The sequence below is a fragment of the Prionailurus bengalensis genome, chromosome D1 (genome assembly GCF_016509475.1).
Source record: "Prionailurus bengalensis isolate Pbe53 chromosome D1, Fcat_Pben_1.1_paternal_pri, whole genome shotgun sequence".
Lineage (NCBI taxonomy): Eukaryota > Metazoa > Chordata > Mammalia > Carnivora > Felidae > Prionailurus > Prionailurus bengalensis.
Window position 1 is genome coordinate 61,581,153 of NC_057346.1, and position 144,179 is coordinate 61,725,331.

General features: G+C 38.7%; 11 protein-coding genes and 2 pseudogenes across 11 annotated transcripts; 2 read left to right on the forward strand and 11 right to left on the reverse strand.

Moving 5' to 3' along the window:
• Positions 1-1,980: 1,980 nt before the first annotated feature.
• LOC122482559 (olfactory receptor 51V1-like) lies at positions 1,981-2,922 on the forward strand. The gene has a single exon (XM_043578868.1). It carries the CDS (start codon positions 1,981-1,983, stop codon positions 2,920-2,922), a length of 942 nt encoding a protein of 313 aa, XP_043434803.1.
• A 7,700-nt stretch (positions 2,923-10,622) lies between these two features.
• On the reverse strand, positions 10,623-11,573 carry LOC122482560 (olfactory receptor 52A5-like). The gene has a single exon (XM_043578869.1). It carries the CDS (start codon positions 11,571-11,573, stop codon positions 10,623-10,625), a length of 951 nt encoding a protein of 316 aa, XP_043434804.1.
• A 6,398-nt stretch (positions 11,574-17,971) lies between these two features.
• On the reverse strand, positions 17,972-18,928 carry LOC122484263 (olfactory receptor 52A5-like). Its single transcript, XM_043582251.1, has one exon. The coding sequence runs from the start codon at positions 18,926-18,928 to the stop codon at positions 17,972-17,974; it is 957 nt and encodes a 318-aa protein (XP_043438186.1).
• Positions 18,929-29,375: 10,447 nt separating this feature from the next.
• LOC122482561 (olfactory receptor 52A1-like) lies at positions 29,376-30,314 on the reverse strand. Its single transcript, XM_043578871.1, has one exon. It carries the CDS (start codon positions 30,312-30,314, stop codon positions 29,376-29,378), a length of 939 nt encoding a protein of 312 aa, XP_043434806.1.
• Positions 30,315-36,823: 6,509 nt separating this feature from the next.
• On the reverse strand, positions 36,824-37,771 carry LOC122484264 (olfactory receptor 52A5). The gene has a single exon (XM_043582252.1). It carries the CDS (start codon positions 37,769-37,771, stop codon positions 36,824-36,826), a length of 948 nt encoding a protein of 315 aa, XP_043438187.1.
• Positions 37,772-69,404: 31,633 nt separating this feature from the next.
• Positions 69,405-70,346, forward strand: LOC122482562 (olfactory receptor 51V1-like). The gene has a single exon (XM_043578872.1). The coding sequence runs from the start codon at positions 69,405-69,407 to the stop codon at positions 70,344-70,346; it is 942 nt and encodes a 313-aa protein (XP_043434807.1).
• An 8,005-nt stretch (positions 70,347-78,351) lies between these two features.
• Positions 78,352-79,302, reverse strand: LOC122484266 (olfactory receptor 52A1-like). The gene has a single exon (XM_043582253.1). It carries the CDS (start codon positions 79,300-79,302, stop codon positions 78,352-78,354), a length of 951 nt encoding a protein of 316 aa, XP_043438188.1.
• Positions 79,303-94,139: 14,837 nt separating this feature from the next.
• LOC122482563 (olfactory receptor 52Z1-like) lies at positions 94,140-95,105 on the reverse strand. Its single transcript, XM_043578873.1, has one exon. The coding sequence runs from the start codon at positions 95,097-95,099 to the stop codon at positions 94,140-94,142; it is 960 nt and encodes a 319-aa protein (XP_043434808.1). The 5' UTR covers positions 95,100-95,105.
• Positions 95,106-104,139: 9,034 nt separating this feature from the next.
• LOC122482564 (olfactory receptor 52A1) lies at positions 104,140-105,078 on the reverse strand. The gene has a single exon (XM_043578874.1). The coding sequence runs from the start codon at positions 105,076-105,078 to the stop codon at positions 104,140-104,142; it is 939 nt and encodes a 312-aa protein (XP_043434809.1).
• Positions 105,079-111,131: 6,053 nt separating this feature from the next.
• Positions 111,132-112,060, reverse strand: LOC122482565 (annotated as a pseudogene).
• A 6,916-nt stretch (positions 112,061-118,976) lies between these two features.
• On the reverse strand, positions 118,977-119,932 carry LOC122482566 (annotated as a pseudogene).
• A 7,741-nt stretch (positions 119,933-127,673) lies between these two features.
• Positions 127,674-128,624, reverse strand: LOC122484267 (olfactory receptor 52A1-like). Its single transcript, XM_043582254.1, has one exon. The coding sequence runs from the start codon at positions 128,622-128,624 to the stop codon at positions 127,674-127,676; it is 951 nt and encodes a 316-aa protein (XP_043438189.1).
• A 6,670-nt stretch (positions 128,625-135,294) lies between these two features.
• LOC122482567 (olfactory receptor 52A1-like) lies at positions 135,295-136,233 on the reverse strand. Its single transcript, XM_043578875.1, has one exon. It carries the CDS (start codon positions 136,231-136,233, stop codon positions 135,295-135,297), a length of 939 nt encoding a protein of 312 aa, XP_043434810.1.
• Between the last annotated feature and the right edge of the window lie 7,946 nt (positions 136,234-144,179).

The window sequence follows — 144,179 nt, forward strand, 5'->3', positions numbered from 1 at the left end:
GTTTCTTAATGTTGGCATTTATGGCTATAGACTTCCTCTTAAAACTGCTATTGAATCATTGCATATGGGTTTTTTATATTTATTTATTTATTTTGACAGAGAAAGAGAGAGAGAGAGAGAGCAAGAGAGCATCAGCACAAGTGGAGGAGCAGAGAGAGAGGGAGAAAGAGAATCCGAAGCAGGTCCAGCACTGTCAGCGCAGAGCCAGATGCAGGGCTCCATTCCATGAACCTCGAGATCATGACCTGAGCTGAAATCAAAAGTTGGTGGCTCAACCAAATGAGCCACACAGATGCCCTTTATTGTCCCATTTAATTTTACTTTTAATTTTTAAATGTTTATTTTTGAAAGGGAGAGAGAAAAAGCACAAGTGGATAGGGACAGAGAGAGAGAAGGAGACACAGAATAAATAGGCTCCAGGCTCTGAGCTGTCAGCACAGAGCCCAACACAGGGCTTGATCCCAAGAGCCATGAGATCATGACCTGAGCCAAAGTCAGATGCTTAACCGACTGAGCCACCCAGGCATCCCAATTGTCCCCATTTTAGATGCGAAAATTGATATAAGGTTAAGTATGTTGCCCAAGGACACAGTACTCACAGGAGTTGGAGAAGGGTTTTCAACCCAGAAAGTCTGGCTTTGTAAGCACATTATTTATCTCTGTGGTCTACTGCCTATGAAAAGATATAATCCTTAAGTAATTCTAGAAATTAAATTAATAACAGAAGTACTCTAATTCTGAGAGTTAAATAATGCTAAGATTCCTAGTACACAGTAAATGCAAAAAAAAAAATGCTCAGTAACATTACTGTTATGAAAATAGAGACTCTAATTCAAGCAGTTTAAAAGGATTATCAACCGTATACAAATCTGTTATGACTTACAAAACAACGTTTTATTTGCCAGCACACAAACTCTTTGAATACTGATGGCATGAGTTCAAATAAAACGAGAAAAGTTATACTGAAATGAAGGGAAATAAAATGAAATTTTATGTCAAAAAGAATAACCTGTTTTATATAGGATGCATCTGCCGTCCTTCAAAAAAACATGTAAAGACCAGTGAGGGAGGAAGCAAACTACTACATGTTTCTGGAACTGTCTGTCCATTACTCATTTCAAAATCTCCCTGAATGAAGGAATTATTTTTATAAACTTGCACTTGTAAGAATATTCAAAATTTAGTGGAGTGGAACATTTGCTCTACAGATACTTCCCATGGGTTTTTTCTCACTCTCCCAAAGAAGCACAGCCTCTATATGTTGCATCATTCACTCTCAGAACCTCCCAGGGTTTGGGATTTACTCTAGTGACTCCTAGACCTACATAAATCTTGCTTCTTCTGGAATATCCATGCCACCGTGACAAAGAGAAAAGAACCAGATCCATTTTCAAGATTGGCAAGACCATCTCCGCTGTGAGCGATAGTTATTCTTTATTAAGTCCATGAAATGTCCAAGTACAAGTGGACAACATGACTGAGAGATGACTTCTATAAATGACTGAGTGTCTTATGTAATAAGCAGAGGTGAATCTTACACGCTACGGCAGTGAGTTGCAATTCATTTCACGAAGTTTTAAAGGCAAACACTCGAATGTGTTTTCCTTTTCTATTTGGTGTACTTAAACTTCATTATAATACCTTCACAAGTCGGGTATTTTCTCTGTTATTTGTAGTGCGTGAAGCACTGAGGTAGAAAGTGACAGTGAGATTATGGATATGGACACAATTCCTCTGATGTGGTCAGTGAACGAATAAGAAGGTTTCATATGGAGACATAGTCTCTGTTTCAGAGCAAATGAAGCTTCTTATAGAATACAAGCATTGGTATTACGTGTAGTGAGTTCTTGTGCTAAGTGCAATCATTCCTTTTACAGATGTTACTTCAAACTCTATATTAAGGCGATGGAAAACACATATGATTCTTAATAAGCTGTTTGGTATATTTTTTTTCTGAGAGGTACCCATCTTTAGAGATCCATGTCTGTTCAACCTGATTCCAAAATCAGTAACTCCACCTTTTTCCTTACGGGTTTCCCTGGCCTGGAACGGGAATATCCTTGGCTCTCCATTCCTTTCTCCTGTATCTATGCTATGGTACTCTTAGGGAATTGCCTGGTGCTGCATGTGATCCGGACGGAGCCCAGCCTACATGAGCCCATGTTCTACTTCCTGGCCATGTTGGCCCTCACTGACCTGTGCATGGGGCTGTCCACAGTGCACACAGTGCTTGGGATCTTGTGGGGCTTGAGCAGGGAAGTCAGCCTGGATGCCTGCATTGCCCAAACTTACTTCATCCATGGTCTGTCCCTCACAGAGTCTGGAGTCCTTCTTGCCATGGCCTTTGATCGCTTTACTGCCATCTGCAATCCTCTGAGATATACATCCATCCTCACCAATATGAGAATCATCACCATTGGTGTGGCCATTTTAGGGAGGAGTTTCCTGTTCATTACCGCTCCCATTGTCCGCCTAAAGTTCTTCGATTACTGCCATCCTCATATCCTCTCCCATTCCTTCTGCCTGCACCAAGACTTACTTCGGCTTGCCTGCTCCGACATCCACTTCAACAGCTTCTATGCCTTAGCCCTGGTGATCTGCACACTCTTGTTGGATTCGGTGCTCATTCTCATCTCCTACATCTCGATCCTGCATTCAGTCTTGACTATTGCATCCCGGGACGAGCGGCTCAAGTCCTTGAAGACCTGTGTCTCCCACATCTGTGCTGTTCTGGTTTTCTATATCCCAATTATTGGTTTGACTATGGTGCACCGCTTTGGAAAGCACCTCTCTCCTGTGGTCCACGTCCTCATGGGCAATATCTATATCCTTTTCCCACCCTTGATGAACCCTATCATCTACAGTGTCAAAACCCAACAAATACGTAGCAGGATCCAGAGATGGTTCACTAAACAAAACTGAGTACTAGAAGTTAGTGTGTTCTAAGGAAGGGAAGGTCGTATTTGCAAGAGGAATGACTGATAATGATGTGTAGCAGAAATAATAAATGTATATGTAATATTTAACAGATTAAAGGCATATTTATAGTCATTTCTTAATTTAGTTTTCCAGAGCCGGATAAATAAGCAGAGAAAGTGTTACTGATCTCATTTCCTAATTTTAAAATTAAGTATAACGTTAACTACACCGACTTGTGTTCCCCAGTGTATCAGTGAGCACTTGCCTGGGTAGTTACTAAGTTTACCGTACCATCCATGCTTTTTGAATTCTAGTTCAGCATGTGATTTTATTTTTCATAGAACTGGTATATCAGTACGTTTACTTGTATAGGACAAGTAGCCTTTACATATTATTCCCATGTGTCACAAGTTGACTCTGTTGAGTTTGTTGAGAAGGAAAATTTTACTCTACCCTTCAAGGTTCTTCTAAATTAGTCTAATAATTACATTGGCATGAGACAGATTAACAGGAGAAAAAAACAAAATTTAATTAATGGACACAGAGGTCCATAGTAAAATTAAGACCAAAGGAAATGACCAAGACATGAAGTTTTTATACATTTTCGACAAACATCCATCTGTGAGGAATTGACGGGACAAAGAAAACTTATGCTCAGGAGCTTCCATTGGTAAAGAATTCTAAATGGGGACTAGAATTTGGGCTGGGGTAATAAATCTGTAAAAATTACAAGATTTATTTACATAGGCTACTTTGGCCCTGATTCCCTATCTCTGATGATAAGGATGTCTCTTTACCTCTTGATGCAGAGAAGGTACCTTTCACATGGGAGATGTGCTTCCTGCTTTCTGGAGACAAAGAGTCAGTAGTCTTGCACTGGCTTTTTCTTAAATAAGTTTAATTCAGCATAATCTTTATGGTATTGTGGCATACTTCAGGGCAGCCTTCCCTAGGTCCCTGTAAGATCATTCACACCTCTTCTATATATGTTTAAGCAAAAGTGCCTAGAAAGCCTGTTCTGTCTCACCTAATAGAATGCAGGATTGGTAGATTAGATTACACAGTTTAATGTAAAGGATTTGGTGAATAGTGACTGAATCAGCTATCATATCTCTACATAGTCTACGATGTACCCCCAATTCTATATAGTTTACAATACTCATGAGAGTTGTCAATTGACTTTAATCTTGGTGTCAGTGTACATGAAATTTTAAAGACAGATCAACCTCTTTATCTTTAAGGTAGGATGCGAAGGCACATATATATTAAGTAAAACATCTGCACCTAAACTGGGGATAGAGTTATGGTTGTGAGAATATTTTGAATGTATACCCCATTTTTTAAATAATGTTTGTGTTTATTTTTGACACAGAGTGAGAGATAGCATTGAGTGGGGGAAGGGCAGAGAGAGAGGGAGACACAGAATCCGAAACAGGCTCTAGGCTCAAAGCTGTCAGCACAGAGCCTGACGCGGGGCTCGAACTCTCAACCATTAGATCATGATCTGAGCCGAAGTCAGACGCTCATCCAACTGAGCCACCCAGGTACTCCTGTATATCCCATTTCTATGTCTCACCCTCTTCATGGATAAAATTAGGAAATTCAAGTCAATAACAAAATGCAGATATTGTTATTTTTTGTTGTTTCTTGCTTTTTAAAAAACCTTGACCTCCTCCCAAATTAAAAATCAAAAAGTAAAAAAAAAAAAAAAAGAATCCCATAGTATCAGTCTCAAGATTGTTTTTCAAATTTCTTTAAATATTGTCTCCTCATCACAGCTATATCAAGCCATGACTGGGACAGCAGAGTTATTAGCAGAGACTAATTACAGTTAGGCTACAGAGATGGGAGGAAGCATATCGTTGCACATACATCTTCAGGTGTATGAAGTTCCATCATCGATATTCTCACAAACAGAGAAAAAAATCAATTTTGAAAACTAACGTTTGGTTTGTTACCTTTAATTTATCTTTTAGTGTTTTATTAGAAAAGTTATATGCTTTTTAGATTAAAAGATATCACATTGATGTTTGTTACTCTTGCCTTTGAGAACTGTCACTGTGTAAAGCCCACACATCTCTATATCTCAGTCTATCTAAACATCTCTGTCCATGTCAGACTACTTTTCCCTGATGGCTCCTTTCTGTTAGGCTCTCTGTGATGGTACTTTATTTCAGAATGCCTGCCTCTCCTATCAGTCCTATTTCTCTATGTGTAGCTCATTTCTGAAAGAAACTTCTGGCCAAACATTGGTAATTGACCTGTTCTAGTTATAGTGGGAAATAACAGAACTTATTTCTCCTCTTTGTTAGGGGGAATTTGAGAAAAAGGATGGAGAGGAACCTTCACATTATTATATTAAATATAATCAATATTATAATATTGATTGATGATGAAAATATAAGTGATCCCTAGTATATATGCATTAAGGTTTACATTAAACAAAATTTTGGGGGGCGCATAGGTGACCTAGTTGTTTAAGCATCCGACTTTGACTCAGGTTATGAGCCCCTGGTTCAAGAGTTCGAGCCCCATATCAGGGTCTCTGCTGTCAGCTCAGAGACCACTTTGGATTCTCTGTCTTCTCTCTGCCCCTCCCCCCCACAAAAAAACCAAAAATATATTTTTTTAATTTGTATGCATATTAGAAGTCAGATTTTGGAGTAAGAATAATTTGAGTTGTCCAAGGGAAATAATATTATCCCCTTAACATGACAATAAAATGGGTTTGGTGAACTTTACATTTTGCATAAGTTGAGCTTTTATTTTTCCCCATGAATATGTCTAAGAAAAGAAGTTTTCCTATAGTCTTCTATAAAATTTCAGTGTCTTAACTCTAAAAACTTAGCAGAAATATGATAGACTATAATTACCCCAAGTGAATAATAGTGAATAGGAAAAAGTTTCAATAAGCATTTCATAAGGTCAGAGTTAAAATTCCGTGCTTACATATTTATACTGTATTTTATTAAGTTGTACCTAAAATGATAACAGAATTAGAAGTTAGCTATTAATGCATTATATTTGTGTATGTGGATATATATCAACATATGTATGTTTGCCTTTATATATATATATATATATATGTGTGTGTGTGTGTGTATATTCAGGTGATACTTATTATTTACAGATTCTATATTTGGGAATTCATCTACTTGTTCAAATATATTTGAAACCCCAGAATCAATGCCCCCAGTGTTGTCACCATTAGTGGACATATGCCAGGCAGCAAAAAATTTGAGTTGCCTAACACACATGTCCTCAGCTGAGGTTGAACAGGCTTAAGCTCTGCCTTCTTGTTTCATCTCTAGTACGAATAAATGAGTATACATTTTTGTGGTCTATTTAATGCTCTATTTTACTCCTTTTTGTTGGTGGTGGTGATGGTGAAAATGGCCCCCAAGCATCCTACTGAAGTGCATCCAGTGTTCCTAAACCCAAGGCTGTGATCCATCTTACGGAGGTGACAGTGTGTCAGGTAAGCTCCCTGTAGGCAGAAGTTATAGTTGCCTGTGAGCTCAATGTTAATGAATCAAAAATACTGAACATCCAGAAAAAGGAAGAGGAGTTTTACCAATCTGTGCATGAGGTTGCTCTTCCAATTGCTAGGGCAACGTCTAGAGTGTGTGATGAAAACTATGGAGAGAATGGAAAGTTGACTAAGTTTGTGAATTCATGGTATTATGATCAATTAAATAAAATGTAGTGGATGGCACTGTTGCAAGTATGAAATCCAAAGGAATCTACAGATCCATTATCCAAGGCCAGAAAGGGTGAAATCCTTCTTGGTTAATGTTTATTACAGGGAAATGCCACATGAAATGTATTATTTATAAGAAATGTGTATTGAATGTGTTTGATATATATTAAAATGTGTCTTTAAATTGAAACACACACACACAGATTACGTATTAAATGGTTATTGAAAATGTGCTCAAAGCAACTTGATGCTTGTGGTTCTCCTAAAGAGAAATGGTTCAGAACTCAGTGACTTTACAGAACATAACTGCAGCAAATAATAAAAATAGACCATATATATATTTATACTGTAATTCTATGTTTATTAATATATACACCAAAATTGCTTACACAGCTATGAAAATACATACATGCATGCAAAGGTTCATTACATCATTAATATGCTTCAAAAATATTCATTTAGAGAGAAATATTAATTGAATTGTAGTACTTCTATAACATTCAACGTCATTGGCATTTTAAAAATAGAAAAAGTCCAAAAATTGTGATTTTAAAAGTTATCTGTGTTATTCATAAGTAGCTGAAAAACTATGCAGAAAAATATTCTTGATATAATCTAATTTTTATTTAAAATAATTCTACATATATTCTAGTATAAAAAAACCTGAATATCATACTTACTAACTAACTCTAATGAGAGAGTAGGGATAAAGGACGAAAAAAACATTTTAAATTGTTTGAGTTTTATACAATTAATGGTATTGTTTCAATTTAAAACATATATGTTTATCCAAGGAGAGAACTATAGGGATTTTTCATGGGGTATGGTATAAGTTTAACTTGTCCACTAAATTTTCATACACGTAGGCATCACAAACAATTTTGTTTATATTAAAAGCCATACATAAATTTTGTGATTGGCAAAGTTTTCTAAGCATACCAAAAAAGGTATTAAAAAAGGAAAAATAAGGTAAGTAAAACATATTTTGTGTAAAATAAAATCTAAATTATTATTCAGCTCAAGAGGAGCAAGAAGAAGAATTTAAAGGCAACATTTCACTCGATGAACAAGTAAATAAAGTACGTAAAAAGAAATTAAAATGCATCAGAGACATCTTGAAGAAATAGAATTTCAGAGAGGAGTCTTTCTGAGGACAGAGAGAGCTCTTTCTGAAGCCACATCTGCCAAGAGCCATCTGCTATGTCTGGTCAAAAAGGACGATTCTCCTGGCATACAGCCAGTTTTGAGGGTCAGAAAACAGATTTTTGGAATTCTGGCAGAGCCTAAAAGAAAAAAGTAGAAAACCAAAGGATCTCTCTCCAGGTGACAATGGAGGAACAGAGACCTGAGACTGGCAATGTGTTAGGTTTCAGACAAGATATTTGCTAAACTCTGAAACTGCATGGGACTGGAAAGCCAAAAGAGTGGGCAGGGAACATTTGAACAAGACAGAGCTGTTTTCGGTACTCTTGTCTTCCTTGGCGCACAAAGATTACAGTGCAAGGTGTGGATTGCACCCTAGCTCACAGTTGAAAGCCTGAACAGGCCAAGCCTTAGGTGCAAAAGTGAAACCAGCTAATACAGTGGTACAACCAGCTTCCACTCAGTCCAAATTTTGATTAGCTCAAGGTAAAGATCCTATATGGGGCTTACCACAGAGCAAGACTGTGCATTATCCCTGGAAGAAAATATCACTTTACCTGGCTTTCATGATTTTTATATATAATGTCAAACACCCAGTGAGAAACTGGTAGACATGGCAAGAGAGAAGAACATGAGTTCTTGAACAAGGAGAAAAACAGTAGAAACGGACCCCTCCACAGCTGTATTTATTGTAAATAGCAGTCAAGGATTTTTAAGGTAACAATGCTTAATATGTGCAAGGAAATAGAAGAACCAATGATAAATAATTTATTAATCCTTAAAAATGAAGAGTTGAAAATTTTTACCAGAAAATTAGAATATACCAGAAATTTAAAATAAAGAGAGAGAGAGAATGAATCAGATGCATATTAGAAAATGCTAAAGCACAGGAGTTAAACCTGATAATTCAGGAAAGCTGAATCAAAGAGCAGAAGACAGGATTACTGAGCTAAATGAGAGGTTAGTAGAAAATAACAAACATGAGACTTTAGTGCCGTATTAGGGAAAGGAAGTGTTTCACGGTGATAAAAAGGTCAATCAACAAGGAAGATCTCTTTAAAATCTTCATGCATCAATAAATGGAAGTGCCTACTTACCCATAGCTTAAAAGTACACAAATCAAAGACATCAGCAGCTGTAACAAGGGAAACAGACTAATCCACATTCATAATGGAACATTTTAACGCTCTTCTATCAAAAACTGAAAACACAAGCAAATAAATCTAAGGATAGAATCACATAAAATTAATAAACTTGATCACACACACATATATAAATACAGATATATGGATATAGATCCATAAATATGGGAATAGATATAGGTACAAGTAACGCTTCGATCAACAGGTACAGGTGAACAAAAAGTGACAGATTGGGTCATACATAAAGTTTTAATTTGTATGTTTACATTAATTTTAGTGTTATATTAACAACTGTTTCAAAACAGTGGCTCAGTATTTCAGCTCAAGCGCAAGAAGAATGATGCAGATTCTCACAAGGAAAATGAAGATAAGCATGATAACCAGAATAATCTCTACTGAGTACCTACCAGTTCCCAAACCCCATGTGAAGGGACTTACATAAACGTATCCATTAAATTACAGTGACAATCATGTCTCTAGTTCCCAATAAATGTATGTTATTCTTCCTTATTTATACTTTAGGCAGCTGAAAGTGTGATAGTAAATTGTACTCCAACGCCTGTAGTTAGGAACTGGCAAAATAAGAGTTTCGAACAAGGTCATTTTGACTCCAGAACTCAGTCACGTAACCAACTTCTTCAGCAGTTGTTTCTCTACCAAATTGAAATCTGCTTTTTGTATAAGATATTCTTGACAAATATTTGACTACCTGCCCTCATTTATGATGGACTTGCAAAATGCAGTTTCTCTATGAAATACTATTAGTGTATGGGCATCTTAATGCAGAATAAAATGTACTTTGCTTTATAAAAAGAAAAACATACTTTGGAAAACAAATATCGTGAGAATCCTAGCCTCCAGAATTTCTGTCCAGGTTTTTTAGGCCAAAGGGTTACTGTTGATTGAATCGGGAAAATAATTGAAAAGAGGTTTAGAATAACGTTGTCTGTAATCTAAATCTAAAACTTGTCTTCACGTTACTGAAAAAATAAATCACCAAATGCCAGAGCATTTCTCACGTTGCTTTTATTCAAGTGAGAAATTAAATGAACACTTAAAAACAATAAATATAAGCCATGGTGTAAGCATGGCCTTAGTCCTAGATTTGTTGGAGCAAACATATTTGATGTCATGAGAAGCACCAAGTTGATTATAGCATGAATTACTTGATGAGGATAGGCTTTGTGAAGAAGGAGATATTTATAGATACTTATTTCAAACAAAGTTCAGGTTATATATAAGGAAGAAATATTCAAGGGATAAATTTTTACTGGACAAAGTAAACGCTAAAGAAGATTTTAGAATAGTTGGAGAAAGAATGTAGTGGGACTTGTATATTATATAAAAGAATCTGATCTTGGAGCTCTAAGTACAAAAGAATCAGTATGTTCCACTACAACCTGCAGAAGGATCTTTGATTTGTATATTCCACACAGACCAGCTTCAGGTGGTAAGGAAAATCATGCATTCTGACTTTTCCTATAGCCAAGCATTTAGTTTTCCAGTATCTCATCTGATCTTCTATTTTCCTCAATTTCTTCTAATTTCCTTGTAACTCCAAGTCAATATCCTATGGGATTTTTAACATAATCATTTATATGTTTATTAATTTATTCATAAAACATGATGATACTCCAAACTATTGACTGGACTTTCAGATCATATGGGCCCATTAGGTGAGCCATTAAATCCATAGGAGGAAATATTTCCATCAAACGTCATGCCTGGTCTTTGGAACACAACATCTTTACCGCCTTATCTCGAATGTGTTTGGTCTTCACCCCATATACAAAGGGATTGAGGAAAGGTGGAACCAGTAGGTAAAGGTTAGACAAGGTGATATGGACATATGATGGAATAGAAGATCCAGATCTGTGAGTGAAAAAGGAAAAAAAGGCAAGGAGATAGAATTGGAAGAAGATACATATGTGGGGAATACATGTATTAAAGGCCTTAAGACGTGCCCCTTTCTGGGACAGGTGAAAGACAGTGATAAATATTTGTACATAGGAGAGGGTGATTAAAAGGAAGTCCAGGCCACCAACAACAAAAGCTCCAAGGAGACCGTAGAATTTACTGATGGAAACGTCTTCAGTGGCAAGCTTCACAAGGGCCATGTGTTCACAGTAAGTGTGGGATATTAACTTGGTTCGGTAAAGTTTCAGACGACACTTTATGAGCAAGAGGCATGGGATTACCAAAAGGGCAGGCCGCAAGGTCACTCCAATTCCAATATGTGTGACCAGTTGTCGAGTGAATATGATAGCATGCCTCAGTGGATAACAGATTGCTACATAGCGGTCCAGAGCCATAGCCAAAAGGACTCCCGATTCAATACCTTGAAATGTGTGGATAAGCCACATCTGAAAGAGGCAAGCATCAAAATAGATCTCTGGCAAGTGGAACCAAAAAATTCCAAGCATCTTGGGGACAATGCTGGTGCTAAGTACAATGTCTGTGGCTCCCAACATGGCCAGAAAGAAATACATAGGTTCATGGAGACTGGGTTCAGATTTGATGATGATCAAAAGCAGAGAATTTCCCACCAAAGCAATGATGTACATAACACAGAATGGAATCCCAATCCAACACTGAATAGTTTCCAGACCAGGGATCCCAATGAAAGTCAGCACAGAGGGTATGAACATGGTGCCATTTGCAATAGGCATGGTTATTCAGAGGTCTCCTTAGCAAAGGGGAAAAGTTTGCCAAACTATGATGCTGTGTTCTCTGATATGTCTTATTCTCATCCAGTTACAGAATTACTGAATGAGAAAAATAGGAGAAACAACTACATCAGCTTATTTATCATTTTTAAATGAATGAGAAAATTTCGAAGGAAAGGTTCACTCAGCAACATCATCCACCCATGCGCAGTGATATCCACAATGTGAAAACTGAGTATTTGCACACCATGCCTATGATGGGGTCAACGTGATCAGGCTGCTTAGTGGTGTTCTCCTTCCTCCCCCACTCCATCTTTGATTCCTTCTAACTTTGTCATGGAAATTAGAAAAAAAAAATTGAAACGATAACTTGAGACAGAGAAACATCAAAATCCGTGTGCCTTGAGCCTGACTTTTCTCTTGTTTTCTCTCTCCTCTCATTCCTCCATTCACTTTAGACTAGCAAAGCTGGGTATTTCTGCAGAACATACCAGCACTTCTTTGATTGCAGGTCTGTTTCCAAGGCTGTGACTCCGTTAATAAAATGACCTCTCCTCACCTTAAGCTTCCTTGTCACTGAAGAATTTGTCAATATGACATTGCTGTGGAACTCAGACTCCATCCAGACAGACATTGGCAGCTGCATAACTGTCAGTGGCAATTCTGATTCAGGACACAAGTGTTAAATATGAACCCTGTAGTTAGATAAGCACCCACAGCTCTTCACACTCTTTCTTCCACATATTAGAGAGGAAGGACAGTTTCACTATATAAATAAAATTAAAAGGGTTAAAGATTACCTGCTGTAAAAGAGAAACCTTGGCTGTCTCACCATGACAGCAATGTGCAAGATGCTGAGGTGATGTGAGGTAAGGTTGAGCGAACAAGTTTGGGAGCCCAGGTGTCCATACGGAGGCAATGTTGGCAGACACAATCCTTGTATATGAATTGGGGCTGCTTACCATTTAAGGGAAGAGAAAGTTCTAATATTTTACCTTCCACAGAAGCTGACACAAGACAAATATGAGGGGGTGGGGCTCTTTGAGAATTATCCCAGAGATTCCAAGGGAAATGATTGACAAACACATAGGTACATTCAGGTGGCAGTGCCTTGAGAGGCAGCAGAGACAGAAAGAGAAGCCTCCAAAACAGAATTCTCATTGCGGTAGAAAGACTGTTGCTGGGAACACTTCACACTTCCCAGTGACTGTATACCAGCAACGACCCATAGTTCATTTGTGGGGCTGACAGGATTATGCATGGATGAATTTTATTGTTTAAAGTGTGAGTAGAAAGGTGGCTTCAGTGATTAGTTTCCTCAATCTAAATCAGGCAACTAATTGCCTGACTTAGACAATGACTTGCACAAGTTGTCGCCTCCACACATAATCTGAGTTCTTCCCTGGTCCCCAACAACTAATTTCTCCTCAGAAATTTTAAACTTGGAATGATTTAGAGATTATTCTACAACATCACCCCCCAAAACCAGGGGGGTCCAGGCAGCTGACAATATGTGTGCTGAGGCCTTTTCATGCCCGTCTATCTACTGTGCAACGCTCACTTTCAAAAAGACCTCCTCATATAGGAGAAACTCATTCCCTATGACCACTGTCCCCCTGTTATATCTTCAGATGTAACAGCACAACATTCAAATAACTCATGATCCGCTCTCCTTCTAGTAAAACATCTGTTGGTCTAGCCATCTTGTCTGGTAGCATGCTGCTAACTTCCTCCACCTCCCAATTTCCTCAAGCAGATTCTCATTTTTATCATGACTGTTCTTGTATTGTGGTTCCTAAAACTTCAAAGTCATTCTCTATCAAAAACATATTTGCACTCTCTACTTTCATGGTTTGTAGTGTTGCAAGTGGAGTCTAGATTCATTGACTGTACTTGTACTCATACTTCAAGACGTGTAATTTCATCCCCAGTTAAGCTCGTACTCATTCCTAACTACCCACTTACTTAGTATCCAGAAGCAGCAGTGGGAAGTGACTGGAGCAAGAGAAGTTGCTCTTTGCTGGTCCCAGCAGTGGAATATTTCTGTTCTCTACCATAATTTTCCCTGATGACCAAACTTCATAAGCTTCTTGCAAATACTAAGATATTTTTTACTCCCTATGGTAAAGGAGGAGGAGAACAGTTGCCATTTCTCAAGACTAACTTCTTAGTCAAGTCCCAGGAGATGGATCTATTTAGTGCAGCCAGGAGAGGGCAATGTTGAAGTATCTTCTTTTGGTCAAACAAACAGTGCACTTGTGTTTCAAACTACCAGAGACTGGGATTCCTTGTGCTCACCTGGATGGCAGAGAAATGGAACACAAAATGAGGACTGCTTAGCACAGGACTCCACTTCTTGCCTGAGCGGAGTGGCCAGCTTTACCCATGGTTTTTGAGGAAAGGAAATTGGAAACAAAAGAAAGTATAGCCTCCTCTTATTTATTTCACTTATTTACTCTTGGCCATCCCATGGAGATTCAAAGGATTTCCAGACTCAGTTCAGTGGTCCCAGGGAGGATAGTGTTTGGAATTTGTAGGGAGGAAGTTTGGAAGCTGTAAGGAGCTTATTGTATAGTAAACTCTCTTGTTCACCTGTCTGATTCCTGGGCTGTGCCATTTTTGTGTTCATCTCTAACTGAAAGCAATCCCTTCTTGCTCTCATTTCAAGCCTTTTGGAGTAAGTCCCTCATTCCTTGCATCATAGATCAGGCATATGTCAGTGTGACATATATCTCAACCCATGCGCTGGTACATGCAGTCGCCTGTTACCCTGGCATCTGCATCTAATTATCTGGAACCCTCAGTTAAAGGGAATCTCAAACTTTGGAGTGAAGCAGCTCCTCAGTGACTGCATGCAGCACCACTTTGGGGTCGCATCTTCTTTATACTAACTTCAGAAGGTGATATATTCCCAAACGTGCAGCATGGGACAAGTGTGGTCTGGGAACAGGACTAAAAGGCACCCAAAATACCAAACAGATCCATGTGAGGACTGGGAGCATACCTGAAATCAGTTGGACCAAGCTATCGTGCTTCACATGGAAGTTCTCTCAATAAATGGACTGGGGTTCGTTCAACAAAGACAGCAGGAGGGATGGCATTGTGCTCTGAAAAACCATCTCTAGGGATAGCAAAAGGAGATTTAGATACCACTAAAATATAGGGCTCTCATGTCCTGAGAGGATCAAATACCTATCATTATTACCTTTGCTTGGAGTCTGAACCATGTGCTAACTGGTGCAGACATTCCTGCACCAATTCCAATTAGAAATGAAATGAAATTCATTTCCAATTAGAAATGAAATGCCAGAGGCAAAATGTACATGACATAATCCTGGCAGGTCATTTGAGCAGCATGTGGTGAGAAAGAGCCAACTTTGGGAAGGAAACAGCTTTGCCCCTTCTTAGCCAGGACCCAAATTCGGCCTATTTGTGCTTCTGGACACTTATTTTAACTCTTCTGAGCCTCATTTCCATCATCTGCAAAATAAGAATAAAATCACAGCTCTTAAGTGACTTCGGGTGTGAACTATGGGACTTGGCACCACCCTTGCCCTGCCAGGCACACACCACCTGATGCTCCAGGGAGCTGAGCTGGTCTCCCCTCAGCCTTTCTCTCCTTCCCTCCCCAGCTGAATTTTGAGCTGGTCGGCAGTCAGCTGTTTTCCTCTAAATCAAAATATGCACATGTTATGTTTGTTGTTATAATTGTATGTGTCAATTAAATATTAGATAAACAACAAAAAGGAAAATCAGTCAATATAACTCCCCATGTAAACAAAATAAATAAGTCATGATATCATTTCAATAGCTGCAGAGAAAGCACATTAAAATAGTGAATATACATGCAAAATAAAACCCTCCTCAAAATAGGAATAATAGAGAACTCATTAACCTAATTAAATGTACCATGAAATACTTATAGTTCATACTGTATTGAAGACCGTTAAACTAAAATTTCTCCATTAGATTGAGACACATGACAGGGTGCCCACTGTCAATAGCTTTATTCAGCATTGTACACAAAGTCTTAATCATAATGATATTATCATCGTATTCTATTAGTTTTTATTTCTTTTTCAGAAATATCACATAGTTATCCTCTTTCTTTATCCTTTTTGTATATAATCTCTCAAAAATTCATATATTTGTCATTTTATCCTCTTTGAGGGATAACGTCCTCATCAATTATTCCACAATAATTCCACAATAATGCCATAATAGGATGCAATTTCCTGAAATAACTAATGCTCTAATACAGGATTAAAATGAGTTACTTAAGTGCTTATTATGGCATTAAGCATCTCTTTTTGCCTGTCTGATGTGAACAAGTGTGTTTTATTCCTTCTGTCATGGTATTTGCCATTTCTTATTTTATATATTTCATGTTAACATAAATTTTATTAAACATTAAGAATATTATGACTCACACTTACTTATTTGATTCAACATGAATTTCCAAGAATATCCTCTACCTTTGCCTGTTGAACGCTAATGTCCCATCCAGTTTTGTAATTGTATGTTTTTTGAGTTATTTCTTCATTTGACTTTGTATAAGTCTGTAATTGGTGATTGAGAAGTTCTCTCTGTCTACTCATTTATTTTGTTTTCTTTTCTTTTCTTGCCTGCTTTTTTTTTTTTTTTGAGAGAGAGAGAGAGTGTACAAGCAGGGGGAAGCACAGAGGGAGAGGGAGAGATAGAATCTTAAGCAGGCTCCATGCTGGCATGGAGTCTGACGTGGGCTCAATGTCACAATTCTGAGATCATGACCTGAGCTGAAATTGAGAGTTGAATGCTTAACCAAATGAGCCACCCAACCACCCCCCCAACTCATTTCTTTTTAATAATCATCTTATTGGTTCCATCTTGAAGGTAGAATGAAGAAAATTAAACCAGATAACGTGTTGATGAAGCATTCTGAAAGAGGTTGAAAGTGTGTAGACACGGGAGCACCAAAGAGTAAAGATATGAAGTCACTATTTTGGGAGTCAGTTTCTCATATGCCAGTTTTGTGTTTGGCTCATACTTTATTTCAGCATTACATAAAGATCCATTCAAGTTTATCTTATTAGTTTATCTCATGAATATCAGAATAAACTCACTTCTGTGCAGATATTCCGTACAATGATTTTGCATATTACATTAAGCCTCTAGATTGGGTCCTTTTGAACCATTGATCCACACCCGGGAAATGTTTAAATTGTTCATTATTCAATCTACCGAGGTTCTAAGAAGTCTCAGGCATTGATTGCCCTATGTATTGTTGCTACAGATATAAAGAAGATACAGGTCTTCTACTGAAGATACTTGCAGTAGGCAATTACTACATGCAGTCGTTGAATGATTTTTCAATTTGGGTGAAACTCTGGGTAAAATTGTTAATATGTGTGCCTCTAGAAGAATTGATTCTATGTAGGTATTGATCACAGTTTCATTTCTGAAAATAGGGTATTAGTGAGTTAAAGAAGACAGACCAAAAAGGGTTATGCACTGTATGAGTCAACTTTTTAAACTTCTTGGGAATACAAACTACTCCATAGTGAAAAAAATACAGCAATGGTTCCTAGGGGTCTGCCAGGGGTGTGAGGAGTGTCAGGAGGGATTGGTCACAGGGGAGCATAAGGAAAATTTTGGGAATGATGGTTAAGTTCATTTTCTTAATTGTAGTGATGGATTCATACATGTGTATATGCCAAAATTTACCAAGTTTTATACTTTATGTATGTGAAAGTTTATTATATGTGGATTATACTTCAATAAACTGTTTTTAAAAACAAACAAAAACACAGTGGTGAATGTGCTTAACTTTTCTATAAATCTTTTTAGTGTATTTTTTTCCTATACAAATTTATCACTGTTTGTATTCTATGTCCATATAGTTTTGGAGTTGCTCATATTATTATCACTCTTTTACATTATTTCTTTATTTATCAGTATTGCAGACAGTGTAGACAAACATAGCGGGTAATTCCAAATTTGTCAAGATATGGATGCAAAAAAATATTACAAAATGATATATATCTAGAACTATAGTTATGGGTTAGGTTACCAGTTTTAGAATATTGATATGAGACACAGTCTTGGAAGTTACCTGTAATTGTGCTATTTTCTGCAATTTGTTTTTATGTAGGTCTAAGTGTTGCCAGAAGGGAAGCTCTAGGAGTAAACAACAGGAAAAAACCCCACAGGAATAAGAGAAAAAATTTGAAATCTCATCATAAGATAAGTTGGTTCTAACATGAATTGCAAATCATTTTTATTAAGTATAATATGGTTGCCGAACACCTCATATTTTGGAGCATTTAAATACTTTTTGAACATAGATATTTCTAGAAGATAAAATGTTTACTATACTGATGTTGCTACTTTGAATCAAACTAAAATATCTGTAGAAAGATCCACTAATGATCCAGATGTTTTTTGGAGAAAAACATTTTCAGGACATGGTCACAAATTTGTTTGGTCTTCACACCATAGACAATGGGGTTCAGAAAAGGTGGGACTAACAGGTAAAGGTTTGATAGGAGGATATGAACATATGGTGGTATGTGAGAACCAAACCGATGTGTGAAGAAAGAGAAGAAAGCAAGGAGGTAGAACTGGAGGAAGACACAGATGTGGGCAATGCAGGTATTAAAGGCCTTGAATCGTGCCTCCTTCTGGGGCAATTGAAACACAGTGAGAAAGATTTGAACATAAGACAAGGTGATGAAGATTATGTCAAAACCTAAGATACTGAAGGCAACAAATAGACCATATATCTTGTTGATTCGGACGTCTTCAATAGCTAGCTTCACAACGGCCATGTGCTCACAGTAAGAGTGAGAGATGACCGTAGTTCGGTAGAGTTTCAGACGACATTTGATGAGCATAATGGATGGTGCTGTAAGAATGGCAGCCCGGAGTGTCACCCCAACTCCAATGTGAGTCAAAAGTTGCTGGGAGAAGATGGTGGTGTGTCTCAAGGGGTCACAGATGGCCACATAGCGATCTAGAGCCATTGCCAGTAGGATGCCTGATTCGATTGCCTGGAACGAATGGATAAGCCACATTTGTAGCAGGCAGGCTGCAAAGGAAATCTCTGGCAAATGAAACCAGAAGATGCCTAACATTTTGGGAAGAATACAGGTGCTAAGTGCAATGTCTGTGGCCCCCAGCATGGCCAAAAATATGTACATGGGCTTATGGAGGCTGCGTTCATATCTGATGATACCCAAGATTAGGGAATTCCCAATCACAGCGATGACATACATGACACAGAATGGGATCCCAATCCAACACTGCACTGACTGTAGACCAGGAATCCCAATGAGTGTTAGTACAGAGGGCATAAAGACTGAGCCATTGAGGAGGAGCATGATGATTTGGTCAGCAGAATCAAGTAGTAGTTTTGCTGTTTCATCTTCTATACCCTGTCAAGACGACATGAATTAAAAATGAGAAGAAATTACGTTTGTTTTAGCAAAGTATATTTAGTTAGATAAAGTTAATACCAGAGTATCCATTCTCCTTTACTATTCAAATATAGTTGATATTTAATGTTTTCTAAGCTTAAGGTACACAACATGTTGACTTCATACACTCACATATTGTAATATCATTGTAGTGGTAGCTAGCGCTCTCTTATGTCATATGATTATATTTTCTTTTTGGGAATATTAAGGACCAATCTCTTAACAAGTTTGATGTTTTGAATACAATATTTTTGTTTATGATCACTACCTTGTGCATGAGATCTTCAGAAGGTATTTATCTACTAAGAAATATCTCCTCCATTTTGCTAATTCACAGCCCCTTGTACTCACAATTGTATCCGTTTTTATGAGTTGAGTTTTTTCAAGATTCCACTTATAAGTGATATCATACAGTATGGGTCTCTCTCTAGAAGATCTCACATGGCACAATGTACTCAAAGTCCATCACTCTAGTCACAAATGGCAAGATTTGCTTCTCTCACTGTTAAGTAAACTAATCATTAGAGAAACCCAACTAGAAACCACTGAGATATCACCTCACTCCTGTTAGAATGGCTGTCATGAATAAGACAGGAGGTAACAAATGTTGCAGAGGATGTGGAGAAAAGGGAGACATTGTAAATAGTTGGTAGGAATGTAAAGCAATATGGAAGTACATCAAAAATTTTAAAAAGGTCTACATATAATCCAGCAATTCCACCTGTGGATATATATTCAAAGGAGAGGAAAACAAAATATCAAAGAGAAATACCTGATCCCATGTTTATCGCAGCATTATTCACAATAGCCAATATATGGAAACAACTTTAGTCCCCATCAACATATGAATGGATACCGAAGATGTGGCATAGATGTGCAATAACATTTTATCCATCTTTTTGTTTCACTTTAACTACTGCTTTCAAATTTTCTCTTTTCACAAAACTAGATACCTGGGCAATTCTCCATATTGTAGGATGCTTAGCAGCAACTGCGACCCCAACCCAGTAGGTGCTAGTTGTTCTCTCTTCTCATGAAAATCAACACTGTCCTCTGCATTTCCAAATAACCTGCATGTGGGAAGATGGACACATCACATGTGGTTGCTAGCCATTGTTCTAGAGTTTTACTTTGGAGAAAAATAGTCTTTAATTAAATAACAATGTTTTGTAGGCTTAATCAAAATGGGCAGAATAAATCTGAATATCAAGAAGAATCATTCCTCCACTGATATTAGCCAGATAAAAGAGATGGAAAGGCATTCAGGGTCCCTGGGTGGCTCTGTCGGTTAAGCATCCGACTTCCACTCAGGTCATGATCTCACAGTTTGTGAGTTCGAGCCCAGTGTTTGGCTCTGTGCTGACAGCTCAGAGCCTGGCGCCTGCTTCGAATTTGTGACTCTCTATCTCTCTGTTCCTCCCCTGCTCATGCACTCTCTCTGTCTCTCAAAACTAAATAAACATTAAAAAATAATTTTTGAAAGAGATGGGAGGGCATTTCAAGAGGAAATACTTTGGACAAAATGAAAGTAGCATGAAACGTACAGTGAGATTGCCATTCAGTGATTTTCACATATGAATTTTTTAATAAGCAGAGATGATGGTTGTTAAGGCTAAGGAAAAGGGAATAATAACCAATGTAAAGTTACAGGTTTAAACGAAATAGTTTAAGCCTTAGGTAGAATAACAGATCTTTTGCCTTTAAAACTCCGCTCTGCCGACAGATGGATGAATGTCTTAAAAGGATGAGAGCTGGCATAGGGAGACGAAGTTAGAAAGACACGTGTGATAGTCCGGATGGGACATGATGAAGTGGCCTGGCCACATGGGAGGAGTCACAAGGGAACAATATCTGTGCTGCTTGCTGACTTGATGGAGGTGAATGGTGGGAGGACAGGCTAAGATGTTCTTGGGTTGAGAGTAACAGCACGGGGTGACAAGGACAAGCTGGAAACAGCTGTGTGTGCACACATATGTGCAAGTTTAGAAGATGGGGGAGACATATCATAAGTCCTTGAAATTCATGGGCCAGGAAAACAATCACGGGTCTCATTTACAGCATGAATCGTCAACCATTAATGTTACTGACAACTCCAATTCTCACTCGGGCTGACTCGTGGAACCTAAAAGAATCAAAGGATTTAGGTCTAAACCACACACCCTACAGTCTCAGGAAAGCTTTCCCCCTGCAAAGTCAGTGACATCCACCCTTTGTTCTCTGCCTCAAGCCCCCAGGGATAGACTCTCTTTGTTTCGGAGATAGCTTGTCCATCGCAAGACAGCTGCAAATGTCAGATTTGGCTTCTTTCTGGTGATTCCCAGACTGCTTCCCTCTTCAGTTCTCATAAAAGTCCTCAACCCACCTTCTGAAGATACACATCAGCCGTGGAACACGGTGGTTATGGCATGGATCTAAAATCAGTCAGACAGTTTAAATCCTTAAGAAACTGTTTAGCTTTGCATGTTCTTCAGGCAGTTGTAGAACTTATAATTGTCTCAATTCTTTCTTACTGAGAGAAAGTGAATGGATGAAACACTCTGCAGAGTGACTGTGAGGATTAAGTGATGTGATTCATTTAAAATTTTCAGGAGGAAACATACAATATATTATTCTGTCTAAATGCAGTGATTTCTTTCATATAAGTGACTCTCTTTCCCATGAATAACTTCAGATGTTTGATGAACATTTAACCAGATGAGGTTTCCCCTGAATTCCTTAAGGGCATAATTTCTACTGAATCTTTTCCAGACCAAATATGTATAATTTTCTTACCTTTTAACCAATTAGATTTTTATACAGATCCTTCTCTACTGTCCTCCTATCTGTCAGGCTCACTTTAAAATTTGTCATCCACTGTGTGATAATATAACTGACACAAAAATATTCTAAATAGAAGCATGAGAAAAAATCTTCTTCATGTTTAAACAGTCAACTACTGTAAGGGTCTATTGTTTTTTAATCACCGTAGCATCTTATTGGATCATAGCATTACGTGTTCTCTTCGAAAGCAATGCTCCATTTTCCCATCCTTAAGCCCACACATAAGCCCCAAGACTTACCAGGAATCATTTGTGATAATATATGTAGAAGCCACAGAGTGAAAATCTTTTGGTGTTTCAGATCATGAGGATGGCTCTTTTGTACTGTAAGAGCCACCTGGGGAATTCTCTTTCACCAATGGCTGGTGAGCTTTAAATTAACCTGGGACAAATGTGAAAAGGAGGGGCAATATGGTTCAAAACCTGGAAGAACTTGTCTAAAAGCAGATCTGCATATAATAAAAGCTCACAAATTGTGGTGTCCTTGGGGACTGGGAGCCAAAATGACTTCCTTTTAAAACTTAGAACAGAAAACAGTGCCCCAAGACAACACCAACAATCAATGACACTTATTTACCAAATAGTGAGCCAGAGAAGGGGAATAAAAACATCTGAAGGTATTCAGGCTGATCAGTGTAGACATGCTGACAGGGGAAGAAATGCAATATATCTATGTAATATAGAAATTGTCCCAGTCATGTTCATATGTCCCAGTCATATGATACATGTGCATTTTTACATGATAACGTGCATTTTCAAAAATTTTAGTGCCAGTCACAATATCTGTATCAGCTTCCCAGCTGTGAACGATCATTCACGCCTGATATTTACTTAGCTGAAAAAAGGGTTTGAACCTCAAAAGAGATTTTAATCTTTGGTATCATGAAGAAGAAAGGAAAAGACTCCCGTTCTCTGTGTGATACAAGAAATAGTCTAAAAAGACGGCATTACACGCATCTGCCTGAGAGACCTGGTGGCCTTACTTGGAGTCACACTGTGATATTGGGTCTGGGCCTATTTGGTAGAACGGTTCTTGTTGCATTGGAAAGACTCTGACTCCCCTCTTGTCATTAAACTGCCATAAAATTACATTCATCGTAGAAAAAAAAAATCAGTGGTGTAGGATTGGCTGTGTTGTGTGCCGGGTGAGCTCACGGTGGCTTAGGAGAGCATGTAGTGTTCATCTCTTCCAGTTCTGCCCCCAGTGATATCACGTTGCCCAGTTGTAATCAGCCATCCCCAGAACAGTCACACCAGAAAAAAAAGGAGCAAAGTACATCGGAGTATCAATCACCCAGCAGGATAACAACACATGAGCTCAATTAAAATAAAATACTTTTGGAGAGAATATGAAATAGGCTGAGGTGAGATCGGTAGGTTCTGAAATTTGTACACTACTCTTTGTATAGAGAATAATATTATGAACATATGGAATGACTCACAAGATACTTTTGGGAAATGCAAAATATATTTGAACTTCACAGACCGTAATGCTATTGAATGATAGAGACAAAATTACTCTTGGATACTGTTTAATTAAAACCCTTTAGAGCTAAAGGGTGACAAGATGTTTGAGAAACCATGTGGCTCCTTATTTGGTGACAGATGTAGTCCCTTAGAATCCCTAAGAATTTTATTTAACAGAGAAAATTACCTCTGAGAAATATAATAGGGAATATAGAATGCAAGTTTTGAGAAATGGCTCTTTATTCTGCATGTGTTCCAGAGAAACCCAGAAACAAAAGTGTAATTTTTAAATACAACAGTGTTACAAACGGAGTTGAATACCATCACTGCAATGCGTGATAAAATTCATCAGGTGCGAAAGTAAAAGTTTAAACGAATTATGAGAAATACAAAACAGAAGGGCCTGGCCACGCCTGTACTATTTGTGAAACTGTCTGAATTAAAATGGGGGTGCTTACGACACAGAGAGAAGGATCATGGAAAAGTTTATGTGGCCAGAGTATTGACTGCCAGTTTCAAAAGTAGACTTCAGTATATCCACACGGTGACATTTCATTCAGACATAAAAAGAATGAAGTTCTAGGTAATTATATTGTAATAGTGGTATATGGAACAGATGGTTTTTATATTTGTGATGAACATAGCATGATGTCAAATCACTATGCTGTACACCTAAAACTGTGATATTGTGTCAACAATAAGATAAAATAAAATAAAATAAAATAAAATAAAATAAAATAAAATCGTAAATAAAATAAAACTTCTGTTCATGTTCTGACATAGATGAAATAGTAAAATAAAAATTCTGTTCATGTTATGACATAGCTGAAATAGTAAAATAAAATAAAAGTTCTGTTCACGTTATGTCATAGATGAACCTCAAAAAACTTTATGCTAGGTGTGCCTTTGTGGCTTAGTTGGTTAAGTGTCCAACTCCTGATTCACTCAGGTCATGATCTCACAGTTCATGAGTTCGAGCCGTACATCAGGCTCCACTCTAACAGTGAGAGCCTGCTTGGTATTCTCTGTCTTCCTCTCTCTCTGCCCCTCCCCTGCTCATGCTCGCTCTCTCTCTCTCTCTCTCTCTGTCTCAAAAAAAAATAATTAAAATTTAAAAAAACCTCATGCTAAGTGCAAGAAGCCAGACATAAAAAGCCATGGATTGTATGATCTATTTCCTTGAAATGTCCAGACTAGTCAAATTCATAGAGAAAGAAAGTAGATGTACGGTTTCCATAAGCCGGGGGAAAGGAGTGGCAAATGCCTGTTAATAGAATGTGGTAACCTTATTGGGGTTATGAAAATGTTCTGGAATTAGAGAGTAGAGACAGTCCCACAACTTTTTAAATATACTAAAAAAACAGTGCCTTGTACACTTTATAAAAGGGTGAATTTCATGGCAACCCATGGGCACTTTTATACTAAGAAGAGGAAGGGGGGAAAGGAGCCAAATGTTGCAAGTTATTCTTTCCAAGTTGGACATTTAGATAAGGATGTGCAAATACCCAGAAGGTGCAGGCATCTCAGCCCCTCTGTCAAGTCTAGTAGTCTTTAAACATTAGCAAATGCTCTTAGCCTGTGTAATTGATTAATCTTTCTTTGTACTTGTATATATCATGCAATCTTCCTTGAAAGAACAGAGCACTCCTGCATGTCACAAAGCAGAGACCAGACACCCCTGCACAACCTCCAGGCACTAGGGAACCAGATCCCCCTTGCACAACCTCTGAGCACTGAGTTAACTTCTGTAGCTGGCACCATCGAGTCTGCACATAATCAAGAAATGTTACAGACCATGGCACTCCCTTTATTGATTCAGTGCCCTAACCCCCCCCTGCCAAAAGTGTCTGGGTCAGGCAGAAACCTTGTATTTGGCTTTTGGACAAGAGTCTACCTTCTCCCCAGGGATCCAGCTTCCTGAATAAAGCTCATAAACCTTTCCAATCAACACTCCTCTCTTGAGTATTGCCTTTTCCAGACAGGTAGCCAAACTTGGGTTTTTGCCACAAGGGTCAATGCATTATTGCTCCCTCACCTGAAAGCCAACATCAGGAGTGAGGAAAGTCAACTCCTGCACCCCATGGGTCGAAACTCACCATCATTAAGACCTCTTCCTTCATCTGCAATCACTCCTCCTAGGAAAAATCCATGGCCTTTTGGAAGCTCTCTCATGAAGTCTTGAGGAATACAACCCTTGAAAATATTTATCATATTTTAATCACACAAAGAAAATACTGGACCCAAATCAGAAAATGATTAAAGGAAACAAGAAAGTACTTCAAAGTAAGGATATACAAGTGGAAGAAAGAAGCAGAGGACTGATGCAGTCTTATAAATGTTAATTATGAAGACAAGCATCTTCCATCAATCAGCCTGTCAAAGCTTAAAAATCTCAGTCATAACCAGTGTTTTTGAAAATTCAGACATGAAAGTGCTATTAATCGTTGTAAATGATGCAATCTCTCTGTAGTATCATTTTGAAGTTTCCAGAAATCATTAAAATTACTCTTTAAAATGTATATATATTTTTCTTTTTCAGTCAGCTTTATGTTCAGGAATGTATTCTGGCCACCTGCGTGGCTCAGTTGGTTAAGCATTTGATTCTTGATTTTGGCTCAGATCACAATCTCACAGTTCGTGAGACTGAGCCCCATGTTGAGCTCTGATCTGTCAGCATGGAACCTGCTTGGGATTCTCTCTCTCCCTTTCTCTTGGCCCCTCCCCTGCTCGCTCTCTCTCACTCTCTTTCTCAAAAATAAACACATATTTAAACAAAGAATGTATCCTATAATTGTCCTGGCCAAGTGTGTGGGAGGATAGAGAGTCCTGGTTACCTTATGTCCTTGCAATAACCCATTTGTTTTTCTCTTCCATTTTTAGGTGTCAGGTTGGAGCTGGTCTTGAAAATTTGGAGGCCATAATAATGGCTAATCTGGACTCTAGGCCTGATTTTGTATTGAATACTGACACTTGAGGATGGTGCAACTAGGTTCCAGTTTCACATTCTATCTTCCTGTCGTTTTCATATTCCCGTATTTTTAGGATAACTGTCAGGACTAGTCATTGTTAGATATATTTCGAACTTCTCCAGATAAGTTTGGAATTCTAGTGGACCACCACAAGCTGCCTGCTGCGTGTTTTTGTATAGTCCAGTAGCTAAGAACAGTTTTTACGGAATTCTTTCAGTCAGTGTGGTGATAGGGAAATGTAAGGTTCAGCAGAATATTATCCCCCAGAAAAAATGAATTCCACTCTTCTACTTAGTAGACCTTAGCAAAAGAAAAACTATATAATTATGACTATTGCTAATATTAGATTTTGAATGTCATCAAAATTTTTGTGGAAATATGTTTTCTATCTTGCTACCTAAATACCTACTTAATAATCTTCAACTGTCTCTTTGTCCACAAAGCCTGAGCTATGTATTTGTCCCTTTCCATAAAGGTTGTTGAACCCTGGCTAAAGCACGAGGAAATTACTTCCGATGTTATTTCAGCTTTTTTCCTAAATAAATTATGTTACCTAAGAACAACAATTCCTACTGGCAACCTGTTCTAATCATAGGCAATAGATATTGATATTGAAAATATTTTCAAAACGTTCCCCAAGATGGCCTTTAGATTTATAAGTAACCATCCTCGGCAGTCATTGATATGTGATGAGGCTGATTCCATGAAACAAGCCAGAGTTTTCCTCATTTATGTGACATGCAATCTAGTATATTTTATAGATGCATTGATTTTAATGTCATAAATCAAATTATGGGCATTTGCACACATGTGCATATTTTCCGTGACCATTCATTAAATGATCTATTAGCTGAAATTTTCAGGAATGGTCTGCTATCCTTAAGTGCTCAAGTCTTTAATCTCAGATAAAAACTCCATCTCTTCACTAATTTAGTAGCCTTTACTGATTAAAAAGTGTGTTGTCTTATATTCACTGAGAAGTATGCTGTCACAAGCACACAAAAAAACATGTGCCCTTTTTACAGAGAAAAATTTATAATAACACATAGCTTTCATAATAAAGTTCAACATCTTTGCAGAGTGTCTATGGCTATTCCTTTTTTGTTCTTTTCAAGTATAACTGACACAAAATGTGACATTAGTTATTGGTGTACAACATGGTGATTTAGCACGTCTATACCTAATGCTATGCTCACAAGTGTATCTACCATCTGTCACCATACGAGCCTATTACTGTACCCCCGACTATACTCCTGATGCTGGACCTTTTATCTGCCTAACTTGTTCATTCCATAACTGGAAGCTGTATCTCCTGCTCGCCTTTCACCTATTTTGTCCTGTGGGGCCATTCTTGATATTCACATTGCCTTTGTCTCTGCAAATTGTATCTTACATTAAAACAAACAAACTAACCCTGTGCATTTACATGCCCATCGTTTGTACTATAAGTTTGATTTTCATCTACCTGACGTGGTGTGTCCCTACTTGGTCAATCATTCATGATTCCTTAAGAATCAGATTTCCTAACTAAATACCAAAAAGCACAATTTTCACTCTCCTGCTTACTACTTTCTGTTGGACTTCGGTATTTCATTCTCTCTGCTAATGGGCAATGTCCCTGAAAACCACCACAACTTCTCTCTCACTTGCCCTTCTCTTTCTTTCTCTCTGTTTCTCTTCCAGAAATATAAGGATATGTTAAGCAATGTGTCAAATCCCCAGTCTGTCAATATTCCCTAGTGTAATAATTACAATTTTGTGATTTTATTTTACTCTAAGATTTGTTTTTTAGTTGTCTATGTATTTATTTTGAGAGTGAGAGAAAGGGAGAGAGAATCTAAGCAGGCTCTGCGCTGTCAGCACAGAACCTGATGCAGGGTTCAAAGTCATGAACTGTGAGATCATGACCTGAGCTGAAATGAAGGGTCAGAAGATTAACCGATTGAGCCACAAAAGAGCCCCTGTAGTTTGATTTTAAATTGCTGAATCAATAAATAAGCAACAGAGCTGTACTGATGTGGGGGTTCCTCAGTGGCTCAGTTCGTTGAGTCTGACCCTTGTCAGCTCAGGTTGTGATCACATGGGTTCTTGGAATCGAACCCTACCTCAGTACTGTCAGTGTGGCACCAACTTAAGATACTCTCTCTCCCTCTCTCTCCACCTCGCTTTCTCTCCAAAAATGAATAAATAACATTTAATTAAATAAGAAAGAAAGAAATGTCTTGATGTGTAAAATGGAACACTTCACTTCTCATGATTTTTTTTTACCTGTAAATTCCTGAATGACTCTGGAGATGTACTGAAATTTTTGTATTATTATCTCATTGCATCCATAAGTGTTTGGTTTTTATTATTTACATGTTTGTTTGTTTGTTTGTTTGTTTTGACACAGCATGGTTTCAACACAGTTTCTCAAAAAACATTTTTTAGTTGACTAAGAAGTTTCAAGACAGATCAACAACTTGTTTTCACTGAGTACCTGGACACTATAGACAAATGGTTTTGGATGCATTTAAATTCAGCGATTGATGCATATATGTGAGTCTCTAGAAAATAATTCTTAGAGGAGGAGGCTCAACCAGGGACTAAAAAATAAAACAGAAAGGTGCCTGAGGGGCTCAGTCAGTTGAGCGCCCTACTCTTGGTTTCTGCTCAGGCAACAATCCAATGGTTTGTGGGTTTGAGCCCCACATTGGGCTCTTCACTGACAGCAAAGAGCCTACTTGGGACTCTCTCTCTCCCTCTGTCTCTGTGACCCTCTTCCACTCTCTCTCTTTCTCTCAAAAGGAATAAGTAACCTTTATGAATGAATGAATGAATGAATGAATGAATGAAATGATGAAAACAATGTATGTTCACTAATTTGGTCTTATGTTCCTTGTTCTCATGACCCAGTAGCATCCAAAAACACACTGACTGATATTTGTCATGGGGTATGATGAGGTGAAAACCATAAAATGCCGACAACTTTAAGAAAACAAATACGCAAAACTGAAGCATTGCAAATAATGTGGCCTTTTAACTATTATATTTAATTTTGAGAGATTGTTACTATTGCATAATGGAGAAGGCTGAAGATGTTAATCACAGTGCATTTTATGAAGAGAACATCTTTACCACATGAATGCGGATCTGCTTGGTCTTGGCACCGTAGACAAGTGGATTGAGAAATGGGGGGACCAGCAAATAGAGGCTAGAAAAGAGGATGTGGATATAAGGGGGAACATGAGCACCAAACCTATGTGTGAAGAAGGAGAAGAAGGCAAGGAGGTAGAACTGGAGGAAGACACACATGTGAGCGATGCACGTATTGAATGCTTTCAAACGAGCCTCCTTCTGGGGCAAACGAAAAACTGTGAAAAAGATCTGTGCATAAGACAAAGTGATGAATATGAGGTCGAACCCTGCAACTATAAATGCCACAAACAAACCATAGATTTTGTTGGCCCGCACATTTTCTGCAGCCAGTTTCACAATGGCCATATGCTCACAGTAGCAGTGGGAGATGATGGTTGTATGGTAAAACTGAAACCGACATTTTATCAGTACTAAAGATGGGGCTACGAGAAGGGCAGCCCTGAGTGTTACCAAAGCCCCTATTTGGGTGACTAGGCGGTGGGTGAAGATGGCAGAATGTCTTAGTGGATAACAGATGGCCACATAACGGTCCACAGCCATGGCCAGAAGGATGCCTGACTCTATGCCTTGAAATGTGTGGATGAGCCCCATTTGAAGCAAGCAAGAATCAAAATAAATCTCTGGAACATGAAACCAGAAGATTCCAAGCATCTTGGGCACAATGCTCGTGCCAAGGACAATATCTGTGACTCCCAGCATGCCTAGAAAAATGTACATGGGCTCATGGAGGCTGCGCTCTGACCTGATGATGATCAGAAGCAAGGAGTTTCCAATGATGGCAGTGAGATACATGACACAGAATGGAATCCCAATCCAGCACTGCACAGTCTCTAGGCCTGGGATCCCTATCAGTGTCAACACAGAAGGCCTGAAGACTGTGACGTTGGAAACGGACATAATGTCCTCCGGCCTCCAGATGAAAATGAAAGAAGGTTCTCAGTCAGTGGCACTCTTCTTTTCTACTCCTGTTTTTATCCTGTCATCATAGCAAGTATCTCTGATTTTGGCAGAAAACCTTAAGATCATATCATCCATCTCATTTACATTATTGAAGGGGAAAGATAGATCCATAGATACACATTGCTGTGTTCAGGAAGGACATCCACGAGTAGTGTAGCACAATAAGAAGTTATGTAGAAGGCAAGCCAACTGCATTAGATCCCTCAGATCATCTGCATAAGGGAATCGCCTGCTGATCTGTTTGTTATTTCCTTCTGGGCCTATGGACAAAAGAATTATACCTGTTTAATTTGCGTATAAAGGGCATTTCAATCAGAGTTTGATGAATCTCTCCTTATCCCATGTCCCTGCTACTCAACAGTACTATTATTTTCTGTTGTCTCTAGGTCTGTAACTGTCAGTGTGAACCAGAAAATCTCTGACCGGTACATTCATATTAAAGCTCCTTATTAAAGAACAGAGAGGAACAGCTGAAATCCTAGTGTGAAATATATATAGATATCTACATCTCTCTATAGTTTTTGTGTCTATGTAAGAGCATGTCCTTTCAAAAGAATGTGAAGGAAAAGCTTTGGAAAAGATGATCTAATTCAATGTACTTTGGTGAGTTCTGAGTCAAAGTTCCATGCAAGTTTTACATTTCTAATAAGACTGCATTATGTTTTGTCTATATTATTAACAACTGAAATCCTGGAAATTAGTTGTGTGCTTAAAATAACTGCCATTCTCTAATACACATCACTGAATACCTAGAAGTGAGGAATCCGTAGGAGGCAAGAGGGCTCATTCTTGCTGACTACAGAAGATAGGAAAATGGGTAAATGGGTAACTTGGAAGAATAGATACCAGTTTCCTGGGTCTAATAGTTCATAACTTCCATTAGCATGAGATTTGACCCATAGCTTCATTCATTCTTAATGTATGTCATGTAATGTATGTAATGTAATATAGACCATATGAATGACTGTATCACTTTGGGAGCTCAGACATAGGAAATGTATAGACAATAAAGTGGTGAAAGATAGGTTCCTTAAAAGTGGTCAAATAAAGAAGTAGAAATGCAAGACAAGGAGCAAACCTTGGAATACCACAAATGAGTCAAGACAAGGCTGTAGATTAATTGAGGAACACTTAGTCACCTCTCAATTCACTAATGACTGTCTGAAACCATGGGGTCTTTGTCCTTACATAAAGTAATTCTTGGATCAAGACCATTGTTTTTTTTTAAAAATTCAATATCTTGAATCAAGACCTTCTCAAGATAAAACAAACAAATTGTCATATCGTAAAGAAAAAATAGGACTCAGTTATTTCATTCTTTCCTAGACACCTCCACCTTTGGTGCCTTATGTCAGCAAGCTCAAGGTCTCTAATCACATACTTATTGTCACCAACTATGCCAGTAATGCAGGAAGAGTTGTGGTTTACATGGCTAACCCTAAAATGATGTAACCCAGTCAACAGGGGCCATTCTATGAAGAAAGTCTGTGTCGGCTGATATATATTTAGAATAGACTAATCAACTAAGTCCTTGATTTCCAAAGCTTTGCTCCCCAATGCTTAATTCTACAGATTCCTAGATCATGGATACTTTCATTAACTTTTTCATCCTAGACTTACTCAGAATCAGAATAGAAATCATTTAGTAACAATCACATTGTCTGACATATTCAAGAGTAGGGAGCTGACATGGGAGCATTACCTGACAGGTACAGATGGTGGGAAGGCAGGTGGGAGAGGACTTAAGTTAGTACAGGGCAGGAGGGATGAAGTGGCTAAGCTGGAAGTGAAACATTGTGGGGTGAACTTGGGGATAATGAGACTTCCTCACCCTTTGTTGTTGGGAGCCAGTTCTGCTCTTACCAGACACCTGAAGACCATGGCCAGTCTTCGTAGCACCATTACTCATTGTTTTCCTCCTCTCTCTTCCTCCTCGTAAGATTCTGGTCTCATTTACTTGCATCTTGTGATGGGCAATGCCTCTTTCTTCCATCTTCACCCTCTGTAACAGCTCTCTTCAACATCATGAACTGTAATCTATTTGCTGCTGGGGCCATCTGCCAATCTGTAGAGATCTGTGGGATAGTCCTTCCTCCTTTCTTCCGTCCCTGCAAAACAGGCATGCTCCCTATTCTGTAAATTTGTTTGAGATCATGTCGGTGTGTTCATCTCCAACAAAATTTGCAGCAAGGTCTGTGCTATTCTGAGACACAGCATAAATTTATTGAGGACAAATTGTAGGAGAAAGCAGTTGGCCGCCAATTGTAATGTTCCCCAGTGAATGTTAGGGAGCAGGAGGTCTGAACACAGACTAATAGATTTCCTAGCCACAAGCCCAAGCCACCAGGGACCCAGCAGCTCATAATAAAGCCCTCCTGGGTCTATCCACACCTAATGTCTCTGAAATCATTTCTACATTGGCAGAACCTCCTGTTCTCTTCTGTTTTCTCCTCAAAGTAAATGCAGAAAAATTAATATATATACATTATATTTTATGAGTTCATTTTCTTTCCCTCTGTCCTCATTATGAGAATATGTAAAGAACACTTAAAGGTAGGCATGATTCTATGCCATGAGTTAAATCAATATCCTTGTGACTCTTCTTTCACTGAGTCTCAAAAGAGAAAATGGTTTATAAAATTGCCTGAGGCTCTTTAAATTTCATGTTAAGTGGATTTTATTTTTCAGTTATGAGACCACTTGTGATATGATTGACTAAAAATGAGTTTCCAGGAGTGCCTGGGTGGCTCAGTCAGTTAAGTGTCTCAGTCAGGTCATTATCTCACAGTTTGTGGGTTCAAGCCCCATACTTGGTTGGTGCTGACAGTCTGGAGCCTGCTTCAGATTTTGTCTCCCTGTTTCTTTGCCCCTCCCCCACTCATGTGCGCACGCACACACTCTCCCAAAAATAAACATTAAAAAATAAATAAATAAAATCTTTTTAAAAACGAGTTTTGAGTAGGACTGTCTAGTTTTGAAACCAGATTCTACCATGATTTAACTCTGTACTGAAGGCATTTTAGTAGACTTCTCTATGTTTCTGTTTCCATATCTCTACCTTCATACATTTGTTCTATGGATTAAGACATCTTAGTCTATATAAATTACTTAATATGGTACACTATATACAGCTGTTGTGGAATAAATGCATGGCTTTAATTATGGATGCTTTTGAAGTTAGAATTAGGATACAAGGCTATTACTACCAGGCATTATAAATTTTGGGGGGGTTAATAAAATATTTCTTTAAGTTATTTGAGTTTAAGTTATTCCTATATTTGTTCTTCCAGTTGGAGAATATATAAATAATGCTATGGTAAAAAATTAATGCTTATATATTATGTAAGTTTTGGTTAAAAATTTAATGTGTATTTATTCTCTCATACCTTCATTCAATATACATTTATCATTAAATGTGTTATCCAGGTCATTAGCACAGATAAATCAGATGTGATCTATATGGAAGAAGCAGTTGCATAAAGAAAAAATGGAAGGGGAAGCTAATGTGATATATGCTGTGAAAAGTTTACAAGGGTTATAGGAAAAAAAAGAGAAATGGCCAATGTTCCTTAGTTAAAGAAACTCCTAACTAAATTCTAAAATCTGAATAGCAGTCAGGCTAGCAAAACTGTATATGTTTGCATATAGAATAGAAGAAACAGATGCATTGAGCAGTTTATTTTCTGGAAAAAATGCAAGCAATTCAGAGCATCTTGAAAAAAATATTACATAATATAGGGAGATATATCTGTTTTCAAATTTAGAAAGCTAATTGTCATAATTTTCATAAGTGGGATGTATAAATAAATACCAATAAGTGAATGATGAAAAATATCATTCATTTCTCATGAGATTTCATGAAAGATTAAATTGGGAATAAGTACTGATATAAAAGAGAGATCGTATTTCAGAATTATTTACTAGATAATCACTAGGATTGGTGATGGAGTAGGCATACAGTGGAGCCCAACGTCAGAAGCAATGATTATATTTCTGGAATGGACAAGTAAGTGAGTGTTGCATCCTTTACTGAATTAAGAATACTTTCAAGAAAAGAGCTTTTAAAAAAGCTTTATATTGATATCATTCAAAGTGTACAGAATTGTGCAAGAATAGTCCAGATTCAGAAATTGTCTCTATTTTCCACATTTTGCTTTATTATTTGGTAACTAGATAGGTGATAGATGATAGATAGATAGATAGATAGAGAGATAGATAATAGATAGATGGATAGATAGATAGATAGATAGATAGATAGATAGATACATAGATAGATAATCTTTTTCTGCACTATTTATGAGTACTTTGAAGACATGGTTGCTCCTAAGTAATTCTGTTTCTTGACCAAGAACATAGATATTCTAGTGCATTAACTATACTATAACCAAGATCAGAGCACCTAATATTGCAATAAAACTATCACCAAATGTACTTGCCATATTCACATGTAGACAATACTCCAAAGAATGACTTCTCCTAGGTATATTTTTTATTCCCCAGAATCCAATCCAGAATCTCACACTGCATTTCATATTGATGTCTCTTCAGAATCCTTTGATGTACAACAGGTCATTAGCAGATCTTTTCCTTCTTTCTGATTGTTTTTTTCATATCTGAGCACTTACTTAGCTAACATTTTAAAAATCGTTTCTTGAATTCTAACATACATACAAAAATCATATGTTGTCCAGCTTAAATAACTGTCACAAGGTAGACGTAAATCAGTAAGTCCCCCATTGAGGAGTACCACATTACTTGCATCCTAGAATGAACCACCTTTCCCCTGTGCTCCTTAACACTCTCCATCGCAGTCGTCACTTCTTCAAGGGAAATGACTATCCTAACTTCTTTTCTTACTGTGGCTTAAAAACAAAAATAAAATGTCAACCCGTGTTTGTAGCTTATCTAATTTGTTGGCCTGTCATTTTTGATTAGGGTCTCTTATGATTTTTTTGTATTTATGTGATCTCAGTTGTAATGTCTCCTCTTTTACTTATGATTTACTTCTATCAGTCTTCTATCGCTCTTCAGGATTAAAGGTTTGTCAACTTTTCTAATCTCTTCAAAATAAACAACTTCTTATTTTTGTAATTTTTTTCCTATTGTTTTTCTATTCTCCACTATGTTTACTTTTGCTGTAATCTTATTTCACTTCTGCTAATTTTGGTTCACTTTGTTCTTCTCCTGCTAGCTGGGTGCAAAGTTAGATCATTTATTTGAGGTCTTTTATCTTTTCAATGCAGACATTTAATGCAGACTAAGACCTATAAACTTCGGTCTTAGTGCTACTTTTATTGTGTCCCCTAGGCTTTAGTTTGTTGTGTTTTAATTTCATTTGTCTCAAGAGATTTTCTACTTACCATTCTGGTTTCTTCTTTAAGCCATTACCCATCAGTTAGTTGTTCAAGACTGTGTTATTTAATTTATACATATTTATGAATATTCTGGTTGGCCTTCTGCTATTGATCTCTACTTTCATTATATGGTAATCAGAAAAGATACACTCATTATCATTGAATCTTCTTTAATATTTAAGACTTTCTCTGTGATCATACATGTAATCTATCCTGGAAAATGTTTCTTGTGTGCTAAGGGAAAATGTGTATTGATGCCATTGGGGGAAATAGTCTGTATGTGCATGTTAGGTCTATTTGGTCAATAGTGTTCAAGTCCTCAGTCGCTAATTGATCTTCTGTCTGGATGCTCTCATACTACTTTCATGTTGCTGTCTTTTTTCCCCTTAAGCTGTATTAACATTTGCTTCACCTACTTGGGTGCTCTGGTATTGAAAAAGAGAAATAGCCAGGAGCACATAGCTACGTGCTGGTTTGGCTATTGAAGAATATTGACGTGTGACATGGTCCTTGGATGTTACCAGGAATCAAGATTTGTCTTTCTCACATTTTATTTCTATGTAAGTCTAAGTGTTGCCAGACAGGAATTTCTAGGCTTAAACAGAACAAACACAAAAGAAAAATGAAAACAATTTGAAATCTCAGCCCAAGAGAACTTTGTTCTATATGTGAGTGACAAACCAAAGTTCCCAGGTATTTCATGAGTTTTTAAATGCCTCCTGCAGTTGTGAGCATCTGAGATTTAGACATTTTTTAAAAGTTTTATTTATTTATTTATTTATTTATTTATTTATTTATTTATTTATGTATTTATTATTTTGAGAGAGAGAGAGCACATGCACAAGCTGGGTAGGGGTAGAGAGACAATCCCCAATGTGCTCTGCACTGAAAGCACAGAACCAATGCCCACTTGAACTCACAAACCTTAAGATCATGGCCTGAGCCTAAATCAAGAGTTGAACACTCAACCGACTGAGCCATGCAGACGCTCCAAAGTTTGAACACAGACCTCTGTAGAAGATTTGACTTTTACCACATTCATGTTGTTACTTTGAATCAACCTAAAATGTCTGTAACGGGAGCCACTAATGATTAAGGTTTTTTAGGAAGAAACATTTTGAGGACATGGTCACGAATTTGTTTGGTCTTCACACCATAGACAATGGGGTTGAGAAAAGGTGGGACTAACAGGTAAAGGTTTGATAGGAGGATATGAACATATGGTGGTATGTGAGAACCAAACCGATGTGTGAAGAAAGAGAAGAAAGCAAGGAGGTAGAACTGGAGGAAGACACAGATGTGGGCAATGCAGGTATTAAAGGCCTTGAATCGTGCCTCCTTCTGGGGCAATTGAAACACAGTGAGAAAGATTTGAACATAAGACAAGGTGATGAAGATTATGTCAAAACCTAAGATACTGAAGGCAACAAATAGACCATATATCTTGTTGATCCGGACGTCTTCAATAGCTAGCTTCACAACGGCCATGTGCTCACAGTAAGAGTGAGAGATGACCGTAGTTCGGTAGAGTTTCAGACGACATTTGATGAGCATAATGGATGGTCCTATAAGAATGGCAGCCCGGAGTGTCACCCCAACTCCAATGTGAGTCAAAAGTTGCTGGGAGAAGATGGTGGTGTGTCTCAAGGGGTCACAGATGGCCACATAGCGATCTAGAGCCATTGCCAGTAGGATGCCTGATTCGATTGCCTGGAACGAATGGATAAGCCACATTTGTAGCAGGCAGGCTGCAAAGGAAATCTCTGGCAAATGAAACCAGAAGATGCCTAACATTTTGGGAAGAATACAGGTGCTAAGTGCAATGTCTGTGGCCCCCAGCATGGCCAAAAATATGTACATGGGCTTATGGAGGCTGCGTTCATATCTGATGATACCCAAGATTAGGGAATTCCCAATCACAGCGATGACATACATGACACAGAATGGGATCCCAATCCAACACTGCACTGACTGTAGACCAGGAATCCCAATGAGTGTTAGTACAGAGGGCATAAAGACTGAGCCATTGAGGAGGAGCATGATGATTTGGTCAGCAGAATCAAGTAGTGGTTTTGCTGTTTCATCTTCTATACCCTGTCAAGACGATATGAATTAAAAATGAGAAGAAATTACGTTTTTTTTAGCAAAGTATATTTAGTTAGATAAAACATACATGATCTTCTCTTTCCTTTAGTATTGAAATACTGTTACATCAAACATTTTCTAAGCTTACTTGCATACCATGTTGATTTGATACATTCACATATTGCAATATGAGTGCCATTGTAGTGCTAGCTAATACTCTAAAATGTCACATAATTATGTTTTCTTTTCTGTGATGGGAATAATTGAAGATCTGGTCTTTTAACAAGTTTGATGTTCTTATATAATATTTTTGTTTATACTTACTATACTGTATATTAGATTGCTAGGAAGATTTATTTATCTACTAAAAAACTATGTCCTCTATTTCCTCAGCCTCAGTCCCTAGTACCCACAATTATATCTGTTTTTATCAAGTTTATCTGTTTTTATGAGTTTGGCTTTTTGTCCTTGTTGCAGGGGAGTTGATACACAATATTACTTTAGTTTCAGAAATGCAGCATAGTAATTCAACAAGTCTGTACACTATGCTGTGCTCCCTACTAGTATAGCTATGGCATGTCACTGCACATGTTATTACAAACCATTGACTATATTCCCCATACTGTACCTTTTATCCACATAGCTTATTCATCCCATCATTGCAAGCCTCTGTCTCCCACTCCTCTTCACCAATTCGGCCAACCTGCAATCCCTGCCCCTCTGGCAACCATCAGTTTATTCTGTATTTTTGGATCTGTTTCTATTTTTATTTGTACATTTGTTTTGTTTTGTTTTGTTTTAGATTCCATATATGTTAAACCATATGGAGTTGGCTTTTTTTTAAGATTCCACTTACATATAAGTGATAACATGCAGTATTTTTCTTTTTCTCTTTAACTAATCTGACCACAATGTACTCAAAGGCCATTATTACTGTTGCAAATGAAAGAATTTCCTTCTTTCTCATGGCTAAATAAACAATCAGGAACATGTAAATCAAAGCCACAATGAGATATCACTTCACTCCTGTTAGAAGACTTGAAATCAATAAGTCAAAGATAATAAGGATTGGGGGATTTGGTGGAAAGGGTAACACTGCCCATTGATGGGGGGAATGTACACACTATGGAAAGAAATATGAAGGTTCAACAAAAAGTTTGAAAAAATGATCTACATATAATCCAGCAATTCGACTTCTGGGCATATATTCAAAGGAGAGGAAAACAGAATATTGAAGAGATATCTGTAATCCCATGTTTACTGCAGCTTTATTCATAACAGCCAAAATAGGGAAACAACCTTAGTCCTCATTTACGTATGAATGGATAAAGATTTGGCATATAAGTGCAATGGACTATTACCCTTATCTTATTGTTTCTTTTCAACGACTCCTTTCAAATTTTCTCTTTTCACAAAGCCATTGTAAGAACAACCATCAAGTTCTATGTTTCTACATGCTTTAATCATTTATAGTGAGAAAAATTAAATGAATCAGATGGCTGCTCTCTGGTTCCTCCGTATTTTATTTTATTTTATTTTTTAAATTTATTTATTTATTTTGAGAGAAACCGAGACAGTGAGAGTGGGGGAGGGGCAGAAAAAGAGGGAGACAGAGAATTCCAAGCAGGCTTCCTGTTGCCGACACAGAGCCCTACATGGGGCTTGAACTCATGAAACTGTGAGATCATAACCTGAGCTGAAACCAAGAGTCAGACGTTGGACTAACTGAGTCACCCAGGCATCCCTATTCCTAAGTACTGAGAATAATGTAGACCATCTATAGACTTAGACAATTTCTAATCATGTAGGATTGCCTAGAATACACCTCAGGTCAATTACAGGAGTATTTATTGCCTCATTTTCTCCAAATTTATTCAACTCCAAGGGAGGCTTTCCTTTTAGATATCCTTTGTTCACAAATTCTTCCTTTCAACAAACATACAGCATGCCAAACTAGATCTTTCTCATCTTCACAAATAACATTATGACCCACAAATCAGAAGTTTGTATTCTAATAATTTTCTTCAGTAAATACTCAATGCTTGAGTATTTACTATGTTCCAAGGATTTCTTGAAACAATTGGAGAATAAGTAAAATATATCTATTCAATTTTTTGAAGCATCTAAATTATGCTAAGTCTTGAAATTCAAAGTTACTATTCACCATTTGTTAAATAAGTACTACAGCATTCATCCTCATAAAATCTTTAGACATTTTAGGATATTTTATCTTCCTTAAATTTTATACCCACATTATTAACCTATATTATATTAATGAAAAACTAAGACTTATTGTTACAGGTAAATCTGCTTGGATCCAATTCCATGACATACAGACCTAGGAAGAACAAAAAATAATTTGTGTCTTCTGAGATTTTATAATTAAACCTCAGTAAGGATTTGGGATATACAACAGTGTGAAACTACGTGAGGCTGGGTGGTACAAATGTATAAAATAAATTTTAATCAGTAGTGCCTGTTTAGAATCTTATGGAAAAAACTCTAATATTCCTTTTTCATTTTTACCAAAAAAGTATTATACACACATTACATACACGTTACCATCTGGTGCACGTCTGATACAAAACCACATATCCATGCCATGTCAACCGTATACTGGATAACGCTCTCTGTGACTTGACTCAAAAGTGTGTGCTACTGCCTTTATCTGGAATTTTCACTGGGGAGATTTAAATGGCCACGTGGGTCAGAGTTGCCCTAGAGAATCTGTAAAAGATGCTGTGCAAACTGAAGCTCATCAGAAATATATATTGTGAATAACCAGAGGAAAGAGTAAAAAAGAGAGGAAAGAGAAATGTAAACAAAGTCGTGGGTAAATAAAATAGGAGATCATGCCTAAGGTCTCAAACACCACACATCTTATAAAGAAAGTAGTTACCTTCCTGATAGTTTTACATTTCCAACTTCACGAGGCCAACTGGATATTCTTCTAGACCAGGATTTTTCCTTCTCAGCACAACTGGCACTGTGGTGAGATAAATTTTGGGTTCTGCAGTAATTCTCTATATTGCAGGAGGGAGGTTCAGCAGCATCCCTGACTCCTGGCCATTAGATTCCAATTGTTCTCTCTTGTCATGACAATCAAAACCATCTCCTGCATTGCCAAATACCATCTGCATGTGCGGGGTGGGACACATCACACATGGTTGCTAACCATTGTTCTAGAATTTTACCCTGGAAAAAACAGAGTCTTCAACTAAATAAGAATTAATGTTTTATAGCTTTAATAAAAACCGGGCAGAATAAGTCTGGCTATCAAGGGAAATCATTCTTCTGTAGGTATTAGCCAGATAGAGGAGATGGAAGAGGATTCCAAGAGGAAATACTTCAGACAAAATGAAAGTAGCATGAAACGTACAGTGGGATTGCCATTCAGTAAGTGATTTTCACATATGGATTTTTTAATAAGCAGAGATGATGGTTGTTGAGGCTAAGGAAAGGGGAAGAATAACCAATGTAAAGTTACAGGTTTAAACGAAATAACTTAAGCCTTAGGTAGAATAACAGGTCTTTTGCCTTTAAAACTCCGCTCTGCCGGCAGATGGATGAATGTCTTAAAAGGATGAGAGCTGGCATAGGGAGACGAAGTTAGGACACGTGTGATAGTCCGGATGGGACATGATGAAGTGGCCTGGCCACATCGGAGGAGTCACAAGGGAACAATATCTGTGCTGCTCGCTGACTTGATGGAGGCGAATGGTGGGAGGACAGGCTAAGATGTTCTTGGGTTGAGAGTAACAGCACGGGGTGACAAGGACAAGCTGGAAACAGCTGTGTGTGCACACATATGTGCAAGTTTAGAAGATGGGGGAGACATATCATAAGTCCTTGAAATTCATGGGCCAGGAAAACAATCACGGGTCTCATTTACGGCATGAATCGTCAACCATTAATGTTACTGACAACTCCAATTCTCACTCGGGCTGACTCGCGGAACCTAAAAGAATCAAAGGATTTAGGTCTAAACCACACACCCTACAGTCTCAGGAAAGCTTTCCCCCTGCAAAGTCAGTGACATCCACCCTTTGTTCTCTGCCTCAAGCCCCCAGGGATAGACTCTCTTTGTTTCGGAGATAGCTTGTCCATCGCAAGACAGCTGCAAATGTCAGATTTGGCTTCTTTCTAGTGATTCCCAGACTGCTTCCCTCTTCAGTTCTCATAAAAGTCCTCAACCCACCTTCTAAAGATACACATCAGCCGTGGAACACAGTGGTTACCGCATGGATCTAAAGTCAGTCAAACAGTTTAAATCCTTAGGACACTCTAGCTTTGCATGTTCTTCAGGCAGTTGTAAAACTTATAATTGTCTCAATTCTTTCTTGCTGAAAGTTAACAGATAGAAACACACTGCAGGGTGACTGTGAGGATATAACGAGGTAATGTATTAACATATTTAGAAAGAAATATAAAATGTATTATTTTGTCTAAATGCAGTGACTCATTCATAGAGGTGTTTCTCCTTCCCATGAATAACTTTCGATGTTTAAAGATCATTTCACCAGATGAGGTTTTCCCTGAATGACTTGAGGGCACCGTTTCTACCGAAGGTTTTCCAGTCTAAACCTATATAATTCTCTGACCTTTTAACCAATAAGGTTTTTACACACTGAGCAGCCCAGATCCCTCTCTAGGGTCTTGTCAGGCTCACTTTAAAAATGATCACCCATTGTGTGATAAACTGATTGGGAAATATTCTGAACAGCATGAGACAAAATCTTCATGTTTAAACTGCCAACTAGTGTAAGAGTCTATTGTTTGTTAATCACCATAGCATCTTATTGGATCTTAGCGTTACGTGTTCTCTTTGAAACCAATGCTCCATTTTCCCACACTTAAGCTAAGACATAAGCCCAGAGACTTACCAGGAATCATCTGTGATATCATATGTAGTGAAAGGAACAATCCAAATGACAGCTCTGCCTTAGTTTAAAGCTAGGTTCTCTTTTCTGCTTATTATGGATCTTTGATAAGAAATACAATTGTTGAGAAGTCTGTTTTGCTTGCTGTTTGCTACGAGCATTGTGAGACCTTTCCTGAATGTAACCCGCTGTGTAGTAGAATGGGTTGTAAAACTTCCTAAATGTAGTCTGATATGTAATGGAATGAGTGATTGTACATAAACTAACCGGCATTTCTCGCTTCTGTAAACCTGCTTGCTTAGCACATTCCTCACCTACCCCCTTCCCCCTTCCCCCTTTTTCCTCCCGCCACAAGTAAGGGACAAAGCCTTAGGACCAAAGGACAAACAAAGCCAAAGGACAGACAAAGGATGCCCAATCAGAGAACAACAAATGTCCTTACTTTAAAATCAACTAATCAGGCCCCTCATAATTTGAAACCTCCCCTGTGCTATTTGTCTCTGTCTATAAAAACGCTGTACCAACCCTGATCGAGGCCTCTTAGCGTCACCGGCAATGAGTGCGCAGAGGTCCAGGTTCGAACCTGCAATAAATGGCCCTTGCCGCTTGGCTTTGACTTACGACTCTGGTGGTCTTTTGTGGGAGGTTTTGGAACTTCAGGCATTACAGTAGAAGCCACAGAGTGAAAATCTTTTGGTGTTTCAGATCATGAGGATGGCTCTTTTGTACTATAGAAGCCACCTGGGGGATTCTTTTTCACCAATGGCTGGTGAGCTTTAAATTAACCTGGGACAAATGTGAAAAGGAGGGGCAATATGGTTCAAAACCTGGAAGAACTTGTCTAATAGCAGATCTGCATCTAATAAAAACTCACAAATTTTGGTGTCCTTGGGGACTGGAAGCCAAAATGACTGTCTCTTTAGAAACTTCTAAGAGAACACAGTGCCCCAAGGTAACACAATCAATGACACTTATTTACCAAACAATGAGCCAGAGAAGGGGAATAAGAACCTCTCAAGATATTCAGACTAATTAGTATAGAATTGCTAACAGAGAAATAAAGGACTATTTCTATATGATATAGAAATTGTCCCATATGTTTAGAATTCTCATGAAATAATAATATGCTTTTTCAAGTTTTAGGGCCAGTCACCTTATATATATCAACTTTCCCTATTAAATATTATTTATGGCCAGTGTTGACTTAGTTACTTTAAAAAATGGGTGTTATGATTTAAAATGGATTTTAAGCTTTGGTATCAAAGAGGGAAAAGGAAAAGATCCAAATCTTTGTATGTACAAGAAAAAGTTTAACAAGGCTCCATTCCATATATCTGCCTGATGGCCTTATAGAGTTACATGATTTTTCTCCTGAGTCATTGAGTCTGGCCCTATTTAGGAAACCGTTTACATTGAAAAACTCTCTGAGTCTCCACTTGTCATTAAACTGCCATGGAATTCTATTCATCCTAGAAAAAAAAAAACAACGGTATAGGATTGGCTGCATTGTGTGTTCGATGAGCTCACACTGGCTTTGGAGTGCTGGCTGTGTGCATCTCTTTCCAGCTCTGACTGATAATGTTACATGGTAGCTTGAAATCAACAGAGCAGAAATCGGTAGACCAGAAGACAAACAATATATATCAGAATTCCAGTCATCCAACAGAGTAGAATCTGATGAACTCAAAGTAAAATATTTTCAGGTAAAACAAAAAGAATACTTTTCAGATAGAGTATGAAGTAGGCTGAGGTGAGGTCAGCGGGGTCTGAAATTTGTACACGACTCTTTGTATAGAGAATAATAATATTATAAACATACGTAATGACTCACAAGAGTGATACTTTTGGGAAATGTAAAAAGTATTTGAACCTCACAGAATCATAGTACTATTTAATGTTAGAGACAAAATTACTCTTGGATACTGTTTAGTTAAAACCCATTAGAGCTCAAGGGGAATAAGATGTTTTAACATGAGACTTCTGGAGCACCTGGGTAGCTCAGCTGGTTAAGCAGCTGACCTCGGGTCAGGTCATGATCTTGCAGTTCATGAATTTGAGTCCCATGTCAGGCTCTGTGCTGACAGCTCAGAGCCTGGAGCCTGCTTCAGATTCTGTGTCTCCCTCTCTTTCTGCCCCTCCCCTGCTGGCAATTTGTGTCTCTCAAAAATAAATAAACGTTAAAAAAATTTAAAAACCATGTGACTCCTTAAAATTCCTAATATTAAATAGAAATAATTACCTCTGAGTAATGTAATGGGAACTACAGAGTTCAAATTTTCATAAGCGGTTCTTCATTCCGCATGTATTTTTGAGAAAACCAGAAACAAAGGTTTAATTTTCCCATACAACAGTGTTAGAGGTGGAGTTGAATATTTGTCTCTTACTGCAATGGTTGATAAAATTCATCAAGTGAGAAGATATAAATTTAAATGAATTATGGGAAATACAAATTAGGAGGACTTGGACGTGCCTATACTTTTTGTGGTAATCTCTGAATTAAAATGGGGGTCCTTACCACACACAGAGGAGAAGGATCATGGATAAACTTATGTGGCTGGAGTGCCGCCTGCCACGTGCAAGAATAGACTCACATACATCCATGCAATGCCATTTCATCCACCAGAAAAGAGGAAGTTCTAATGTGCTACAACAGGTGTAAACTTGAAAACTTGACACTATGTGAAAGAAGCCGGATGTAAAAGGCCATGTGTTATATGACCTAGTTTCTTGAAATATCCACACTAGTCAAATCCATGGGGACAGAAAGTAGTAGTGTGGTTTCCATAAACTGGGGATAGGGTGAGAGGCAATGGCTGTTAATAGGAATGGGGTATCTTTTGGGGGTCATGAAAATGTTCTAGAATTAGAGAAGAGACTGTCACACACCTTTTTTAATATGCCAAAAACCAGTGGCTTGTACGCTTTAGAGGGTGAATTTTATAGCAGCCCATGGAGTTTTCTACCAAGATGACAAGAGTGGAGAGGGGCCAAATGTTGCATGTTATTCTGTACAAACTGAACGTTTAAATAAGGGTTTGAAAAATCCAAAGGGTCAATGCATTATTGCTCCCTCAACTGAACACCAGCACCAAGAGTGACAAGTGTCAACTCCCGCACCTGATATGTCAAAACTCACCATTATGAAGACCTCTTTCTTTTTCTGAAATCACTCCTGAGGAATAAAGCCCTTGAGAATATTAATTGATTATATAGCTGTTAGATTTCAAGCATACAAAGAAAAAAATGAACACAAATCAGAAAATAATCAAAGGACAAAATAAAGTACTTCAAAGAAAGGATATACAAGTGGAAAACAGCAGCAGAGTTATTGTACTCTTTGTTAATGCTACTTGTAAAGACAATCATATTTCACCAATCAGACTGCCAAAGATTAAAAATCTCAATCATAACCAGTGCTTTTGAGAACGCAGACATATAGAGTGCTATTAGTCACTTTTGTAATTGATGCACTCTTTTCGAAGGATCATTTTGAGTTTCTAGAAATCAGTAACATTACCCTTTACAAAATATGCCTTTTTCTTTTCCAGGCAATTTTATATTCAAGAATGTGTTCTATAATTTTCCTGGCCAAGTGTGTGGGAGGATAGAGAGTCCTGCTTGTCTTCTTGTGTTTGCAATGAGCCATTTGTTTTTTTCTTTTACATTTTTAGGTCTCAGGTTGGAGCTGGTCTTGATGATTGAAGGCTAAAATAGTGGAAACATCCACATCCTAGACCAGATATTGTATGACACATTGACAACTGAAGATGGTGCAAACAGTTTCCAGTTTCATGTCCTGTCTCATGTCTGTTTTAGACTCCCACTATTTTTAGTATAACTGTCAGGATTGGTCATTGTTACATGTATTTCAAAATTCTCCAGATAAGCTTGAAATTATAGTGAACCATCCTAAAATGGCTTGCTGCCTGCTTTTGGAAAACTCACTAGCCAAGAATTGTTTGTACAGATGAACTCTTTCAATCAATGTGGTGATAAGGAAAATCTAAATTGAGGCAATCTTAAACCAAATGTCACCACCCCCCAAAACAATTAAATCCCTCTACTTTACTTTTTTTGCAATTTTAATTTTATTTTTTATTTTTTTAAATTTACATCCAAATTAGTTAGCATATAGTACAACAATGATTTCAGGAGTAGACTCCTTAGGACCCCTTACCCATTAATCCCATTCCCCCCTCCCACAACGCCTCCTGTAACCCTCAGTTTGTTCTCCATATTTATGAGTCTCTTCTGTTTTGTCCCCCTCCTTGTTTTTATATTATTATTCTTTCCCTCCCCTTATGTTCATCTGTTTTGTCTCTTAAAGCCCTCATAAGAGTGAAGGCATATGATTTTTGTCTTTCTCTGACTAATTTCACTTAGCATAATACCCTCCAGTTCCATGCACGTAGTTGCAAATGGCAAGATTTCATTCTTTTTGATTGCCAAGTAATACTCCATTGTATATATATATACCACATCTTCTTTATCCATTCATCCAAGGATGGACATTGGGGCTCTATCCATATTTTGGCTATTGTTGATAGTGTTGCTATAAACATGGGGGTGCATGTGTCCCTTAAAAACAGCACACTGTATCCCTTGGATAAATGCCTAGTAGTGCAATTGCTGGGTCTTAGGGCAGTTCTATTTTTAGTTTTTTGAGGAACCCCCATACTGTTTTTCAGAGTGGCTGCACCAGCTTGCATTCCCACCAACAATGCAAAAGAGATAATTGTTCTCTGCATCCTCGCCAACATCTGTTGTTGCCTGAGATGTTAATGTTAGCCATTCTGACAGGTGTAAGGTGGTATCTCATTGTGGTTTATATTTGTATTTCCCTGATGACGAGTGATGTGGAGCATTTTTTCATGATGTGTCAGTTGGCCATCTGGATGTCTTCCTTGGAGAAATGTCTATTCATGTCTTTCGCCCATTTCTTCACTGGATTATTTGGTTTTGGGGAGTTGAGTTTCATAAGTGCTTTATAGATTTTGGATGCTAACCCTTTATCTGATATGTCATTTGCAAATATCTTCTCCCATTCTGTGAGTTGCCTTTTAGTTTTGCTGATTGTTTCCTTCACTGTGCAGAAGCTTTTTATTTTGATGAGGTCCCAGTAGTTCATTTTTGCTTTTGTTTCCCTTGCCTCGGGAGACATGTTGAGTAAGAAGTTGCTGCAGCCAAGGTCAAAGAGGTTTTGCCTGCTTTCTCCTTGAGAATTTTGATGGCTTCCTGTATTATGTTTAGGTCTTTCATCCATTTTGAGTTTATTTTTGTGAATGGGGTAAGAAAGTGGCCCAGGTTCATTCTTCTGCATGTCGCTGTCCAGTTTTCCCAGCACCACTTGCTGGAGAGACTGTCTTTATTCCACTGGATATTCTCTCCTGCTTTGTCAAAGATTAGTTGGCCATACGTTTGTGGGTCCATTTCTGGGTTCTCTATTCTGTTCCAGTGATCTGAGTTCTTGTGCCAGTACCATACTGTCTTGATGATTACAGCTTTGTAATATAGCTTGAAGTCTGGGATTGTGATGCCTCCTGCTTTGGTTTCCTTTTTCAAGATCGCTTTGGCTATTCGGGGTCTTTTCTGGTTCCGTACAAATTTTAGGATTATTTTTCTAGCTCTGTGAAAAATGCTGGTGTTATTTTGATAGGGATTGCCTTGAATATGTAGATTGCTTAGGGTAGTATTGACATTTTAACAATATTTGTTCTTCCTATCCAGAACCATGAAATCTTTTTCCATTTTTTTTGTGTCTTCTTCAATTTCTTTTATAAGCTTTCTATAGTTTTCAGTGTATAGATTTTTCACCTCTTTGGTTAGATTTATTCCTAGGTATTTTATGTTTTTGTGTGCAACTGTAAATGGGATCCATTCCTGGATTTCTCTTTCTGTCGCTTCACTGTGGGTGCATAGGAATGCAATCGATTTCTCTGCATTGATTTTATGTCCTGCAACTTTGCTGAATTCATGAATCAGTTCTAGCAGTTTCTTGGTGGAATCTTTTGGGTGTTCCATATAGAGTACCGTGTCACCTGAGAAGAGTGAAAGTTTGACCTCCTCCTGGCCGATTTGGATGCCTTTTATTTCTTTGTGCTGTCTGATTGCAGAGGCTAAGACTTTGAATACTATGTTGAATAACAGTGGTGAGAGTGGACATCCCTGTCTCGTTCCTGACCTTAGGGAGAAAGCTCTCAGTTTTTCCCATTGAGGATGATATTAGCGTTGGGTCATTCATATCTGGCTTTTATGATCTCGAGGTATGTTCCTTCTATCCCTACCCTCTTGAGGGTTTTTATCAAGAAAGGATGCTGTATTTTGTCAAACGCTTTCTCTGCATCTATTGAGCGGATCATATGGTTCTTGTCCTTTCTTTTATTGATGTGATCAATCACATTAATTGTTTTGTGGATATTGAACCAGTCCTGCATCCCAGGTATAAATCCCACTACGTCGTGGCGAATAATTTTTTTAATGGAGCCGTATGGCTAATATCTTGTTGATGATTTTTGCATCCATGTTCATCAGGGAAATTGGTCTATAGTTCTCCTTTTTAGTGGGTCTTTGTCTGGTTTTGGAATCGAGATAATGCTGGCCTCATAGAAAGAGTTTGGAAGTTTTCCTTCCATTTCTATTTTTTGGAACAGCTTCAAGAGAATAGGTATTAACTCTTCCTTAAATGTTTGGTAGAATTCCCCTGGAAAGCCATGTGGCCTGGACTCTTGTTTTTTGGCAGAGTTTGGATTACCAATTCGATTTCCTTACTGGTTATGGGTCTGTTCAAATTTTCTATTTCTTCCTCTTTCAGTTTTGATAGTGTATATGTTTCTAGGAATTTGTCCATTTCTTCCAGATTGCTCATTTTATTGGCATATAACTGCTTATAATATTCTCTTATTATCGTTTTTATTTCTGTTGTGTTGGTTGTGATCTCTCCTCTTTCATTCTAGATTTTACTTATTTGGGTCCTTTCCTTTTTCTTCTTAATTATATTGTCTAGTGGTTTATCAATTTTGTTAATTCTTTCAAAGAACCAGCTTCTGGTTTCATTGATCTGTTCTACTCATTTATTGGTTTTGGTAGCATTAATTTTTGCTCTAATCTTTGTTATTTCCTGTCTTCTGCTGGTTTTGGGTTTTATTTACTGTTCTTTTCCCAGCTCCTTAAGGCGTAAGGTTACGTTGTGTATGTGAGACCTTTCTTCCTTCTTTAGGAAGGCCTGGATTGCTATATACTTTCCTCTTATGACTGCCTTTGCTGCGTCCCAGAAGTTTTGGGTTGTGGTGTTACCATTTTCAGTGACTTCCATATACTTTTTAATTTACTCTTTAACTGTTTGCTTAGCCCATTCACTCCTTAGTAGGATGTTCTTCAGTCTCCAAGTATTTGTTACCTTTCCAAATGCTTTCTTGTGGTTGATTTTGAGTTTCATAGCATTGTGGACTGAAAATATGCACGGTATGATCTCAATCTTTTTGTACATACATAGGACTGATTTCTGTCCCGGTATATGTTCTATTCTGGAGAACGTTCCATGTACACTGGAGAAGAATGTATTTTCTGCTGCTTTAGGATGAAATGTTCTGAATATATCTGTTAAGTCCATCTGGTCTAGTGTGTCATTCAAAGCCATTGTTTCCTTGTTGATTTTTTGATTAGATGATCTGTCCATTGCAATGAGTGGGATGTTGAAGTCTCCTACTATTATGGTATTACTACTGATGAGTTTCTTTATGTTTGTGATTAATTGATTTATATATTTGCATCCCTCCACATTGGTACATAAATGTTTACAATTGTTAGGTCTTCTTGGTGGATAGACCCCTTGACTATGATATAATGCCCTTCTGCATCTCTTGATACAGTCTTTATTTTAAAGTCTAGATTGTCTGATATAAGTATGGCTACTCTGGCTTTCTTTTGTTGACCATTAGCATGATAGATGGTTCTCCATCCCCTTATTTTCAATCTGAAGGTGTCTTGAGGTCTAAAGTGGGTCTCTTGCAAACAGCATATAGATGGATTTTGTTTTCTTATGCATTCTGTTACCCTATGTCTTTGATTGGAGCATTGAGACCATTGACGTTTAGAGTGAGTACTGAAAGGTATGAATTTATTGCCATTATGATCTTCTAGAGTTGGAGTTTCTGGTGGTGTTCTCTGGTCCCTAATTTTTCTTGCTTTTGGTATATATATACGTGTATATATACATATATATATATATATATATATATATATATATATATACACACACATATATATATACATATATACATACGTATATACATACATATATACATATATCTTTTCTCCCTCTCCCCTCAGAGATGTCCTCTTAAAATTTCTTGCAAGGCTGGTTTAGTGGTCACAAACTCCTTTAATTTTTGTTTGTCTGCAAAACTTTTCATCTCTCCTTCTATTTTGAATGACAGCCTTGCTGGGTAAAGAATTCTTGGCTGAATATTTTTCGATTCAGGACACTGAATATATCCTGCCACTCCTTTCTGGCCTGCCAAGTTTCTGTGCATGGGTCTGCTGTGAACCTGATCTGTCTTCCCTTGTAGGTTAGGGACTTTTTTTTTTTCCCTTGCTGCTCTCATGATTCTCTTCTTGCCTGAGTATTTTGTGAATTTGACTATGATATGACTTGTTGATGGTCGGTTTTTGTTGAGTCTCATGGGGGTCCTCTGTCCTTCCTGGATTTTGATGTCTGTGTCTTTCCCCAGGTAAGAATGTTTTCAGCTATGATTTTCTCACATAACTCTTCTAGCCCTATTTCTCTCTCTTCCTCTTCTGGGACCCCTATGATTCTGATGTTGTTCCTTTTTAATGAGTCACTGATTTCTCTAATTCTTAAATCGTGCTCTTTGCCTCCATCTCCCTTTCTTTCTGCTTTGTTATTCTCTAAAGTTTCTCCTCTATTTCGCTGATTCTCTGTTCTGCCTTGTCCATCTTTGCCGCCGCTGCATCAATCCATGATTGCAGTTCAGTGATAGCATTTTTAATTTCATTCTATTTTTTACTTCTTTTATCCCTGCAGAAAGGGATTCTAATCTTTTTTTTGACTCTAGCTAGTATTATTTTCGTGATTCTAAATTCTGGTTCAGACATCTTGCTTGTATCTGTGTTGCTTACATTCCTGGCTCTCATTTCTTCGTGCTCTTTCTTTTGGGGTGAATTCCTTCGTTCTGTCATTTTAAGGGAGAAAAGGAATTAATGAGGTAGAAAAATTGAAGTTAAAAAAATTAAAATAAAAAATATTAAAATTAAACAATTAAACACAAACACATACACACACACACACACACACACACACATCGAATAGATGATGCTAGATCCTAGGTGTATTTTGGTCTGGGTGTTGAAAGTGGTTTGACAGATTAGAGAAAATAAAGGGAGGGAAGAAAATAATAAAAAATAAAAAAGTATAAATGAAATCACTTGAGAATTTGAAAAAACGAATACACTGAAGTAGACTAAAATGAGATAATATGAGTAAAATAGAATTTGAAAAAATATACAGAAAAGTAAAGAATAAAGTAGAAAAAAATCAATGAAAATTAATAAAAATTAAAAATTAATATGAATCTTTTGTCTTCCTGGATTCAAGAAAAAGAAAAGAAACAAAAAAGAGAAAAAAGATTTAAAAAATAATAAAAAAAGGAAATTGTTTGAGAATTTGAAAAGATGAATACACTGTAGTAGACTAAAATAAAATGATGGAAGTGAATAGAATTTGAAATAATTTACATAAAAGCAAAAAATATAGTGAAAAAATTAAAGGAAAACATTTTGAATAGAAATTTAAAGTAAAAATTAAGTTTTTGTCTATCTGCACTCAAGAAAAAGAAAAGAAATGAAAAAGAGAAAAAACTAAAGAAAAAATTAAAAAGGACATCGTTCGAAAATTTGAAAAGGTGAATACACTGAATTAGACTAAACTAAAATGAAAGTAAATAGAATTTACTAAACTAAACTAAAGTTACTAAACTAAAATGAAGTAAATAGAATTTGAAAAAATGTACATAACATCAAAAATATAGTAATAAAAATTAAAGAAAAATATTTTTAATTAAAATGGAAAATAAAAATGAGTCTTTTTCTGTATTCAAGAAACAGAAAAGAAGTATAAAAGAGGAAAAAAAAACGAAATAAAATTGAATAGATGAACCTGCTAACATATTGAAGTAGGACTGAAAGTGATTCGTTTTCCCCTAGAAGTCAGTCTATGCAGCTCTTTATAGTCGATAAATTAAGCTGGCGGTGAGTCTTGTGTTCTTGAAGAGCAATGTTGGCCTGGTTGGGCGAGGCTCAGTGTAACGGCTCCGCTCTTCACTAGGTGGCGCTGCTAGCCTACTGGGGTGGATTGTTGCCGGGCTCCTAGGTGCCTGCGTATGCGCATCCGCGGGAGTGGCAAAAATGGCATCACCCAGCTCTGTTCTCCCCGATCAGCAATCACACACTGGTCCTCTGTCTTCAGCTTTTGTCTACTCCCCGTGTTTTCACTCTCCGTGACCAGGCACCAGGCAGAACTTGTCTCCCGAGTTGTGTCTCAGATGTGGCTGTTTTCCCTGGCCCCTTGCTTCCGAAGGACTACGGCTTTGACCCGTTCCGCCCCTCTTCAGGAGGGTCTCAGCGAGCAATGGCCGAATGAGCAATGGCTGAATGTTGGCTGTACCCAGGAATACTTTCTGGACCCTGCTGCTGCTGGTGCCCCGAGACTGTGGCCAGGTACCAGCTCACCTGAGAAAAAGTTCAAAAGATAGTGTGGCAGCAACATTTCAGGGATTATGGAAAATCACAACACGCATCTGGCACCAGGTTTCACCCTTAACGACCTTGTTACAGCACCAGCGAATGTAGCCGTTTTCTAGGGTCTGCTGGGACCAGGTGGCTTCAACAGTCTCTACCAAATGTCCTTCCAGCAGTGGAACTGCTTTTTCCCGTGTGGCCTAAGAATCTCCTGGACCCCACTCTGTTCCTGGGGATTCGTCTTTCCGACCAGAGCACCGCCAGGTATCGAGCTGCAGAGTTGCAGACTCTGCTCCCCTTGTTTACAGTCTCAATAGAGTTTAAACCCTCTCCTTTCTCCTTTCTCCCTTTTTAGGTTAGTCCCTGCAGCTGTTTCCAATTTTCTGCTTTCTCTCCAGCTGCTTTTGGGGAGGGGTGATTTTCCCGTATTCTCCCCCCCTCCCCAATCTCCATCCTCTCTCTGCCCGCAAAAGAGATTCCCTACCTTTCGGGGCTTCTTGCTCCCCAAGTTCAGTTCTCCACTCCATGTACCTGCTGAATTCTGTGGTTCAGGTTGTACAGATTGTTGTGCTAATCCTCCAATCAGTTTTCTGGGTGTGTAGGATGGTTCAGTGTTGGTCTGGCTGTATTTTATGGACGCGAGACACAAAAAGCTTCCATGCTGTTCTGCCATCTTGGCTCCTCCTTCATATTTCTTATTGTATAAATATTGTTGCTTTATATGTATTTTATTAATTATAGAAACTACTGCCAAGCATTACTTGAAGTGTATTTTTAATTTTTATTTTTTGAGGGAGAGAGAGTGTGTACATGTGAGTAGAGTAGGGACATACAGAGAAAGAGAAAGAATCCCAAACAGGAAACACGTTCAGCGCAGAGCCCTATGCAAGGCTCAATCCCAAGGAACCTTAAGATCATGACCTGAGCCGAAATCAAGAAGGGGATACTCATCTGACTGAGCCACCCAGGGGCCCCTTAATTCTTTTATCTCTCTGACTTTTAATCTTCCCTAAGAAGCTTTAAAATATTTGTTAAGTTAAAAATATTGCCATTTGTTTAGTCACAGTGCAACTATGGAAATGTTTTAGGAGAATAGATAGAGTTACATAAAGAATATATTTCTATTTCAGGTGTATGCCGTTACAAGCCCCATTGGAGCGTTAATGATTTCTACATGTGTTTATGTACATTTATATCTACAGGTGCTGCATTTGTGAATGGGATTTGTCATTCTACTTTGCTTTCTATTGTATTTTTGAATATAAATAAATGGAAGGCTTATTTTTAGGGTGTGTTATTTGCTAAATGCTTATAATTTCAACAAATTGTTAGAAAAAATTATTGAATATCACATTTAGAATAAGTTTGAAGTAAATAAGAACATTGCCTTCTTCCATTTCATATGAACATTTAAATTAATGTCTGAACTCATTTCTTTGACTAATAAAGGAATACAATTAAATTATCATCCTATAGTGAAAATTCTTTATTTTTTCCATACTTTAAAGAAAATTGTGACATAATCTATGAAAAATCTGTTTTATACACATTGTTGTTTTAAACTCTCTCTCTTCGATTAGTAGTTGAAAGGAAAAAATGTATTCCCTATTCTATTTGGATTGGTGATTCTGTTCATGTTTATAAAGTCAAGAGGCATGAATCATCAAGTGTATGTTTTGAACCAGATTCCTTTAGAGTATAGCCTCATTTACATTATAAAAATAACTTCCATGTTTTCAGTCATTTTACTATTTTTTCGTATTTTCTTTTTTTTTTATGAAATTTATTGACAAATTGGTTTCCACACAACACCCAGTGCTCATCCCAAAAGGTGCCCTCCTCAATACCCATCACCCACCCTTCCCTCCCTCCCACCCCCCATCAACCCTCAGTTTGTTCTCAGTTTTCAACAGTCTCTTATGCTTTGGCTCTCTCCCATTCTAACCTCTTTTTTTTTTTTTCCTTCCCCTCCCCCATGGGTTCCTGTTAAGTTTCTCAGGATCCACATAAGAGTGAAACCATATGGTATCTGTCTTTCTCTGTATGGCTTATTTCACTTAGCATCACACTCTCCAGTTCCATCCACGTTGCTACAAAAGGCCATATTTCATTTTTTCTCATTGCCACGTAATATTCCATTGTGTATATAAACCACAATTTCTTTATCCATTCATCAGTTGATGGACATTTAGGCTCTTTCCATAATTTGGCTATTGTTGAGAGTGCTGCTATGAACGTTGGGGATACAAGTGCCCCTATGCATCAGTACTCCTGTATCCCTTGGATAAATTCCTAGCAGTGCTATTGCTGGGTCATAGGGTAGGTCTATTTTTAATTTTCTGAGGAACCTCCACACTGCTTTCCAGAGCGGCTGCACCAATTTGCATTCCCACCAACAGTGCAAGAGGGTTCCCGTTTCTCCACATCCTCTCCAGCATCTATAGTCTCCTGATTTGTTCATTTTGGCCACTCTGACTGGCGTGAGGTGATACCTGAGTGTGGTTTTGATTTGTATTTCCCTGATAAGGAGCGACGCTGAACATCTTTTCATGTGCCTGTTGGCCATCCGGATGTCTTCTTTAGAGAAGTGTCTATTCATGTTTTCTGCCCATTTCTTCACTGGGTTATTTGTTTTTCGGGTGTGGAGTTTGGTGAGCTCTTTATAGATTTTGGATACTAGCCCTTTGTCCGATATGTCATTTGCGAATATCTTTTCCCATTCCGTTGGTTGCCTTTTAGTTTTGTTGGTTGTTTCCTTTGCTGTGCAGAAGCTTTTTATCTTCATAAGGTCCCAGTAATTCACTTTTGCTTTTAATTCCCTTGCCTTTGGGGATGTGTCGAGTAAGAGATTGCTACGGCTGAGGTCAGAGAGGTCTTTTCCTGCTTTCTCCTCTAAGGTTTTGATGGTTTCCTGTCTCACATTTAGGTCCTTTATCCATTTTGAGTTTATTTTTGTGAATGGTGTGAGAAAGTGGTCTAGTTTCAACCTTCTGCATGTTGCTGTCCAGTTCTCCCAGCACCATTTGTTAAAGAGGCTGTCTTTTTTCCATTGGATGTTCTTTCCTGCTTTGTCAAAGATGAGTTGGCCATACGTTTGTGGGTCTAGTTCTGGGGTTTCTATTCTATTCCATTGGTCTATGTGTCTGTTTTGGTGCCAATACCATGCTGTCTTGATGATGACAGCTTTGTAGTAGAGGCTAAAGTCTGGGATTGTGATGCCTCCTGCTTTGGTCTTCTTCAAAATTCCTTTGGCTATTCGGGGCCTTTTGTGGTTCCATATGAATTTTAGGATTGCTTGTTCTAGTTTCGAGAAGAATGCTGGTGCAATTTTGATTGGGATTGCATTGAATGTGTAGATAGCTTTGGGTAGTATTGACATTTTGACAATATTTATTTTTCCAATCCATGAGCAGGGAATGTCTTTCCATTTCTTTAAATCTTCTTCAATTTCCTTCATAAGCTTTCTATAGTTTTCAGCATACAGATCCTTTACATCTTTGGTTAGATTTATTCCTAGGTATTTTATGCTTCTTGGTGCAATTGTGAATGGGATCAGTTTCTTTATTTGTCTTTCTGTTGCTTCATTGTTAGTGTATAAGAATGCAACTGATTTCTGTACATTGATTTTGTATCCTGCAACTTTGCTGAATTCCTGTATCAGTTCTAGCAGACTTTTGGTGGAGTCTATCGGATTTTCCATGTATAATATCATGTCATCTGCAAAAAGCGAAAGCTTGACTTCATCTTTGCCAATTTTGATGCCTTTGATTTCCTTTTGTTGTCTGATTGCTGATGCTAGAACTTCCAGCACTATGTTAAACAGCAGCGGTGAGAGTGGGCATCCCTGTCGTGTTCCTGATCTCAGGGAAAAAGCTCTCAGTTTTTCCCCGTTGAGGATGATGTTAGCTGTGGGCTTTTCATAAATGGCTTTTATGATCTTTAAGTATGTTCCTTCTATCCCGACTTTCTCAAGGGTTTTTATTAAGAAAGGGTGCTGGATTTTGTCAAAGGCCTTTTCTGCATCGATTGACAGGATCATATGGTTCTTCTCTTTTTTTTTGTTAATGTGATGTATCACGTTGATTGATTTGCGAATGTTGAACCAGCCCTGCATCCCAGGAATGAATCCCACTTGATCATGGTGAATAATTCTTTTTATATGCCGTTGAATTCGATTTGCTAGTATCTTATTGAGAATTTTTGCATCCATATTCATCAGGGATATTGGCCTGTAGTTCTCTTTTTTTACTGGGTCTCTGTCTGGTTTAGGAATCAAAGTAATACTGGCTTCATAGAATGAGTCTGGAAGTTTTCCTTCCCTTTCTATTTCTTGGAATAGCTTGAGAAGGATAGGTATTATCTCTGCTTTAAACGTCTGGTAGAACTCCCCTGGGAAGCCATCTGGTCCTGGACTCTTATTTGTTGGGAGATTTTTGATAACCGATTCAATTTCTTCGCTGGTTATGGGTCTGTTCAAGCTTTCTATTTCCTCCTGATTGAGTTTTGGAAGAGTGTGGGTGTTCAGGAATTTGTCCATTTCTTCCAGGTTGTCCAATTTGTTGGCATATAATTTTTCATAGTATTCCCTGATAATTGTTTGTATCTCTGAGGGATTGGTTGTAATAATTCCATTTTCATTCATGAAAAGGGTCATCTCCCTTTTCTTTTTGAGAAGCCTGGCTAGAGGTTTGTCAATTTTGTTTATTTTTTCAAAAAACCAACTCTTGGTTTCGTTGATCTGCTCTACAGTTTTTTTAGATTCTATATTGTTTATTTCTGCTCTGATCTTTATTATTTCTCTTCTTCTGCTGGGTTTAGGCTGCCTTTGCTGTTCTGCTTCTAGTTCCTTTAGGTGTGCTGTTAGATTTTGTATTTGGGATTTTTCTTGTTTCTTGAGATAGGCCTGGATTGCAATGTATTTTCCTCTCAGGACTGCCTTTGCTGCGTCCCAAAGCGTTTGGATTGTTGTATTTTCATTTTCGTTTGTTTCCATATATTTTTTAATTTCTTCTCTAATTGCCTGGTTGACCCACTCATTCGTTAGTAGGGTGTTCTTTAACCTCCATGCTTTTGGAGGTTTTCCAGACTTTTTTCCTGTGGTTGATTTCAAGCTTCATAGCATTGTGGTCTGAAAGTATGCATGGTATAATTTCAATTCTTGTAAACTTATGAAGGGCTGTTTTGTGACCCAGTATATGATCTATCTTGGAGAATGTTCCATGTGCACTCGAGAAGAAAGTATATTCTGTTGCTTTGGGATGCAGAGTTCTAAATATATCTGTCAAGTCCATCTGATCCAATGTCTCATTCAGGGCCCTTGTTTCTTTATTGACCGTGTGTCTAGATGATCTATCCATTTCTGTAAGTGGGGTGTTAAAGTCCCCTGCAATTACCACATTCTTATCAATAAGGTTGCTTATGTTTATGAGTAATTGTTTTATATATTTGGGGGCTCCGGTATTCGGCACATAGACATTTATAATTGTTAGCTCTTCCTGATGGATAGACCCTGTAACTATTATATAATGTCCTTCTTCATCTCTTGTTACAGCCTTTAATTTAAAGTCTAGTTTGTCTGATATAAGTATGGCTACTCCAGCTTTCTTTTGGCTTCCAGTCGCATGATAAATAGTTCTCCATCCCCTCACTCTCAATCTAAAGGTGTCCTCAGGTCTAAAATGAGTCTCTTGTAGACAGCAAATAGATGGGTCTTGTTTTTTTATCCATTCTGATACCCTATGTCTTTTGGTTGGCGCATTTAATCCATTTACATTCAGTGTTATTATAGAAAGATACGGGTTTAGAGTCATTGTGATGTCTGTATGTTTTATGCTTGTAGTGATGTCTCTGGGACTTTGTCTCACAGGGTCCCCCTTAGGATCTCTTGTAGGGCTGGTTTAGTGGTGACAAATTCCTTCAGTTTTTGTTTGTTTGGGAAGACCTTTATCTCTCCTTCTATTCTAAATGACAGACTTGCTGGATAAAGGATTCTTGGCTGCATATTTTTTCTGTCTAGCACCCTGAAAATCTCGTGCCAATTCTTTCTGGCCTGCCAAGTTTCAAAAGAGAGATCAGTCACGAGTCTTATAGGTCTCCCTTTATATGTGAGGGCACGTTTACCCCTTGCTGCTTTCAGAATTTTCTCTTTATCCTTGTATTTTGCCAGTTTCACTATGATATGTCGTGCAGAAGATCGATTCAAGTTACGTCTGAAGGGAGTTCTCTGTGCCTCTTGGATTTCAATGCCTTTTTCCTTCCCCAGTTCAGGGAAGTTCTCAGCTATTATTTCTTCAAGTACCCCTTCAGCACCTTTCCCTCTCTCTTCCTCCTCTGGGATACCAATTATGCGTATATTATTTCTTTTTAGTGTATCACTTAGTTCTCTAATTTTCCCCTCATACTCCTGGATTTTTTTATCTCTCTTTTTCTCAGCTTCCTCTTTTTCCATAACTTTATCTTCTAGTTCACCTATTCTCTCCTCTGCCTCTTCAAGCCGAGCTGTGGTGGTTTCCATTTTGTTATGCATTTCGTTTAAAGCGTTTTTCAGCTCCTCGTGACTGTTCCTTAGTCCCTTGATCTCTGTAGCAAGAGATTCTCTGCTGTCCTGTATACTGTTTTCAAGCCCAGCGATTAATTTTATGACTATTATTCTAAATTCACTTTCTGTTATATTATTTAAATCCTTTTTGATCAGCTCATTAGCTGTTGTTATTTCCTGGAGATTCTTCTGAGGGGAATTCTTCCGCTTGGTCATTTTGGATAGTCCCTGGCGTGGTGAGGACCTGCAGGGCACTTCCCCTGTGCTGTGGTGTATAACTGGAGTTGGTGGGCGGGGCCGCAGTCCGACCTGATGTCTGCCCCCAGCCCACCGCTGGGGCCACAGTCAGACTGGTGTGTGCCTTCTCTTCCCTTCTCCTAGGGGTGGGATTCACTGTGGGGTGGTGTGGCTCGTCTGGGCTACTTGCACCCTGCCAGGCTTGTGATGCTGGGGATCTGGCGTATTAGCTGGGGTGGGTAGGCAAGGTGCACGGGGGCAGGAGGGGCAGGCTTAGATCGCTTCTCCTTAGGTGATCCACTTCAGGAGGGGCCCTGTGGCAGCGGGAGGGAGTCAGATCCGCTGCCAGAGGTTTGGCTCCGCAGAAGCGCAGAGTTGGGTGTTTGCGCGGAGAGAGCAAGTTCCCTGGCAGGAATGGGTTCTCTTTGGGATTTCGGCTGGGGGATGGGCGGGGGAGATGGCGCTGGCGAGCGCCTTTTTTCCCCACCAAACTGAGCTCTGTTGTCAGGGGGCTCAGCAGCTCTCCCTCCCTTTGTCCTCCAGCCTTCCCGCTTTCCGAGCAGAGCTGTTAACTTATGACCTCCCAGATGCTAAGTCACGCTTGCTGTTGGAACACAGTCCATCAGGCCCCTCCGCTTTTGCAAACCAGACTCGGGGGCTCTGCTTGGCCGGCAAGCCGCCCCTCCGCCCCGGCTCCCTCCCGCCAGTCCGTGGAGCGCGCACCGCCTCGCCGCCCTTCCTACCCTCTTCCGTGGGCCTCTTGCCTGCGTTTGGCTCCGGCGACTCAGTTCTGCTAATCCTCTGGCGGTTTTCTGGGTTATTTAGGCAGGTGTAGATGGAATCTAAGTGATCAGCAGGACGTGAGGTGAGCCCAGCATCCTCCTAAGCCGCCATCTTGCCTCCCTTCAAATCTTTTTTTTTTTTAAGTTTATTTATTTATTTTGAGAAAGAGAGAGAGCGCGCGATGCAGGGCTCAAACTCACCGTGAGATCATGACCTGCGCTGATGTTGGATGCTTAACCGCTATTTTTTCTTATTTTCAAGTTGTTGTGAACTTTTACCTTTTGATATACATGTAAATGCATGTTAGTTGGAAGTAGGAACAAAGGCCAATATGATATGCAAACCTGATGTCCTATTACCCTGGAAGATTGACAGTTATTTTTATTATCAGTCCATTATGTCATTAATGATTTGTTCAAATCTTGAGTTTCCAAAATAGAAGTAAGGACTTCAAAGGAATTACTAACAAACATACATTTTCCCTAGGTAGAGTTTTTCGCCAATTCTTCTATCTCTATACATTTTCTGAAAGACTGAAATTTAACAGCTATCAATTTATACATTTATGTATTTGCTATCAATCAGATGATCTCCTATACATCCACATGTCTTAATACATTTTTATGTATGTCAAAACAGGACTGCCTCTTCAGGGATCCATGCTATGGCGATTGAATCATGGGATTAATGATTCAGAATCTCCAATAATAGAAGAGGGGAGAGGACTGTGAATTAGCAAAGTTAGAGAAGTCCTTTAAGGAGATGAAATGTTTACCAGGTTTGCTCTCAGAAACTTACGCACAGGGTTCCACAAAGCAATAAAGCTCGGCTCTATCTACCAGCATATGCGTGAGTATTTTTCCTAATATGGTGAAGAGGATGAAAATGGTGAAGGTGAGTTGTTGCTAGAAAAAAAAAAGGTAACAGTGTCTTTTCTCTCTTCAGGATCCTCATGAATGACAATTGCACATGGCTTGCAGTACAGACTGGGCTTTTTTACTTTCCCAAATGGCTAGTTATCTGACCTCCCCTTAATTATTAAGTAACACATATTTGCCCCATCAATAGGAAATGTCACTATGGAAAAAATAAAAATAAAAAACTCATCTTGCTGATACTTATAAAGTCCATAGAGAAAAAAGAAGATCCAGTAAAGCAGATCAGTGAAGCATATATTCTACACAATAAAGGGCATCAATTTCTGTAAGACTCTAAGATAGTCACTTTAGTAGTCATTTAGAGATCTATAAAAAAAATGATAAAAGTTCTTCTGAGAAGCAGGAAACAGAGTTGTCTGTTGATGAATTAATAAGAAGAGAAGGGTGGGGTGCCTGAGTGGCTCAGTCGGTTAAGCATCCAACTTCGGCTCAGGTCATGATCTCGCAGTTCGTGAGTTTGAGCCCCGCGTCAGGTCCTGTGCTGAAAGCTCAGAGCCTGGAGTCTGCTTTGGGTTCTGTGTCTCCCTGTCTCTCCCTGCCCCTCCCCTGATCACACTCTGTCTCTCAAAAATGAATAAACATTTAAAAAGTTGAATAAGAAAGAAGGGTGATGATGCTTTGGAGTGACTTATGATCAAACTACTAACCGGCCTGAAAATATCACTTAAGGTTAGAGACCACCTGTAATGTCTATGTGGATCAAGGCAACCACACCAAGTGGTGATAAAATTGTGCCTCCACTGATGAATGTTCACTGTGTCTTTGGAGTACTTTTTTGTAGATATTCCTTGCAAGTTAAACTTTTCTGAACAAATGTGAGTGTTATTTTTTCCTGGTAAGAAATGATAATATTTGATGAATGACTCTACTATCAGAACTTACAACATTATAGTTAAATTGGGAAACCTTGGCTTAATTACTATTCTCGACACTCAGAAATCTTTCAAGACTTGGCATATCCTGTAAGTCTAAGGTTTCAGTTGCCTCAGTTTTAACTTCCTTAAATAAATAGATTCCTCCCCTCTCCCTGCCTGAAGTTTTCTACATGTAAATGATCTGTGTCTGTCTGTTTAACCTAAAATGGTATATTCCCTCTTCACGGAGAACCACGTCTGAATCCTGCCCTGGATCTGTTGGGTCTTCACAGAGAGAAAGGTTGAGGAATTGGTGTCATAAGCAGGGAAAGCAGGCATAGATAATTTGAGGTATTTTCTCTAGGAGTCAGCACTTATGTTCATTAGGTAGATAACTTTCACATAGCCTGTTATCTCATACAGGACCAATCTAAGCAAAAGTGGTATATGTATATAATACAGAATTCTTTCTTTTTTTTAATATGAAATTTATTGTCAAATTGGTTTCCATACAACACCTAGTGCTCATCTCAACAGGTGCCCTCCTCAATACCCATCACCTACCCGTCCCTCCCTCCCACCCCCCATCAACCCTCAGTTTATTCTCAATTTAAAAAAAAATTTTTTTTTCAACGTTTATTTATTTTTTGGGACAGAGAAAGACAGAGCATGAACGGGGGAGGAGCAGAGAGAGAGGGAGACACAGAATCGGAAACAGGCTCCAGGCTCTGAGCCATCAGCCCAGAGCCTGACATGGGGCTCGAACTCACAGACCGCGAGATCGTGACCTGGCTGAAGTCGGACACTTAACCGACTGTGCCACCCAGGCGCCCCGACCGTCAATTTTTAAGAGTCTCTTATGGTTTGGCTCCCTCCCTCTCTAACTTTTTTTCCTTCCCCTCCCCATGGTCTTCTGTTAATTTTCTCAGGATCCACATAAGAGTGAAAACATATGGTGTCTATCTTTCTCTGTATGACTTATTTCACTTAGCATAACACTCTCCAGTTCCATCCACGTTGCTACAAAGGGCCATATTTCATTCTTTCTCATTGCCAAGTAGTATTCCATTGTGTGCATAAACCACAATTTCTTTATCCATTCATCAGTTGATGGACATTTAGTCTCCTTCCATTATTTGGCTCTTTTTGAATTCTTTCAATTAAAAAGTCACATTCACTATTGTTCACATCTGTTATCCAAGTACATCTCCACACTTAAGAATCTACTATTTCTACTATTTCTACTACTATTTCTATTTACTAAAACATTGAGGGTAGACAAAGGAAAAAGTGATCTTACATCAGTTTTGTCTTTTCTCAAGAAACTAGAGATTATGATAAATTTTGACTTCCCACATGTATATTAATCTTCCAGAGTATTTGTGAAAAGTAGTTACCCTTCACCTTCAGAGTGTGATTCAGTATATCTCTTCATATATCCTGTGATTCCATCTGTCTCTTCTATCTGGCAATCCTGTTCAAGTCTTAACTCAGTTGACAAAATTCAGGTATATTTGTTTCTCTGCTTCCACGAAAGCAGATCATATCTTTGTAAATGTTTGCATGAAGAGAGAGCTAGAGGGCTGTGATGTACATCAGAAATGAGATTGGTATAAATGGACATCATGTCCCTAGGGATATTCTGTTCACATTTCAAAGAGAATGATCAAAACATCTATCATCTGACTGCAATCTGGAATTATCCATGGGGAGAGCATTTGTTCTATTTAACAAACACATATTTATTTGATGCTCTGAACTGTTCAAACACTGTTTCATGAATTTTAAAAAATATTAGGGAAACTAATATAACACTGTACATTAGTTATACTTAAAAAATAGGTAATATCACACAAACCCTAAGTAGCAGGTGCTCTTATGAGCCATGCTTTATAGATGAATAAGTTGAGTTCAAGAGAGGTTAAGCAGCGTGGTAAAGACACACAGTAAGTGAATATTTGAACCTTTGCAAGCTGGCTCCAAGGCCAATGCTCTTAACTGCTCTGCTCTGTTTTCAGTTTCACTGCAATCAACTTTCTCTGCCTGTTGCTTCTATGGCATGAGGGTTAAAGACTTCACACGTTGTCTCTATTCTTTAAAAGGTTATTAAAACTATCTCATGTATCAGTTCTATTTGCTTTCAACAAGATCATCTGCGAGCCTAAGATACTCTATCATATTCCCTTTCTTCACAAACCAGCCTTTCAACTCTCATCAGCTACCACAGAGTGGACACTCTTGTTTCATCTGTTGCCCCAGAGACTTTTCAACGTTGGTGAGCAACTGCTTTCCGTCAATAGAAAACTTTCTCAGTCTCTTCCCCAACCACAGCTTTAATGAGATATAACTGACTTATAACATTGTATAAAGTTTGAGGTGTATAACATGTTGACTTGATACATTTACATGCTGCAAAATTATTACCACCATAACATCAGCTAACATCTCTGTCCTGTCACATAATTATCATTTTTGTTTCTTGTGGTGAGACCATTTACGGTCTATTCTCTTAGCAACCTTCACCTATATGATACAGTATCATTAGCTATAATGGCCACGCTATACATTAGATACCCAGAAATTGTTAATTTTATAACTGGAAGTTTGTGCCCTTTGACTAATATGTCTCTATTTCTCTTACCCACCTGCCCCTGGGAACAACCACTCTACTCTGTTTTTGACTTTAACTTCAATAGATTCCACATATAAGATGTATTGTACAATATTTGCCTTTTTCTGTCTGACTTATTTCACTTAGTATTATGTTCTCAAGTTCTATCTAAGTTGTCACAATGGCAGGATTTTCTTCTTTCTTATGGATGAATAATATTTTATTATTAATATTTATTTATTTATTTATTTATTTATTATAATATTATTTATACATATATCATGTTTTTTATTCAATCATTTGTAGACACACAGGTTATTTCCATGTTGTGGATCATGCTGTGATGGACATGGGGGGTGTATATATTGTAAATTCTCAGTTAAATTTATTCCTAAGTATTTTATTGTTTTATGCTATTGTAAATGGATTGATTTCCTCACTTCTTTTTCAAATGTTTTGTTGTTAGTGTATAGATATACAACTGTTTTCTGTATGTTGATTTATATCCTGAAACTTTACTGAATTTTCTGATTAACTATAGCAGGGATTTTTTTGTTTTTTGTTTGTTTGTTTTTGTTTGTTTTTTGTTTGTTTCTTTGTTTGTTTTGGTGGAATCTTCAGGATTTTCTCTGTATAGGATCATATCTGCAAACAGAGATGGTTCTATTTCTTCTTTCTTATTTGGATGCCCTTTTTTTCTTGCCTGACTGCTCTGTCTAGGATTCTCAGTTTTGTCAAATAAAAGTGGGGAGCATTGACACACTTGTCTTATTCCTGATCTTTGATGAAAAACTCAACCTTTCACCTTTGAATATGAAGTTGACCATGGGTTTGTCTTATATGGCCCTTATTATGTTGAGGTATGTTTCTTCAATACTCAATTTCTTGAGAGTTTATACCATGCAAGGAAATGTACCTTGTTAAATTCTTTTTCCTGTATCTATTGAGATGATCACATCACTTTTTATTTTATTCCATTAATGTGGCATATCACATTTATTGATTGGCATAGGTTGACTCATCCTTACATCCCAGAGATAAATCACACTTAATCATGATTTATGATCATTTTAACATACTATTGTGTTGTGTGCTTTGTGTGTGCAGAGTGCTAATATATCACCTAGAATTTTTGCATCTGTATTCATCAAGATTATTGGTCTCTAATTTGTTTTCTTGTAGTGTCCTTATCTGGCTTTGGTATTAGGGTTATGTTGGCCTTGTAAAATGAGTTTGGATGTATTCCTTCCTCTTCAGTTTTTTTTGAAAGAGTTTGAGAAGTATTGGCATTAATTTACTTTAAATATTTATTGGGATTCCCCAGTGCAACCATCTTATCCTGGACTTTTCTGCTTGGAATGGTTTGGGTTACTGATTACATTTCCTTACTCATTGTTAGTCTGTTCAAATTTTCTGTTTCTTAATGATTCAGTCTTTGTAAGTTTTATGTTTTTAGGCATTTATCCATTTCTTCTACATTCTCCCATTTGTTGTTTCTGTGATATCAGTTGTAATGTCTCCTTACTCTTTTCTAATTTTATTTACTTGAGTCTTGTCTCTTTTTTTCATAGTAGCTAAAGTTTCGTAAACTCTTTTTATCTTTTCTAAAAAAACAACTCTTAGTTTTATTGATTATTTCCACATTTTTAAATCTCCATTTTATTTATTTCTAGTATGCCCATTGTTCTTTCTTTCTCTTTGCCATCTTTGGGCTTAGTTTGTTCTGTTTCTAATCCCTTGAGATGAAAAGTGAGGCTTTTTTTTTTAATGTTTTGTTATTTATTTTTGAATAAGAGAGAGAGACAGAGTGTGAGCTGGGGGGGCAAAGAGAGAGAGGGAGACACAGATCTGAAGCGGGCTACAGGCTCTGAGCTGTCAGAACAGAGCCAGACACAGGGCTTGAACTCACAAGCTCTGAGATCATGGCCTGAGCCAAAGTTAGATGCTTAACTTACTGAGCCCCCCAGAAAAGTAAGGGTTTTTATTTGAAATATTTCTTGTTTCTTAATGTTGGCATTTATGGCTATAGACTTCCCTCTTAAAACTGCTTTTGAATCATTGCATATGGGTTTTTTATGTTTATTTATTTATTTTGACAGAGAAAGAGAGAGAGAGAGAGAGCAAGAGAGCATCAGCACAAGTGGAGGAGCAGAGAGAGAGGGAGAAAGAGAATCCCAAGCAGGTCCAGCACTGTCAGTGCAGAGCCAGATGAAGGGCTCCATTCCATGAACCACGAGATCATGACCTGGGCTGAAATCAAAAGTTGGTGGCTCAACCAAATGAGCCACACAGGCTCATTTAATTTATTGTCCCATTTAATTTTATTTTCAATTTTTAAATGTTTATTTACTTTTGAAAGAGAGAGAGAAAGAGCACAAGTAGATAGGGACAGAGAGAGAGAAGGAGACACAGAATCTGAAATAGGCTTCAGGCTCTGAGCTGTCAGCACAGAGCCCAACACAGGGCTTGATCCCAAGAGCCATGAGATCATGACCTGAGCCAAAGTCAGATGCTTAACCGACTGAGCCACCCAAGCATCCCAATTGTCCCCATTTTAGATGCGAAAATTGATATAAGGTTAAGTATGTTGCCCAAGGACACAGTACTCACAGGAGTTGGAGAAGGGTTTTCAACCCAGAAAGTCTGGCTTTGTAAGCACATTATTTATCTCTGTGGTCTACTGCCTATGAAAAGATATAATCCTTAAGTAATTCTAGAAATTAAATTAATAACAGAAGTACTCTAATTCTGAGAGTTAAATAATGCTAAGATTCCTAGTACACAGTAAATGCAAAAAAAAAAAATGCTCAGTAACATTACTGTTATGAAAATAGAGACTCTAATTCAAGCAGTTTAAAAGGATTATCAACCGTATACAAATCTGTTATGACTTACAAAACAACGTTTTATTTGCCAGCACACAAACTCTTTGAATACTGATGGCATGAGTTCAAATAAAAAGAGAAAAGTTATACTGAAATGAAGGGAAATAAAATGAAATTTTATGTCAATAAGAATAACCTGTCTTATATAGGATGCATCTGCCGTCCTTCAAAAAAACATGTAAAGACCAGTGAGGGAGGAAGCAAACTACTACATGTTTCTGGAACTGTCTGTCCAGTACTCATTTCAAAATCTCCCTGAATGAAGGAATTATTTTTATAAACTTGCACTTGTAAGAATATTCAAAATTTAGTGGAGTGGAACATCTGCTCTACAGATACTTCCCATGGGTTTTTTCTCACTCTCCCAAAGAAGCACAGCCTCTATATGTTGCATCATTCACTCTCAGAACCTCCCAGGGTTTGGGATTTACTCCAGTGACTCCTAGACCTACATAAATCTTGCTTCTTCTGGAATATCCATGCCACCGTGACAAAGAGAAAAGAACCAGATCCATTTTCAAGATTGGCAAGACCATCTCCGCTGTGAGCGATAGTTATTCTTTATTAAGTCCATGAAATGTCCAAGTACAAGTGGACAACATGACTGAGAGATGACTTCTATAAATGACTGAGTGTCTTATATAATAAGCAGAGGTGAATCTTACACGCTACGGCAGTGAGTTGCAATTCATTTCACGAAGTTGTAAAGGCAAACACTCGAATGTGTTTTCCTTTTCTATTTGGTGTACTTAAACTTCATTATAATACCTTCACAAGTCGGGTATTTTCTCTGTTATTTGTAGTGCGTGAAGCACTGAGGTAGAAAGTGACAGTGAGATTATGGATATGGACACAATTCCTCTGATGTGGTCAGTGAACGAATAAGAAGGTTTCATATGGAGGCATAGTCTCTGTTTCAGAGCAAATGAAGCTTCTTATAGAATACAAGCATTGGTATTACGTGTAGTGAGTTCTTGTGCTAAGTGCAATCATTCCTTTTACAGCTGTTACCTCAAACTTTATATTACGGCAGTGGAGAACACATATGATTCTTAATAAGCTGTTTAGGTATATTTTTTTCTGAGAGGTATCCATCTTTAGAGATCCATGTCTGTTCAACCTGATTCCAAAATCAGTAACTCCACCTTTTTCCTTACGGGTTTCCCTGGCCTGGAACGGGAATATCCTTGGCTCTCCATTCCTTTCTCCTGTATCTATGCTATGGTACTCTTAGGGAATTGCCTGGTGCTGCATGTGATCCGGACGGAGCCCAGCCTACATGAGCCCATGTTCTACTTCCTGGCCATGTTGGCCCTCACTGACCTGTGCATGGGGCTGTCCACAGTGCACACAGTGCTCGGGATCCTGTGGGGGATCAGCCAAGAAATTGGTCTCGATGCCTGCATTGCTCAAACCTTCTTTGTTCATGGTCTATCATGCATGGAGTCTGGAGTCCTTCTTGCCATGGCCTTTGATCGCTTTACTGCCATCTGCAACCCTCTGAGATATACATCCATCCTCACCAATATGAGAATTATCACCATTGGTGTGGCCATTTTAGGGAGGAGTTTCCTGTTCATTACCGCTCCCATTGTCCGCCTAAAGTTCTTCGATTACTGCCATCCTCATATCCTCTCCCATTCCTTCTGCCTGCACCAAGACTTACTTCGGCTTGCCTGCTCCGACATCCGCTTCAACAGCTTCTATGCCTTAGCCCTGGTGATCTGCACACTCTTTTTGGATTCGGTGCTCATTCTCATCTCCTACATCTCGATCCTGTATTCAGTCTTGACTATTGCATCCCGGGACGAGCGGCTCAAGTCCTTGAAGACCTGTGTCTCCCATATCTGTGCTGTTCTGGTTTTCTATATCCCAATTATTGGTTTGACTATGGTGCACCGCTTTGGAAAGCACCTCTCTCCTGTGGTCCACGTCCTCATGGGCAATATCTATATCCTTTTCCCACCCTTGATGAACCCTATCATCTACAGTGTCAAAACCCAACAAATACGTAGCAGGATCCAGAGATGGTTCACTAAACAAAACTGAGTACTAGAAGTTAGTGTGTTCTAAGGAAGGGAAGGTCGTATTTGCAAGAGGAATGACTGATAATGATGTGTAGCAGAAATAATAAATGTATGTGTAATATTTAACAGATTAAAGGCATATTTATAGTCATTTCTTAATTTAGTTTTCCAGAGCCGGAGAAATAAGCAGAGAAAGTGTTACTGATCTCATTTCCTAATTTTAAAATTAAGTATAACGTTAACTACACCGACTTGTGTTCCCCAGTGTATCAGTGAGCACTTGCCTGGGTAGTTACTAAGTTTACCGTACCATCCATGCTTTTTGAATTCTAGTTCAGCATGTGATTTTATTTTTCATAGAACTAGTATATCAGTACGTTTACTTGTATAGGACAAGTAGCCTTTACATATTATTCCCATGTGTCACAAGTTGACTCTGTTGAGTTTGTTGAGAAGGAAAATTTTACTCTACCCTTCAAGGTTCTTCTAAATTAGTCTAATAATTACATTGGCATGAGACAGATTAACAGGAGAAAAAAACAAAATTTAATTAATGGACACAGAGGTCCATAGTAAAATTAAGACCAAAGGAAATGACCAAGACATGAAGTTTTTATACATTTTCGACAAACATCCATCTGTGAGGAATTGACGGGATAAAGAAAACTTATGCTCAGGAGCTTCCATTAGTAAAGAATTCTAAATGTGGACTAGAATTTGGGCTGGGGTAATAAATCTGTAAAAATTACAAGATTTATTTACATAGGCTACTTTGGCCCTGATTCCCTATCTCTGATGATAAGGATGTCTCTTTACCTCTTGATGCAGAGAAGGTACCTTTCACATGGGAGATGTGCTTCCTGCTTTCTTGAGACAAAGAATAAGCAGTCTTGCACTGGCTTTTTCTTAAATAAGTTTAATTCAGCATAATCTTTATGGTATTGTGGCATACTTTGGGGCAGCTTTCCCTAGGTACCTACAAGGTCATTCACACCTCTTCTACATATGTTTAAGCAAAAGTGCCTAGAAAGCCCATTCTGTCTCACCTAATAGAATGCGGGATTGGTAGATTAGATTACACGGTTTAATGTAAAAGATTTGGTGAACAGTGGCTGAATCAGCTATCATATCTCTACATAGTCTACGATGTACCCCCAATTCTATATAGTTTACAATACTCATGAGAGTTGTCAATTGACTTTAATCTTGGTGTCAGTGTACATGAAATTTTAAAGACAGATCAACCTCTTTATCTTTAAGGTAGGATGCGAAGGCACATATATATTAAGTGAAACATCAGTACCTAAACTGGGGATAGAATTATGGTTTTGAGAATCTTTTGAATGTATATCCCATTTTTTTAATAATGTTTGTATTTATTTTTGAGACAGAGCGAGACAGAGTATTGAGTGTGAAAAGGGTAGAGGAGAGGGAGACACAGAATCCGAAGCAGGCTCCAGGCTCCAAGCTGTCAGCTTGGACATAATGTCTTTGGGCTTCCAAGCAAATGAAAGAAACTTCCAGTCAGTGGTAGTCTTCTCCTCTACTCTTGTTTTTATAAAGTTATCATATTGGGTCTCTGATTTTGTCAGAACTCTAAGATCATATCATCCTTCTTATTTATATTATGGAAGGAAAAAGATCCACAGTTGCACATTATTGTTTTCAGAAAGGACATCCAGGAGTAGTGTAGCACAATAAGTTATGTAGAAGGCAAGTCATTTGCATTACAACCAGCCAGATCACATGGGTGACAGAGTAACTGCTGATCTCTCTGTTATGTCCCTCTGCACCTGGGGATACAATAATTATACATGTTAATCGCTTGGAAATGGCATTTCAAGCAGAGTTTGATGAATCTCCATATTCCACATTCCAACTACCTGATAATATTCTGTTATTTTCCATTGTGTCTAGGTCTGGAACTGACACTTTGGATCAACAAATCTGACTCTGACAAGTACATTAGAAGATAAATCTCCATAAGTTTTGTATTTTTAAGGTGTTTTTCTTTAATAGAGAGAGACAGAGATCACAGGAGGGACAAAGAGAAGGGAGAGAGAGAATCCGCACCATCAGCACACAACCTGACATGAGGCTTGAACTCACCAACCCCAAGATCTTTACCTGACCTGAAATCAAGAATGGCATGCTCAACTGAGTCACCCAGGAGCCTCTTTTTCTGTTTATTTCTCATTTTATTTATTTACTTTTTTAGTAAAAAAAACTCCCTATGAAAGAGAACAGAGAAACTGGTGACACCCAGGAGCACAATATAGTCCTCTATCTCAATCATTTGTATCTACATAAGACTGGATGTCTTTCTTTTCTTTGTTTTTTTTTTCCAATAACAATTTTAGTTTTTTAATTTAAGATCTATGCTTGTTAACATGTAGTGTAATAACGGTTTCAGGAGTAGAATTTAGTGATTCTTCGCTCAAAAATAGTACCCAGTACTCATCCCAACAAGTGCCCTCCTTAATGCCCATCACCCATTTAACCCATCCCCCACCCACCACCCTTACAGTAACCTCAGAGTGTTCTTTACACCCAGGAGACTCTTATGGTTTGTCCTCTTCCGTTTTTATCTTATTTTTCCTTCCCTTCCCCAGATGTCCTTTCAAAAGAAAGTAAAGGAAGTGCTTTGAAAAGATCATCAAACCCCATGCACTTTTGGTGAGTCTGGGTGAAAATTTCATGCCATTTTTACATGCCTAGTAAAACTCTATTTTGCCCACATAATAACAATTGAATTCCTGAAAATTAGTGGTGCTCTTAAAATCGCTGACATTTTAGAATACCCATTTCTGAATACCTAGATGGGAGGAATCTCTAGAAAACATGGAAACTCAGAGGCGACAATGTATAGAGGCAAGAGGACTCAATCTTGCTGATAACCAAGTGTGGGAAAATGGGTCCATGGGTAATTCATGGACTAGAGGCTAGGTTCTTGGGCTTAAACTGCTCACAGCTGCCAGTAACATGATATTTGGCCAATGTCAGCTCATTAATTCTTAATGAAATATATATCACTTGAACATTTGAATTTTTCATGAGCTCAGGCATGAGAAATGATGCAAAAATAAAGGGGTGAAAGGACATGTTTCCCAACAGGAGTCCAATATGGAAGTAGGAATGGAAGATAGGGAGCAGACTAGGGATACCAGAAATGATGGAGGAGAGGGCTCAACTAAAGAACATTTAATCACCTCGATTCACTGATGACTGACTTTTCTGAAAACTGGGCTCTTAGTCTAGTTCAGATACATTTGTATCTGAAAAGATCATTGCTTTTTAAAAAAATCACATATCTTAAATTAGAAAACCTCAAGCTACATTAGAAAGTTTCTCTTTGGTGAAAACAGGGTTCAGTTGTTTCATTCTTTCCTAGTTGGTCCAACATTGTTGCTTTCTGTCAGCAAGCCCATGATCATTTAATCATATACTTATTGTCACCAAAAATGCCAGTAATGCAGGAAGAGCTGTGGTTTATGTGGCTAAACCTCAAGTGAAGGAACCCACTCAACAGGTCCATTCTAGAAGCAAGTCTGTATCAGCTGATGCATATTTAGAATAGACTAGTTAGTCAACTAAGACATGATTTCCAAAGCTTTGCTCACCAATGTTTAATCCTAGAGATTCCTCGATCATGGATTTGTTTATTCACTTCTTCTTTCTAGAGTTAATCAGAATTAGAAGAGAAATCCTTTAGTACCATTCACATTGTCTGGCATATTTAACAGTAAGGAGCTGATGTGGCAGCATTACCTGACAGGTACAGGTGGTGGGAAGGCAAGTGGGAGAGAACCTAAGTGAGTACAGAGCAGGGGGGCTGGAGTGGTTATCACTGGAAAAGCTGGTATGAAACATTATTGGGTGAACTTGGGGAAAGGGACTTCATGCTTTGTTGTTGGAGGCCAGTTGTGTTTTTACAAGACACCTGAAAACCATGGTCTGTCTTCATAACACCATCACTCATCACTCATCACCCACCTGTCATTCACTCTTTTTCCTCCTGAGACTCTCATCTCATTCACTTGTGCTTATGCTGGCAGCATCTCTTTCTTCTCTCTGCACCCTCTAGAACAGCCCGCTGTAAATATCATGAACTCTTATCCATTTGCTGCTCGGCCATCTGCCAAACTGTGCACATCTCTGGAATAGACTTTCCTCTCTTCTTCTGTCCCTGCAAAACAGACGTGCACCCTCTTTTGTAAATTGTGTCTGAGCTCATGTTGGTGGGATCACACTCCAACAAAACTCACAGGAAGGTCTATATTTGCTAGACACAGCATAACTTTATTAAGCTTGAATTGGCAAGTATAACGTTCCCCAGTGTACATGGAGAAGGAGGTCTGAATATGAGATTTCCCGGCCACTAACCCAAGCCTCCAGGGACCCAGCAGCTCATAATGAAGCCCTCTTTTGTCCATCCGCATCTAATGTCCCTGAAGCCATTTCTGCAACTTGCAGAATCCCCTTGGTCTCTTCATTCCTTTTTCCCCACCGGGGAGATGTAGAGAAATTAATATATGCAATCTGTATTTTTTGACATTCCTTACAAAATAAAAAGTTTTCGGTAAAAATTAAGTAATTAAATTTACTTTTGTCAGTTTCTTTCTGCTGTCCTCATTTGGAAAAAGATCGAAAGGACACTTAAATGTACTTAAATGTATGTTCCTGTGCCAATGAGTTACATATAAATAAGTGATGTGACCCTTTCTTTCACTGAGACACTTCTGGAGACAAAATCTGTATCCACAATGGCTCTCTATCACACATTTGACACTCATTCTCTTGTAGTATCATTCTTTAGATCTTTGTTTTATTGAAGCTTTGTAAATTGAGTAGTATTCTCACAATGACCAGTTATGATGGACATTTCCACATTCCCCTGATTAGTAGACTTTCATTACAGAAACCTACACATCTGATTGTTATTATTATTATTGTAAATTGTAAATGATACATAATTATATATAATTATATGAAATTTTTTTTGGAAATATGAATGTCGCTTTTTATGTAAATACTTACAAAATAGTCTTTGTTTCCTTGCCCCCCGATAACCCAAACTATTTATTTGCATAAATGTTTGCTGAACTCTGACTAGAACATTAAAATTGCCTCCGATGTTTTTTTACTTTATTTCAAAGAAATTGTTATTAAAGCACCACAACCCCTATTGGTAATCCAAGCAAATCCTATCTGATAAATACTGACATTTCTTTTTTTTTCATATGAAATTTATTGTCAAATTGGTTTCCATACAACACCCAGTGCTCATCCCAACAGGTGCCCTCAATGACCATCACCCACCCTTCTCTCCCTCCCCCCCCCCATCAACTCTCAGTTTATTCTCAGTTTTTAAGAGTCTCTTATGGTTTGCCTCCCTCCCTCTCTAACTTTTTTTTTCCTTCCTCTCCCCCATGGTTTTCTGTTAACTTTCTCAGGATCCACATAAGAGTGAAAATATATGGTATCTCTCCCTCTCTTTATGACTTATTTCGCTTAGCATAACACTCGCCAGTTCCATCCACGTTGCTACAAAAGGCCATATTTCATTCATTCTCATTGCCAAGTAGTATTCCATTGTGTACATAAACCACAATTTCTTTATCCATTCATCAGTTGATGGAGATTTAGGCTCTTTCCATAATAAACACTGACATTTAAAACAGCCTCCAAAGATGCCTCAGGATAGCCTCTGGATTTACAAAGTGATCAAATTCAGTATTCATTCATAAGGCCCAGTCCATAAAACAAGCCAGAGTATCTACATCCATGTGACATGCAGTCTAATATTGCTTATGTATATAGTATTTTAAGTGTCCTAAATCAAAGTATGGACATCTGCACACATGTGAATATTTTCCATGCTCTTTTTAAAGTGATCCATGAGCTCAGGTTTTCAGGAACAGCTCACAAGCCTTAAGTTCTCGAGTCATTAATTTGGACAGAACATTTCATGTGTTCATTAGTACAATAACCTTGAGTGATTTAAAAGCATGATGTTTTAAGCGCACTGAGAAGATACGCTGCCACGTGTCAAATAGATACACACATTCACACACATGCGCATTTTTGGAGTGAAAACTGGCCAGTGACATATGATACCTTTCAGGATAAAGTTCAAAAATTTTGCATAGTGTCCATAACCATTCTTGATATTTGTAGTTTTCTTGTCTCTACAAGTTGTGCATTACATGTAGAAAAACTGTGCCATTTCTTGATTCTCTGTTTAAGCTGCAAGACCATCTACCTGGCATGGTATGTCCTTACCTACCAGCAATTCATCTGTCATTCGTTAAGACTCCATATAGGGAAAAACTAATACCACATGATTTCAAGCATATGTGGAATTTAAGAAACAAAACAAACAAGCAAAGGGAAAAAAATAAGAGACAGATAGAAATCAAGAAAGGACTCTTAACTGTAGAGAACACATTGATGGTTACCAGCATGGAGGTGGGTGGAGGGATGGGTTATATTGGTTGCGGGGATTAAGAAGTCCACTTGTCATGATGAACACAAGGTGTTGTATGGAAGTGTGGAATCACTATATTCCACATCTGAAACTAATATAACACTGTGTGTTAACTAACTGGAATTAACAAAAAACTTAAAACAGGAATCAAACTTTGTAATTAAAAACCAAAGAAAATAATAATAATTCTACAGGTGCTGCTTTCCTTTGGATTTCAATGCTTCACTCTCATGGCTAACCCCACATTCCAGAAGTACCTCTATTACTTCTTTCATTTTCATTCCCCTGTCTCTCTCTTTCTCCCAGTAATATTAAGCTCTAACTGCTATAAACCCAAAACACATAAACACTGTCAATTTGTCATTATGTTTCTATTCTTGAGTATAGCATTTATAATATTGTAGGGTTTTGATAACACTTGAGGAATTAATAAAGGCATAAATGGTGAGTGTGCCTAAAAAGTCCTGAATTGTAAAATAGAATGATGGATTGTTTATAATGTTTAAACCTTAATGCCCTGAATGACACCAGAAATGTTGAAGTTTGAGGATTATGTGTCTTTAGATTGCATACAGTTTTTTGTTTCTTTGGGTTTTTTGTTTGAATAAGAACAAAATGCTTCCTCTCATTAATTTTATATTTTAAGTTTATTTATTTATTTTAATAAATGGAAAGAAAGTGCACAAGTGAGGAGGAGCAGAGAGAGAGAAGGTAGGAGAGAATCTCAAGCTGGCTTTGTGCTCTCAGCAAAGAACACAGTGCAGGGCTTGAACTCATGAACCAGGAGATCATGACCTGAGCCAAGTTGGACACTTAATCAACTGAGCCATCCAGGAACCCCTCCTCTCATTTACTTTAAAGATGATGAGGATGATCCAGAAACAAATAGAATCAACAATGTGATTTCATCAAGTACCTGGACAATCCAAGACAATGATTCTTGGGTGCTTGGAAATTCATTGAGAAATAGATATTTATGGATCCTTGTGGAGAAGAATACTTAAAGGAGAAAATTCAATCAGGAACTGCAAAATAAGAAAAAAAAATGGAAATGATACATATTCACTATTGCTGTTTCTACCATTCCCAACTCATTACCTACTAGGATTTATTTTTTATTTTTATTTTTTTTTAATTTTTTTTTCAACGTTTATTTATTTTTGGGACAGAGAGAGACAGAGCATGAACGGGGGAGGGGCAGAGAGAGAGGGAGACACAGAATCGGAAACAGGCTCCAGGCTCTGAGCCATTAGCCCAGAGCCTGATGCGGGGCTCGAACTCACGGACCGCGAGATCGTGACCTGGCTGAAGTCGGCCGCTTAACCGACTGCGCCACCCAGGCGCCCCTACCTACTAGGATTTAAATGGCGCTGACTGATAGGTGTCATGGGCTGTGATGTGAAAACTGCCTAAAATGCAGGCAAATTTCACAAAACAATTAAGGAGACAATTCAAACATCATGAATAATATGCATCTTTCTGTTTTATTCTGTTTTGAGAGATTGTTATTTTGCATAAAGGAGAAGTTTAAAGACATTAATCACAGTACATTATATGAACACAACATCTTTACCAGGTGAATGCGGATCTGCGTGGTCTTGGCACCATAGACAAGTGGATTGAGAAACGGGGGGACCAGCAAGTAGAGGCTAGAAAAGAGGATGTGGATATAAGGGGGAACATGAGCACCAAACCTATGTGTGAAGAAGGAGAAGAAGGCAAGGAGGTAAAGCTGGAGAAAGACACAGATGTGAGCGATGCACGTATTGAATGCTTTCAACCGAGCCTCCTTCTGGGGCAGACGAAAAACGGTGATAAATACCTGTATGTAGGACAAAGTGATGAATATGAGGTCAAACCCTGCAATGGTGAATGCCACAAACAAGCCATAGATTTTGTTGACTCGTACATTTTCTGCAGCCAGTTTCACAATGGCCATATGTTCACAGTAGCAGTGGGAGATGATGATTGTATGGTAAAACTGAAACCGGCATTTTATCAGTACTAAAGATGGGGCTACAAGAAGGGCAGCCCTGAGTGTTACCACAGCTGCTATTTGGGTGACTAGGTGGTGGGTGAAGATGGCAGAATGTCTTAGTGGATAACAGATGGCCACATAACGGTCCAGAGCCATGGCCAACAGGATGCCTGACTCTATGCCTTGAAATGTGTGGATGAGCCCCATTTGAAGCAAGCAAGAATCAAAATAAATCTCTGGCACATGAAACCAGAAGATTCCAAGCATCTTGGGCACAATGCTCGTGCCAAGGACAATATCTGTGACTCCCAGCATGCCTAGAAAAATGTACATGGGCTCATGGAGGCTGCGTTCTGACCTGATGATGATCAGAAGCAAGGAGTTTCCAATCATAGCAATGAGATACATGACACAGAATGGAATCCCAATCCAGCACTGCACAGTCTCTAGGCCTGGGATCCCTATCAGCGTCAACACAGAAGGCCTGAAGACTGTGATGTTGGAAACGGACATAATGTCCTCCGGCCTCCAGATGAAAATGAAAGAAGGTTCTCAGTCAGTGGCACTCTTCTACTCCTGTTTTAATTCAAAATCATCATAGTGAGTCTCTGTGATTTTGGCAGAACTCTAAGATCTTCTCATTCATCTCGTTTATATTATCAAAGGAAAAGATCCATAGATACACATCACTGTTTTCAAGAAGGACATCCATAAGTGTGTACCACAGTAAGAAGTTATGTACAAGGCAGGCCAACTGCATTAGAACCACCCAGATCACGTGGTAAAGGAATAATTTGTTGATCTTTCTGTTATGTCCTTCTGGACCTGCGGATAAAATAGATATACTTGTTTATTTGCTTGGATATTGCACTTTAATCAGATTTTAATAAATCTCTCCCTATCCCACATTTCAGCTGACCTTAGTGTTCTAATTATTTTCCCCAAACCCTCTGAGTCAGAAACTGTCAGTTTGGACAATCACATAATCAGACTCTAACGAGTATTTTGCTTTAAAAAGTTTCCTATGAAAGAGAAGTGAGATAGAAATAGCTTCACCCATGAACATAATATATTTAGATACCTGTATCTATGTTTTATGTATTTATGTAGGACTGGCTGTCCTTTTTTAAAAATGTGAAATAGAGCTTGAGAAAAGATGATCAAATCCATGTAATTTTAATCTAAATCAAAGTTCCATGTTGATTTTTACATTATAAGTAAAACTTTATTTTATTTTCCCTATGTAAGTAATAGCAGAATTCTTTGACATGAGTTGTACACATAAAATAATGCAAATTGTGAAATAAACACTACAGAATGATTAGAAGGGAGGAATCTCTAGAAGGCAAAGAAATCTAGAGAAACAAGGCATAGGCAAGAGGACTCATTCTTGCTGACTAGGGGATATAGGTGAACAGGTAACTTAGCCAGAATAAAGGTTAGTTTCTGGGGTTGAAAGTGCTCGGGGTTACTATCGCCAAAAGATCGGCAAGTTTAGGCTCAATGATTCTTTTTTTTTTTTTTTTTTTTTTTTTTTTTTTTTTTAAATTTTTTTTTTCAACGTTTATTTATTTTTGGGACAGAGAGAGACAGAGCATGAACGGGGGAGGGGCAGAGAGAGAGGGAGACACAGAATCGGAAACAGGCTCCAGGCTCTGAGCCATCAGCCCAGAGCCCGACGCGGGGCTCGAACTCCCGGACCGCGAGATCGTGACCTGGCTGAAGTCGGACGCTTAACCGACTGCGCCACCCAGGCGCCCCGGGGCTCAATGATTCTTAATAATATGCAGACCATTTGATTGCTTCACTCATATTGTGAGCTCAAGCCTAAAAAATGAATAAAAATAAAGGGGTGAAAAGACAGTCTCCTTAAGAGGAGTCCAAGATAGAAGTAGAAATGGAAGACAGAAGGCAGACCTTGGGGTTCCAGAAATGATGCAGGAGAGAGGGCTGTAGAGCAACTAAGGAAACTTTAGTTGCTTCGATTCCCTGATGACTGAATTTCCTCAAAACTTGGGTTCTTAGTCCCTATATGAACGTTCTTTCCCGATAAAGATCATTGCTTTAAGAATTGCATATGTGGGGCGCCTGGGTGGCGCAGTCGGTTGGGCGTCCGACTTCAGCCAGGTCACGATCTTGCGCTCCGTGAGTTCGAGCCCCGTCGGGCTCTGGGCTGATGGCTCGGAGCCTGGAGCCTGTTTCCGATTCTGTGTCTCCCTCTCTCTCTGCCCCTCCCCCGTTCATGCTCTGTCTCTCTCTGTCCCAAAAATAAATAAATGTTGAAAAAAAAGAATTGCATATGTAAAATCATGAAATTCTCAAGTTATACAATAGAAAAATATCTGCTGGGTGCAAGGGTGGCTCAGTCAGTTAAGTATCCCATTCTGTGTTGTTGTTGTTATTGTTTTTAATGTTTATTTATTTTGAGAGAGAGAATGCAAGCAGGGGAGCGGGGAGTGGGGGGTGGGTGCAGAAGATCTACTCACAGCAGAGAGCTCCATGCAGGGCTCCAGCTCCTGAGCTGTGAGGTCATGACCTTAGCTGAGGTTGAGGCTTAAGGGACTGCAACTGCACCACTCAGGTGCCCCACACTTTCAACTTTTCATCTTGGCTCAGGTCATGATCTCATGGTTAAGGGACTGAGCTCCGAAACAGGCTGTGCATTCTCTCTCCTCTCTCTGCTCCTTATCATGCTCCTCTCTAAACAAACAAACAAACAACCATTTAAGAAAAAATAGTTGCTATCCTGTATAAAACAACGTTTAGTTATTTCATTCATTCCTACTGTCTCCAACACTGTTGCATTATGTCAGCAAGCTCATGATCATCTAAACATATACTGAATGTTAGGGCCACTGGGTGGCTCAGCAGGTAAAGCAATTGACTTTGGGTTCAGGTCATGATCTTGTGGTTCATGAGTTCAAGCCCTGTGTCGGGCTCTGTTCTGACACCTTGGAGGCTGGAGCCTGTTTCAGATTCTCTCTCTCTCTCTCTCTCTCTCTCTCAACCCCACTGCTCATGTGTGCTCTCTCTCTCTCTCTCTCTGTCTCTCACACACACACACACACACACACACACACACATAAAGTAAACATTAAAAAAATTTTAGGGGTGCCTGGCTGGCTCAGTCGGTTGAGCATTCGACTTCAGCTCTGGTCATGATCTCACAGATCGTGAGTTCAAACCCCGTGTTGGGCTCTGTGCTGACAGCTTGGAGCCTGGAGCCTGCTTCCGATTCTGTCTCCCCCTCTCTCTGCCCCTAACCCACTCGAATTCTTCCTCTGTCTCTCTCAAAACTAAACATTAAAAACATTATTTTTAAAAATTTAAACATATACCGAAAGTCACCAAATATACCAGTAATTCAGCAATAGCTGTGGTTTATGCTGCTAAAACTCTAGTGATGTATCATAGTCAGAAGGACCATTTATGAAGACAGGCTGTATCACCTGACATATATTTAGGATAGACTAGTCAGTCAGCAAAGTCCTTCATTTCCAAAGCATAGAAATCCTTTAGAAATGATCACCTTGGCTGACCTATTCAAGAGTTAGGAGCTGACATAGGAGCATTACCTGACAGGTGCAGACGGTGGGAAGGCAGGTGGGAGAGGATCTGCATGATTACAGAGCGGGAGGGGGGGGGTGGAGTGGTTATCATTGGAAAAGCTGGAAATGAAACATTATGGGGTGAATTTGGCCAGAGTGAGACTTCCTTGCCCTTTCCTGTTGGGAGCCAGTTCTGCTCTTACCGGACACTTGAAGACCAAGGTCACTCTTCATAATACAATCACTCAGCACTCACTTGTCATCCACTCTTTCCTATCCTGAGATTCTCATCTCATTCACTTCCATCTCATGCTGGCCATGCCTCTTCTTTCTATCTGCACACTCTGTAACAGCCCTCTTCAATGTCATGAACGCTGAGCCATTTGCTGCTGGGCTATCTGCCAATACGTGGGAAGTATCTCTGTGAGAACCTTTCTTGCTTTTCTTCTGTTGCTGCAGAACAGACATGCTCCCTGTTCTGTCAGTTTATCTGAGATCATGTTGCTGGGTTCATCTCCACCAAAACTCCCAGCAAGGTTTGTACTGTGCTGAGGCAGGAGCATAAATTTATTGAACTCAAACTGTAGAGGAAAGCCCCTGACCACCACTTGTAATGTTCCCCAGTGAATGTGAGAAGGACCAGGTCTGAACATGGACTGAGAGATTTCCTAGCCAGTAGCCCAAGCCACAGGAGGCCCAGCAGCTCATAATTAAGCCCCCTTGGGTCCAATCACATCTCATGTCTCTGAAATCATTTCTAAAACTTGCAGAATCTCCTTGCTCTCCTCTTTTCGCTTTCCCACGGGTAAATGCAGAGAAATTAAAGTACCCATGTTGTGTTTTTTAAGAGTTCAGTTCCTTTCCTGCTGTCCTCCTTTGGAAAAAGATCTAAAGCACCTTTAAATGTGGGCATGTTTCTATGCCATGAATTCTATAAGTATCCTTTTGACCATTCTTTCACTATAGGCACTTCTGGAAAGAAAAATCTGTATCCACCAGGGCTTTCTATCACATATTTCCCTCTAATTCTCTTGCAGTCTCCTTCCTCAGATTTTTATTTTATTGAAGCGATTTTTGTAAATTCAGTGATTTTCTCAGAATGACCAGTTATGATGGACATTTCTAAATCCTTCCATACTGAGCCGTGAATCAGTTGTTGCATATTGGACTGAACTTCTCCATCCTTCCTTTTCATAAATTTCTTTGCTTTTCTTGCACTTTTCCTTCGGATTGCAGGTGTTTTATGCTTCATAGATGTGAAGGAATCATGCCATTCTGAACTTGATGCAAATAAAAAGAAGATATGATATATGCTTTCAAATTTTTAGAAATGTGGTGAGAAGAATTAGCATATCTTTAATCATGTGAACAAATGATGAGTTCTAAAAGAACCAGACAAACTTATATACATTGTACCTTTCTCCTTGATATGATTTACCTGGTTTCCATACCTTTCTTGTATGTTGCTCACCTTAAGAGGTACTTAAAGTAATGTAGAGATGCTGGCAAATTTAGGAAGAATACCTTCAGTATGATGGAGGAAGACATTCATAATGGATTGCAAGGAGAATAAGAGGTGGAGGTCAAAGGGCAAGGGGGGCTTGCATGCTCTTTCCACAATTCAGTCTGTAAAGGAGACTGATACCATGGCATTGAGTCATGTTGACTGCAATTGATTCAGAGGTCAAACTGTCACATGTTGCCTAAGAATAGCTCATTGTTAAGTCATTAAGAAAATTTAGACTATTTTATACTTTTGTTTCCTTTTTTTTCCTCTCTTCTACTGACTTTACTTCGATAGATATACTTTCCTTTTTCCTAAAATTGTGAGGGTTGTGGGCAGTAGGCTAATGAATCATCTTTAAAGGATCATCATTTGAAAATGTTCTGGTTTGGGGGTGCCTGGTTGGCTCAGTCTGTTAAGTGTCCCTCTTCAGTTTAGGTCATGATCCAGTTCCTGGGTTTGAGCCCTGAGTCGGGCTCTGTCTTGACAGCTCAGAGCCTGGAGCCTGCTTTAGAGTCTGTGTCTCCCTCTCCCTGCCCCTCCCCCACTCTTTCTCTCCCCCTTGCTCTAGCTTTCTCACTCTCACTCTCACTCTAAAAATAAATAAACATTGACATTTTTTTAAACGTTCTGGTTTCTTCTACCAATTGTATAATTTTAGATATTTCATTTAGATTTATAATCCATTTCAAGTTAACTGTTGTATAGTAAAAAGGTTGATTTTGTCTGGATATAGATATCAGCATTATTTGTAGAGAAGACTTCTTTCTCTGTTGAACAGCCATGATATTATTTATGATCTCAATTGACCCCATATGTAGACCTTAATTTCTTGACTCTGTATTCCACATGATTTAGCAGTGATTTTGGCAATATGAGTCTCTTAATTACTGTAGCTTTCTTAAAATAAAGGATGGACAGGAAATTGATGTAATTGATTTTACTCTGCTAAAAACCTGGATTGCAAGATTGATGTATTATTCTTCATCGTGAATACGAATCAGTATTTTGGGGAAAAACTTGAGTGATGTTTTTGAACTTAAAATCCGTATACAGAGCTTTAGCAGGCAGCATGAAATTAGTGGGGTGATTTCACACATTTCTATGAGATTTCATGGGAAATGAATGACTAATAAAATCTAAGCAGTTATTGAGAAAATTTTACCATGAACAGTGTAGTTGCTTTATTTAGATCATTGCCTTTATTCTTCAAAGCATCAAAACTAAACTGCATTTCATCTCCTATTTACAAATGAGTAAATTTAATTCAAACAGGTCAGAACACAAAAAATGTCCCATACATATTAAAAGTAAAATAGCTAGAATTTGGATTTAAGTACACCTATTTAAAATTTTTTCCATGTTTCTTTTTGAGAGAGAGACACAGACAGACAGACAAAGCATGAGCAGGGGAGAGGCAGAGGGAGGGAGAGACACAGAACTCAAAAAAGGCTCCAGGCTCCATGCTGTCAGCATAGAGGCCAGCAAAGGGTTAGAACTCACAGAGTGGGAGATCATGACCTGAACTGAAGTCAGAGGTTTAATCAAATGAGCCACCCAGGTGCCCTGGGGGACTTAAGTATATTTAATTCAATCATCCAACATCACATTGCAGACTTACTTCTTGCAAGTACCACCTTTTCACTGTGTGACTTTAATAAACTTGCATAAGTTCTTTGAGTTTCTTCAATTATATAACGAGAATCATAATACTAACTAGTTAACAGGATTGTCATGGAGATTGCCACTAATTATTGCTGTGGGATGGCTTCTGAAACTATCTGGAAAAATTAAGAACTGGGTCCAAAAAATATCCTTGTCCATTTTGGTGATTGCAGTGAATTGAGCACTTTCAAAGACAGATGTATACAAAATGGAAGAAAACTCAATAAAGTGAATGAATTATATAAAAACAGAAAAAATTATATACATGATGCCACCCATCAACTTACATACTTATCACTTGTTCTAAGACAAAGACCTTGCTACTCAGTAATTCTTCAAGGCTCTGGTTTAAAAGAACATTCATTCTAGTTTGTGGAAAGTCGCAACCATGTAGGAAACAAAGGTGTGTCCTGCAGACCCTGTCTAGGAAGTTTATCTCAAATTGTTCCTTCCCTCCCTCCCTTCCTGTTGATCAAAAGCAGGTCTCCTAATGTCTACTACCGAAAGATTGGTGTCTACCAGAGCTATGACAAAAGTAGAGGCTTACATATTTTAGTCATTTCCTGCTGAAACCACTGTTTTCAGGTCACTGTTTTTTCTACCCACTAGCTAATTAAAAACAAAATGGTTTCTTAAAGTCAAATAGTTTTGACTGCAAATATTTGTTCTGTGTACTAAATTATTTTCACCTGTGTAAATCACTTCCTAAGGAACCAGTTGAAAGGTATGTCTTCTTCAGGGCACACACTCAAAGAATATTTAGTATCAGCACAATTAGTATGTTTCCAAATTGTTTAATTACAAAACTTTAAACAGGCACAAAACAAGCATTATAATGAGCTTCCATCTACCCGTCACCGGGTTCAATAATTATCAACATTATACCATTCTTTTATCTTCCATACTCACAGCCAGTATCTACCTCAATAGTTATTGTTATTACTATTATCGTCATCATTATTATTATTTAGAGGGTTAGAAGTAAAATTGACATTCATGGAAGTGTGCAAATCTTCGCTGTACCATTTTGACAAATGAATACAACTATGTAGCTTACAATCTTAACATACGTATGGCATTTCCATCTTCTGGCAAATGTTCTCATGTGGTTCCCCAGTCATTCGGTCCCCTCTACATCCATCAGAAGTAACCACTTTCGCAATACACCCATTATAATAATAACACACACTCTTTTGTGTCCTGCTTTTTTTCCACTCACAAATATCTATCCCTGAGTTGCATGTACTTGGAAACAAAAACATCCCCAGGACCCAATCTGCCTATCCCTCGGGGAATAAAAACAAAGGAATCAAGTATTTAAGTATTGAATGGTCAAATGATGTCCTCACCAGGAAAAATCTCATGGCCCATGCCTCCTTCTAAAAGCTTACATCAAAGTAATGACATTCTCTATTTTCAGGGAGAAAGGTGAGGCTACTTCTCCTTCTCCATCTACTAAACCTTGTAGCTTATTCATAAGCAATAATAAACTATGGAATTTTTCCATTTGCAGGGCTCATATCCAGCCAATAAGACCTGATGTAAGTTCCTATGTTCTTAGTGGATTATCTGTCTTGATTAGACCTCATCCCAGTTTCTAGTCAGTGTACGGACAATGCTGTTGCAAATTTCCTGGGTATAATACTATGGACAATCCGATTGACCACAGGGGGGAAGAAAAGGTAGGCATTGGCCATGACAGATTGGAGAAGTGGAGGTAATTGCCACCCAAAAGGAAGCAGCAAGGAGAAGCTGATCATGGGCACATAGTACACAAGAACAGCACAGACGTGTGACACACTTGTTGAGTGCCCTCCACTTCCCAACCCCAGAAGCTACTCCCAGTACCCTATGAAGAATCAACACCTAAGGAACAATGAAGAAAGAGTCCAGCCCAAATGTGGAGGTAATGACAAACAGACCCAGGATGCTATTGGGGCGGATGTCTCCACAGGGCAATTTGATTAGATCTGAATGCAGACAGTAAGAGTGTGTGAGGGTATTGTAGCCCCAGAAAAGCAGACCTTTCACGGGGAAGAGCAGTGGGAACATGAGTACCGCACTTCATAGAGACACCAAGCTCAACAACGGCCAGCATGGCCAGAAAGAGGTACATGGGTTGGTGCAAAGCAGGGTCAATCCGGATGATGGAAAGAATGGTGCCATTTCCTAGGAAAACGATGATGTACACCAGGCAGAAAGGGATAGATATCCAGATGTGCTCTGCCTCTTCCCTGGAGTGCCAACAAGGCTGAAGGTTGCAGGTGTGCACTCAGTGGAACTGTCGAAAATGTCATGGCAAGACTTCATTTGAAGATACAGGGAAACACGTGGGGACTGGCGAATATCAGTCTCTGGTCAGTTATTGTATGTCAAATGTCAAGCTCTTGATATCATATTTAAGATATTCCCTTACAAAAGAGACGGAAAATGTATTTCTGAAAGAAGGACACATGTAAAGCACACTGTGTGGGAGAGAAATGTGTTTAGCTGCAGGGCAGAGTGTTTCTACATGGGCCACATGCCAAACAAAAAAGGCATTGACAGAAATCTCCACAGGGTCATTTAGGGCAGTGAAGGTGGTGATAATAAGCATAGAAATGACAGCTTCCTGTGGAAATGGAAGACTGAAGGATCTGGTAACTTTCTGCAGTTTGTACAAGAGTGATGGAAGTAGCAACAGTAATTTAGCACAGTGATAAAGATAGTTCATGGTTCTAACACTTAATGACTTGTGATCTTGGAGAACCACTTAAGTTATCTGAGATCCAAGTATTTACATAAACAAATAATACTTATATAAGATAATGTATGTAAATTGTTTACCGTTATATTTGGAACAGTAAATACTCAACACAGGAAATAAAAGGAACAATTAAGTCTCTTAGAAAAGGGGAGTAGTTTCTCCCAGTTTTTAGAATTTTCCAATGCCCTTATTTAACTTACCAGTTCACTCTTTCTCCCCCTACTCTCCATGGATGATGCTGAAACCTTCTCTATATTTTGTAGGAGGGTAAATGTCTCCTGCTGGAACCTGGGGCCAAAGCTGAGAGCAACACCAAAGCCATTAGGGTCTCACAGGCTGAATATGATGGCGAGGATGGAGTTTAAGGCGAGGGTTCTTTATCTGGGAACAAGTTCATGAACACTAAAATTCTACTCATCAGTAGCAGAGCCTTGGGTGTTAAGGTTAGGAGCCAGAGGTGGAATTCAAGATCAGGCTTGAGATAGAGATGGTGAGTGAAAATGGGACAGAGATTTTAATAGAGTTGACAGAAAGAACAAGGAGAAAGGAGAGAAATTTAACTCCATCTGGAATTTGTTTTGGGGACTTGGGTGACTAAGGATTTCATTTAGTTATTCACACACGTAGGAACCATTTTTAACACATGTGTTAATAGATAGCCTGGTGTTTCCTCAACTATTTTGAGCAACTATAGGTCTCATTTTAAATCTTTATGTAAATGTAGATCTATATCTTGATTCTGTATCCTGCTTTTGGATCCAATGCCTATTTTGTCAGAGTCACAGTGCTGCAAGTATCTGATTTTATAATACATAAGTCCATATCTAATTGGTCAAATATTTTTTTTAATTTTTCTGTCTAATTTTTATGTTTCTTCTTTTACACAAACACTACAACTCAGAATGCATAAAACTAGAGCAATGACACAAATATAAAAGTTACAATCATAAAATTCTTGGGAAAAAACATAGAGGTAAATTTTCATGACCTTGGATTGCACAACAGATTCTCAAATGTCACACCAAAGCATGAGGAAAAAAATAAACAACATAGATAAATGGACTTCATCAAAATTAAAATTTCAACACCATCAAATAACATTAACAAAAAGTGAAATGATAACCTACTAAATGGGATTTGCAAATTATATATCTAATAAGGGATTAATACCCAGAATATACAGAGAATTCAAACAACTCAAATCCAGAAATATAAACAACCAAATTTAAAAATAGGCAAAGGACTTAAATAATTATTCGTCTAAAGAAAATATGCAAATGCTAATAGCACATGAAATAAAAATCAAAACCACAATAAGACACCACTTCACATTTACTAAAATGTCTATAATTTTTTAAAAAATTTAAACACTAGGGGTGCCTGGGTGGGTCGGTTGGTTGAGCGTCCAACTTCAGCTCAGATTATCATCTCGCGGTTTGTGAGTTCCAGCCCCAGGTCAGGCTCTGTGCTGTTGCCTTGGAGCCTGGAGCCTGCTTTGGATTCTGTGTCTCCTTCTCTCTCTGCCCCCCACCCCCCGCTTGTGCTCTGTCTCTGCCCCTCAAAAATAAATAAGTAAATGTAAAACACAGTTAAAAAATTAAAACACTAACAAGTTTTGACACAATAGGGAAAATTTGGAACCATCATACATTGGCGGAGGAAATGAAAAATGGTGCACATTCTGTGGAAAACAGTTTGGCAGTTTCTTAAAAATGCAGGCACAGAATTACATGTAATGCAGTAATTACACTCCTGAGTGTGTACCCCCCCAAATTAAAAACAGGTATTCAAAGACATGCTTGTACATGGACGTTCATTGGAGAATTATTTACAGTAGCCAAATGTTGGAAGCAATCAAACTGCACATCCACAGATGAATGTACAAGACGATGTACACACACACACAGATATATATATACATATACATATATATACGTATATATATGTGTATATATATATATACACACATATATATACGTATATATATATACACACACACGCACAGGGAACATCACGCATCAGTATAAAGGAATGGAGGGTAAAAACATGCTACAATATTCATGACCTTTGAAAACTTATATTCAGTGAAATAAGCCAGACACAAAACAAATATTATATGATGCCACCTCTACAAGTAAACAAACTCCTAGAAATATAAAGTAGATTAGAGGTTAGCAGGGGAGTGGGGAATTATTGCTTCTGAGACATAGGGTTTCTGTTATGGGTGATGAAAGCTTCTGCAACTGGTGGCAATAGTAACACAACATTGCAAATATGATTAATTGCTCTGAATCATACACTTAAAAATCATTGTTATCACAAACTTTATGGTAAGATATTTTGCCACAATAAAAATTTGAAAAAAAACAGCATGGAAATGATAAAATATATTAGCATTTATTGGGATTATGTGGAATTTGTAGATCACTGTGGATGCCATATTATCATTACAATGAATAATATGCAGTAAACATTTCCTATATGTATTTCAGACACATGTACAGTTTTGTTTACCATTTTAAATGATGTCATTTTCCATTTCATTTTTCTTATCATTCTAGCTACAATAAAACACTAATGTCTTCTCCCCCACCCCTGCCCCAGGTTTACTGAAGTATAATTGACAATCAGAAATTTCATATAACGGATGTGTGTAACTGATGACCCAATATATGTATACATTATGAAATACTCACAAAAACGAAGCCAATCAACATATCCATCACTTCACACCTGTACCATTTTCCTATGTTTTTTCTCTTTTGTGATGAGACTACCCAAGGTCTACCCCTCAACAAATTTTAAGTACACAATACAGGATAAGTAAATATGGATTAGTATGCCATTCTTGTGGAACTCTGTTGGCTTTACAAAGTATAGGAAAATAAATACAGAAACAAGGAAAAATAAATTAGGACACAAAACCTAGGATTTGTCTTCTTCTTTCCCCACTTCTTACACTTCTTTAACTTATATTAGCTAAAACCCAATTATAACACGATATGATTCTGCAACAGTTTTGACATGGCAAACTAGTATCTTTAGGCTCTTCCCACTTTTGGATACATTTTCCTAATACCCTCTGCTTCATGTCACAGCGTTTCACCATGTCTGAGACCACTTAGGGCAGAGTAGAAACCATCGGGAGAAAGATTTGTTCTGACTCCATAGTATCTCTATATCTGCTACTGCTCAGCTACCCAGATAATGTATTCTTTAACTCGCTGGGTCTCAGAGTCTGATATTAAATGACCCGGCGTCTTCCTCTCATGAAACACGGTTCTCACTTTAGCAATCTCTTAGTGCTTTTTTTCTTCCACTTCTTTTTCTTTTTTGATTGTACCTGGAAGAGTAGGTCAGTTTTCTCTAAGCCCCTCCAGGGCTCTCCGTTTCTATCGTGCATGGTATACCGTTTTTCTTACTCACTGTTACCCAGCGGGGGACTTTGTGGTCAAGAAGATGGTAGAATGGTAGGATACGGAGCATCCCCTTCAAAATTTCCAGGGCAACGACTCAGTGATTGTGCTTCTAGCAGCTAAGAACACACAGTGTACTCCTGACTCCTTCAGCATCTACCAATCCCTGAGCCCTCACCCTGAAAGCTTCTCTACAATTAAGGCTGACGACTCAATCATTGTTTATTCCTGTCATATTTCATACATTCTGGGTGGAAATTGGTATTTTCTTAGTTCCTCACTGCCAAAACTCAAGCCTTAAAAACTCTTCTTTTTTATTATTTTTAATGTTTATCTATTTTTGAGAGAGAGAGAGAGAGAGAGAGAGAGAGAGCGAGCCTGAGTGGGGGAGGAGCAGTGAGAGAGGGAGACACAATCTGAAGCAGGCTCCAGCCTCCTAGCTGTCAGCACAGAGCCCGACACAGGGCTCAAACCTCAAACCATGAGATCAGACCTGAGCTGAAGTCAGATGCTTCACCACCTGAGCCACCCAGGCACCCCCTTAAAAAGTTTTCTCCTTGAAGGCTCATTTACACCGCTCATTTAATCTAATATTTTGTTATCATTCTGTACTCTATTTCCTCTCTGACTCCCTTTCAATCCTTGGAGAATTTACTTCTGATCCAGAATCCTATTTGCTACAACTTTTAGCAACATTTTATGTGACTTCCGTATCTATGATAATGACCCATTCCAACCATTTTTCTATGAATTATTGCTAGCAGGGCTATGTTGAGTTTGGTGGGATCAGTTCTTTCATGTTTCTGTTCATAAAAGTTACCCACACCATCAAAATAAAATTTGCTTTTATTAAATTACAAATACATCATGTGACATATTTCACTTAATTGTCAAGCCAATAAAGAAGGTACTAAAATAATTCCATTTTATTGGTCAAGAACCAATAGTTACATAACAGGACAATTTTATACAGTTAGTGTGGGACTGGCAAACCAGGATTTCTCATATCAAAGGTTTTTTTTTTTTTAACTCTTAAAATAGATTTCCTTGCTTAAATTCAAGTGAATATAACATATATTTCAAACAAAAGTAGTTATCCAGGATTCCAAGGATCAAGGCAACATGCTTTCATTTTCCACACTGATTGTTTTATATGTATATATATCTGATACAAATGTATATATATATACATTTGTATGTATTTATATGTAATACACATGATGTATATATACATATATATCATATATATATCATGAACATGCATGTGTATATTTGTGTGTTTTTATAATGTGTATATAACATTGTACATATATTAATGCGTCTAGTGTATACAAACACACATCACATATACATAATAGAAAACAAAGAAAAGAGGCTAACCCGGAAAAGGTTGCACGTGTTCAAGGTAATGCTTGAAAGTTCATTGTTTGTCTATCTTCAAGTGTATATAAGGTCAGATTGCACATTCTCAGAGCATGTGCTAAGGCCTGCTGAAGGAGAGGTTGTAAAAATACTATCTTGAATGAAGAAATTAAGGTACAATCTGGAGACAAGCTTCTATAAAGTAATATTTGGTGTGAATAGAGCCTCTTTAAATACAACTATGTGTAAACATCCTATTTAGTCTTTCACTGCCTTTTCATTTTGGACCTGGGTATGGTATTTTTCATCTGTTAGTCGCTCCCGTGGTGAAGTCTGTTGACACCAGGATGCTTCATTAATGATTTGGCCCAAAGGTCTTCACTATGTAGGGAACAAAGTGTTAACTTTAAAGTTGTCTATGTGGTCTCAGGTGGATTGATTTCACTTATTACTTGTTTTCATTCAGTATTATCTGTTCATTAATAAACCTATACGATGTGCCTTTTCTATACATAGACTTTGTATCAGTAATTCATAAAATATCCTTTTAGAACTCACATTTTAATTGCCATAAAAGGTACATATAGAAATAATTATTGTTTGTTGTTTATTGTGGCTTTATGTTCCTGGCCCAAGTATTTACTGACTGCAGTAGGAATGTTTTATACTTCAGCAGAATTTCAACTGTCTATACAAACACTCAGTGAATCACTATTTTCACTTCCCAGATCTACCCAACACAATTCCATCTGGGTTTAACCCTAAAATATGTTTTTCTTAGTGTTATCTTATGTATGCTTAAGAATAAGTTAAATTGCAAGAAAATAGGATATCTAGGAGAATTGAGAATATCATTAATTTATTTTTCTCAAAAATTTTAACTGCTTTAGGAAAATACATTGGAAACTTGGCATTTATTATCCTTCTGGGTTTATTGAGAGTTACTTATGAATTCTGTTTATTCCCATTGCTCATTCAGTGTGTGTGTATGTGTGTGTGTGCGTGTGCGTGTGTGTGTGTGTGAGAGAGAGAGAGAGAGAGAGAGAGAGAGAGAGAAGTGGGGCGGGGGGGTATTCAGAAATAGCCAGCATTTCATATTATTCTTCATTTTAACAATGCGTACTAATGGGGGAGCAAAGCAAAATTACTCGGTCTTGAATCTGTTTGGTCTTCACCCCATAAATGATGGGGTTTAGCATAGGGGGCACTACCACATAGAGGTTGGCTACCAGGATGTGGATATGCTGAGGGATGGTTTTACCCCCAAAACGATGGGAAAAAAAGGAAAAGAATGCTGGGGCATAGAACATAAGTATGACACAGATGTGGGAACCACATGTGTTGAGGGCCTTGAATCTAGCAGACCAGGAAGGTATCTGAAACACTGTGCAAAGGATCATCGCGTAGGACATAATGATGAACACAATGTCTAGTCCCGTAGACAGTAGGGCCACAGTCAGGCCATAAATGATGTTGACACTGATATTGTCACATGCCAATCTGGCAATGCCCATGTGCTCACAGTAAGAATGGGGAATGATGTTTCTCCCACAATATGTAAGTCGGTGTACCAGGAAGATGAATGGAAAGCAGATGATAAAGCTCCTGACAACAGCTGCGATGCCAATTTTCCCAGTGGCTGAGGAGGTTAAGATTATGGTATATCTCAGTGGGTGACAGATGGCCACATAGCGGTCAAATGCCATGGCCAGGAGAATAGCAGATTCTGCCACAAAGAGGAAATGGATGAAGAACATCTGAGATACACAACTACCAAAGGATATATCCATGGAATGGAACCAGAAGATGGCCAGCATCTTGGGGGCTGTGGCTGTGGAGAGCAGGATATCTGATAAGGCCAGCATGGAAAGGAAGACATACATAGGCTCATGGAGACGGCGCTCAGTTACAATCAGGAAGATCAAGAAGATGTTGCCTATGACAGCCAAAATGTACATAGAACAGATAGGGATGGAGATCCAGGTATGAGAATCTTCCAGTCCTGGGATTCCAGTCAGGACATACCACATATCCTGGGGATGGGTGTGATTGTAAGAGAAAGGGGCCATCTGGGGCAGTATATTCCAGACCTAGTATCTGGATTAAAGACCAAAGGGCTGACTGAGGATTGAGGAGCAGCACCACTTTCAGTTGAATGATATCTGATTAGATTGTTTGGCAATATTTTCTTCTCTGTGAAAAGATAGTGAGATGTATTAATGCGCCTAAAATTGTACTCTGACTCCTTCCATGGAAGAATTAAGTCGTATCTTGGGAAAAAATGCTTCACATTAATAAGTGCTTAATATATGCCATAGCACTTTATAAATATCACCTTATTAAATGTTCACAATAGCCTGTTGAAAAGACCTTTACAATGATCCTCAACATGGATACTGTTGTTATTCCAACAGATGCAAAAATATTCCACAGACGTTCAGCTTCTTGTCCCAGGTCCCGTTGGATTCAGGGTCAGACAGCATAGATTTGAAAGCTCTTATCACTGCCACCACCCAATACTCCCTATAAAGATAAAACTAGACACAAAAACATGTCATCAAAATGATCATTGCTTGTATCCCTGAAGTATTATACTGCTTAAGGAAGCAGGAGGGAATTCATTTTGCCAAGATAGGTTTCGGGCAATACAGTACATATGCTCTTCTCAACCTTGATGTGCCGCTGGAATGATGCTAAGGGCCATGATAGGCACTAAAGATCCACAGGTGACTTCACCGATTCTTGTCAGCTAATCAACATATTTCTTAAAATTATACGATGAATATTAAAAAACCTAAAGAATATGCAGCCTCAAACTGAGTTGGACTCTTAAATGGATGGATATGCCTGACAAGTTGTGAAGGAAAAATACACTGTCCCATTTGCCTCCCTGCTTGAAAATTAGACAGTATATTATTTTAAAATACTGCCAAGCAGGAAGTAACAGGGTTTCACATTAGCAAGGGGGGTCCCCAGGCCTTCAATAAAAGGGAGGGAGGGTAATCTATTGGGTGCTACTTATCTGTAGTTGCAACAGAATGGATAAAAGCAAGGGATGTGTTGGGTGAAATGCCAGCGAGGAGATAGCCCATTTGAGTGGGATGTGTGTGTGAGAGGGCGTGTTCCTATAAACACATAGCTATGAGGGAGGGTATAGATATGGATACAAAGCAGGTGGATGACAAGTGGCTTCCATCCTCCCCCTGTCCCCATTCTCAAATCAAAGGGGGCTGAATGTATTTGCTTAAGAGGAACATGGGCTTAAGAGATGTCTGCCTTTTTACCTCTTGATTGCATTAGAGTCAGTATCATTGTGCAGCATAGTTTTACCACCTTTACTTTCAGTTTTTATTAGGTGTTCAGTATTCTAGTACTTCATATTATATGATTGAAATGTTTGGAATCCATTTCTTTCTTTTTCTTTTTTTTTAACTGAAGTATAGTTGAAACAAATGTAGCATTAGTTTCAAGTGTACCACACTGTGTTTCCACAAGTCTATAAGTTATAGTATGTTATATACTTGCCAAGAGTTGGCTCCCATATGTCACCATACAATGCTATTACAGTCCCACTGACTAGATTCCCCATGCTTGGCTTTTATTCCCATGACTGCAAGCTCTATCTCTCTCTCCCTTCACCCATGTTGCCCGTCCTCCAACCTGCAGCCCCTTTGGCAAGCATTAGTTTCTTCTCTATATTCATTTGGACGCCATTATTTGAGTTAAAGTTTAGAGGACATAATACTCAAAGGGTCACCCCATTAGGACTTTCATTAAGTTGGTATATGATACTTTCAAAATACTGTAATAAAATGTTGAGATGCTTAAGACTATCGATCTACTTTAGTTGCATACATCAACTGTGAAACCATTTAACATAGAGTTAAATTAATTGCTGGACATTCATTTTCCATGGGATTATGGTGTTTCGGAGACAGAAAGAAAAGATTAATCTGTGAGTGAAGTGCAGTTATGGGGAGGGGATATTTAGTGAGTGGGGCTTCATCAGGACATCCGAGATGGGGAAGAGGAGAGTCTAAATGATGGAGGAAACAGAAACGGAGGTAGAAGAGACATAAGACAAATTTTACAGATTTCCTTCTAACTTTCCCAGTGATCTTTTGGGACATCAGTGAGTGATCTGTTTTAATGTATTCCTTTTTGTTGTGATATAGCATTATCACCTACAGCTCCCCAACTTATACCTCTGGGGCTCACGGAAGCATTTTTTATAATATTACTAATGGCAGAATCCATGATTCTGACTGAATCATGAATATATGCATAGAGGCAGTGTGTGGTTAATAGGGATTGTGTACATCTGGGGACCATAGAATTGTATTTAAGTGCTGGTTACATCCTATTCTGACTGTATTTACCACTAAAAACTACTTAATGGGAAGCATAGTTTCCAGTTGTAAAACAACTAAAAGTAAACATCAATTACAAATGTGGGTCAATTCTGAAGTTAGTATTTTAGGGTGGTTGCGACATAACTCAGATACATTTTTATCTCAGCAACAGATGAAATTTGTGCACTTGCAAAATTACCATCATTAAGATCAAAATAATTATTACATTGAACAAGTTCATATTTTTGGACTTCAAGCTTTGGATCTGCTAGCAGAGATTGAGCTAATTTAGAGTATCCATAAAGGCCTAGACTTACTTTTGTATGCTAGACATAAATGTGAATTAGTAATTTTCACCCCCAATCTGTCATTTCAGTCTTATAAGGTGCAGGTGGTACAGCATGGTGAACTTGGCTTAGAAATGGAGTTTTAGGAGCACTTGGGTGGCTCAGTCGGTTAAGCGTCCGAATTTGGCTCAGGTCATGATCTCATGGTCTGTCAGTTGGAGCCCTGCATCAGACTCTGTGCTGACAGCTCAGGCTCAGAGCCTGGAGCCTACTTTGGATTCTGTATCTCCCTCTCTTTCTGCCCCTCCCCTGCTTTCACCCTGTCTGCCTCTCAAATATAAATAAACATTAACAAAAAGAAATGGGGTTCTATTCTATCCTTGTGTTGAGTGTGTCATCTTTGTCATATAGGGAAAGGAGTTGAAATTTCTGAGTTTCAGTTTTTCAATCTGTGTTTGGCCCAGCACCTGATGTATAGTGAATAGTCATTAAATTTTAGGGGGAAATGCGTGCATGTATTTGCATACATACATATATATGCGCTGTCTTTAACTACTAGACTTGTTTAGCTACGAAGCCTTGCTTTTACTACTGGAACTGGAATCCAAATTCATTGCATCTATGCACAGCATTCAGGGCCACATTTCAAAGAAAAAGAACCATTGTGTATAATGGAAACCATTTGTGTCTAAAGGAAAAACACCCATTTGTGCCCTTTGCAGATGGCCCATTTATTAAAAGAGCACAAAGAGATAATACAATTGCCCATGAGTCCCATTACAGCCACATCCAATGCCTCATAGGGCAAGGCTGAGAGAAATACAAGATGATTAGGTACTAGGAAGATGGAGCAGGCTCTGGAGTTCCCTATATTTTCTTTCTTTTTTTTCCCCCTGTACTTTCAGGTGCCTTGCTCTATATGACTTTGCTGAGCAAAACTCAGCTTACTTACCTATACTTTCTTGGATCCTGAAGGTATTTAACTGGTTGAGAGGGAAAAATAAAAGCAAGATGGTGTTCAGAAGACAAACAGCAAATGTGGAGCTATTTATACCTCCTCTAGGCATCTCTCAGGCCCCAGACCTTCAGTCCCCAGAGGACTGAACTTTACACACTGGTGGAAGGAGATGGCCCAGAGTCGGCTCCTGGGAGAAACACGCCCACTGTCTCTCCCTCTACAGCATGTGCAGGGTTTCCTTGGTCCAGCACTCTGGGACATCCAAGTTAGCACACACTTGCATTGAGTACCCAGATCTCCTTTGCATGGCAGAGATTCTTGCTAGTGCAATACTGTCTTGTTCCCATGGAGGCATCTGCAAATGTAGACTGTGAATGCCACATGTGGAAGGATTGTACACTTTTTAGAGGGCACCTAAGACTAGATTCTGTCACCTTACTTACCTTGAAATTTTAAGGCTCTTTGGCTTTCTCTCTCTTCCATTGGTCACATGGTAGAATTCGCATCAGAAGGGTCCAGAAATGCCATTAGCTACCATAGAGATTTTTATTTGGATTTTGATGTGGATTTTTATTTTCTCAGGCTGAGCTGCTCTTCTTCTTTTCTTTCTCCCTTTCCTCCTCCTCCTCCTCCTCCTCCTCTTCCTCCTCCTCCTCCTCCTCCTTGTCTTCCTCCTCCTCCTCCTTCTTTCAGAGACAAAGAGAGTGGACGAGGGACATAGGAAGAGGGAGAGAAAGAATCCCGATTCAGTGCTCAGTGCTCAGCGTGGAGCCTGACATGAGTCTTGATCTTACAACCTGGGATCATGACCTGATCAAGAGTCGAAGGCTTAACTGACTGAGCCACCCAGGTGCCTCTCTTCTCCTTTTCCTTTTTCTTTTTAAACTTTCTCTGTCCTGGTAACTTTTCTCTAAATGCATTGGGACGGTCTGGGGGGTTGGGCTAAGGTTCTAATTATAATCATAATCTTAATTTCACATTTCTTTTATTGTTTGATTTTCCTTTCTAAAAAAAATTGGAGAATCCTTTCATATATGTAGTAAACCTTTTTTGTCTTTTCTATATCTATCACAGACCCTCACACGAATTTTGTCTCTCCTGGTTATTATTCTTTCTCAATTCCTATTACAATAGGTTCGCTTTTCCCTTCTGCACACTGTGGAAGGTAATCTGAGAAGCTGACTGCAATCATTCCCTTCTCTATCTCTCTGTGTGTGCTGCTAACTATCTTTTGTGGTGGAGCCCAATCCTCCTCCCCTTGAACAGGGATGACAGTTCTTGTGACCACATAATGTAGCAGGAATGATGGTGATGTTCTCGGGTGTCTGAGCCAATGTAATATGAAGTCTGGCAACTTCTACCTTGTTTTTCATTCAAAGGCAGGCACCCATATTAGGAATAGAACTCCACTGAAATCATACCAAAAATATGAAGAAGCTATCCCCATGGAGAGAGGGTGACTATGAAGATGAGCCCAAAGGCACCAGGCATGGGAATGAAGTCTGTTTACTTTTCAACTCAGCTGAAGCTGAATTTTTAGTTGAATGCTGCCTATTGAGGTACCACAGCCCACTCCTTATGGAAACAGGACCATATGGTCAAGCCTTACCTGGATTGTTGACCCACAGAATTGTGAGAAACAACAAGTGATTGTTGTTTGGAGACACTAAGTTTGGGGATGGTTTGTTACATAAGAGATAACAATTATAACATAGCAAACATTTTAAAATGATTTCATAGTTTTCTTTTGGTCCTGACTTCAAACAATTTGTTAAATATAACTATTTTTTTAAGTTTATTCATTTTAGAGAGAGAGCAAGCATGAACGGGGGAGGGCCAGAGAAAGAGGGAGAGAGGGAGAGAATCCCAAGCAGACTCTGTGCTATCAGCACGGAGCCTGATGTGGGGTTTGATCCCACTAACTGCAAGATCACAACCTGAGATGAAATCAAGAGTCGGCAGCTTAACCAACTGAGCCACCCAAGCACCCCAACTTTAAACGATTCTTATATGATCTATTTCTTGTCTATTTCTCGACTGTCTTTATTTTCTTATTTTTTTCCCATATCTACCAATTATTCATAGAGAGAATCACTTCAGATCGAAGCAATATAATGTAGTTTGTCTAGGACACACCAGTGTGTGAGTGTGTCTGTGTGTGTTGTGTGGGTGTTCTTGCAGGGGAGACAGAGCATTTATCACAAGAAACATTTTTATTTTTATTTTTATTTTCTATTTTCGACAGAAGCTCTTCACTGGAAATGCTTCCTGTTTTCCAGGAATATTGATAACAGTTGTATACAGGAGAGTGAGGGGGTTCTTTCAGAGTAAGGTGGTTACTAGTTTTTCGTCAGTTTTAACTGACAGCCATTTCTGTCATGGTTTTTCCTTCCACAAAATCAACCCTTGCTCAAGAGTATTTTCAAGCCTATTTCCATGCACTTACAAATACTCCTATTAAATCCCATTTGAGGAATGTCTGACTCAAAAGGCCTCACCCTGTTCTCACTACTTTCCATCACAGGGTGGACTCTCTTTTTTGGCATTTGTGTTGGGGTTTGTGGTATGTCCAGTGTTTTTGCTAACAGTAGGCTACTGTCCCCCAACCCTCTCTCTCTAGACAGTCTTTTGTGGTGTGGCTTGGGGGCTGGCTCAGAAAGTAAGAGATTGTTTTTTTCCCTATCTGTGAAAATATGGGTTGGCTCTTCTTCTGCCCTTTATCGATTGAGAGAGGGTAAGGAACGTGTAAACATACTGAGATACAAGTGTCTACTGTTATCCTCAGGATCCCAGTAGCTTTCCTCAACATTTCACAGGGATTTTATGCTATCTTCTAGATCCTGTATTACTGTGGAAATCGGCAAGGCTGTTCTGGTTTCCAATCCTATAGGTAACAGCTGTTTGTTTACTAACTTATTCGTTTCCCTTTTGAAGCTACTAGTGTGTCCTTTTTACTACTCCCATTTTATATAAAAACTTAATGATTGCCTATCTGATTTGTAAACAACTGAGCCAATATTGATGCATTACTATTAACCAAAGCCCACAGTTTACATCAAGATTCACTTTCTCTCTTACAGTTCTGTGGTTCTGATAAGCACAGATCTATCCAAAATTGAACTTTCCTATGGAACTATTCCTGAGCCTAAATGGCATAAAACAAAGAAGCAATTACCTTTAATTCATTTGAAAAATTGTTTTAGCATTTCCAGTCCCTCAAAATAACCTCTGTTAAGGTTTTCTGGCACCTTTAGACGTGTCTTGCTAACAGATGCACAAAATTAATCAGGATAAAGCACAGATGCTCAGAGACACGGTTCAGAACTCTGGGGGGTTGATGCTGTGATGTTGAGTGTGGGTCCCCATGGAAGGCTGGCCTCCTCTCGCTCCCTCTGTAATGGCTCAATGCAAAACACACACTGAACGCTTGTTTTGCTTTTGTTGTAAAAGTGAAAATACTCTTCAGAGTTCTTTCAAGTAGTGACAACAGGTACTGAGGTAGGTCTTTCCAAAGAGCTAAGGGGCATAACGTGAACTTTCAAAAAGTGGGGGATACCTGTGCATAATGTCATGTACCCTCCATCACAGTATCATACCGATCACTTTCACTACTCTACAATTCCCTGTGCTCCACCCATTCAACCTTCCCTCTCTCTTCCTACACTCCTGGCTACACTCATCTTTATGCTATTTCTAATTTCTATAGTTTTGCCTTTTCCAGAATGTCACATATTTGGAATCATATGCAGATGTAACCTTCTCTGGATGGCTTCTTTCACTCAAAACTGTGCATTAAAGGCTCTTCCATGTCTTTTCATAGCTTGATAGCTCTCTTCTTTTTATATTTTTTTAAATGTTTATTTGCTTTTGAGACAGAGAGAGACAGATGTTAGCAGGGGCCGGGCAGAGAGAGAGAGGGAGACATGGAATTCGAAGCAGGCTCCAGGCTCCAAGCTGTAGCGCTGAGCCCGGCGTGGGGCTCGAACCCACAAATGGCAAGATCATGACCTAGGCCGAAGTCAGATGCTCAGCCCACTGAGCCTCTCGGGCACCCCTAGCTCTCTCTTTTTTTTAATCAAATACTCACATTACGTTTTAAAGAGGTGCCACGGTCTGTTTTTCCCTTCATCTTAGTTGCCTCCAATTTTTGGCAATTAAAAACAAACCTGCTCTCAACATTTATGTGCATGTCTTTGTGTGGACATAAGTTTTTAACCCATTTGGTACCATATCTAGGAGTGCAAGGCCGACCACATAGTAAGACTATGTTTCGTTTGGTGAGAAATGCAAAACTCTCTTTCAGCGTGGCTGTACTATTTTGTATTTTCACCAGAAATGAAAAAGAGTCCCTATTATTCTATATCCTCACCAGCATTTGGTTTTGTCAGTATTTCAGGTTTTACCCATTCTAACAGGTGTGTATGCTATCCCATTGTTTTACTTTGCAATTCCTTAATGACAAATGATATTGAGCATCTTAAAACATGCTTATTGTTCTTTGTTATGTCTTCTTGGGGTGAAATATGTTTTCAGATTTTTTCCTGCTTTTTAAGCAACTTGTTTATTTCCTTATTGTTGAGATGTAAAAGTTCTTTGTATATTTTGGATATAAGTCCTTTGTTAAACATCTATTTTGCACATACTTTCTGCCAGTCTGTAGCCATAGGCTTTTCATTTTCTTAACTTACTATGAAATTGTATTCTTTTCTCCATGGGTTCATGGTGGATACTCCCAATTTGGATTTGTGTCCTTTAGTTTTTGTAATAGTTTTGAATAATTTTCTAATATGTTCCTGGTCTACTACAGTCCACCTATAATTTTATCTTCCCTGACTTTCTAGAACTCCTGTTTAGTGATGTGTTGGTGTTCTTGGATTGACCCTAGATAGTTTTTAATCACAGCTCCCATAGTTAACATGTGTCCTTTTGTTCTTGTTTCTTATATCTATCTTCTGGGAGTTTCATTGTTTTTTTTCTTTTATTTCTAATATTGTTGTTTAATTTACAAGTTACCTTTTTGTAAACATGTTTGTTTTTTGTTTGTTTTAGTACAATATGCTTAAAATACACCTCCTCAAAAAAAAAACCTTTTGGTGACTAAAAAGCCACATGAATACCTTATTTTCTTTGAGTACCTGCACGTTCTAAAACAAAGAGTTTGGCAGTATTTGATTTCACTGATAGATCCATATTTATGAATTCTTCTGGAGAAGAATCCATAGAGAAGAAATTCAACCAGGAAATAAAAAATAAAAGAGGAAAGGTAACAATATATTTTCACTATTTTGATCTGTATGTTTACTCCTCTTATTAGGCGGTAGCATCCCAAAACCGACCGAATAATAGTTGACAAGGGGTATAATGATATGAAAACAATAAAATGCAGACAAATTAAACAAAACAAATATACAAAACTGAAGAATTGCAGACAGTGTGGATTCTTAAATGTTATATTTAATTTTGAGAGATTGCTACTAAGGCGGAAGGTTGAAGGAGTTAATCACAGTGCATTTTATGAAGAGAACAACTTTACCACATGAATGCGTATCTGCTTGGTCTTGGCACCATAGACAAGTGGATTGAGAAATGGGGGGACCAGCAAGTAGAGGCTAGAAAAGAGGATATGGATATAAGGGGGCACATGAGCACCAAACCTATGTGTGAAGAAGGAGAAGAAGGCAAGGAGGTAGAACTGGAGGAAGACACACATGTGAGCGATGCACGTATTGAATGCTTTCAACCGAGCCTCCTTCTGGGGCAAACGAAAAACAGTGGAAAAGATCTGTGCATAAGACAAAGTAATGAATGTGAGGTCGAACCCTGCAACTGTAAATGCCACAAACAAGCCATAGATTTTGTTGACCCGTATATTTTCTGCAGCCATTTTCACAATGGCCATATGCTCACAGTAGCAGTGGGAGATGATGGTTGTATGGTAAAACTGAAACCGGAACTTTATCAGTATTAGGCATGGGGCTACTAGGAAAGCGGCCCTGAGTGTTACCACTGCCCCTATCTGGGTGACTAGGCGGTGCGTGACGATGGCAGCATGTCTTAGTGGATAACAGATGGCCACATAACGGTCCAGAGCCATGGCCAACAGGATGCCTGACTCTATGCCCTGAAATGTGTGGATGAGCCACATTTGAAGCAAACAGGAATCAAAATAAATGTCTGGCACACGAAACCAGAAAATTCCAAGCATCTTGGGCATAATGGTGGTAGCAAGCGCAATATCTGTGACTCCCAGCATGCCTACGAAAATGTACATGGGCTCATGGAGGCTGCGCTCTGACCTGATGATGATCAGAAGCAAGGAGTTTCCAATCATAGCAATGAGATACATGACACAGAATGGAATCCCAATCCAGCACTGCACAGTCTCTAGGCCTGGGATCCCTATCAGCGTCAACACAGAAGGCATGAAGACTGTGATGTTGGAAATGGACATAATGTCTTTGGGCTTCCAGAAGCAAATGAAAGAAGCTTCTCAGTCAGTGGTACTCTTCTCTACTCTTGTTTGTATAAAGTCATCATAGTGGGTCTCTGATTTTGTCAGAACTCTAAGATCATATAATCCTTTTTACTTATATTATTGAAGGAAAAAAATCCTCAGATACACATTATTCTTTTCAGAAAGACATCCACGAGTAGTGTAGCACAATAAGTTATGTAGAAGGCAAGTTAATTGCATTACAACCAGCCAGATCACGTGGGTAACAGAGTAACTGCTGATCTCTCTGTTATGTCCCTCTGCACCTGGGGTTACAATAATTATACCTGTTAAACTTGCTTGGAAATGACATTACAAGCAGAGTTTGATAAATCTCCGTATTCCACATTCCAACTACCTGATAATATTCTGTTATTTCCATTGTGTCTAGGTCTGCAACTGACACTTTGGATCAACAAATCTGACTCTGACAAGTACATTAGTAGATAAATCTCCATAAGTTTTATATTTTAAGGTATCTTTTAATAGAGGCAGAGATCACAGGAGGGGCAAAGAGGAGGGAAAGAGAGAGTAAATAAAACAGACTCCATACCATCAGCACACAGCCTGACATGAGGTTTGAACTCACCAACCCCAAGATCTTGACCTGACCTGAAATCAAGAATGGCATGCTCAACTGAGACACACAGGAGCCTCTTTTTCTCTTTATTTCTTGATTTTTTTTAATTGAAAAAACTCCCTATGAAAGAGAACAGAGAAACTGGTGACACCCAAGAGCACAATATATTCATCTATCTATATCATTTGTATCTACGTAAGGCAGGATGTCTCTTTTTTCTTTGTTTTTTTCTTTTCCAATAACAATTTCACTTTTTAAATTTAAATCCACGTTAGTTAACATATAGTGTAAGAAGGGTTTCGGGCGTAGAATTTAGTGATTCGTCGCTTAAATATAATACCCAGAACTCATCCCAACAAGTGCACTACTTAATGTCCATCACCCATTTAACCCATCCCCCACCACCACCCTTCCAGTAACCCTCAGAGTGTTCTTTATTCCCAGGAATCTCTCATGATTTGTCCCCCTCTGTTTTTATCTTTTATTTCCTTCCCTTCCCCAGAAGTCCGTTCAAAAGAAAGTAAAGGAAGCACTTTGAAAAGATCATCTAACCCCATGCACTTTTGGTGAGTCTGGGTGAAAATTCCATGCCATTTTTACATGCCTCAAAAAACTCTATTTTATTTTTCCCACATACTAAAAATTGAATTCCTGAAAATTAGTGGTGTGCTTAAAATTGCTGACATTTTGGAATACCCATTTCTGAATACCTAGATGGAAGGAATCTCTAGAAAACATGGAAACTCAGAGGCGACAATGTATAGAGGCAAGGGGACTCAATCTTGCTGACAACAGATTATGGGAAAATGCATGGGTACTTCATGGACTAGAGGCTAGGTTCTTGGGCTTAAACTGCTCACAGCTGCCAGTAGCATGAGATTTGGCCAATGTCAGCTCATTAATTCTTAATGAAATATATATCACTTGAACATTTGAATTTTTCATGAGCTCAGGCATAAGAAATGATGCGAAAATAAAGGGGTGAAAGGACACGTTTCCCAACAAGAGTCTAATATGGAAGTAGGAATGGAAGATAGGGAGCAGACTTGGGATACCAGAAATGATGGAGGAGAGGGCTCAACTAACAAACATTGAATCACCTCGATTCACTGATGACTGACTTTTCTGAAAACTGGGCTCTTAGTCTAGTTCAGATACATTTGTATCTGAAAAGATCATTGCTTTTTAAAAATCACATATCTTAAATTAGAAAACCTCAAGCTACATTAGAGAGTTTCTATTTGGTGAAAAGCAAGGTTCAGTTGTTTCACTCTTTCCTAGTTGGTCCAACATTGTTGCTTTCTGTCAGCAAGCCCATGATCATTTAATCATATACTTATTGTCACCAAAAATGCCAGTAATGCAAGAAGAGCTGTGGTCTATGTAGCTAAACCTCAGTGAAGGAACCCACTCAACAGGGGCCATTCTAGAAGCAAGTCTGGATCAGCTGATGTATATTTAGAATACACTAGTCAACTATCTCCTTGATTTTCCGAAGCTTTGCTCCCCAATGCTTAATCCTAGAGATTCCTCGATCATGGATTCGTTTATTCACTTCTTCTTTCTAGAGTTAATCAGAATTAGAAGAGAAATCCTTCAGTACCATTCACATTGTCTGGCATATTTAACGGTAAGGAGCTGATGTGGCAGCATTACCTGACAGGTACAGATGGTGGGAAGGCAGGTGGGAGAGGACCTAAGTGAGTACAGAGCAGGGGGGCTGGAGTGGTTATCACTGGAAAAGCTGGTAGTGAAACATTATTGGGTGAAATTGAGGAAAGGGACTTCATGCTTTGCTGTTGGGGACCAGTTGTGTTTTTACAAGACTCCTGAAAACCATGGTCTGTCTTCATAACACCATCACTCATCACTCATCACCCACCTGTCATTCACTCTTTTTCCTCCTGAGACTCTCATCTCATTCACTTGTGCTTATGCTGGCAGCATCTCTTTCTTCTCTCTGCACCCTCTAGAACAGCCCGCTGTAAATATCATGAACTCTTATCCATTTGCTGCTCGGCCATCTGCCAAACTGTGCACATCTCTGGAATAGACTTTCCTCTCTTCTTCTGTCCCTGCAAAACAGACGTGCACCCTCTTTTGTAAATTGTGTCTGAGCTCATGTTGGTGGGATCACACTCCAACAAAACTCACAGGAAGGTCTATATTTGCTAGACACAGCATAACTTTATTAAGCTTGAATTGGCAAATGTAACGTTCCCCAGTGTACATGGAGAAGGAGGAGGTCTGAATATGAGATTTCCCAGCCACTAACCCAAGCCTCTAGGGACCCAGCAGCTCATAATGAAGCCCTCTTTTGTCCATCTGCATCTAATGTCCCTGAAACCATTTCTGCAACTTGCAGAATCCCCTTAGTCTCTTCATTCCTTTTTCCCCACAGTGGAGATGTAGAGAAATTAATATATGCAATCTTTTTTTTGACATTCCTTACAAAATAAAAAGATTTTTGTAAAAATTAAGTAATTAAATTTACTTTTGTCAGTTTCTTTCTGTTGTCCTCATTTGGAAAAAGATCGAAAGGACACTTAAACGTACTTAAATGTATGTTCCTGTGCCAATGAGTTACGTATAAATAAGTATTCTGTGACCCTTCTTTCACTGAGACACTTCTGGAGACAAAATCTGTATCCACAATGGCTCTCTATCACACATTTGACACTCATTCTCTTGTAGTATCATTCTTTAGATCTTTATTTATTGAAGCTTTGTAAATTCAGTAGTATTCTCACAATGACCACTTATGACAGACATTTCCACCTTCCCTTGATTAGTAGACTTTCATCACAGAAAACTACACATCTGATTGTTATTATTGTCAATTATAAATGATTCATAATTATATATAATTTCATCGAAATGTTTGTGGAAATATGCTTTGTCGTTTTTTATAAAAATACTTACAAAATAGTCTTTAAATGTTTCTTTGCCCACGAAACCCAAACTTTATTTGCATAAATGTTCGCTGAACTCTGATTAGAATATTAAAATTACTTCCGATGTTTTTTTTTTACTTTTATTTCAAAGAAATTGTTATTAAAGAACCACATGCCTATCGGTTATCCAAGGAAATCCTATATGATAAATACTGACATTTCTTTTTTTTTCATATGAAATTTATTGTCAAATTGGTTTCCATGCAACACCCAATTCATCTCAACAGGTGCCCTCCTCATTGCCCATCACCCACCCTCCCCTCCCTCCTACCTCCCATCAACCCTCAGTTTATTCTCAGTTTTTAAGAGTCTCTTATGGTTTGTCTCCCTCCCTCTCTAACTTGTTTTTTTCCTTCCCCTCCCCCGTGGTCTTCTGTTAAGTTTCTCAGGATCCACATAAGAGTGAAAACATATGGTATCTGTCTTTCTCTGTATGACTTATTTCACTTAGCATAACACTCTCCAGTTCTATCCATGTTGCTACAAAAGGCCACATTCCTTTCTTTCTCATTGCCAAGTAGTATTCCATTGTGTATATAAACCACAATTTCTTTATCTTTTCATCAGTTGATGGATATTTAGGCTCATTCCATAATACATACTGACATTTAAAACAGCCTCAAAAGATGCTTCAAGATAGCCACTAGATTTACAAAGTGATCAAATTCAGTATTCATTGATAAGGCCCAGTCCATAAAACAAGCCAGAGTATCTACATCCATGTGACATGCAGTCTAATAAATTCTTATGTATGCATTGATTTAAGTGTCATAAATAAAAGTATGGACACCTGCACATATGGGAATATTTTCCATGCTCTTTTTAAAAATGATCCATGATATCAGGTTTTTGGAACAGCCCACAAGCCCTAAGTTCTCAAGTCATTAATTTGGACAGAACACTTTAGGTGTTCATTACTGCAATAACCTTAAGTGATTTAAAAGCATAATGTTTTAAGTCCACTGAGAGGATATGCTGCCATTTGTCAAATAGATACACACATTCACACACATGCGCATTTTTGGAGTGAAAACTGGCCAGTGACATATGATAGCTTTCAGAATAGTTCACCCATTTTGCATAGTGTCCATAGCCATTCTTGACATTTGTAGTTTTCTTGTCTCTACAAGTTGTGCATTACATGTAGAAAAACTGTGCCATTTCTTGATTCTCTATTTAAGCTCCAAGATCATCTACCTGGCATGGTATGTCCTTACATACCAGCAATTCATCTGTCATTCCTTAAGAATCAGCCCCCATGTAGGGGAAAACAAATACCACATGAGTTCAAGCATATGTGTAATTTAAGAAACAAAACAAACAAGCAAAGGGAAAAAAAATAAGAGCCAGATAGAAATCAAGAAAGGACTCTTAACTGCAGAGAACACATTGATGGTTACCAACATGGAGGTGGGTGGAGGGATGGGTTATATTGGTGATGGGGATTAAGAAGTCCACTTGTCATGATGAGCACAAGGTGTTGTATGGAAGTGTGGAATCACTATATTGCACATCTGAAACTAATATAACACAATTGAATATGCTTCTATTCTTGAGGGTACATTTATAATATTGTAGGGTTTTGATAACACTTTAGGAATTAATAAAGACGTAAATGGTGACTGGGCATAAAAAGTACTGAATTGTGAAATAGAATACTGCATTGGTCATACCGTTTAAACCTTAATGCCCTGAATGACACCAGAAATGTTGAAATTTGATGACTATGTGTCATTAGATTGCATACAGTTTTTTGTTTCTTTAGGTTTTTTGTTTGAATAAGAACAAAATGCTTCCTCTCATTAATTTTATGTTTTAAGTTTATTTATTTATTTTAAAAGAGGGAAAGGAAGTGCACAAGTGGGGAGGGGCAGAGAGAGAGAAGAGGAGAGAATTTCAAGCTGGCTTCGTGCTCTCAGCAAAGAACCCAGTGCAGGGCTTGAACTCATGAACCAGGAGATCATGACCAGAGCCAAGTTGGACACTTAATCAACTGAGCCATCCAGGAACCCCTCCTCTCATTTACTTTAAAGGCGATGAAGATGATCCAGAAACAAATAGAATCAATAACGTGATTTCATAAAGTACCTGGACAATCCAAGACAATGAGTCTTGGGTGCTTGGAAATTCATTGAGAAATAGATATTATCGTACCTTGTGGAGAAGAATATTTAAATGAGAGAATTCAATCAGGAATTGCAAAATAAGAAAAAAAAAGGGAAATGATACATATTCACTATTGCTGTTTCTACCATCCCATTCTCATTACCTAGTAGGATCTAAATCCCACTGACTGATAGGTGTCATGGGCTGTGATGTGACAACTGCCTAAAATGCAGGCAAATTTCACAAAACAATTAAGGAGACAAGTCAAGCATCATGAATAATATGCATTTTTCTGTTTTATTCTGTTTTGAGAGATTGTTATTTTGCATAAAGGAGAAGGCTGAAGATGTTAATCACAGTGCATTTTATGATTACAACATCTTTATCAGGTGAATGCGGATCTGCTTGGTCTTGGCACCGTAGACAAGTGGATTGAAAAACGGGGGGACCAGCAAGTAGAGGCTAGAAAAGAGGATGTGGATATAAGGGGGAACATGAGCACCAAAGCTATGTGTGAAGAAGAAGAAGGCAAGGATGTAGAGCTGGAGAAAGACACAGATGTGAGCGATGCACGTATTGAATGCTTTCAACCGAGCCTCCTTCTGGGGCAGACGAAAAACGGTGATAAATATCTGTATGTAGGACAAAGTGATGAATATGAGGTCAAACCCTGCAACGGTGAATGCCACAAACAAGCCATAGATTTTGTTGACCCGTACATTTTCTGCAGCCAGTTTCACAATGGCCATATGTTCACAGTAGCAGTGGGAGATGATGGTTGTATGGTAAAACTGAAACCGGAACTTTATCAGTATTAGGCATGGGGCTCCTAGGAAAGCGGCCCTAGTGTTACCACTGCCCCTATCTGGGTGACTAGGCGGTGGGTGAAGATGGCAGAATGTCTAGGTGGATAACAGATGACCACATAACAGTCCAGAGCCATGGCCAACAGGATGCCTGACTCTATGCCCTGAAATGTGTGGATGAGCCACATTTGAAGCAAGCAAGAATCAAAATAAATCTCTGGCACACGAAACCAGAAGATTCCAAGCATCTTGGGCACAATGCTCATGCCAAGTACAATATCTGTGACTCCCAGCATGCCTACGAAAATGTACATGGGCTCATGGAGGCTGCGCTCTGACCTGATGATGATCAGAAGCAAGGAGTTTCCAATCATAGCAATGAGATACATGACACAGAATGGAATCCCAATCCAGCACTGCACAGTCTCTAGGCCTGGGATCCCTATCAGCGTCAACACAGAAGGCCTGAAGACTGTGATGTTGGAAACGGACATAATGTCCTCCGGCCTCCAGATGAAAATGAAAGAAGATTCTCAGTCAGTGGCACTCTTCTCTTCTACTCCTGTTTTAATTCAAAGTCATCATAGTGAGTCTCTGTGATTTTGTCAGAATTCAAAGACCATCTCATCCATCTCGTTTATATTATCAAAGGAAAAGATCCATACTTACACATCACTGTTTTCAAGAAGGACATCCATAAGTAGTGTACCACAGTAAGAAGTTATGTACAAGGCAGGCCAACTGCATTAGAACCACCCAGATGACGTGGATAAAGGAGTAAATTGCTGATCTTTCGGTTATGTCCTTCTGGACCTGTGGATAAAATAATTATACTTGTTTATTTGCTTGGATATTGCACTTTAATCAGATTTTAATAAATCTCTCCCTATCCCACATTTCAGCTGTCCTTAGTGTTCTATTTTTTCCCCCAAACTCTCGGTGTCAGAAACCATCAGTTTGGACAATGACATAATCAGACTCTAAACAGTATTTTGGTTTAAAAGGCTTCCTATGGGGGCGCCTGGGTGGCGCAGTCGGTTAAGCGTCTGACTTCAGCCAGGTGGCGATCTCGCGGTCCGGGAGTTCGAGCCCCGCCTCGGGCTCTGGGCTGATGGCTCAGAGCCTGGAGCCTGTTTCCGATTCTGTGTCTCCCTCTCTCTCTGCCCCTCCCCCGTTCATGCTCTGTCTCTCTCTGTCCCAAAAATAAATAAACGTTGAAAAAAAAATTTTAAAAAAAAAGGAGGGTAGTTTCTCCCAGTTTTTAGAATTTTCCAATGCCCTTATTTAACTTACCAGTTCACTCTTTCTCCCCCTACTCTCCATGGATGATGCTGAAACCTTCTCTATATTTTGTAGGAGGGTAAGTGTCTCCTGCTGGAACCTGGGGCCAAAGCTGAGAGCAACACCAAAGCCAGTAGGGTCTCACAGGCTGAATATGATGGCGAGGATGGAGTTTAAGGCGAGGGTTCTTTATCTGGGAACAAGTTCATGAACACTAAAATTCTACTCATCAGTAGCAGAGCCTTGGGTGTTAAGGTTAGGAGCCAGAGGTGGAATTCAAGATCAGGCTTGAGATAGAGTTGGTGAGTGAAAATGGGACAGAGATTTTAATAGAGTTGACAGAAAGAACAAGGAGAAAGGAGAGAAATTTAACTCCATCTGGAATTTGTTTTGGGGACTTGGGTGACTAAGGATTTCATTTAGTTATTCACACATGTAGAAACCACTTTTAACACATGTGTTAATGGATAGCCTGGTGTTTCCTCAACTATTTTGAGCAACTACAGGTCTCATTTTAAATCTTTATGTAAATGTAGATCTATATCTTGATTCTGTATCCTGCTTGTGGATCTAATGCCTATTTTGTCAGAGTCACAGTGCTGCAATTATCTGATTTTATAATACATAAGTCCATATCTAATTGGTCAAGTAATTTTTTTAATTTTTCTGACTACTTTCTATGTTTTTCTTTTACATAAACACTACAATTCAGAATGCATAAAAATAGAGCAATGACACAAATATAAAAGTTAAAATCATAAAATTCTTGGGAAAAAACATAGAGGTACATTTTCATGACCTTGGATTGAACAATAGATTCTCAAAAGCCACACCAAAGCCTGAGGAGAAAAATAAACAACATAGAAAAATGGATTTCATCAAAATTAAAATTTCAACATTATCAAATGACATTAACAAAAAGTGAAATGATAACCTACAAAACGAAATTTGCAAATTATATATTAATAAGGGATTAATTCCCAGAATATACAGAGAACTCAAACAACTCAAAACCAAAAAGATAAACAACCGAATTTAAAAATAGGCAAAGGAATTAAATAATTAATCCTCTAAAGAAAATATGCAAATGCTAATAGCACATGAAATAAAAATCAAAACCACAACACGACACCACTTCACATCTACTAAAATGTGTATAATTTTTTTAAAAAGTTAAAAACTAGGGGTGCCTGGGTGGCTCGGTCGGTTGAGCATCTGAGTTCGGTTCAGATTATGATCTCGCGGTTTGTGAGTTCCAGCCCCAGGTCAGGCTCTGTGCTGTTGCCTTGGAGCCTGGAGCCTGCTTTGGAGCCTTCTGTATCTCCTTCTCTCTCTGCCCATCCCCCGCTTGTGCTCTGTCTCTCTCTGTCTCTCAAAAATAAATAAGTAAATGTAAAACACAGTTAAAAAATTAAAATACTAACAAGGTTTGACAAAATAGGGAACATTGGAACCATCATACATTGCTGGAGGAAATGAAAACTGGTGCACATTCTGTGGAAAACAGTTTGGCTGTTTCTTAAAAACTCAGGCACAGAATTACATGTAATGCAGTAATTCCACTCCTGAGTATGTACCGCCCAAATTAAATACAGGTATTCAAAGACATACTTGTACATGGATGTTCATTGCAACATTATTTACAGTAGGCAAGGGGTGGAAGCAGCCAAACTGCACATCCATAGATGAATGTTAAAAACGATGTATATACACACACACACAAACACACACACACACACACACACACACACACACATATACACACACACACACACACACATATATATATATATATATATATATATATATATATATAAAGGGAACATTATGCATCAGTATAAAGGAATGAAGGATAAAAACATGCTACAACATGGATGAGCTTTGAAAATCTTATGTTCAGTGAAATAAGCCAGACACAAAGCATAAATATTATGTGATTCCACCTCTACAAGTAAACAAATTCATAGAAATATAAAGTAGTTTAGAGGTTACCGGGGGAGTGGGGAATTATTGCTTCACAGACATAGGGTTTCTGTTTTGGTGATGAAAGCTTTTGCAACTGGTTGAAGTAGTAACACAACATTGAAAATATGATTAATTGCTCTGAATCATACACTTAAAAATCATTATTATAACAAACTTTATGGTATAGATCTTTTGTTATAATAAAATTTAAAAAAATATCAGCATGCAAATGATAAAATATATTAGCATTTATTGGGATTATGGGGAATTTGTAGATCATTCTGGATGCCATATTATCATTACAATGAATAATATGCAATAAACATTTCCTACATGTATTTCAGACACATGTACATTTTTGTTTACCATTTTAAATGATGTCATTTTTCATTTCATGTTTCTAATCATTCTAGCTACAATAAAACACTAATGTCTTCTCCCTCACCCCTGCCCCATGTTTACTGAAGTATAATTGACAATCAGAAATTGCTTATATCGGATTGTGCAACTGATGACCCGATATATGTATACATTAAAAATACTCAGTAAGGGGCGCCTGGGTGGCTCGGTCGGTTAAGCATCCGACTTCGGCTCAGGTCATGATCTCATGGTCTGTGAGTTCGAGCCCTGCATCGGGTTCTGTGCTGACAGCTCAGAGCCTGGAGCCTGCTTCAGATTCTGTGTCTGCCTCTCTCTCTGCCCCTCCCCTGCTCATGCTCTGTCTCTGTCCATCTCAAAAATAAATAAATGTTAAAAAAAAATACTCACTAAAACAAAGCCAATCAACATACCCATTACTTCACACCTGCACCATTTTCCTATGTTTTTTCTCTTTTGTGATGAGACTACCCAAGGTCTACCCCTCAACAAATTTCAAGTACACAATACAGGATAAGAAAATATGGATTTCTATGCCGTTCTTATGGAACTCTGTTGGCTTTACAAAGACTAGGAAAATAATTTAATACAGAAATAAGGAAAAATAAGTTAGGACACAAAACCTAGGATTTGCTTCTTTAACTTATATTAGCTAAAACCCAATTATAACACGATATGATTCTGCAACACTTTTGACATGGCAAACTAGTATCTTTAGGCTCTTCCCACTTTTGGATACATTTTCCTAATACCCTCTGCTTCATGTCACAGCGTTTCACCATGTCTGAGACCACTTAGGGCAGAGTAGAAACCATCGGGAGAAAGATTTGTTCTGACTCCATAGTATCTCTATATCTGCTACTGCTCAGCTACCCAGATAATGTATTCTTTGACTCTCTAGGTCTAAGAGTCTGATATTAAATGATCCGGCATCTTCCTCTCATGAAACATGGTTCTCACCTTAACAATCTCTTAGTGCTTTTTCTTCTTCTACTTCTTCTTCTTTTTTTTAATTGTACCTGGAAGAGTAGGTCAGTTTTCTCTAAGCCCCTCCAGGGCTCTCCGTTTCTATCGTGGATGGTATACTGTTTTTCTTACTCACTGTTACCCAGCGGGGGACTTTGTGGTCAAGAAGATGGTAGGATGGTAGGATATGGAGCATCCCCTTCAAAATTTCCAGGGCAACGACTCAGTGATTGTGCTTCTAGCAGCTCAGCACACACAATGTACTCCTGACTCCTTCAGCATCTACCAATCCCTGAGCCCTCAACCTGAAAGCTTCTCTACAACTGAGGCTGACAACTCAATCATCGTTTATTCCTGTCATATTTCATACATTCTGGGTGGGAAATTGGTATTTTCTTAGTCCCTCACTGCCATAAATCAAGCCTTAAAAAGGCTTATTTTTTATTATTTTTTAATGTTTATTTATTTTTGAGAGAGAGAGAGAGAGAGAGAGTTAGAGAGTTCTCTCTCGCCTGAGTGGGGAGGAGCAGTGAGAGAGGGAGACACAATCTGAAGCAGGCTCCAGCCTCCTAGCTGTCAGCACAGAGCCCGACACAGGGCTCAAACCTCAAACCATAAGATCATGACCTGAGCCAAAGTCAGATGCTTCACCACCTGAGCCACCCAGGCACCCCCTTAAAAAGTTTTCTCCTTGAAGGCTCATTTACACCGCTCATTTAATCAAATATTTTGTTATCATTCTGTACTCTATTTCCTCTCTGACTCCCTTTCAACCCTTGGAGAATTTACTTCTGATCCAGAATCCTATTTGCTACAACTTTTAGCAACATTTTATGTGACTTCCGTATCTATGATGATGACCCATTCCAACCATTTTTCTATGAATTATTGTTAGCAGGGCTATGTTGAGTTTGGTGAGATCAGTTCTTTGATGTTTCTGTTCATAAAAGTTACCCACACCATCAAAATAAAATTTGCTTTTATTAAATTACAAATACATCAGGGGCACCTGGGTGGCTCAGTCGGTTAAGCGGCCGACTTCGGCCCAGGTCATGATCTCGCGGATCCGTGAGTTCGAGCCCCGCGTCGGGCGATGTGCTGACAGCTCAGAGCCTGGAGCCTGTTTCGGATTCTGTGTCTCCCTCTCTCTGACCCTCCCCCGTTCATGCTTTGTTTCTCTCTGTCTCAAAAATAAATAAACGTTAAAAAAAATTAAAAAAATTACAAATACATCATGTGACATATTTCACTTAATTGTCAAGCCAATAAAGAAGGTACTAAAATAATTCCATTTTATTGGTCAAGAACCAATAGTTACATAACAGGACAATTTTATACAGTTAGTGTGGGACTGGCAAACCAGGATTTCTCATATCAAAGGGTTTTTTTTTTAACTCTTAAAATAGATTTCCTTGATCAAATTCAAGTGAATATAACATATATTTCAAACCAAAGTAGTTGTCCAGGATTCCAAGGGTCAAGGCAACACTCTTTCATTTCCCACATTGATTGTTTTATATATATATCTGATATTATATATATATATATATTGATTTATGTATACATATATATCATATATATATCATGAACATGCATGTGTATATTTGTGTGTTTTTATAATGTGTATATAACATTGTACATATATTAATGTGTCTAGTGTATACAAACACACATCATATATACATAATAGAAAAAAAAGAAAAGAGGCTAACCCGGAAAAGGTTGCACGTGTTCAAGGTAATGCTTGAAATTTCATTGTTTGTCTATCTTCAAGGGTATATAAGGTCAGATTGCACATTCTCAGAGCATGTGCTAAGGCCTGCTGAAGGAGAAATTGTAAAAATACTATCTTGAATGGAGAAATTAAGGTACAATCTGGAGACAAGCTTCTATAAAATAATATTTGGTGTGAATAGAACCTTTTTAAATACAAATATGTGCAAACATCCTATTCAGTCTTTCACTGCCTTTTAATTTTGGACCTGGGTATGGTATTTTTCATCTGTTAGTCCCTCCCTTGGTGAAGACTCTGTTGATACCAGGATGCTTCATTAATGATTGGGCCAAACGTCTTCACTATGTAGGGAACAAAGCGTTAACTTTTAAGTAGTCTATGTGGTCTCAGGTGGGTTGATTTCACTTATTTGTTTTCATTCAGTATTATCTGTACATTCAATAAACGTATACGATGTGCCTTTTCTATACATAGGCTTTATATCAGTGATTCAGAAAATATCTCATTTTAGAACTCACATTTTAATTGCCATAAAAGGTACAATAGAAATAATTATTGTTTATTGTTTATTGTTTATTGTGGCTTCATGCTCCTGGCCCAAGTATTTACTGACTGTGGTGGGAGTGTTTTATATTTCAGCAGAACTTCAACTGTCTCTACAAACACTCAATGACTCACTATTTTCGCTTCCCAGGTCTACCCAAGACAATTCCATCTGGGTTTAACCCTAAAATATGTTTTTCTTAGTGTTAGATTGTGTATGCTTAAGAATAAGTTAAAATGCAAGATAATAGGATACCTAGGAGAATTGAGAATATCATTCACTTATGTTTCTCAAAAATTTTAAGAGCTTCGGGAAAATATATTGGAAACTTTGGCATTTATTATCCTTCTAGGTTTATTGAGAGTTACTTATGGATTCTCTTTATTCCCATTGCTCATTCAGTGTGTGTGGGCATGTGTGTGTGTGTGTGTGTGTGTGTGTGTGTGTGTGTGTGACAGAGAGAGAGAGAGCGAGAGAGAGAGAAAAGTGTGTGGGGGGGTGGCTATTCAGAAATAGCCAGCATTTCGCATTATTCTTCATTTTAACAACGTGTGCTGATGGGGGAGAAAAGCAAAATTACTCGGTCTTGAATCTGTTTGGTCTTCACCCCATAAATGATGGGGTTTAGCATAGGGGACACTACCACATGGAGGTTGGCTACCAGGATGTGGATGTGGTGAGGGACGGTTTTACCCCCAAAGCGATGGGCAAAAAGGAAAAGAATGCTGGGGCATAGATGACACAGATGTGGGAACCACATGAGTTGAGGGCCTTGAAGCGGGCAGACCAGGAAGGTAACTAAAACACTGTACAAAGGATCATCGCATAGGACATAATGACGAACAAAATATCTAGTCCTGTAGACAGTAGGGCCACAGTCAGGCTATAAATGATGTTGACACTGATATTGTCACATGCCAATCTGGCAATGCCCATGTGCTCACAATAGGAATGGGGAATAATGTTTCTCCCACAATACTTAAGTCGGTGTACCAAGAAGGTGAATGGGAAGCAGATGATAAAGCTCCTGACAACAGCTGCGATGCCAATTTTCCCAGTGGCTGAGGAGGTTAAGATTGTGGTATATCTCAGTGGGTGACAGACGGCCACATAGCGGTCAAATGCCATGGCCAGAAGAATAGCAGATTCTACCGCAAAGAAGAAATGGATGAAGAACATCTGAGATACACAACTACTAAAGGATATATCCATGGAATGGAACCAGAAGATGGCCAGCATCTTGAGGGCTGTGGCTGTGGAGAGCAGGACATCTGATGAGGCCAGTATGGAAAGGAAGACATACATAGGCTCATGGAGATGGTGCTCAGTTACAATCAGGAAGATCAAGAAGATGTTGCCTGTGACAGCCAAAATGTACATAGAACAGATAGGGATGGAGATCCAGGTATGAGAATCTTCCAGTCCTGGGATTCCAGTCAGGACATACCACATATCCTGGGGATGGGTGTGATTGTAAGAGAAAGGGGCCATCTGGGGCAGTATATTCCAGACCTAGTATCTGGATTAAAGACCACAGGGCTGACTGAGGATTGAGGAGCAGCACTTTAGGTTGAATGATATCTGATTAGATTGTTTTGCAATATTTTCTTCTCTGTGAAAAGATAATGAGATGTATTAATGAGCCTAAAACTGCACTCTGATTCCTTCCATGGAAGAATTAAGTCATATCTTGGGAAAAAAATGCTTCACGTTAATAAGTGCTTAATATGTGCCATAGCACTTTATAAATATCACCTTATTAAATCTTCACAATAGCCTGTGGAAAAGACCTTTACAATGATCCTCAACATGGATACTGTTGTTATTCCAACAGATGCAAAAATATTCCACAGACTTTCAGCTTCTGTGAGTGAAGTGCAGTTATGGGGAGGGGATGTTTAGTGAGTGGGGCTTCATCAGGATATCCGAGATGGGGGAGTAGAGAGTCTAAATGATGGAGGAAACAGAAACAGAGGTAGAAGTGACATAAGACAAATTTTACAGATTTTCTTCTAACTTTCCCAGTGATCTTTTGGGACACCAGTGAGTGATTTATTTTATTGTATTCCTTTTTGTTGTGATATAGCATTATCACCACAGCTCCCCAACTTATAACTCTGGACCTCCGGGAAGCATTTTTTATAATATTACTTATGGCAGATTCTGACCGAATCATGCATATATGCATAGAGGCAGTGTGGTTAATAGGGATTGTGTACATCTGGGGCCCATAGAATTATATTTAAGTGATGGCAACATCCTATTCTGACTGTATTACCACTAAAAACTACTTAATGGGAAGCTTGGTTTCCAGTTGTGAAACACCTAAAAGTAAACATCAATTACAAATGTGGGTCAGTGGTTAGGGTGGTTGCCACTTAAGTCAGATACATTTTTAGCTCAGCAACAGATGAGATTAGGGAATTGACAAAATTACCATCATTAAGATCAAAATAATTATTACATTGAACAAGTTCAAAGTTTTGAACTTCAAGCTTCGGATCCTCTAGACAGAGATTGAGCTAATTTAGAGTATCCATAAAGGCCAAGACTTACTTTCGTATGCTAGACACAAATGTGAATTGGTAATTTTCACCCCCAATCTGTCATTTCTGTTTTATAAGGTGCAGACGGTTCAGCATGGTGAACTTGGCTTAGAAATGGAGTTTTAGGAGCACTTGGGTGCTGAGTTGGTTAAGCGTCCAACTTCAGCTCAAGTCATGATCTCATGGTCTGTAACTTGGAGCCCTTGGAGCCCTGGGTCAGACTCTGTGCTGACACCTCAGGCTCAGAGCCTGGAGCCTACTTTGGATTCTGTATCTCCCTCCCCTGCTTTCACTCTGTCTCTCAAATATAAATAAACATTAACAAAAAGAAATGGGGTTCTATTCTAGCCTCATGTTCAGTGTAACATCTTTGTTATATAGGGAAGGGAGCTGAAATCTCTGAGGTTCAGTTTTTTAATCTGTGCTTAGCCCAGCACCTGATGTATAATGAATAGTCAGCAAATTTTAGGGGGAAATGCGTGCATGTATTTACATACATACATATATATGCATTGTCTTTAACTACTAGACTTGTTTAGTTATGAAGCCTAGCTTTTACTACTGGAACTTGAATCCAAATTCATTGCTTCTATGCACAGAATTCAGGCCCATATTTCAAAGAAAAAGAACTATTGCGTAACATATTCTAAAAGGAAAAACGCCTATTTGTGCCCTTTGCAGATGGCCCATTTAGGAAAAGAGCACAAAGAGATACTACAATTGCCCATGAGTCCTATTACAGCCACATCCAATGCCTCATAGGGCAAGGCTGAGAGAAATACAAGATGATCAGGTGCTAGGAAGACGGAGCAGCCTCTGGAGTTCCCTAAGATTTTCTTTCTTTCTTTCTTTTTCCTGTGTTTCCAGGTGTCTTTTTCTACATGTCTTTGCTGAGCAAAACTCAGCTTACTTACCTATACTTTCTTGGATCCTGAAGGTATTTAACTGGTTGAGAGAGAAAAATGAAAGCAAGATGATGTTCAGAAGACAAACAGCAAATGTGGAGCTATTTATACCTCCTCTAGGCATCTCTCAGGCCCCAGACCTTCAGTCCCCAGGGACTGAACTTTACACACTGGTGGAAGGAGATGGCCCAGAGTTGGCTCCTGGGAGAAACACACCCACTGTCTCTCCCTCTACAGCATGTGCAGGGTTTCCTTGGTCCAGCACTCTGGGACATCCAAGTTAGCACACACTTGCATTGAGTACCCAGATCTCCTTTGCGTGGCAGAGATTCTTGCTAGTGCAATACTATGTTGTTCCCATGGAGGCATCTGCAAATGTAGACTGTGAATACCACATGTGGAAGGATTGTATGCTTTTTAGCGGGCACCTAAGACTAGATTCTGTCACCTTACTTACCTTGAAATTTTCAGGCTCTTTGGCTTTCTCTCTCTTCCATTGGTCACATGGTAGAATTCGCATCAGAAGGGTCCAGAAATGCCATTAGCTACCATAGAGAGTTTTATTTGGATTTTGATGTGGATTTTTATTTTCTCAGGCTGAGATGCTCTGCTTCTCTTCTTTCTCCCTTTCCTCCACCTCCTCCTCCTCTTCCTCCTTCTTCCTTCAGAGACAAAGAGAGTGGACGAGGGACATAGGAAGAAGGAGAGAAAGAATCCTGATTCAGTGCTCAGTGCTCAGTGCTCAGCGTGGAGCCTGACATGAGTCTTGATCTTACAACCTGGGATCATGACCTGATCAGGAGTCGAAGGCTTAACTGACTGAGCCACCCAGGTGCCTCTCTTCTCCTTTTCCTTTTTCTTTTTAAACTTTCTCTATCCTGGTAACTTTTCTCTAAATGCATTGGGATTGTCTGGGGGGTTGGGCTAAGGTTCTAATTATAATCATAATCTTAATTTCACATTTCTTTTATTGTTTGATTTTCCTTTCTAAAAAAAAATTGGAGAATCCTTTCATATATGTAGTAAACCTTTTTTGTCTTTTCTATATCTATCACAGACCCTCACATGAATTTTGTCTCTCCTGGTTATTATTCTTTCTCAATTCCTATTATAATAGGTTCGCTTTTCCCTTCTGCACACTGTGGAAGGTAATCTGAGAAGCTGACTGCAATCATGCCCTTCTCTATCTCTCTGTGTGTGCTGCTAACTATCTTCTGTGGTGGAGCCCAATCCTCCTCCCCTTGAACAGAGATGACAGTTCTTGTGACCACATAATGTAGCAGGAATGATGGTGCTGTTCTTGGGTGACTGAGCCAATGTAATACGAAGTCTGGCAACTTCTACCTTGTTTTTCATTCAAAGGCAGGCACCCATATTAGGAATAGAACTCCACTGAAATCATACCAATAATATGAAGAAGCTATCCCCATGGAGAGAGGGTGACTATGGAGTGAGCCCAAAGGCACCAGGCATAGGAATGAAGTCCGTGGACTTTTCAACTCAGCTGAAGCTGAATTCTTAGTTGAATGCTGCCTATTGAGGTACCACAGCCCACTCCTTATGGAAACAGGACCATATGGTCAAGCCTTACCTGGATTGCTGACCCACAGAATTGTGAGAAACAACAAGTGATTGTAGTTTGGAGACACTACGTTTGGGGATGGTTTGTTACACAAGAGATAACAATTATAACATAGCAAACATTTTGAAATGATTTCATAGTTTTCTTTTGGTCCTGACTTCAAACAATTTGTTAAATTTAACTTTTTTTTAGGTTTATTTACTTTAGAGAGAGAGCAAGCATGAACGGGGGAGGGCCAGAGAAAGAGGGAGAGAGGGAGAGAATCCCAAGCAGACTCTGTGCTATTAGCACGAAGCCTGATGTGGGGTTTGATCCCACTAACTGCAAGATCACAACCTGAGATGAAATCAAGAGTCGGCAGCTTAACCAACTGAGCCACCAAAGCACCCCAACTTTAAACGATTCTTATATCATATGATCTATTTCTTGTCTATTTCTCGACTGTCTTTATTTTCTTATTTTTTTCCCATATCTACCAATTATTCATAGAGAGAATCACTCTAGATCGAAGTCATTGTAGTTTGTCTAGGACACACCGGTGTGTGAGTGTGTCTGTGTGTGTTGTGTGGGTGTTCATGCAGGGGAGACAGAGCATTTATCACAAGAAACATTTTTATTTTTATTTTTATTTTCTATTTTCGATTTTCCATAGAAGCTCTTCACTGGAAATGCTTTCTGTTTTCCAGGAATATTGATAACAGTTGTATACAGGAGAATGAGGGGGTTCTTTCAGAGTAAGGTGGTTACTAGTTTTTCGTCAGTTTTAACTGACAACCATTTCTGTCATGGTTTTTCCTCCCACAAAATCAACACTTGCTCAAGAGTATTTTCAAGCCTATTTCCATGCACTTACAAATACTCCTATTAAATCCCATTTGAGGAATGTCTGACACAAAAGGCCTCACCCTGTTCTCACTACTTTCCATCACAGGGTGGACTCTCTTTTTTGGCATTTGTGTCGGGGTTTGTGGTATGTCCAGTGTTTTTGCTAACAGTAGGCTACTGTCCCCCAACCCTCTCTCCCTAGACAGTCTTTTGTGGTGTGGCTTGGGGGCTGGCTCAGAAAGTAGGAGATTGTTTTTTTCCCTATCTGTGAAAATATGGGTTGGCTCTTCTTCTGCCCTTTATCGATTGAGAAAGGGTAAGGAACGTGTAAACTTACTGAGATACAAGTGTCTAATGTTATCCTCAGGATCCCAGTAGCTTTCCTCAACATTTCGCAGGGATTTTATGCTATCTTATAGATCTTGTGTTACTGTGGAAATCGGCAAGGCCGTTCTGCTTTCCAGTCCTATAGGTATCAGCTCTTTGTTTACTAACTTATTCGTTTCCCTTTTGAAGCTACTAGTGTGTCCTTTTTACTACTCCCATTTTATATAAAACCTTAATGATTGCGTGTCTGATTTTTGAACAGTTGAGCCAATATTGATGCATTACTATTAATCGAAGCCCACAGTTTACATCAAGATTCATCTTCTCTGTTACAGTTCTGTGGTTCTGATAAGTACAGATCCATCCAAAAGTAGAACTTTCCTATGGAATGATTCTTGAGCTGAAATGGCCTAAAACAAAGAAGCAATTACCATTAATTCATATGGAAAATGGTTTTAGCATTTCCAGTCCCCCAAAATAACCTCTGTTAAGGTTTCCTGGCACCTTCAGACATGTCTTGCTAACAGATGTACAAAATTAATCTGGATAAAGCACAAATGCTCAGAGACACAGTTCAAAACTCTGGGGGGTTGATGCTGTGATGTTGAGTGTGGGTCCCCAGGAAGGCTGGCCTCCTCTCACTCCCTCTGTAATGGCTCAATGCAAAACAAACACTGAATACTTGTTTTGCTTTTTTTGTAAAAGTGAAAATACTCTTCAGAGTTCTTTCAAGTAGTGACAACAGGTACTGATGTAGGTCTTTCCGAAGAGTAAGGGGCATAACATGAACTTTCAGAAAGTGGGGGATACCTGTACATAATGTCATGTACCCACCATCACAGTATCATACCGATCACTTTAACTACTCTACAATTCCCTGTGCTCCACCCATTCAACCCTCCCTCTCTCTTCCTACACTCCTGGCTACACTCGTCTTTATGCTATTTCTAATTTCTATAGTTTTGCCTTTTCCAGAATGTCATATATTTGGATCATATACAGATGTAACCTTCTCTGGATGGCTTCTTTCACTCAAAACTGTGCATTAAAGGCTCTTCCATGTCTTTTCATAGCTTGATAGCTTTCTTCTTTTTATATATTTTTTAATGTTTATCTGCTTTTGAGACAGAGAGAGACAGATGTTAGCAGGGGCGGGGCAGAGAGAGAGAGGGAGACATGGAATTCAAAGCAGGCTCCAGGCTCCAAGCTGTAGTGCTGAGCCCGGCGTGGGGCTCGAACCCACAAATGGCAAGATCATGACCTAGGCCGAAGTCAGAGGCTCAGCCCACTGAGCCTCTCGGACACCCCTAGCTCTCTCTTTTTTTTAATCAAATACTCACATTACGTTTTAAAGAGGTGCCACGGTCTGTTTTTCCCTTCTCCTTAGTTGCCTCCAATTTTTGGCAATTAAAAACAAACCTGCTCTCAACATTTATGTGCATGTCTTTGTGTGGACATAAGTTTTTAACCCATTTGGTACCATATCTAGGAGTGCAAGGCCGACCACATGGTAAGACTATGTTTCGTTTGGTGAGAAATGCAAAACTCTCTTTCAGCGTGGCTGTACTATTTTGTATTTTCACCAGCAATGAACGAGAGTCCCTATTATTCTATATCCTCACCAGCATTTGGTTTTGTCAGTATTTCAGGTTTTACCCATTCTGACAGGTGTGTATGCTATCCCATTGTTTTACTTTGCAATTCCTTAATGACAAATGATATTGAGCATCTTAAAACATGCTTAATGCTATTTGTTATGTCTTCTTGGGGTGAAATATGTTTTCAGATTTTTGCCTACTTTTTAAGCGACTTGTTTATTTTTCTTATTGTTGAGATTTAAAAATTCTTTGTATATTTTGGATACAAGTCCTTTGTCAAACATGTATTTTGCAAATACTTTCTGCTAGTCTGTAGCCACAGGCTTTCATTTTCTTAACTTACTGTGAAATTGTATTCTTTTTTCCATGGGTTCATGGTGGATACTCCCAATTTGGATTTGTGGGTTTGGTTTTTGGAATAGTCTTGTATAATTTCTAATATGTTCCTAGTCTACAGTGGTCCACCTATGTATTGTTTTAACTTCCCTGACTTTCTAGAACTCCTGTTTAGTGATATGTTGGTGTTCTTGGATTGACCCTATATACTTTTTCATACCAGCCCCCATAGTTAACACTTGTCCTTTTGTTCTGCTTTCTTATATCTATCATCTGAGAGTTTCACTGTTTTTTCTTATTTCTCATATTGTTGTTTAATTTACAAACTATCTTTTTGTTCGATAATTATTTCTTATAATAGTGTTCTGTTCTTTTTTTTAAAAAAAAATTGAGGTTTATTTTTGAGAGACAGAGTGAGACAGATCAAAGCAGGGAAGGAGCACAGAGAGGGAGACACAGAATTTGAGCAGGCTCCAGGCTCTGAGCTGTCACACACAACCCTACTGGTGGCTCAAACCCATGAATTGAGAGATCATGACCTGAGCCTTAGTTGGAGGCTTAACGGAATGGGCCACCTAGGTGCCCCTTAGATATTTTTATCTCATTACACCCTTAAAGATTTGGCTTCTATGTACATGATTGTTTTTTTGTTTGTTTCTTAGCACAATATGCTTAAAATACACCTTCTCAAAAAAAACTTGTTTAGGTGACTAAAAAGTTCAAGCCACATGAAAACCTTGTTTTCTTTGAGTACCTACACATTCTAAAACAAAGAGGTTGGCAGTATTTGATTTCACTGATAGATCCATATTTATGAATCCTTCTGAAGAAGAATCCATAGAGAAGAAATTCAACCAGGAAATAAACAATAAAAGAGGAAAGGAAACAATATATTTTCACTATTTTGATCTTTATGTTTATTTGTCTTATTAGAGGGTATCATCCCTAAACTGACTGAATAATAGTTGTCATGGGGTATAATGATGTGAAAACCATAAAATGCAGACAAATTAAACAAAACAAATATACAAAACTGAAGAATTGCAGACAGTGTGGATTCTTAAATGTTATATTTAATTTTGAGAGATTGCTACTAAGGCGGAAGGTTGAAGGAGTTAATCACAGTGAATTTGAGGAAGAGAACATCTTTACCACATGAATGCGGATCTGCTTGGTCTTGGCACCATAGACAAGTGGATTGAGAAATGGGGGGACCAGCAAGTACAGGCTAGAAAAGAGGATATGGATATAAGGGGGCACATGAGCACCAAACCTATGTGTGAAGAAGGAGAAGAAGGCAAGGAGGTAGAACTGGAGGAAGACGCATATGTGAGCAATGCATGTATTGAATGCTTTCAACCGAGCCTCTTTCTGGGGTAAATGAAAAACTGTAGAAAAGATCTGTGCATAAGACAAAGTGATGAATGTGAGGTCGAACCCTGCAACTGTAAATGCCACAAACAAGCCATAGATTTTGTTGACCCGTACATTTTCTGCAGCCAGTTTCACAATGGCCATATGCTCACAGTAGCAGTGGGAGATGATGGTTGTATGGTAAAACTGAAACCGGAACTTTATCAGTATTAGGCATGGGGCTACTAGGAAAGCGGCCCTGAGTGTTACCACTACCCCTATCTGGGTGACTAGGCGGTGCGTGACGATGGCAGCATGTCTTAGTGGATAACAGATGGCCACATAACGGTCCAGAGCCATGGCCAACAGAAGGCCTGACTCTATGCACTGAAATGTGTGGATGAGCCACATTTGAAGCAAACAGGAATCAAAATAAATGTCTGGCACATGAAACCAGAAAATTCCAAGCATCTTGGGCATAATGGTGGTAGCAAGCGCAATATCTGTGACTCCCAGCATGCCTACGAAAATGTACATGGGCTCATGGAGGCTGCGCTCTGACCTGATGATGATCAGAAGCAAGGAGTTTCCAATCATAGCAATGAGATACATGACACAGAATGGAATCCCAATCCAGCACTGCACAGTCTCTAGGCCTGGGATCCCTATCAGCATCAACACAGAAGGCATGAAGACTGTGATGTTGGAAATGGACATAATGTCTTTGGGCTTCCAGAAGCAAATGAAAGAAGCTTCTCAGTCAGTGGCACTCTTCCCCGCTACTCTTGTTTGTATAAAGTCATCATAGTGGGTCTCTGATTTTGTCAGAACTCTAAGATCATATCATCCTTCTTATTTATATTATGGAAGGAAAATGATCCACCGATACTCATTGTGTTTTCAGAATGGACATCCACGAGTAGTGTAGCACAATGAGAAGTTATGTAGAAGGCAAGTCATTTACATTACAACCAGCCAGATCACGTGGGTAACAGAGTAACTGCTGATCTCTCTGTTATGTCCCTCTGCACCTGGGGATACAATAATTATACCTGTTAAACTTGCTTGGATATGGCATTTCAAGCAGAGTTTGATGAATCTCCATATTCCACATTCCAACTACCTGATAATATTCTGTTATTTTCCATTGTGTCTAGGTCTGCAACTGACACTTTGGATCAACAAATCTGACTCTGACCAGTATATTAGTAGACAAATCTCCATAAGTTTTATATTTTAAAGGTGTTTTTTTTTAATGGAGAGAGACAGACATCACAGGAGGGGCAAAGAGAAGGGAGAGAGAGAGCATCCCAAACAGACTCCATACCATCAGCACACAGCCTGACATGAGGTTTGAACTCACCAACCCCAAGATCTTGACCTGACCTGAAATCAAGAATGGCATGCTCAACTGAGACACACAGGAGCCTCTTTTTCTGTTTATTTCTTGATTTTTTTTAAGTGAAAAACTCCCTATGAAAGAGAACAGAGAAACTGGTGACACCCATGAGCACAGTATATTCATATATCTGTATCATTTGTATCTACGTAAGGCTGGATGTCTCTCTTTTCTTTGTTTTTTTCTTTTCCAATAACAATTTCACTTTTTAAATTTGAATCCACGTTAGTTAACATGTAGTGTAAGAAGGGTTTCAGGAGTAGAATTTAGTGATTCTTTGCTTAAATATAGTACCCAGTACTCATCCCAAAAAGTACCCTCCTTAATGCCCATCACCCATTTAACCCATCCCCCATCCACCACCCTTCCAGTAACCTCAGAGTGTTCTTTATACCCAGGAAGTTCATATGGTTTGTCCCCCTCTGTTTTTGTAGTATTTTTCCTTCCCTTCCCTAGATGTCCTTTCAAAACAAAGTAAATGAAGCGCTTTGCAAAGATCATCCAACCCCATGCACTTTTGGTGAGTCTGGGTGAAATTTCATGCCATTTTTACATGCCTAGTAAAACTCTATTTTATTTTGCCCACATACTAACAATTGAATTCCTGAAAATTAGTGGTGTGCTTAAATTCACTGACATTTTGGAATACCCATTTCTGAATACCTACATGGGAGGAATCTCTAGAAAACTTGGAAACTCAGAGGCGACAATGTATTGAAGCAAGAGGACTCAATCTTGCTGACAACAGAGTGTGGGAAAATGGGTACAGGGGTAATTCATTTGGCCAATGTAAGCTCATTAATTCTTAATGAAATATATATCACTTGAACATTTGAATTTTTCATGAGCTCAGGCATAAGAAATGATGCGAAAATAAAGGGGTGAAAGGACACGTTTCCCAACAGGAGTCCAATATGGAAGTAGGAATGGAAGACAGGGAGCAGACTTGGGATACCAGAAATGATGGAGGAGAGGGCTCAACTAACAAACATTGAATCACCTCGATTCACTGATGACTGACTTTTCTGAAAACTGGGCTCTTAGTCTAGTTCAGATACATTTGTATCTGAAAAGATCATTGCTTTTTAAAAATCACATATCTTAAATTAGAAAACCTCAAGCTACATTAGAAAGTTTCTCTTTGGTGAAAACAGGGTTCAGTTGTTTCATTCTTTCCTAGTTGGTCCAACACTGTTACTTTCTGTCAGCAAGCCCATGATCATTTAATCATATACTTATTGTCACCAAAAATGCCAGTAATGCAGGAAGAGCTGTGGTTTATGTGGCTAAACCTCAAGTGAAGGAACCCACTCAACAGGTCCATTCTAGAAGCAAGTCTGTATCAGCTGATGCATATTTAGAATAGACTAGTTAGTCAACTAAGACATGATTTCCAAAGTTTTGCTCACCAATGTTTAATCCTAGAGATTCCTCGATCATGGATTCATTTATTCACTTCTTCTTTCTAGAGTTAATCAGAATTAGAAGAGAAATCCTTTAGTACCATTCACATTGTCTGGCATATTTAACAGTAAGGAGCTGATGTGGCAGCATTACCTGACAGGTACAGGTGGTGGGAAGGCAAGTGGGAGAGGACCTAAGTGAGTACAGGGCAGGGGGGCTGGAGTGGTTATCACTGGAAAAGCTGGTATGAAACATTATTGGGTGAACTTGGGGAAAGGGACTTCATGCTTTGTTGTTGAGGGCCAGTTGTGTTTTTACAAGACTCCTGAAAACCATGGTCTGTCTTCATAACACCATCACTCATCACTCATCACCCACCTGTCATTCACTCTTTTTTCCCCTGAGACTCTCATCTCATTCACTTGTGCTTACGCTGGCAGCATCTCTTTCTTCTCTCTGCACCCTCTGGAACAGCCCGCTGTAAATATCATGAACTCTTATCCATTTGCTGCTCGGCCATCTGCCAAACTGTGCACATCTTTGGAATAGACTTTCCTCTCTTCGTTTGTCCCTGCAAAACGGACTTGCACCCTCTTTTGTAAATGTCTGAGCTCATGTTGATGGGATCACACTCCAACAAAACTCACAGGAAGGTCTATATTTGCTAGACACAGCATAACTTTATTAATCTTGAATTGGCAAGTATAACGTTCCCCAGTGTACATGGAGAAGGAGGAGGTCTGAATATGAGATTTCCCAGCCACTAACCCAAGCCTCCAGGGACCCAGCAGCTCATAATGAAGCCCTCTTGCGTCCATCCACATCTAATGTCTCTGAAGCCATTTCTGCAACTTGCAGAATCCCCTTGGTCTCTTCATTTCTTTTTCCCCACCGGGGAGATGTAGAGAAATTAATATATGCAATCTGTATTTTTTGACATTCCTTACAAAATAAAAAGTTTTCGGTAAAAATTAAGTAATTAAATTTACTTTTGTCAGTTTCTTTCTGCTGTCCTCATTTGGAAAAAGATTGAAAGGACACTTAAGTGTACTTAAATGTATGTTCCTGTGCCAATGAGTTACGTATAAATAAGTATTCTGTGACCCTTCTTTCACTGAGACACTTCTGGAGACAAAATCTGTAACCACAATGGCTCTCTATCACACATTTGACGCTCATTCTCTTGTAGTATCATTCTTTAGATCTTTATTTTATTGAAGCTTTGTAAATTGAGTAGTATTCTCACAATGACCAGTTATGATGGACATTTCCACATTCCCCTGATTAGTAGACTTTCTTTACAGAAAACTATACATCTGTTTTTTATTATTATTATTGTCAGTTATTAATGATTCATAATTATATATATTATATCAAAATATTTGTGGAAATATGCTTTGTTGCTTTTTATATAAATACTTACAAAATAGTCTTTAAATGTTTCTTTGCCCATGATGACCCATTTATTTGCATAAATGTTTGCTGAACTCTGATTAGAATATTAAAATTACCTCTGATTTTTTTTTTTTTACTTTTATTTCAAGGAAATTGTTATTAAAGAACCACAACCCCTATTGGTAACCCAAGCAAATCCTATCTGTAAATACTGACATTTCTTTTCTTTTTTATATGAAAATTATAGTCAAAATTCTTTCCATGCAACACCCAATACTCATCCCAACAGGTGCCGTCCTCAATACCCACCACCCACCCTCCCCTCCCTCCTACCTCCCATCAACCCTCAGTTTATTCTCAGTTTTTAAGAGTCTCTTATGGTTTGCCTCCCTCCCTCTCTAACTTGTTTTTTTCCTTCCCCTCCCCTGTGGTCTTCTGTTAAGTTTCTCAGGATCCGTATAAGAGTGAAAACATATGGTATCTCTCTTTCTCTCTATGACTTATTTCGCTTAGCATAACACTCTCCAGGTCCATCCACGTTGCTACAAAAGGCCATATTTCATTCATTCTCATTGCCAAGTAGTATTCCATTGTGTACATAAACCACAATTTCTTTATCCATTCATCAGTTTATGGACATTTAGGCTCATTCCATAATACAAACTGACATTTAAAACAGCCTCAAAAGATGCTTCAGGGTAGCCTCTAGATTTACAAAGTGATCAAATTCAGTATTCATTGATAAGGCCTAGTCCATAAAACAAGCCAGAGTATCTACATCCATGTGACATGCAGTCTAATAAGTTCTTATGTATACATTGATTTAAGTGTCATAAATCAAAGTATGGACATATGCACACACGGGAATATTTTCCATGCTCTTTTTAAAAATGATCATGATGTTTGCAACAGCCCACAAGCCAGGTTTTTGGAACTGCCCACAAGCCTTAAGTTATCAAGTCATTAATTTGGACAGAACACTTTAGGTGTTCATTACTGCAATAACCTTAAGTGATTTAAAAGCATAATGTTTTAAGTCCACTGAGAGGATATGCTGCCATTTGTCAAATAGATACACACATTCACACACATGCGCATTTTTGGAGTGAAAACTGGCCAGTGACATATGATAGCTTTCAGAATAAAGTTCACCCATTTTGCATAGTGTCCATAGCCATTCTTGACATTTGTAGTTTTCTTGTCTCTACAAGTTGTGCATTACATTGAGAAAAACTGTGCCATTTCTTGATTCTCTATTTAAGCTCCAAATTCATCTACCTGGCATGGTATGTCCTTACCTACCAGCAATTCATCTGTCATTCCTTAAGAATCAGACTCCCTACAGGGGAAAACAAATACCACATGATTTCAAGCATATGTGGAATTTAAGAAACCAAACAAACAAGCAAAGGGAAAAAAATAAGAGAGAGAGAAAGAAATCAAAAAAGGACTCTTAACTGTAGAGAACACATTGATGATTACCAGCAGGGAGGTGGGTGGAGGGATGGGTTATATTGGTGATGGGGATTAAGAAGTCCACTTGTCATGATGAGCACAAGGTGTTGTATGGAAGTGTGGAATCACTATATCGCACATCTGAAACTAATATAACACTGTGTGTTAAGTAACTGGAATTAACAAAAAACTTAAAAGAGGAATCAGACTTTGTTATTAAAAACCAAAGAAAATAAGAATAATTCTATAGATGCTGCTTTCCTCTGGATTTCAATGCTTCACTCTCTTGGCTAACCCCACAGTCCAGACTAACCTCTATTACTTCTGTCATTTTCATCTCCCTGTCTCTCTCTTTCTCCCAGTAATATTAAGCTATAATGGCTATAAACCCAAAACACATTAACACTGTCAAATTTGTCATTAAGCTTCTATTCTTGAGTATAGCATTTATAATATTGTAGGGTTTTGATAACACTTGAGGAATTAATAAAGACATAAATGGTGAGTGGGCATAAAAAGTACTGAATTGTGAAATAGAATACTGGATTGTTCATAACGTTTAAACGTTAATGCCCTGAATGACACCAGCAATGTTGAAATTTGAAGACTATGTGTCATTAGAATGCATACGGTTTTTTGGTTCTTTGGGGTTTTGTTTGAATAAGAACAAAAAAGCTTCCTCTCATTAATTTATTTATATTTTAAGTTTATTTTTAATTATTTTAAGATTATTCTTTAATTATTTTATTTAATTTTCAGTTTATTTATTTATTTTAAAAGTAGGAAAGAAAGTGCACAAGTGGGGAGGGGCAGAGAGAGAGAAGGTGAGAGAATCTCAAGCTGGCTTGGAACTCTCAGCAAAGAACCCAGTGCAGGGCTTGAACTCATGAACCATGAGATCATGACTGGAGCTGAAATTGGACACTTAATCAACAGAGCCATCCAGGAACCCCTCCTCTCATTTACTTTAAAGATGATGAGGATCTGCCTCTCTCTCTGCCCCTCCCCCATTCATGCTCTGTCTCTCTCTGTCCCAAAAATAAATAAACGTTGAAAAAAAAATTAAAAAAAAAAAGGGGGCGCCTGGGTGGCGCAGTCGGTTAAGCGTCCGACTTCAGCCAGGTCACGATCTCGCGGTCCGTGAGTTCGAGCCCTGCGTCAGGCTCTGGGCTGATAGCTCAGAGCCTGGAGCCTGTTTCCGATGCTGTGTCTCCCTCTCTCTCTGCCCCTCCCCCGTTCATGCTCTGTCTCTCTCTGTCCCAAAAAAAAATAAACGTTGAAAAAAAAATTAAAAAAAAAAATAAAGATGATGAGGATGATCCAGAAAAAAATAGAATCAATAACATGATTTCATCATGTACCTGGACAATCCAAGACAATGAGTATTGGGTGCTTTGAAATTCATTGAGAAATAGATATTTATGGATCATTGTGGAGAAGAATACTTAAACGAGAAAATTCAATCAGGAATTGCAAAATAAGAAAAAAAAGGGAAATGATACATATTCACTATTGCTGTTTCTACCATCCCATTCTCATTACCTAGTAGGATCTAAATCGCACTGACCGATAGGTGTCATGGGCTGTGATGTGAAAACTGCCTAAAATGCATGCAAATTTCATGAAACAATTAAGGAGACAAGTCAAGCATCATGAATCATATGCATTTTTCTGTTTTATTCTGTTTTGAGAGATTGTTATTTTGCATAAAGGAGAAGTTTTATGTAGTACATTTTATGAACACAACATCTTTACCAAGTGAATGCGGATCTGCTTGGTCTTGGCACCATAGACAAGTGGATTGAAAAACGGGGGGACCAGCAAGTAGAGGCTAGAAAAGAGGATGTGGATATAAGGGGGAACATGAGCACCAAACCTATGTGTGAAGAAGGAGAAGAAGGCAAGGATGTAGAACTGGAGAAAGACACAGATGTGAGCGATGCACGTATTGAATGCTTTCAACCGAGCCTCCTTCTGGGGCAGACGAAAAACGGTGATAAATATCTGTATGTAGGACAAAGTGATGAATATGAGGTCAAACCCTGCAACAGTGAATGCCACAAACAAGCCATAGATTTTGTTGACCCGTGCATTTTCTGCAGCCAGTTTCACAATGGCCATATGCTCACAGTAGCAGTGGGAGATGATGGTTGTATGGTAAAACTGAAACCGGAACTTTATCAGTATTAGGCACGGGGCTCCTAGGAAAGCGGCCCTGAGTGTTACCACAGCCGCTATTTGGGTGACTAGGCGGTGGGTGAAGATGGCAGCATGTCTTAGTGGATAACAGATGGCCACATAACGGTCCAAAGCCATGGCCAACAGGATGCCTGACTCTATGCACTGAAATGTGTGGATGAGCCCCATTTGAAGCAAGCAAGAATCAAAATAAATCTCTGGCACATGAAACCAGAAGATTCCAAGCATCTTGGGCACAATGCTCGTGCCAAGTACAATATCTGTGACTCCCAGCATGCCTACGAAAATGTACATGGGCTCATGGAGGCTGCGCTCTGACCTGATGATGATCAGAAGCAAGGAGTTTCCAATCATAGCAATGAGATACATGACACAGAATGGAATCCCAATCCAGCACTGCACAGTCTCTAGGCCTGGGATCCCTATCAGCGTCAACACAGAAGGCCTGAAGACTGTGATGTTGGAAACGGACATAATGTCCTCCGGCCTCCAGATGAAAATGAAAGAAGATTCTCAGTCAGTGGCACTCTTCTCTTCTACTCCTGTTTTAATTCAAAGTCATCATAGTGAGTCTCTGTGATTTTGTCAGAATTCAAAGACCATCTCATCCATCTCGTTTATATTATCAAAGGAAAAGATCCATACTTACACATCACTGTTTTCAAGAAGGACATCCATAAGTAGTGTACCACAGTAAGAAGTTATGTACAAGGCAGGCCAACTGCATTAGAACCACCCAGATGACGTGGATAAAGGAGTAAATTACTGATCTTTCGGTTATGTCCTTCTGGACCTGCGGATGAAATAATTATACTTGTTTATTTGCTTGGATATTGCACTTTAATCAGATTTTAACAAATCTCTCCCTATCCCACCTTTCAGCTGTCCTTAGTGTTCTATTTTTCCCCCCAAATCTCGGTGTCAGAAACCATCAGTTTGGACAATCACATAATCAGACTCTAACCAGTATTTTGGTTTAAAAGGCTTCCTATGAAAGAGAAGTGAGATAGAAATAACTTCACCCATTAACATAATATATTTAGATACCTGTATCTATGTATTATATATTTATGTAGGACTGGATGTCCTTTTAAAAAAATGTGAAATAGAGCTTGAGAAAAGATGATCAAATCCATGTAATTTTAATCTAAATCAAAGTTCCATGCTGATTTTTACATTATAAGTAAAACTTTATTTTATTTTGCCTATATAAGTAATGGCAGAATTCGTTGACATGAATTGTACACTTTAAATAATGGAAATTCTGAAATACACGCTTCGGAATGACTAGAAGGGAGGAATCTCTAGAAGGCAAAAAAATCTAGAGAAACAGCGCATAGGCAAGAGGACTCATTCTTGCTGACTAGGGGATATAGGTGAACAGGTAACTTAGCCAGAATAAAGGTTAGTTTCTGGGGTTGAAAGTGCTCGGGGTTACTATCGCCAAAAGATCGGCAAGTTTAGGCTCATTGATTCTTAATAATATGCAGACCATTTGATTGCTTCACTCATATTGTGAGCTCAAGCCTAAAAAATGAATAAAAATAAAGGGGTGAAAAGACAGTCTCCTTAAGAGGAGTCCAAGATAGAAGTAGAAATGGAAGACAGAAGGCAGATGCAGGAGAGAGGGCTGTAGAGCAACTAAGGAATCTTTAGTTGCTTCAATTCCCTGAGGACTGAATTTCCTCAAAACTTGGGTTCTTAGTGCTGTATGAAAGTTCTTTTCTGATAAAGATCATTGCTTTTAAGAATTGCATATCTCAAATCATGAAATTCTCAAGTTGTACAATAGAAAAATATCTGCTGGGTGCAAGGGTGGCTCAGTCAGTTAAGTATCCCATTCTGTGTTGTTGTTGTTGTTGTTTTTAATGTTTATTTATTTTGAGAGAGAGAATGCAAGCAGGGGAGCGGGGATGGGGGGTGGGGAAGATCCACTCACAGCAGAGAGCTCCATGCAGGGCTCCAGTTCATGAGCTGTGAGGTCATGACCTTGGCCACGGTCTGAGGCTTAAGGGACTGCAACTGCGCCACTCAGGTGCCCCACACTTCCAACTTTTCATCTTGGCTCAGGTCATGATCTCATGGTTAATGAGATTGAGCTCCATGTCAGGCTCTGCATTCTCTCTCCTTCTCTCTCTGCTCCTTCCCATGCTGTTCTCTAAACAAACAAACAACCATTTATGAAAAAAAAATAGTTGCTATCCTGTATAAAACAGCTTTTAGTTATTTCATTCATTCCTATCTCTCCAACAGTGTTACATTATGTCAGCAAGCTCATAATCATCTAAACATATACTGAATGTTAGGGCCCCTGGGTGGCTCAGTAGGTAAAGCAACTGACTTTGACTCAGGTCATGATTTTGTGGTTCATGAGTTCAAGCCCTGTGTTGGGCTCTGTGCTGACACCAGGGAGCCTGAAGCCTATTTCAAACTCTTTGTTTCTCTCTCACTCTCTCTCTCTCTCTGCCCCTCATCTGCTCATTATCTCTCTCTCTCTCTCTCTCTCTCTCTCTCTCTCATACATAAAATGAACATTTAAAAAATTTAGGGGAGCCTGTGTTGCTCAGTGGGTTGAGCGTCTGACTTCAGCTCAGCTCATGATCTCACAGCTTCATGATTCCAAACCCCGTGTCGGGTTCTGGGCTGACAGCTTGGAGCCTGGAGCCTGCTTCCGATTCTGTCTCCATCTCTCTCTGCCCCTAACCCACTCATATTCTGTCTCTGTCTCTCTCAAAACTAAACATTAAAAACATTATTTTTAAAAATTTAAACATATACCGAAAGTCACCAAATATACCAGTAGTTCAGCAATAGCTGTGGTTTATGCTGCTAAAACTCTAGTGACGTATCATAGTCAGAAGGACCATTTATGAAGACAGGCTGTATCACCTGACATATATTTAGGATAGACTAGTCAGTCAGCAAAGTCCTTCATTTCCAAAGCATAGAAATCCTTTAGAAATGATCACCTTGGCTGACCTATTCAAGAGTTAGGAGCTGACATAGGAGCATTACCTGACAGGTGCAGACGGTGGGAAGGCAGGTGGGAGAGGATCTGCATGATTACAGAGCGGGAGGTGGGGGTGGAGTGGTTATCATTGGAAAAGCTGGAAATGAAACATTATGGGGTGAATTTGGCCAGAGTGAGACTTCCTTGCCCTTTCCTGTTGGGAGCCAGTTCTGCTCTTACCAGACACTTGAAGACCAAGGTCACTCTTCATAATACAATCACTCAGCACTCACTTGTCATCCACTCTTTCCTATCCTGAGATTCTCATCTCATTCACTTCCATCTCATGCTGGCCATGCCTCTTCTTTCTATCTGCACCCTCTGTAACAGCCCTCTTCAATGTCATGAACGCTGAGCCATTTGCTGCTGGGCTATCTGCCAATACGTGGGAAGTATCTCTGTGAGAACCTTTCTTGCTTTTCTTCTGTTGCTGCAGAACAGACATGCTCCCTGTTCTGTCAGTTTATCTGAGATCATGTTGCTGGGTTCATCTCCACCAAAACTCCCAGCAAGGTTTGTACTGTGCTGAGGCAGGAGCATAAATTTATTGAACTCAAACTGTAGAGGAAAGCCCCTGACCACCACTTGTAATGTTCCCCAGTGAATGTGAGAAGGACCAGGTCTGAACATGGACTGAGAGATTTCCTAGCCAGTAGCCCAAGCCACAGGAGGCCCAGCAGCTCATAATTAAGCCCCCTTGGGTCCAATCACATCTCATGTCTCTGAAATCATTTCTAAAACTTGCAGAATCTCCTTGCTCTCCTCTTTTCGCTTTCCCACGGGTAAATGCAGAGAAATTAAAGTACCCATGTTGTGTTTTTTAAGAGTTCAGTTCCTTTCCTGCTGTCCTCCTTTGGAAAAAGATCTAAAGAACCTTTAAATGTGGGCATGTTTCTATGCCATGAGTTCTATTAGTATCCTTTTGACCCATCTTTCACTTAGGCACTTCTGGAAAGAAAAATCTGTATCCACCAGGGCTTTCTATCACATATTTCCCTCTAATTCTCTTGCAGTCTCCTTCCTCAGATTTTTATTTTATTGAAGCGATTTTTGTAAATTCAGTGATTTTCTCAGAATGACCAGTTATGATGGACATTTCTAAATCCTTCCATACTGAGCCGTGAATCAGTTGTTGCATATTGGACTGAACTTCTCCATCCTTCCTTTTCATAAATTTCTTTGCTTTTCTTGCACTTTTCCTTCGGATTGCAGGTGTTTTATGCCTCATAGATGTGAAGGAATCATGCCATTCTGAACTTGATGCAAATAAAAAGAAGATATGATATATGCTTTCAAATTTTTAGAAATGTGGTGAGAAGAATTAGCATATCTTTAATCATGTGAACAAATGATGAGTTCTAAAAGAACCAGACAAACTTATATACATTGTACCTTTCTCCTTGATATGATTTACCTGGTTTCCATACCTTTCTTGTATGTTGCTCACCTTAAGAGGTACTTAAAGTAATGTAGAGATGCTGGCAAATTTAGGAAGAATACCTTCAGTATGATGGAGGAAGACATTCATAATGGATTGCAAGGAGAATAAGAGGTGGAGGTCAAAGGGCAAGGGGGGCTTGCATGCTCTTTCCACAATTCAGTCTGTAAAGGAGACTGATACCATGGCATTGAGTCATGTTGAGTGCATGTTGAGTGCATGAGTGAATCATGTTGAGTGATTCAGAGGTCAGACTGCCACATGTTGGCTAACAATATCTTATTGTTAAGTCACCGAGAAAACTTAGACTATTTTATACTTTTGTTTCCTTTTTCTTCCTCTCTTCTACTGACTTTACTTCAAAAGATTTTCTTTCCTTTTACCTAAAATTGTGAGGGTTGTGGGGGTAGGCGAATGAATCATCTTTAAAGGATCATCATTCGAAAATGATCTGGTTTGGGGGTGCCTGAGTGGCTCAGTCTGTTAAGTGTCCGTCTTCAGTTTAGATCATGATCCAGTTCCTGGGTTCGAGCCCTGAGTCGGGCTCTGTCTTGACAGCTCAGAGCCTGGAGCCTGCTTTAGAGTCTGTGTCTCCCTCTCCCTGCCCCTCCCCCTCTCTTTCTCTCCCCCTCGCTCTAGTTTTCTCACTCTTGCTCTCATCTAAAAATAAATAAACATTAGAAATTTTTTTAAACGTTCTGGTTTCTTCTACCAATTGTATAATTTTAGATATTTCATTTAGATTTATAATCCATTTCAAGTTAACTGTTGTATAGTAAAAAGGTTGATTTTGTCTGGATATAGATATCAGCATTATTTGTAGAGAAGACTTCTTTCTCTGTTGAACAGCCATGATATTATTTATGATCTCAATTGACCCCATATGTAGACCTTAATTTCTTGACTCTGTATTCCACATGATTTAGCAGTGATTTTGGCAATATGAGTCTCTTAATTACTGTAGCTTTCTTAAAATAAAGGATGGACAGGAAATTGATGTAATTGATTTTACTCTGCTAAAAACCTGGATTGCAAGATTGATGTATTATTCTTCATCGTGAATACGAATCAGTATTTTGGGGAAAAACTTGAGTGATGTTTTTGAACTTAAAATCCGTATACAGAGCTTTAGCAGGCAGCATGAAATTAGTGGGGTGATTTCACACATTTCTATGAGATTTCATGGGAAATGAATGACTAATAAAATCTAAGCAGTTATTGAGAAAATTCTACCATGAACAGTGTAGTTGCTTTATTTAGATCATTGCCTTTAATCTTCAAAGCATCAAAACTAAACTGCATTTCATCTCCTATTTACAAATGAGTAAATTTAATTCAAACAGGTCAGAACACAAAAGATGTCCCATACATATTAAAAGTAAAATAGCTAGAATTTGGATTTAAGTATACCTATTTAAAATTTTTTCCATGTTTCTTTTTGAGAGAGAGACACAGACAGACAGACAAAGCATGAGCAGGGGAGAGGCAGAGGGAGGGAGAGACACAGAACTCAAAAAAGGCTCCAGGCTCCATGCTGTCAGCATAGAGGCCAGCAAAGGGTTAGAACTCACAGAGTGGGAGATCATGACCTGAACTGAAGTCAGAGGTTTAATCAAATGAGCCACCCAGGTGCCCTGGGGGACTTAAGTATATTTAATTCAATCATCCAACATCACATTGCAGACTTACTTCTTGCAAGTACCACCTTTTCACTGTGTGACTTTAATAAACTTGCATAAGTTCTTTGAGTTTCTTCAATTATATAATGAGAATCATAATACTAACTAGTTAACAGGATTGTCATGGAGATTGCCACTAATTATTGCTGTGGGATGGCTTCTGAAACTATCTGGAAAAATTAAGAACTGGGTCCAAAAAATATCCTTGTCCATTTTGGTGATTGCAGTGAATTGAGCACTTTCAAAGACAGATGTATACAAAATGGAAGAAAACTCAATAAAGTGAATGAATTATATAAAAACAGAAAAAATTATATACATGATGCCACCCATCAACTTACATACTTATCACTTGTTCTAAGACAAAGACCTTGCTACTCAGTAATTCTTCAAGGCTCTGGTTTAAAAGAACATTCATTCTAGTTTGTGGAAAGTCGCAACCATGTAGGAAACAAAGGTGTGTCCTGCAGACCCTGTCTAGGAAGTTTATCTCAAATTGTTCCTTCCCTCCCTCCCTTCCTGTTGATCAAAAGCAGGTCTCCTAATGTCTACTACCGGAAGATTGGTGTCTACCAGAGCTATGACAAAAGTAGAGGCTTACATATTTTAGTCATTTCCTGCTGAAACCACTGTTTTCAGGTCACTGTTTTTTCTACCCACTAGCTAATTAAAAACAAAATGGTTTCTTAAAGTCAAATAGTTTTGACTGAAAATATTTGTTCTGTGTACTAAATTATTTTCACCTGTGTAAATCACTTCGTAAGGAGCCAGTTGAAAGGTATGTCTTCTTCAGGGCACACACTCAAAGAATATTTAGTATCAGCACAATTAGTATGTTTCCAAATTGTTTAATTACAAAACTTTAAACAGGCACAAAACAAGCATTATAATGAGATTCCATCTACCTGTCACCGGGTTCAATAATTATCAACATTATACCATTCTTTTATCTTCCATACTCACAGCCAGTATCTACCTCAATAGTTATTGTTATTACTATTATCGTCATCATTATTATTATTTAGAGGGTTAGAAGTAAAATTGACATTCATGGAAGTGTGCAAATCTTAGCTGTACCATTTGACAAATGAATACAACTATGTAGCTTACAATCTTAACATACGTATGGCATTTCCATCTTCTGGCAAATGTTCTCATGTGGTTCCCCAGTCATTCGGTCCCCTCTACATCCATCAGAAGTAACCACTTTCGCAATACACCCATTATAATAATAACACACACTCTTTTGTGTCCTGCTTTTTTTCCACTCACAAATATCTATCCCTGAGTTGCATGTACTTGGAAACAAAAACATCCCCAGGACCCAATCTGCCTATCCCTCGGGGAATAAAAACAAAGGAATCAAGTATTTAAGTATTGAATGGTCAAATGATGTCCTCACCAGGAAAAATCTCATGGCCCATGCCTCCTTCTAAAAGCTTACATCAAAGTAATGACATTCTCTATTTTCAGGGAGAAAGGTGAGGCTACTTCTCCTTCTCCATCTACTAAACCTTGTAGCTTATTCATAAGCAATAATAAACTATGGAATTTTTCCATTTGCAGGGCTCATATCCAGCCAATAAGACCTGATGTAAGTTCCTATGTTCTTAGTGGATTATCTGTCTTGATTAGACCTCATCCCAGTTTCTAGTCAGTGTACGGACAATGCTGTTGCAAATTTCCTGGGTATAATACTATGGACAATCCGATTGACCACAGGGGGGAAGAAAAGGTAGGCATTGGCCATGACAGATTGGAGAAGTGGAGGTAATTGCCACCCAAAAGGAAGCAGCAAGGGGAAGCTGATCATGGGCACATAGTACACAAGAACAGCACAGACGTGTGACACACTTGTTGAGTGCCCTCCACTTCCCAACCCCAGAAGCTACTCCCAGTACCCTATGAAGAATCAACACCTAAGGAACAATGAAGAAAGAGTCCAGCCCAAATGTGGAGGTAATGACAAACAGACCCAGGATGCTATTGGGGCGGATGTCTCCACAGGGCAATTTGATTAGATCTGAATGCAGACAGTAAGAGTGTGTGAGGGTATTGTAGCCCCAGAAAAGCAGACCTTTCACGGGGAAGAGCAGTGGGAACATGAGTACCGCACTTCATAGAGACACCAAGCTCAACAACGGCCAGCATGGCCAGAAAGAGGTACATGGGTTGGTGCAAAGCAGGGTCAATCCGGATGATGGAAAGAATGGTGCCATTTCCTAGGAAAACGATGATGTACACCAGGCAGAAAGGGATAGATATCCAGATGTGCTCTGCCTCTTCCCTGGAG

Excerpts from the sequence above, each read along its gene's own strand:
- LOC122482559 (XM_043578868.1), top strand. The coding sequence starts at position 1,981 with ATGTCTGTTCAACCTGATTCCAAAATCAGTAACTCCACCTTTTTCCTT.
- LOC122482560 (XM_043578869.1), bottom strand. The coding sequence starts at position 11,573 with ATGCCTATTGCAAATGGCACCATGTTCATACCCTCTGTGCTGACTTTC.
- LOC122484263 (XM_043582251.1), bottom strand. The coding sequence starts at position 18,928 with ATGCTCCTCCTCAATGGCTCAGTCTTTATGCCCTCTGTACTAACACTC.
- LOC122482561 (XM_043578871.1), bottom strand. The coding sequence starts at position 30,314 with ATGTCCGTTTCCAACGTCACAGTCTTCAGGCCTTCTGTGTTGACACTG.
- LOC122484264 (XM_043582252.1), bottom strand. The coding sequence starts at position 37,771 with ATGCTCCTCCTCAATGGCTCAGTCTTTATGCCCTCTGTACTAACACTC.
- LOC122482562 (XM_043578872.1), top strand. The coding sequence starts at position 69,405 with ATGTCTGTTCAACCTGATTCCAAAATCAGTAACTCCACCTTTTTCCTT.
- LOC122484266 (XM_043582253.1), bottom strand. The coding sequence starts at position 79,302 with ATGTCCGTTTCCAACATCACAGTCTTCAGGCCTTCTGTGTTGACGCTG.
- LOC122482563 (XM_043578873.1), bottom strand. The coding sequence starts at position 95,099 with ATGGCCCCTTTCTCTTACAATCACACCCATCCCCAGGATATGTGGTAT.
- LOC122482564 (XM_043578874.1), bottom strand. The coding sequence starts at position 105,078 with ATGTCCATTTCCAACATCACAGTCTTCATGCCTTCTGTGTTGACGCTG.
- LOC122484267 (XM_043582254.1), bottom strand. The coding sequence starts at position 128,624 with ATGTCCATTTCCAACATCACAGTCTTCATGCCTTCTGTGTTGATGCTG.
- LOC122482567 (XM_043578875.1), bottom strand. The coding sequence starts at position 136,233 with ATGTCCGTTTCCAACATCACAGTCTTCAGGCCTTCTGTGTTGACGCTG.